Source organism: Rutidosis leptorrhynchoides, chromosome 5, assembly GCF_046630445.1.
Source record: "Rutidosis leptorrhynchoides isolate AG116_Rl617_1_P2 chromosome 5, CSIRO_AGI_Rlap_v1, whole genome shotgun sequence".
In the NCBI taxonomy this organism is placed as follows: domain Eukaryota; kingdom Viridiplantae; phylum Streptophyta; class Magnoliopsida; order Asterales; family Asteraceae; genus Rutidosis; species Rutidosis leptorrhynchoides.
This window is the reverse complement of record NC_092337.1, coordinates 222,318,219-222,462,397: the sequence shown is the minus strand read 5'-3', so window position 1 is coordinate 222,462,397 and position 144,179 is coordinate 222,318,219.

The following is a 144,179-nucleotide window of genomic DNA, read 5'->3' as shown; positions in this document are numbered from 1 at the left end:
CATATATTTGTTTTGTTATAATAGTTATTAATTTTCGTTATGTTATATGTACTAAATAAATATATATATATATATATATATATATATATATATATATATATATATATATATATATATATATATATATATATATATATATATATATATATATATATATATATATCGTTTGTTTGTTAAAAGTAGTAAAAATAATATTAGTAATGGTAAAAATGATAATAATGATAATAATAATGATAGTAATCATAGTCATGATAATAATAATACCTATACTAGTAAATGAATGATAAAATTATGTTCTACATGGTATTAATAATAAGGTTAATATTCATAATACTTAATAATAATAATGATATTGATAATAATTACTAATACTTAATACCAATAATAATAATAATAACAATAACAATAATAATCTCAATAATAACAATAATACTAATAACAATAATAGTAACTAAAATCATAACAATAATAATGATAATAATTATAATTTTTGTAATAATAATAATAATAATAGTAATAGAAATTAAAATAGAAGTGTATACCCTTATAAATGTTTTTCTAAAAAGAGATACCCCAAACAAGGCTCGAACTCGCAACCTCCAGCTCAACCACAAACACCTCGTACCATCCCTCTATTACTATTTTTCTGATTTGTACTACTAGCTTAATATATTTACCCCAAAATCTGTTTTAATATACCACTTTGCCCTTGTTTCAGTCCACCGAAAAATCAGTTGGGCCTCGGTCCAATTGCAGCCCAATAGAAAAATATGGCCCATCAGGCTCATGCCATCAAAACAGCCCAGCTAAAAAAATATATATAACTAGATGCCTTAGCCTAGTTTCGAACCCAGAACCTCTCTGTTACACACACAAGTCCCTAGCCATTCTTCTCTTACTCTATTTCTGTTTTATTTTACAATCGAAATCTACTTAACTACGATTTCTGTTTCTCCTTCTTCATCTACAACTCGTCATCATCCATATCATACAACATCATCACCTATCTTGATTTTATATATCATCATCATTCATAAACGTCGATCATCATCATTTTCTATATCATGATCACGTTTATTATTTTATGTACGTTAAGATACCATCATCACCCATAGTTCTTTTAACAAAAGAGGCAACAGAATGACTATCGTAGCAGCAGTTACAAAAGGAGCCCATAAACCAATAAATTTTCGGTTGGGCTTCAAACGGCCTATTAACGGACTCTACTAATTGTCCAACAATTTTGAAACCCAATATGCAGTCCACAAGAACAATAGCGATAGCCCTAATTCGAATAGCAAAACCAGGAAGCTGTCATTATCAAATACGTTTCACACAACATCCATTGTAATTTGTAATAGATCATAATAAGAAAAGGCATCATTTTATGTGACTCATCTTGGTCGGCCATAAAGTTCCTCCTTTGTCCCACAAGTATATTTGAATATGCTTTGTATAATATACTATATTATCAAATTGACAAACCTCAATTAATTATCTGTACCACTTCTTTTTTTCCTTAGTTATTTAACCCCAACAAAACAGATGTAGCAGCGTAGACAGAAAAAAAAAATAAAAAAAAAATCGTGACAGTAGCAGCAGAAGTAAACGATGATGGGGTTTATTGTACTGCAAAACAGAAGATGGAAATAGCGGTTTGGAGGTGGTGACATCTGGTGGTCATGAGTGGTGATAGTGAGGTGGTTGTTATGGATCGAACAAGCTAACAGAAATAGATCGAGCAACTTCAACAATTCGCTGCTGTGGGTGATAGGTTGTAGATCATGGCGTCAGGTTTTCTTATATCTAGTATGTAGTATGTATATACATATAGGATAGAGAAGAAGAACTAGATGGGTGTATGCTTCATCGTATATTATTTTCGTATCATCACGGTATCCCTTCCTTTTATTATATATATATGTTATGGGTCACTATTAGAAACAGGAAGAAGAAATGAATTGGTGTCGTGTGGTTTGGATTAGTTTGGAAAATCAACATGTATATATATATATATATATATATATATATATATATATATATATATATATATATATATATATATATATATATATATATATATATATATATATATTGAGAAGAAAGTGGTTACGTGATTGTGGACAAAACCAAAACAAGATAGCCAATACAATTGTTGTAGCAGTATTCCTCTTTTGCAGATGGGATCATGATGAAGGTTTGTGATGGTGTTTCTAGTTGAAGATAGTGTTTGATAAGATGTAAAAGCAAAAGGTTTGGTTTTGGGTCTATAATTCAACAAGGATACATATATATGTGCATATGTAGTTGCAAATAATAGTAGTAGGTGGTTGAGGAAAAGAAGTTTTGGAGTTGCATGCAAAAGTCATAAAGCATAACCAAATAAAGGAGATGGTGATTTCTAAGGGAAACGGAAAGTAGCAGGTAAGGTTGTTTGGGAGGTTTCTTTGAACAACAGATTATTCGTAACAATAGCAACATAATTGAACCAACTGTATCGCTTGTAAATGATAACTGATGATATAAGGTTGAATGAATACGTTAAAATCACAGAGTAAATCGTTGTTATTTATTCAATTGTGTCGACAGCATCTGAGGTAGGATGAAACGAACAAGAAGAAAATAAAATAAATATATAAAGCTGATAGGGATATACGCATTTTATGGGATTTGATTAGATTCGATGGTACATGATTAGAGGCAAGGAAACAAGATAATTTACAGTAATTGAGATGTGTAACTGCTTCTAATTATATATATCGAATTTTATAATTTTGCATATGATTAATATTAATAAATAAATAAGTATAATACTAACTATACTAATGTATAATAATAATTAATAATAATAATATTAATAACTATGGTAATAATATTTATTAATAACAATGTTAAGAATAATATGATATAAATAATAAATTAATAACGATAATAATTATTATAAAAGTGTTAATAAAAATATTTTTAATAAAAATAATGATTTGTATTATTTATATTAATACTTATAATAATAATAATAATTTTAATGATATTGGTAATTATAAAATAATAATAATCATAATCATAATTTTTACTACTAATTATATTAACAATGTTATTAACAATAATTTTAGTAATAAAAATATTATGACAAATCAAATGTGTCGAATTTCCTATCTATATATTATATAAAGTAATATTATTGATATTGATTTTAATGTTTATATTGATTTCAATAAAAGTAGTGATAATATTAATATAGCATTTATAATTTATCTTGTAAGTAAGTTTAATATGTGGATATTATTAACTATGTAATATTTATTAACTATCTAATATATAGTAACACATATTGATTATTTAATTTTTATATATTTAACTATGATGATTAGATTGTCTTTTATTATTTCAAATTATAATATAAACTTAGGTTCATATGTGTGTGTGTGTGTATATATATATATATATATATATATATATATATATATATATATATATATATATATATATATATATATATATATATATATATATATATATATATTAGTTTAATTATTTATAAACAATTGTTCATGAATCGTCTTGAAAAGTCAAAGGTTAAATGAATACATGGACACAATTCGAAGTTTTTGAGACTTCAACTTAACAAACTTTGCTTATCGTGTTGAAAACATATAGAGATTAAGTTTAAATTTGGTCAGAAATTTTCCGGGTCGTCACAGTACCTACCCGTTAGAGAAATTTCGTCCCGAAATTTGAGTGAGGTGGTCATGGCTAACAATAATTTTGTTTTCATGATGAATAAGAGTTGATAAATAGAGTTTTATCACCATTGAATAATTTGGATACAACGATTCGATTACTCGAAGCGTATAAGTGAAACTATCATAAAATATTGAGACAAGGTAATAGATATCCGTCTTTACTTTTGACGTAGTCCCGTTTGAATTTCGAAATTCAAGAGATTTAAAAGAAAATCTTGGAAATCTATAAGATTTGATTATTCGGGATTTATGGAAAATAAGATCTCTATAATTTAATGCGATCATCTGTCTCGATTAATCTGTCAGATAATTCACTATAAATCCACCCTCTTCATTTCCTTATTTTCACAGTTCACACCTCCTATTCTTACTCCCTCAATTCAAACTTTTGTTTTCTCTTCCTGACTTTAAGTCAAGCGAATAATGGTCCAGAATTCGTAGATATAGAGTTTCGAATGATTATAATGTTCTAAGCAGGAAGGAACGTAATAGCACGATTTTATTTTTAAATTTATCAAAATCACGGAAGATAGAACCTTCAAGAATACATTTTCTTGATATGTTAAGAAGGTAAGTAGAATGAAAGAGTTATGTAATATGGCACATGATGACGTTATAATCTGTGAATCATCATGTTCCAATAGAACTTCCAGCATGACTTACTTTAATATAATCACGTTGGCCAAGCGTCATTATATTATACTAACCCATGCTTCAATTCCCAACACTACTTCAAAATTCATTCATAGTTTATACTTAGATTTTATAGAAATTTTCAATATAATGTATTACAGATAGCACGAAGAGGTATATAATTTCGGACGAGAATATTTATGAAAATATCCTCAAAAATATCGAAGATATTTATGATGATATTTTGGAATTTCTAAGTTCGAAGGTTGATGAAGAAAAATTTTCCGCAAGATTTTAAAATGACTTCGGAGCAAGATATTCTCTAAAGATTTCATCGGATCCAGAATTACCTGGATCCTTTGAATATAGGGTTTGGTCCTTGTATTTGTCCTTGGTCTCCTTCATGGTTAGCCCAATCCGTTTTTCAGTACCAAATTTCCTATTGAGCGTTCCCAACATTCCATTCTTTATTTTCAAACTTTTGGCCATTTAGACCATCTACAATTTTGCTATTTCCTCTGCATTTAATGCTACCATATCTGAATCATTGGTGATTAATCCGAGGTGGTTTCAAGAGAATTTTTAGATGATTAAACGCTGATGGTAATCATCAAGATACGAATGATTGTTTAGGATGAAATCAAGTGGCAAACTTAGATATCAAGTTATAATAAGGCTAATCCGAATGAAAGTCGAAGTTGATTTGCTGGAGCTGTGACAAAATTGACTAATTTTGGAAAGGTATTGTAAAGTTATTTTCGGTAATAACATGCCAATGGATCTGTCACAGTTTTGAATTCAAAGTATAGCTTTGAAAGATGTAGGAATCTAAAAGTGATGTCTTCTGTTAAATCTTGACTTGATTTTGATCGGTCAAAATCCGAATATGAAATTAAATTTGAATGAAAATGGTTATTCTTTAGTGAACGGATACGTATATCTGTGGTTGTAAGTAGGATAGTAAATGATTGTTGAATCGGATTTGAAGAATGTACAGTGTAATTTATTAATGTGAAATCTAAATATTCCTCAGGTATTACCTACCCGTTAAAATATTTTCACCATTAACAGTTTGTACAAAAGAATCTTTTAATTACAATCTTTATGAAAATATATATACATATATATTTTCTTCAAGTGTAATCATGGATTTAATGAGTAGATATAATATTAACTCATTTGATTTACCGTTAGAACTAGAATACATAATCTCTAAAACATTAGAGATTACATAATCATCATGAAGAACAAAGATGAATGATGTAGAACAATACGTAGAACGATGATTATGCTCGAGGTACAGAATGAAATATTGAGGTGTGTGATATTGAAACTTGGATTGTTGGTGGTACTATTGGTGCCGGTGATGTTGCTGAAGCTGGTACGTTTTGCACCATGTTTTCCAAATTAATTACTCGAGCGCGAAGTTCGTTGACTTCTTCTATTATTCCGGGATGATTAGCGGTCGGAATGAGCGGATGAATAAGGTTTAGAATTGTGGATAGAATATAATCGTGTCGAGATACTCTGGAAATGAGAGAGAAAATGGTGTTTCGAACAGGTTCGCCGGTAAGTGCTTCAGGTTCTTCACCAAGAGGTGAATTTGGTTGGTGGAAGGGATCGCCTTCTTCGCGTCTCCATTGATTAAGTCGACTACGAACCCATCTCCAATTAATCCAGAATAAATGATGGCTGATTGGTTGATTCATTCCGATGACGCTGCTTTCGGAGTTTAGATGAGCATCCATGTCGGAATAGCTGTCGGATTCTGAAGAACTTGAACTAGTGGCGAGTTCCATTCCGTACGATTGAGTAAAGGGTTTATTGATATGAAATAATTTCCGACTATCGGGTGGTATCCTAATTATATAGAATATCTATATATATATATATATATGTTAACACCTATTTCCTTATGAGGTAAGGCTTAGTATGTCAACAAGAGAGTAGAAGTGATCTAGCTTTAGGAGGGCGGAGTGTTGCCGATTGATTTTTACCCTCGGGAAATAATCCCTGCAGACCCGGTTCACAAGTGTAGAAACTTGTGGGGTGACTTAATCAATCTGTCATCCGTAGAGCGTAAGAGTGCTAGCCGGATGACTTCTAGTGAGAGAAAGTAGAGAGATAAAGAGAAGTGAAGTCTCAGCTCTCAAAGTTGTAAGAATATCTGAACTTGTGTAAAATGAAGACCCACGGGGTCTATTTATAGTGTCAGATCTACCAGATTTGTTTGGGGACACGTGTCAAATGATGATACGTTCTGTTACATGTGCTCCGAAATTTATGCTAAATGCGGCGCTCTCCTGCCAGGGCTTATGCGCTAGGCGGCCTTCAGGGCTTACGCATGACGGAGCAGCCTGTACAGCGGAGAACGCTGGACGGACAATCTCCACAAAACTGTTGTTTCCAGCCTTCCTGATGCTACTTTTATGCAACCATTATGCCTTTTATGTGTGTATACGATAGGATACACCATTAAGTCCCCCCAGTTTAAGGACTTAAGCATTTGAAAAATGATTAAGTTGTTAAACGTTTGATAACGCATGCCAAACCAGCATGTTCATTGCCCACTTGCATCGGGGAAAACATTTTAGGCATTAAATGCAAACAAATTTTACTGACACTGTTATGATTGTCTTCTTACGGCTGAGATCATCCACGCACCTCCAGTTGTAAAAAGTATTATTTCGCACCCTTCGTTTAAACTCGCCCATACACGTGTCTCAATCATGACCATAAAAATTGCACCGATGAACCCTTATAAAAACCGTCATAACCCTGTTACCATCACTTTTTTACCTTTGCCAAGATCCAAAAAGCATATTTCTCCCAAATCTTCATCGCCTTCTTCAATCTTCAACTTTTTAAGGTTTACCGTCTTCCAAGGTCAGTACACTTCATCTTACTGCTATTTTCTTCTTGTTGATATCTGTTACTGTATTATCATGGCTTCTTCACGGAGTACTGGCCAAGAACACGCCAAGCCTTCTTCATCAAATACTGCTAACATTTCAGAAGTTAGCATGATGGCTTCATCATTGACTAGCGAATACTTAGATGGATTAAAGATTGCCTTTCGCCATCTCAATCAATACAACCCTGTTCTTCCCACTATTGGACAAACTGCTGACAATCCTCCTGAGGGAAAATTACTTTATACGCTTTATAAATTACCCACGGCAACCTCCGTGTTCCCCTTACTAACTTACTTCTTTGCCTTCTTAGATATTACGGGGCCTGTCTTAGTCAGATACATCCCCATGGTCTTCAAAAAATCATCCTTTTTGAAATGTACTGCAATGCTATTAATATAAAGCCTCGCATTAATGTTTTTATCTCTTTGTTTAGAATCCGCACAATTAGCGATTGCTGGCTTACTATTGATAGTAAGAAAAATAATCATTTTGTTGGTCTAAATAGAGTTTCAAACTTGAAGGACTGGAAAAGTCTATTTTTCTTTGTTGATGAAACTGTTATTCCGGAAGAATACTCCGTTGTCCGGGAGTGGGGTGCTATTGATGCTGGCATAGGAAAGGGTGTTAAAATTTCTCCCGCAGAACAGCGGATAGTAAATAGCTTGAAAGGACTCCGTATTCCACCCAGATCATACGAAAGGTATGAGGGAATCCTTGTGCTGTGCAAAGTGAGCCAAGAATGGCCAAGCAATTCTGTGCCAGTACTTCGTGAGAGAAAACAGGGTAGGATGTGATATGATCATCCTATTATATATATAGATTTTTGTCCACTGTTTGTCATGTGTACTTATATTGCTATTAATGTGTAATCTTTGCAGGCAACTCCGTGATGCAGGTCCGCTCTGCTCTTTTATCCCCTGATCTTGATGATGATGTGGAGGTCACTGCTCGTGACAAAACTGTTGAAGAGCTTGAGGCGGAGAGAGTTGCAGCTGAAGCTAAAGCTGCTGCTGATGCTGAAAAGGGGAAAGAAATTGCTGTGAGCAGCTCAGACAGCGAATCCGGGTCTGATCATACAGACACTGAGCAGACAACGGATGACACCACCACCGCCGATCAGCAAACATCGGCATCAATTGACATCACGGGTGAAACCAACCCTACTCCTCCTCCAACCCAAAAGACAAGAAAGAAGAGCATAGGCTCTAAAAGGGTGAAGAGTACTGAGGAGGGCAAAAAGAAAAAACGTAGGAGAAGTATGTCCATTCTGCTCTCTTTTGAAAATGCATATGTTTTTGCTTATAACTGTTATGTTTGTTCATAATACTAATTTGTTTTTGTTAGTAATTTTAGCAGAGTCGGATGATAGCCAAGGGAAGGCTACGGAGGGCGGTGACCGGAGGCCGGAGAGGAATCTTGAAAGTGAAAGAGAGAAGGGCCTGAAGATGCCTGACCCAAACTTTGCCCCCTTCGATGAATCTGAATTTCATGAAGATAGGCCTGAAGGCAACTCTGCTTATGATTCTCCTCTTCCTAATATCACTAATCCTGCTGTCACCTCCTCCAATGTTCAAGAGCCAACTCTTCCTGCTCATGTGAGGGCTTTGCAAGCCATCATTGCAAACCCCGCCACTAAAGATAAAGAATTTGCAACTCTTATTCAGGTATGAACGATAAGACCCTCTGCATATATATGCTTGTAATTTATTGATGTGAGCTGTTTGAAATAACTCATAAAATTTTATTGATGTACAGGGTTGTGTTATCCCCGAGCTGAAACCCCAATTCTCTGCTCTCCGTTCTCATCAACTCAGGGAATCAACTATGGCAGCTCATGTACTGCTAACCAACCACCTGGACTCTGTGCTGCAACTACAGGAACATCAAGAGTCTATTCTTGCCTTTGCTCGTAAAGACATAGCTAAAAGTGCAAATGCTCGTAAAAGAGCTGCTGATGCTGAGCGTGCCTTAAATGATGCGCAGAAAATAATAAAGGCTAAAGAAGTTGAGTTAAAAAGTGCTCAAGATGTTGCTGCTATTCTGCAAGGGGAAAAGGATGCTGAGCAGGTGAAAGTGGGTGAGCTGGAGAAACAGCTGAGTGAAGAGAGAGAGAGAAGTCTGCTGAGCTACTCCGGAGGGCGGAGAAAGGCGAGGGCAATTTTGCTGAGCTTAAGAAAGGTGTGCCAGGTCTGATAGCTAAGGTGCTTGGATCCAGTCTTGTAGGGAATCCCTACAATGATTATGTTGATGCTGCCTGCGCCCATGCTATTGCTGATGTGACCGGCAAGCTGTTCAAACGCCTTGCTCCCAACCAAATGCCTTTTGCTGCCATTGCCAAACTTATGCCTCCTGGTACTCAAGAAAAAGTTGATGAGGCCAAGAACAAATTGATAAATCTGAAGATAAATGTTTATGATGAAGTATGTAGCAAAGAAGACTCTTCTGCTCAAGATGTACTTGGCGTGCAGTTTAATTGATCTTTGTAAAAATTTCAAACAATGTTTTGTAATAAACTTCTTACTGACTTTAACATTATATATATATATATATATATATATATATATATATATATATATATATATATATATATATATATATATATATATATACTGACTTTATTGTGATGACTATGTGTGCTGATATGCTTGTTGCAAATATTTTTATGCTTAACGCTTTAAAACCAATCAATTATGCACCTGAGCATAAAATTTCTATACACAATTGTACAGTGTATAATTTGAGCAAATCATTTTGAAAAGTGCATAAGGTAACTCATATGTAAATGCCTTGCAGTATCAAGAATACGATGTCTGATTACGCCTTCCATCATAAAATTAATGAGGAAGAATTATGAAGTGTTTTAGAAGAATGATTATAAATCAATAAACTCTCCGTCTTACGCCTTCCGTCATAAAGTATATGAGGAAGAATTGCTAATTATTTTTCCTTCATACATAAAATATATAACTTCGTTCTGTGAAGTAATTTTTTATAATGTTTGTCATGACAAGTATCTGAGTTTTGTATCATGCCTCGGTGCGTTCTAGTAAAACTTAAACGTTTTCTAGCCGATCCCTTGTGCCTTTACTGGCCGGCACAAAAGCTTCCGCCATCGGAGGTATTTAAAAATACGATCCTTCTGTGGGCAGGTTTTAAATGTAATGTTTTACATTTGTCACGGGCAGCAGTTTGTTTAAGAAAAATATAAAATGATTGTTCAGTACTGTGCAATACATAAACGATTGATGATGACTCTTAGGTGGATCAAGCTTAATTAGTACGTCATGTGTAGCGACCCCGAAAAATCGTCAAGTGACGGCGTCAGCTACGTGGGTCCCATTACCTGATTATAAGTCTTTAAGATAACGTTTGACCAAAATATGTCGCCTTCATTTCAAAATAAAGATTGTTTCAAAGTTTACAAGAATTGTTCAACCAAAAGTTAAGTTACAACGTTATAAGTACGATTGAAATCTAGGCGACACGGTTTAAAGTAAAGTCAAAAGACGCTCCATGAAATGCATGTATACTCGACATCGGATGCAAGTATCAAATAGTAAGCGGAAGCATGTTTCACATATCGTGCAAGACCTGAGAAAAACATAGAAATCTGTCAACGAAAACGTTGGTGAAATCATAGGTTTAAGTAAGTGAGTACAAGTGAACCACAAGATTTGCATCAATGAAATAATAGTAATACATTTCAAAAGTTTGTTTCACGAGCACCCAATTATCAAAGCTTAACATTCCATCCATTGTATACCCCATCCATAGTGCTAGAACAAACACTGATTCTCGAAAATATATTTCATCCGTAGACGGTAGCGAACCGTCAAAGATGAGGGTTGTCAACCCATATGGCCATATAACATAAGTTCTCGCTTACACCCGGCAAGTGTAACTAATGATAATCGAATTGAGGATTTTTGTTCTAAACTCGTATGTAGAATGTTTGTTTTCCCGTTCTTGTGTTCACTTAGTTCAAAAGAATCGTTTATGTTTTCTCATCCCAAATATAAGTTCAAAAAGAGTAAAAGTGGGACTATGATCTCACCTTTGATTGCAAGAGTGAAATAGTACTTCAACAAGTAAACGTGCAAAGAACAATGCTAATCTCGACCTAAACAAGTAGGTTGTATCAATAACGATAGTCACGAAGGGTCAAAGTTGTTCAATTAGTCCTATGGCTCGACACGACTCGATTATGTAGCATGTGAAGAAAATTGTCAAGTTTCATGCAAGATACAAGTATAGAATCATGTTAGAAAGATTGCATAATTAATTGGTTAAGTTTGACAAAAAGTCAAACTTGGTCGGGTCAAAGTCAACGAAAAAGTCAACATGTTCGGGTCGGGTCCCGGACTATTTTTCTATGCTAATTATTCATATACAAGTATATTAGAACAAGTTTCATGTGAATCGGAGGTCGGTAGCTAGTCAAACATTTCACGTGAAATGGGACAAAGAGGTCAGAATCTGACCAGGCCAATCCGCGCGCCGCGCGGGGATGGGGCGCGCCGCGCCACCATCTGGACAGAGAATTCTGGTCAGTTTTTCAAAGTATGCACGAACCAAAACCTTTTCCAACCCAACTCTTGACCCGCAAACACTTATAATGCCTATCATATATCGTTGGAAAGGTATTTTGACGAGGAATACAACTAAGCACTTATGGTCCAACAATAACATCATTTACAATAGCCGAAAACTCATCAAGCGAACAATAAAAGTCCATTTTCAAAGTTTCAAGTTCATCAATTGCATTTTGAGTTTCGGGAAACCAATTCACACATATGATATGCCGTTTTGAAGGTAATCAAGCATACAATCCAACTAAACACTTACCAATAACATTAACAAGCATTCAACGCATCAAAAGTTCGTTTTAAGAGTTGTCAAACCCTAACCAAAACCTCAAAATCACTAATCATGTTAATGTAAGGTTTTCATGTCAATCAACACACCAAAACGAAGCTATTGAAGTAACTAACACTTTGAACACACAAACATTAACATCTAAACACATTTCATCATCCAAAATCAAAGATTAAGCATACACTTTTCATTTTCAAGCTAGTTACACCAAAACATCAAGATCGAGCATACAAATCATATATTCATGTTATACACGAGCCATAGACACTAACTAACAACATATCAAGTCAAAAACATGAATTTGAGAAATCTAGAGTTTTAGAGATGTTACCCAAAATCGGTGTAGTTAGTATCAAATCGTAGAGGATGACAAGAGGATTAAGAATATGTAGTCGGATTTGTTGTGAGCTTCCAAGATCAAAATTAGATGATGAATTTTGTGTTTGTGTTCTTGAGAGAAAAGGAAGAAAGAAAAAGAGGAAGAAGATGGTGAAATGAAGTGTGTGGTGGTGAGGAGTCACTAGTTAGCCAAGTTTACCCGAGTGGCGAGATTAGTCCCTCAAGTTTGTTGTAGGGTGCGGGAAATAACCAAACGAATATTTTTAAAACTCAAGTTAACGAGAGATGTTATAATCGAGTAACGGGATTATCATGAACACTAGTTAACGAAGTGCACGAGTATAGGTGACGAGGGATGTTATTTTTTTAAAAAAAAGACGGTGTTAAAATAATTTAACGGAAAAACGCGGGATGTTACATTATCCACACCTTAAAAGAAATTTCGTCCCGAAATTTAGTTGGAAGTAATAGTCGATGTGTCTTACTCGAGACCTAGTGTAGTAACTCTACGAATGATTGAAGGTACTTTCTTGGACATTCCACGAATCCGGATAGTCGGGGTGTTACGTTGTATTAGGGCTTGGTTTTACGATCCACAAGTTCAGCCGGTTTTTCCTATGAGGAGGAGTTTGTCATCAATAGTTGGTGCATCTAGAAGGATTGCACGTTCCTGTTCCGCAGGACACGTTTCTAAGTTTGTTACACGAAATGTAGGGTAAACGAAAACTTAATTGAGTCGGAAGTTCTAAACGATAGGAAGCGGTTCCAATACGCCCCAAGGTTTCAAAAGGTTCGATATTGCGGATATAGCCTTTCTCGATTTCCCAAAATGGATTACACCTTTCCAAGGTGCGGTTTCTCAATATTACGCGGTTACACACTGGGATTTGTGAGGTTTTCATCTAAGTTTGGTATGACTCTTTTGGGCGACTACGGGTCGTCTCGAGCCCTTCTCGGACTTGGATTATCTCAATTGTTGTTTCTTGGATGAGTTAAGATTCGGTGTTTTGTTTGCCACATGCTTTGGTCCAACGAATAGGGGTATGACATTAGCGGTCATATAGGGTTTCGGAAAGTGCGTGTGAACACACGAGTGGTAACTACTGTTGTAAGAGGGATCTACTAAAAGCGACCATGCAAGTTTGAAACATGTCTTTCGAAGACGTAAATCGTTTGTTTGTTCGGTTCATCTGTTTATGGGTGGTACGCGGTACTCATGTCTAAGCGGGTCTCCAAGGTTTCTTGTAAAACTAGAAGTGAAACGAGTATTTCGATACGGAATAATTGACAATGATACACCGTGTTGGAATAGAATCTCTTAAGATACGTTTGAACAAGTTAGTTAGGGTTCGAAAAATGTTCGTTAGGACTATTCACCCTCGTGGCGAATACTTATGTAATATGAGGAGTTTCTCTATCCATGGAGAAATGTTACAAGGAGTTTCTTTAAACGGAAATGCGAACGGTAAAGATAGTAGTGAAATGAGGACTTAGAATAGGATGAGTTTACATCTCGAGGTTGCCATACCGTGCCTCTAGTTGTCAAAAGTTGAAGTCTGAAAGAGAAACGAGGTAGTACACGTAGTTGTATAGTTCGGGGTTGAATAATAGTTGACCGATTATCAGAAACACAAGGGCGTTAAGTCAAAGAAGAGTGAAGTATCGTTGGATTGTGTGTTATCTTAAATCCCAGTAATATCAGACGGTGACGGTGAAATAACAGAGGTAGGTAGTGTGGTACGGGATGACGAGAAAATTGATCGGATCCACAATTTAGTATTCGAATTCTTCGTGCAAAATAACGAATTTCCGTTCCGTTGATTTCGAGTCGAGGGAGTATGCCTTTCGGCGTCCAACTAGAAATATTTCCATATTTGAGTCCCATCTGGTGTTGTACGAATTTAGCTAGAAATGTTGGTGTGAAGAATCACGCTCAAGGTTCGAACACGGAGAGGTTTAAAGTTTTCCCTTAGTGAGTTAACGAGTTTAAAAGTCGGGTAACACGAGAAAAGTCAGAAATGAATCTTTGGTAATAACAGACGAGATCTAAGATTTTTTTTTATTTTTTTTTTTTTTTTTTTTTTTTTTTTTTTTTTACGAATACAAGTCCGAGTTGGTAGAGTTTCCTGATTACATGTGGCTTGATTTCGAGATTGATTGTAATGCCTTGACCATTAACATCATGGTCTAGAAAATTGGACTTCGTTCAACAGAAATTCTCACTCGGAGAATTTGGTATAGAGTTGCTCTTTTCTCAAAAGTTCGAGCGTAAGATGGTGATGTTGTTCGTTTTCCTTCTTTACTTAAATAAGTTAAGATGTCATCCATAAATACGATAACAGATTTGTCTAGATAAGTTGCATACGTGGTTTAGGAGGTTCATGAATACGGACGGAGTCCTAAATAAATCAAATGGTACTAAGAGAGATTTACAACTAACGTTGCGAGTTCGGAAGATGGCTTAGGAGACATCGTCTCACTTAACCCCCAATTGATGATAACCGGAACGGAGGTCGATTTGGAACATACGAGATTCGTGCAAATAATCATGAGGTCATGGATGCGAGGGAGAGGGTATCGGTTTCCAACCGAAAATTTCTTAGTTCACAATAATCTATACATAAATGTAGGGTAACAATTTCTCCTTAATGAATAGGTTTTGAGTTCCTTAGTTCTATTGGTGTCGAGTTCAATTTCTTAACGTATATCCTCCGATAATATTTATAGGCATACAATATTTTTCCGTTGGTCGCTTAAATCGCCTAAATAGTATCTAGGGAGAAAAAAAAAATGGAAGGTAATGAGTACAAGTCAAAGTCTTGGTTGTAAAACGTCTAGCGGTAATCGAATCGAACAAGTATGAAATATACGGTTTGTTGTGAAGAAACGTACCCGTTACTAGTCCATCGTCGTTCCGGGCATCCTTGGTGTCGATGTCGAAGGTTCAACGGCGTGCGTTGGGGTTGATTTTCTTATTTGGGCACACATTCCTAAAATGACCCAGTTGGCCACATTCGAAGCAAGCACCCGTTCTATGTGCGTTGGGCATCTTTCGAGCGACGGGTCCTTGGCGCCGGTGGCGAAACCTGCCACATCCTTCAAAGTGATGCTTGTGGCATTCGTTACAAAAAGGTAGTTTTCCGGTATAGCCTTTCTTTTCGTTGGAGGCGAAAGGCTTCTTGGAGAGGTTGTTGTGGTTGTGGTTGCTTGATTGAGAGGCTTCCCATGTTCTTTTATTGCCGCTAGATTGGTTCTCGACCATTGGTGCCGGCGTTTCCATTTCATTCGCCATGTCTAAAGTATGGCGGGCCATTGTTAAAGCCTCTTGTAGGTTAGTGGGTTGGGATGCCATTACCCCGTGTTGAATGCTCTTAGGGAGGCTATCCATGTAAAGTTCGACTCTTAGGGATTCGGGAGTCATGAGATTTGGACACATTGAGACTAGTTCGGTAAACCGTTGATTATAAGCTCCGAGGTCATTCCCGACCGTTCTTAAATTCCTTAGCCCTTGCTCGAGCCTTCGAGTCTCATCGCGCGGGAAGTATTCGGTGATCATTCTTTCTCTTAATTCGGTCCAAGAGAGTGTAAGGGCTTCATCGATACCCACTGATTGTACATACGTGTTCCACCATGAGAGAGCGATACCGGTAAGAGTGAGGGTGGAAAACTTGACCTTATCTTGGTCCTGACAACCGCTTATGCTAAAAACGGATTCTGTTTGTTCAAACCATCGGGTGAGAGTAACCGGTCCCCCGGTTCCATCGAAAGTGGGAGGATTGTACTTCATGAAGTTCTTGTAGGAGCAACCTTCGTTTGAATTACCGGTTCCATGATTGTTGTTGTTAGAAAAGTGATCGGCCACGGCCGTACCCACGGCGGTGGTTATCATTCGTTGAAGAGCTTGTTCTAGGGTTTCGAGAGGAGTATTGTGTTGACCTTGGTGAGCCATTGTTCCTTCATGACACAAGAATATCGTTGGTTAGTATTTTCAACAATACTAACCGGAGTATGGAATAAGGATAGAGAGGAAATTTTTCCTTGACTCGCCTTAAATTCTTTACGTCATAATGTCGGAACGTCCATGTGAATCACCGTAATATAATCCCGGAAATTATATTACCCTGATTTACATGTGCATTTAACATTACTTTATAAAGTCAAGGTGGCGCGTCAACAAAATTTATCAACGTAAGATCAAGATCGAATACGAGTTAGATATGATAGAAAAGTTCGAGTATAAATGCACAAATAGTCAAGTAATTCCTACTTCAGTCTATATGCCGGTTGTAGTCTAGATTCACCTATGTACCCTATGACTCGGGGTGGACACAATTGAACTCTAAATCCCTACAACCAAGGCTCTGATACCACTTGTAGCGACCCCGAAAAATCGTCAAGTGACGGCGTCGGCTACGTGGGTCCCATTACCTGATTATAAGTCTTTAAGATAACGTTTGACCAAAATATGTCGCCTTCATTTCAAAATAAAGATTGTTTCAAAGTTTACAAGAATTGTTCAACCAAAAGTTAAGTTACAACGTTATAAGTACGATTGAAATCTAGGCGACACGGTTTAAAGTAAAGTCAAAAGACGCTCCATGAAATGCATGTATACTCGACATCGGATGCAAGTATCAAATAGTAAGCGGAAGCATGTTTCACATATCGTGCAAGACCTGAGAAAAACATAGAAATCTGTCAACGAAAACGTTGGTGAAATCATAGGTTTAAGTAAGTGAGTACAAGTGAACCACAAGATTTGCATCAATGAAATAATAGTAATACATTCCAAAAGTTTGTTTCACGAGCACCCAATTATCAAAGCTTAACATTCCATCCATTGTATACCCCATCCATAGTGCTAGAACAAACACTGATTCTCGAAAATATATTTCATCCGTAGACGGTAGCGAACCGTCAAAGATGAGGGTTGTCAACCCATATGGCCATATAACATAAGTTCTCGCTTACACCCGGCAAGTGTAACTAATGATAATCGAATTGAGGATTTTTGTTCTAAACTCGTATGTAGAATGTTTGTTTTCCCGTTCTTGTGTTCACTTAGTTCAAAAGAATCGTTTATGTTTTCTCATCCCAAATATAAGTTCAAAAAGAGTAAAAGTGGGACTATGATCTCACCTTTGATTGCAAGAGTGAAATAGTACTTCAACAAGTAAACGTGCAAAGAACAATGCTAATCTCGACCTAAACAAGTAGGTTGTATCAATAACGATAGTCACGAAGGGTCAAAGTTGTTCAATTAGTCCTATGGCTCGACACGACTCGATTATGTAGCATGTGAAGAAAATTGTCAAGTTTCATGCAAGATACAAGTATAGAATCATGTTAGAAAGATTGCATAATTAATTGGTTAAGTTTGACAAAAAGTCAAACTTGGTCGGGTCAAAGTCAACGAAAAAGTCAACATGTTTGGTTCGGGTCCCGGACTATTTTTCTATGCTAATTATTCATATACAAGTATATTAGAACAAGTTTCATGTGAATCGGAGGTCGGTAGCTAGTCAAACATTTCACGTGAAATGGGACAAAGAGGTCAGAATCTGACCAGGCCAAACCGCGCGCCGCGCGGGGATGGGGCGCACCGCGCCACCATCTGGGCAGAGAATTCTGGTCAGTTTTTCAAAGTATGCACGAACCAAAACCTTTTCCAACCCAACTCTTGACCCGCAAACACTTATAATGCCTATCATATATCGTTGGAAAGGTATTTTGACGAGGAATACAACTAAGCACTTATGGTCCAACAATAACATCATTTACAATAGCCGAAAACTCATCAAGCGAACAATAAAAGTCCATTTTCAAAGTTTCAAGTTCATCAATTGCATTTTGAGTTTCGGGAATCCAATTCACACATATGATATGCCGTTTTGAAGGTAATCAAGCATACAATCCAACTAAACACTTACCAATAACATTAACAAGCATTCAACGCATCAAAAGTTCGTTTTAAGAGTTGTCAAACCCTAACCAAAACCTCAAAATCACTAATCATGTTAATGTAAGGTTTTCATGTCAATCAACACACCAAAACGAAGCTATTGAAGTAACTAACACTTTGAACACACAAACATTAACATCTAAACACATTTCATCATCCAAAATCAAAGATTAAGCATACACTTTTCATTTTCAAGCTAGTTACACCAAAACATCAAGATCGAGCATACAAATCATATATTCATGTTATACACGAGCCATAGACACTAACTAACAACATATCAAGTCAAAAACATGAATTTGAGAAATCTAGAGTTTTAGAGATGTTACCCAAAATCGGTGTAGTTAGTATCAAATCGTAGAGGATGACGAGAGGATTAAGAATATGTAGTCGGATTTGTTGTGAGCTTCCAAGATCAAAATTAGATGATGAATTTTGTGTTTGTGTTCTTGAGAGAAAAGGAAGAAAGAAAAAGAGGAAGAAGATGGTGAAATGAAGTGTGTGGTGGTGAGGAGTCACTAGTTAGCCAAGTTTACCCGAGTGGCGAGATTAGTCCCTCAAGTTTGTTGTCGGGTGCGGGAAATAACCAAACGAATATTTTTAAAACTCAAGTTAACGAGAGATGTTATAATCGAGTAACGGGATTATCATGAACACTAGTTAACGAAGTGCACGAGTATAGGTGACGAGGGATGTTATTTTTTTAAAAAAAAGACGGTGTTAAAATAATTTAACGGAAAAACGCGGGATGTTACATCATGAATGTTTAATGTATGCAATTGCTAATGTATGCACTGCAAAATAACCACAATGGTTCACAGTAAGTTTGATAAACGCTGCTTCATCTTATAATTTGAAATGTGTTCTTCAAATGCCAAACAGGCATGAGTACAACGATTGTAAAAGACTGCTTTTATTGAAATGCTAAATGAAACTGCTCTTTATTGAAAAGATAAATGTAGCGACCCGACCAAATCGTCATTGACGGCGCCGTCTACTTAGGTCCCGTTACGTGGTCATAAGTCTTTAAAACAACGTTTGACCAAAAGATATGTCGCATTCATTTCAAATGTAAAGGTTGTTCAAGTTTTACAAGAATAGTTCCACCACAAGTTACGATACAAAGTTTTAAGTACAAATGAAACTTATGCGACACAATTTAAAAGTATCCAAAAGACGCTCCATGTATGCATGTATACTCGACATCCAATGCAAGTATCAAAATAATGAGCGGAAGCATGTATCATGTATCGTTCAAGGACCTGAGAAAAACATAGAAATCTGTCAACGAAAACGTTGGTGAAATCATAGGTTTAAGTAAGTAAGTACAAGTGAACCACAAGATTTGCATCAATGAAATAATAGTAATACATTCCAAAAGTTTGTTTCACGAGCACCCAATTATCAAAGCTTAACATTCCATCCATTGTATACCCCATCCATAGTGCTAGAACAAACACTGATTCTCGAAAATATATTTCATCCGTAGACGGTAGCGAACCGTCAAGGATGAGGGCTGTCAAACCCATATGGCCATATAACATAAGTTCTCGCTTACACCCGGCAAGTGTAACTAATGATAATCGAATTGAGGATTTTGTTCTAAACTCGTATGTAGAATGTTTGTTTTCCCGTTCTTGTGTTCACTTAGTTCAAAAGAATCGTTTATGTTTTCTCATCCCAAAAGTAAGTTCAAAAGAGTAAAAAGTGGGACTATGATCTCACCTTGAGTGCACGTATGAAAAGTACTTCACAAAGTAACGTGTGCGAAGGATAGTGCTAGTCTTGACCTAAACAAATAGGTCATATCAATAACGGTAAACACGATAAGTCAAGGATGTTCAATTAGTCCTATGGCTCGTTACGACTCGATTATTTAGCATGTGAAATCAAATTGTCAAGTTTCATGCAAGATACAAGTATATAAACAAGTTAGGAAGGTTACATAATCATTTGGTTAAGTTTGACAAAAAGTCAAACTTTGGTCGGTCAAAGTCAACGAAAAAGTCAACACGTTCGGGTCGTGTCCCGAACTATTTTTCTGAGGTTTTTAATCATGTATGAGCATGTTAGGACAAGTTACATGTGAATCGGAGGTGCGTAGCATAGCAAACATTATTCAAAAATTGACCAAGTTGGACAGACCAGAATGGCGCGCCGCGCGGGTATATGGCGCGCCGCGCCATTACCTGTGCAGAGAATTCTGGCAGTTTTTAAGTTTTATGCACGAACCTAACTTCAAACAATCACCATTTATGATCCGCAAACAATCAAGACAAGTATCTTATACCGTTGGGAAGGTAATTTGACGAGGAAAACAACTAAACACATTTCATCAATCAATCTACCTATTACAACAACCAAAACCGCATCTAATGCTTAACATTAACCGCATACAAGTTCATAAATGCAATTCAATGATTCGGGCAACCAATTTACATGAATGATATGCCGTTTCGAAGGTAATCAAGCATACAATCCAACTAAACACTTACCAATAATAATCCATGGCATTCAATGCATCAAAAGTCCATTTCAAATTCATCAAACCCTAACCCAAATTCACCAAAATCAATAATCAAGTTCATGAAGTTTTCTAAGGCAACCTACACATCAAATTGAAGCTAGTGATACAAGGAACACAATTAGAACATGAACTTTTAACATCTAACAACATATGATCATCCAAACTTCAAGAACAACACACCAAAATTCAAGTTCATGCTAGTTACACTAAAACAACGAGATCGAGCATATAAATTATATATTCATGTTAGACTTGAGCCATAGACACTAATTAACACTTTTATAAGTTAAAAACATCAAGAACACAAAATCTAGTGATTTTAGAAAGTTACCCAAATGAGATGAAGTTGGTACCAAAATGAGGAGGATGAAGAGAGGATCACGAATATGTAATTTATTTTGTTGTAAGCCTCCTAGATCGAATTTAGATGATGATTGAATGAATTTGGATAATTGGGTGTGTGTTCTTGCTAGAGAGAAAGAGAGAGATGGAGATGAAAATGAATGGGTGAAAGGGGTTTGACCCTTTGACCTAGTCAAGGGTTTGATCCCTTGTCAAGTTTAGTCCCTCAACTTTCGTTTGGGTGCGGGAATTACCTAAACGAGATAATTTAAAACGCGTATCAACGGGAGATGTTATAAACATATAACGGACTTTATATTAGTATAACGGAAAAGTAAACGGAAAAAGGTGGGATGTTACATTACCTACTCCTTAAAAGAAATTTCGTCCCGAAATTTAAGTAGGCGTAGTAGTCGTTGTTTCTTCCTCGAGATCTTGCGTTTCTGAATTCACAAATAGATGAGGATACTTCCTTTGCATTTGATCTTGTCTTTCCCAAGTAAACTCGGGTCCTCTTTTGGCATTCCAACGAACCTTGACAATCGGGATTCGGCTTTGTTTCAATGTCTTGACGGAGGTGTCCACAATTTCAACCGGTTCCTCCACAAAATGAAGTTTGTCATCAATAGTAAGTTCTTCGAGAGGGATGACGATATCGGGTTCGGCAAGACACTTTTTCAAGTTAGCTACATGGAAGGTAGGATGAACGGAGTTCAATTGAGGCGGAAGATCTAAACGATAAGCAACGGTTCCAATACGCTCCAAGATTTCGAAAGGACCAATATACCGCGGATTTAGCTTCCCGCGTTTCCCAAAACGGATTACACCCTTCCAAGGTGCGACTTTTAACATTACTCGGTCACCGACTTGAAATTCAAGATCGTTGCGTCGTTTGTCGGTATAGCTCTTTTGACGACTTCGGGCCGTCCTAAGCCTATCTCGGATTTGAACGATTTTCTCGGTGGTTTCGTGAATGAGTTCGGGTCCGGTGATTTGCACGTCGCCTACCTCGGCCCAACAAAGAGGTGAACGACATTTGCGGCCATATAGCGCTTCAAAAGGTGCGGCTTTAATACTCGCGTGATAACTATTGTTGTAAGAGAACTCGGCGAGAGGTAAGTGCTTGTCCCAAGCTTTTCCAAAATCAACCACGCAAGCTCGTAACATGTCCTCTAAGGTTTGAATTGTACGTTCGCTTTGTCCATCGGTTTGAGGATGATATGCGGTGCTCATGTCTAAACGCGTTCCCAACGCTTCTTGCAATGTACGCCAAAATCTAGAAACGAAACGGCCATCTCGGTCGGAGATAATCGATAAAGGTACACCGTGTCGGGCTACGATCTCCTTAATGTAAAGTTGTGCAAGTTTCTCCATTTTGTCCGTTTCTTTCATGGCAAGGAAGTGTGCGGATTTGGTGAGACGGTCAACAATAACCCAAATGGTATCATAACCGCCCGTCGTTTTTGGTAGTTTGGTGATAAAATCCATCGTTATCCTTTCCCACTTCCATTGCGGGATCTCGGGTTGTCGAAGTAGTCCGGACGGTCTTTGGTGTTCGGCTTTGACTTTGGAACATGTCAAACACTTGGAAACATAAGTAGCTACGTCCCTTTTGATGTTCGGCCACCAATATAGCTGTTTAAGGTCGTGGTACATCTTATTGGCACCGGGGTGAATCGAGTATCGTGACTTATGGGCTTCATCTAAAATAAGGCTTCGTAGGTCCCCATAACTAGGCACCCAAATCCTTCCAGCAAAATATCGGAGTCCGGTCTCCCTAATTTCGAATCGAGAGACGAGAATGTTCAAGAGCTCGTGTGAAAGGTTTTCATCCTTGAGGGCCTCATCTTGGGCTACACGAATTTGACTATTGAGGTTGCTGTGAATGGTGATGTTTAAAGCTCGGACACAAAGAGGCACCGCTCTTTCTTTTCGACTTAAGGCATCGGCTACTACGTTTGCCTTCCCGGGATGGTAACGAAGCTCGCAATCGTAATCGTTCAAAGTTTCAATCCACCGTCGTTGTCTCATGTTTAGTTGCTTTTGATCGAAAATGTGTTGGAGACTTTTGTGGTCGGTAAAGATAGTACTCTTGGTTCCATAAAGATAGTGTCTCCACATTTTAAGTGCAAAGACAACGGCTCCGAGTTCGAGATCATGCGTCGTGTAGTTTCGTTCATGAATTTTGAGTTGTCGGGAGGCATAAGCAATGACTTTCTTTCGTTGCATCAATACACACCCAAAACAATGTTTCGAGGCATCGCAATATACAACAAAATCATCATTGCCTTCGGGAAGTGACAAGATAGGAGCGGTGGTTAGCTTCGTCTTCAAGATTTGGAACGCGGATTCTTGCTCGGTCGCCCAAATGAATTTCTTTCCCTTGTGAGTTAATGCGGTTAGAGGACGTACAACCAAAGAGAAGTTTTCGATGAATCTACGATAGTACCCGGCGAGACCCAAGAATTGACGAATGTGAGTAGGAGTAGTAGGAGTCTCCCATTTACTAATGGCTTCGATCTTCGTGGGATCGACTTTAATACCTTGATCACTTACAACATGACCAAGAAATTGAACTTCCTTCAACCAAAATTCACACTTGGAGAATTTGGCATAAAGTCGTTCTTGTCTCAAGAGTTCAAGCACAAGTCGGAGATGTTGTTCGTGCTCTTCTTCATTTTTAGAATAGATCAATATATCATCGATGAACACAATAACGAATTTATCGAGATACGGTTTGCACACGCGGTTCATAAGATCCATGAACACCGCCGGTGCGTTAGTGAGACCAAATGGCATGACGAGGAATTCATAACTACCATAACGAGTCCGGAAAGCGGTTTTGGAGACATCTTTCCCCTTAACCCTTAATTGATGTTAACCCGAGCGGAGATCGATTTTCGAATATACACAAGACCCTTGTAGTTGATCAAAGAGGTCATCGATGCGAGGAAGAGGATATCGGTTCTTAACCGTCAATTTATTTAGTTCACGATAATCAATGCACATTTGTAAGGATCCATCTTTCTTTTTAACAAACAAAATCGGAGCGCCCCAAGGTGAATGGCTAGGTTGGATAAAACCACGATCAAGTAGTTCTTGGATTTGACTTTGCAATTCTTGCATTTCAGATGGAGCGAGTCTATATGGTGCACGCACTACGGATGCGGCTCCCGGAATAAGATCGATTTGGAATTCAACCGGTCGATGAGGCGGAAGACCCGGCAATTCTTCGGGAAATACATCGGAATAGTCACTAACAATTGGCACATCATCGATGTGCTTCTCATCGGACTCGACTTTCTTAACGTGAGCAAGGATCGCAAAACAACCCTTACGGAGTAGTTTTCTAACTTTAACACACGAAACGAGGTTGAGTCCGGTGCAACTCTTATCGCCATAGACGATCAAAGGTTCACCATTCTCGATAGGAATTCGGATTGCGTTAAGATCACAAAGAATGTGAGATTTCGTTTTGACTAACCAATTCATACCGATTATTACATCAAAGCTTCCTAGTTCCATGGGTATCAAATCAATTTCAAATTCCTTACCCAAAATGTTTATCGTACACCCCCGGTAATATGTGTCGGCACTTAATAGTTTCCCGTTAGCCACTTCAATGGTATAAGTGGTATCTAATGGAAGAGGTGGAGTGTTAAAAGAATGAGTCAAAGTCTTGGATACAAAGCATTTATCGGCACCCGAATCGAATAAGCAAGAGACATAAGAATTGTTGAGAAGAAACGTACCCGTGACTAGTTCAGTGTCATCCCGGGCTTCCTCGGTGTTTATGTTGAAAGCTCGGCCGCGCGTATTGGGGTTATCTTTCTTCTTTGGGCATGCATTTCTATAATGACCCGTTTGGCCACATTCGTAACAAGTGCCCGTCTTTGGTGCATTGGGCCACTTTCGAGCGACGGGAGTGGCACTTTTACAATCGTTGGCCTTATGACCAACTCCTTGGCACCGGTGGCAAATTAACTTACTACATTCGCCAAAGTGATGTTTGTTGCATTTGTTGCAAAGAGGTAGGTTCCCGGCATAACCTTTCTTGCCGTCGGAGGTGTAAGGCTTCTTAGCAAAGTTGTTGTTGCTTGATTGGGAGGGTTCCCACTTTCTTTTGTTGCCGCCCGATTTATCCTCGGCCTTAGGTGCCGGAACTACGATTTCGTCAACCGTTTCAATTAGTTGGCGAGCCATGTTCATAGCGGCTTGATGAGTAGTGGGTTTGGTTGACATCACCCCTTGTTTGATGCTTTTTGGGAGACCGAGCATGTAGAGCTCAATCCTTTGAGATTCGGGGTTAACAAGATTAGGACACATCAAGGATAGTTCGGCGAAGCGTTGATTATAAGCTTTAAGATCGTTTCCGACCGCTTTCAAAGCTCTTAGTTCTTCCTCAAGCTTTCGGGTTTCTTCGCGCGGAAAATATTCAACAATCATCTTTTCCTTTAGATCGGCCCAAGAGAGGGCATGAGCTTCATCGGTACCCACCGATTGAACATAGGTGTTCCACCATGTTAGAGCAATTCCGGAGAAAGTGTGAGTGGAGTATTTGACCTTGTCTTGATCCCGGCAACCGCTTATGCTAAAGACGGCCTCGGTTTGTTCAAACCAACGAGTAAGCACAACCGGTCCCCCGGTTCCATCATAAGTGTGGGGTTTGCACCCCATGAAAGCTTTGTAGGAGCACCCTTCGCTAGAGTTACCGGCTCCTTGGTTGTTGTTGTTGTTGTTGTTGTGGTTGTTATTATTATTGTTGTTGGATGAGTGACCGGCCATGGCCGCATCTACGGCGGTGGCTATCATCCGTTCGAGAGCTTGTTCGGGAGTTTCATTGCGGCGTACACGACGAGGAGCCATTGTTCCTTCAAGACACAAGAATATCATTGATTAGTATTCTCAATAATACTAACCGTGATATAGAATAAAGATAAAGAGAAGTTTTTCCTCGACTCGCCTTAAATTCTTTATGTCATAATGTCGGAACGTTCATATGAGTCACCGTAATATAATCCCGGAAATTATATTACCCTGATTCATATGTGCATTCGACATCATTTCATATAGTCAAGGTGGCGCGTCAATCAAATTAAACAACGTGAGATTAAGATGAACCAAGAGTAGATATGAGTAGAAGCGTTCGAGTATAAATGCACAAGTAGTCAAGTAATTCCTACTTCAAGTCTATATGCCGGTTGTAGTCTAGACTCACCAATGTACCCTATGACTCGGGGTTGACACTAATGAACTCTAAATCCCTACAACCAACGCTCTGATACCATCTGTAGCGACCCGACCAAATCGTCATTGACGGCGCCGTCTACTTAGGTCCCGTTACGTGGTCATAAGTCTTTAAAACAACGTTTGACCAAAAGATATGTCGCATTCATTTCAAATGTAAAGGTTGTTCAAGTTTTACAAGAATAGTTCCACCACAAGTTACGATACAAAGTTTTAAGTACAAATGAAACTTATGCGACACAATTTAAAAGTATCCAAAAGACGCTCCATGTATGCATGTATACTCGACATCCAATGCAAGTATCAAAATAATGAGCGGAAGCATGTATCATGTATCGTTCAAGGACCTGAGAAAAACATAGAAATCTGTCAACGAAAACGTTGGTGAAATCATAGGTTTAAGTAAGTAAGTACAAGTGAACCACAAGATTTGCATCAATGAAATAATAGTAATACATTCCAAAAGTTTGTTTCACGAGCACCCAATTATCAAAGCTTAACATTCCATCCATTGTATACCCCATCCATAGTGCTAGAACAAACACTGATTCTCGAAAATATATTTCATCCGTAGACGGTAGCGAACCGTCAAGGATGAGGGCTGTCAAACCCATATGGCCATATAACATAAGTTCTCGCTTACACCTGGAAAGTGTAACTAATGATAATCGAATTGAGGATTTTGTTCTAAACTCGTATGTAGAATGTTTGTTTTCCCGTTCTTGTGTTCACTTAGTTCAAAAGAATCGTTTATGTTTTCTCATCCCAAAAGTAAGTTCAAAAGAGTAAAAAGTGGGACTATGATCTCACCTTGAGTGCACGTATGAAAAGTACTTCACAAAGTAACGTGTGCGAAGGATAGTGCTAGTCTTGACCTAAACAAATAGGTCGTATCAATAACGGTAAACACGATAAGTCAAGGATGTTCAATTAGTCCTATGGCTCGTTACGACTCGATTATTTAGCATGTGAAATCAAATTGTCAAGTTTCATGCAAGATACAAGTATATAAACAAGTTAGGAAGGTTACATAATCATTTGGTTAAGTTTGACAAAAAGTCAAACTTTGGTCGGTCAAAGTCAACGAAAAAGTCAACACGTTCGGGTCGTGTCCCGAACTATTTTTCTGAGGTTTTTAATCATGTATGAGCATGTTAGGACAAGTTACATGTGAATCGGAGGTGCGTAGCATAGCAAACATTATTCAAAAATTGACCAAGTTGGACAGACCAGAATGGCGCGCCGCGCGGGTATATGGCGCGCCGCGCCATTACCTGTGCAGAGAATTCTGGCAGTTTTTAAGTTTTATGCACGAACCTAACTTCAAACAATCACCATTTATGATCGGCAAACAATCAAGACAAGTATCTTATACCGTTGGGAAGGTAATTTGACGAGGAAAACAACTAAACACATTTCATCAATCAATCTACCTATTACAACAACCAAAACCGCATCTAATGCTTAACATTAACCGCATACAAGTTCATAAATGCAATTCAATGATTCGGGCAACCAATTTACATGAATGATATGCCGTTTCGAAGGTAATCAAGCATACAATCCAACTAAACACTTACCAATAATAATCCATGGCATTCAATGCATCAAAAGTCCATTTCAAATTCATCAAACCCTAACCCAAATTCACCAAAATCAATAATCAAGTTCATGAAGTTTTCTAAGGCAACCTACACATCAAATTGAAGCTAGTGATACAAGGAACACAATTAGAACATGAACTTTTAACATCTAACAACATATGATCATCCAAACTTCAAGAACAACACACCAAAATTCAAGTTCATGCTAGTTACACTAAAACAACGAGATCGAGCATATAAATTATATATTCATGTTAGACTTGAGCCATAGACACTAATTAACACTTTTATAAGTTAAAAACATCAAGAACACAAAATCTAGTGATTTTAGAAAGTTACCCAAATGAGATGAAGTTGGTACCAAAATGAGGAGGATGAAGAGAGGATCACGAATATGTAATTTATTTTGTTGTAAGCCTCCTAGATCGAATTTAGATGATGATTGAATGAATTTGGATAATTGGGTGTGTTTTCTTGCTAGAGAGAAAGAGAGAGATGGAGATGAAAATGAATGGGTGAAAGGGGTTTGACCCTTTGACCTAGTCAAGGGTTTGATCCCTTGTCAAGTTTAGTCCCTCAACTTTCGTTCGGGTGCGGGAATTACCTAAACGAGATAATTTAAAACGCGTATCAACGGGAGATGTTATAAACATATAACGGACTTTATATTAGTATAACGGAAAAGTAAACGGAAAAAGGTGGGATGTTACAATAAACACTGTTCTTGATAACTTGTTGACAAATTGCTTCTTCATATGCAGAGTGCCCAGCGCTGTCCGGCCTTCACACTTGCTTACGGAATGAAAAACTCCTGAACTTCATCCTCACTGAATAACCTATCACGCCTTCTCTGATTCATTCGGCCTTCTGGCCCATTTGCAAACATTGATCTTTCCCTTGTTGGCTGCACATACTGTGAATGTATGGCTGCGACTCCATTTGGAGTGGGGAATCTGACCTCTGCATGGGCCGTCGATGTTATTGCTCCAAAAAGGACATTAATTGTTTCCATTCTCAATAATGGAAATGTGCCCATAATGGAAATGTGCCCATAACAACTTCTCAAAAAGGACATTAAAACGAGAATTAGCATCTATGATTGTGAAATCAATTGTTTCCATTCTCAATAATGGAAATGTGCCCATAACAACTTCCAAACGAATCTGCCCCATGGCATTTATCGGTGCTCCTGTTAGTCCAGAAACTTTCAACCTCGTTTGCCTAGCTCTGCTCTACACATGCCTTGGAAAAGTTCTCAAACAATGCCAATAGATGATGTCTGCTTCACTTCCTGTATCTATGTAGATACAATTGACAAACTTATTTGCTATCTCTGCTGAAATGATCACTGGTTGGACGGACAACGCCCAATTCTGAATTGGCTGAAAGATAATTGGGGCATATCTCCAGCTGTCCAAATTGCTGTTTGATGATTCACCTTCTTAATAATGACCATCGTTAATCCAAACCATCCTGATTACAACTTTTGGAGTTGTCTCACGCTCTGTGATCCGTTCTTTGTACTGCGGTTGGTTCCGATTATCTCTTCCGCCATGCTGCTCTCTTCTGTTCTCTCCACGGCGTCCTCTACTACCATCATTCCTTTGCCACGCAAATTTCCTGCGAGGATCATTCCTCCTGTACTGTTTGCCAGGCAACAAATGACTCAATTCTACTGCCTTGATTTTCGCTATAATTTCTCTCATCAAAGATTTGCAATTGTCCGTATCATGGCCCCAAGCCTTATGGAAATCACACCACAACTCACTCTTTGGACCCTCCCTCTCTTCCATAGGTGCTGGAGCATTGAAAGTGGTCTGAATTGGTTCAGTGAAAAGGATCTCTTTCGGCGTTTTAGTAAGCGCCATTATCAACGGGTGCCTTTCGATTGGCTTTCTGTTGTGGTGGAAATCATTAGGGTGATTGTTTCCTCTCCATCCTCCATTTGAATTATCATTCCTTCTCTGATTTCTGTCAAAATACCGTCCTCCCTTGTGCGGCTTGCTACTGCTACCAGTTTCAAACTTGTTTAACCCACGTTCACCAGCTCGAACATGCCTCTGTGCTACCTCCAACGCCTGATGCAATGTTTTTGGCAAGTCATACCGTAACGCATGAACAAGTGCACTAAACCGTCGGTGGTCCAGATAAAAAATGAAGCCAGATACAAGCTGTGATTCTGGACAATCAGGGATCTTCTGTGCTTCAAGTGTATAACGTTTCATAAAATTGCTCAAAGATTCATTATGATGCATTGTGATCTCGTGTGCATCAAGATGAGTCAGAGTACAGCTCCGAAGATTTTGGTATTGCATCACAATTTTTGCTCTCAAATCAAGAAAACTGGCAATACTCCTTGGCGGCAAACCAGCAAACCATTCACGTGCCATTTTCTACAGTACCATAGGAAACATATGACACGCAGTTTCATCCTCCCAATGCTGTAACCTCATAACGCCTTCAAACATTGTCAAAAAATCTTCCGGGTCCGTTGTGCCATCATAAACTCCAATTGTTGGTATAGCAAGATTTCTGGGCAATGGATAATTAGCAATTCGATCAATGAAACACTGCGTTAATTCTGCCATCGCTGGTGGCTTGGTGGCTTGTTCTCCAGTAATGAGGGCAAAAAAGTTGTCCACAGCTACAGCACGGATGGCGGGCTGCGCTAAGCGTTGCTTGTCTATTGCTGGAGCTGTCTGCTTAAGAATGTCATTGAAAAGCAACACTGCCTGCTTTTCTGACATGAACTCATCTTTGTCAATTTCATCATCAGAGTCATTATTATCACAACTCAGGTCATTATCATCCTCAGAATCATCAATAAGACTGCCCAGCTTGTCAAGTAGCCTGGATAACTTGTACTTTGATATAGATTGCCTTTTCATTATCTGCTTGTCTTTGCCATCCGCCATCCGCCGAAAAGGTATAAATGACGGACATCGCCGTGGTTGCATCAATGGTCGTCGCTCTGGATTAGTAACAAAATTTGGAAGTCTTTCTGCACTTTTAGCTGTCGCTTCTTCGATTACTGGCCTTTTCTCCAAATTAGTTGCCAAATGTTTAAGCCTCTCTGTAGTTTCAGCAACTATTTCTTCAATCGTACCATCTAGTGGTGAAATAGGTACATCTTCAACAGTGACCATGTCGTTGGTTGATGGATGATTGACTGCTTCAAGTACAAATGGAGCTTCAGCTGCTTTCGTTCCTTTTCCGTTTCGTGTGTTCTTTGCATTAGTGGATGGCGCTATTGTTAACACCTATTTCCTTATGAGGTAAGGCTTAGTATGTCAACAAGAGACTAGAAGTGATCTAGATTTAGGAGGGCGGAGTGTTGCCGATTGATTTTTACCCTCGGGAAATAATCCCTGCAGACCCGGTTCACAAGTGTAGAAACTTGTGGGGTGGCTTAATCAATCTGTCTTTCGTAGAGTGCTAGCCGGATGACTTCTAGTGAGAGAAAGTAGAGAGAGAAATAGAAGTGAAGTCTCAGCTCTCAAAGTTGTCAGAATATCTGAACTTGTGTAAAATGACGACCCAAGGGGTCTATTTATAGTGTCAGATCTACCAGATTTTTTTGGGGACACGTGTCAAATGATGATACGTTCTGTTACATGTGCTCCGAAATTTATGCTAAATACGGCGCTCTCCGGCCAGGGCTTATGCGCTAGGCGGCCTTCAGGGCTTACGCATGACGGAGCAGCCTGTACAGCGGAGAACGCTGGACGGACAATCTCCACAAAACTGTTGTTTCCAGCCTTTCTGATGCTACTTTTATGCAACCATTATGCCTTTTATGTGTGTATACGATAGGATACACCATTAATATAGAATAAAATATTTCGTAGATTACGGAGGAATTTACGGAATATGTCAGGCAAAGTTTACAGTAACATATACGCTAAGATATGAATTAGCAGATATGCTAAGATATGAGTTTTGTCTATACAATAATCATGCAGTCAATGCACTAAGATGTGTCTAGACTAAGAATAATTAGCAGGTAATTTTCTAAGGATGATAAGCAGGTAATTTTCGACACGAAACGATAAGCAAAACTTTTGACATGCAGATACGGTCGAAGTCTAGACTCACTAATGCATCTAAACAACTATCAGTTAGACACACTAATGCAAGACCTGGTTCGCTAAGACCACCGCTCTGATACCACGTGTAATACAATTGGGGACAACCACCGTCCCACCCAGTTCCTTCCCAGCTAACCGCCTGGTGACCACTGAGTGTACCTCAGATACTGATTTTAGAGCCTGCCTCTCGGCTACTGCCAACCCTCGTAAGGGATCGCAAGGAGTAAGAGCCAATGCTTCGTCACAGGTAACACTGTGAGACCCTCCTTTACGACTAACCCGCCACACATGGACGGCATTATACCAGCTCTGATACCACCTGTAGTGACCCGTCCTAATCCACCTGGACGAAGTCTTCATCAGATGGTCCCATTGCGAGGTTCTGACCTCTATATGCCATGAAAGACTCCATGTAATATCTTTAGAATGAGCAAATGCACAGCGGAAGATTTCTTTCATACCTGAGAATAAACATGCTTTAAAGTGTCAACCAAAAGGTTGGTGAGTTCATAGGTTTATCATAAAATAATAAAAATTCATCATTTTGATAGACCACAAGATTTAAATCCTGCATGGTACAAATGAGCCCGAATTCTATACCCACCTGTAATGTACATGCGATATCTTTTAAATACAGTAAACCTTTCTCATGTACGAAATCATCTTTCATAAATCTTAGTAACCGTACACATATCTTGTGCACAAAATAACATACACATAACCTGTGTATAAAATCATTCTCTCGATACTTAACATTCACATAATTCGATGGTGGCAATTATCATGTCCACATAATTCAATGGTGGCAATTATCATGTCCACAAAATTCAATGGTGACAATTATCATGTCCACATAATTCAATGGTGGCAATTATCATGTCCACATAATTCAATAATAACCCACAGAACTTCTGTCTGCATAATAATTTATTCGAGGAATGTTTTGCTTGTGTCTATCTCGTCAAACATTTATAATGAAATGTCCCGTTCTTATTGATTAAAAACGTTCCATATTAATTGATTTCGTTGCGAGGTTTTGACCTCTATATGAGACGTTTTTCAAAGACTGCATTCATTTTAAAACAAACCATAACCTTTATTTCATCAATAAAGGTTTAAAAAGCTTTACGTAGATTATCAAATAATGATAATCTAAAATATCCTGTTTACACACGACCATTACATAATGGTTTACAATACAAATATGTTACAACAAAATAAGTTTCTTGAATGCAGTTTTTACACAATATCATACAAGCATGGACTCCAAATCTCGTCCTTATTTAAGTATGCGACAGCTGAAGCTCTTAATAATTATCTGATAATAAACATGCTTAAAACGTCAACAAAAATGTTGGTGAGTTATAGGTTTAACCTATATATATCAAATCATAATAATAGACCACAAGATTTCATATTTCAATACACATCCCATACATAGAGATAAAATTATTTATATGGTGAACACCTGGTAACCGACATTAACAAGATGCATATATAAGAATATCCCCATCATTCCGGGACACCCTTCGGATATGATATAAATTTCGAAGTACTAAAGCATCCTGTACTTTGGATGGGGTTTGTTAGGCCCAATAGATCTATCTTTAGGATTCGCGTCAATTAGGGTGTCTGTTCCCTAATTCTTAGATTACCAGACTTTAATAAAAAGGGGCATATTCAATTTCGATAATTCAACCATAGAATGTAGTTTCACGTACTTGTGTCTATTTTGTAAATCATTTATAAAACCTGCATGTATTCTCATCCCAAAAATATTAGATTTTAAAAGTGGGACTATAACTCACTTTCACAGATTTTTACTTCGTCGGGAAGTAAGACTTGGCCACTGGTTGATTCACGAACCTATAACAATATATACATATATATCAAAGTATGTTCAAAATATATTTACAACACTTTTAATATATTTTGATGTTTTAAGTTTATTAAGTCAGTTGTCCTCGTTAGTAACCTACAACTAGTTGTCCACAGTTAGATGCACAGAAATAAATCGATAATATTATCTTGAATCAATCCACGACCCAGTGTATACGTATCTCAGTATTGATCACAACTCAAACTATATATATTTTGGAATCAACCTCAACCCTGTATAGCTAACTCCAACATTCACATATAGAGTGTCTATGGTTGTTCCGAAATATATATAGATGTGTCGACATGATAGATCGAAACATTGTATACGTGTCTATGGTATCTCAAGATTACATAATATACAATACAAGTTGATTAAGTTATGGTTGGAATAGATTTGTTACCAATTTTCACGTAGCTAAAATGAGAAAAATTATCCAATCTTGTTTTACCCATAACTTCTTCATTTTAAATCCGTTTTGAGTGAATCAAATTGCTATGGTTTCATATTGAACTCTATTTTATGAATCTAAACAGAAAAAGTATAGGTTTATAGTCATAAAAATAAGTTACAAGTCGTTTTTGTAAAGGTAGTCATTTCAGTCGAAAGAACGACGTCTAGATGACCATTTTAGAAAACATACTTCCACTTTGAGTTTAACCATAATTTTTGGATATAGGTTCATGTTCATAATAAAAATCTTTTTCTCAGAATAACAACTTTTAAATCAAAGTTTATCATAGTTTTTAATTAACTAACCCAAAACAGCCCGCGGTGTTACTACGACGGCGTAAATCCTGTTTTACGGTATTTTTCGTGTTTCCAGGTTTTAAATCATTAAGTTAGCATATCATATAGATATAGAACATGTGTTTAGTTGATTTTAAAAGTCAAGTTAGAAGGATTAACTTTTGTTTGCGAACAAGTTTAGAATTAACTAAACTATGTTCTAGTGATTACAAGTTTAAACCTTCGAATAAGATAGCTTTATATGTATGAATCGAATGATGTTATGAACATCATTACTACCTTAAGTTCCTTGGATAAACCTACTGGAAATGAGAAAAATGGATCTAGCTTCAACGGATCCTTGGATGTCTCGAAGTTCTTGAAGCAGAATCATGACACGAAAACAAGTTCAAGTAAGATCATCACTTGAAATAAGATTGTTATAGTTATAGAAATTGAACCAAAGTTTGAATATGATTATTACCTTGTATTAGAATGATAACCTACTATAAGAAACAAAGATTTCTTGAGGTTGGATGATCACCTTACAAGATTGGAAGTGAGCTAGCAAACTTGAAAGTATTCTTGATTTTAGGTAACTAGAACTTGTAGAATTTATGAAGAACACTTAGAACTTGAAGATAGAACTTGAGAGAGATCAATTAGATGAAGAAAATTGAAGAATGAAAGTGTTTGTAGGTGTTTTTGGTCGTTGGTGTATGGATTAGATATAAAGGATATGTAATTTTGTTTTCATGTAAATAAGTCATGAATGATTACTCATATTTTAGTAATTTTATGAGATATTTCATGCTAGTTGCCAAATGATGGTTCCCACATGTGTTAGGTGACTCAAATGGGCTGCTAAGAGCTGATCATTGGAGTGTATATACCAATAGTACATACATCTAAAAGCTGTGTATTGTACGAGTACGAATACGGGTGAATACGAGTAGAATTGTTGATGAAACTGAACGAGGATGTAATTGTAAGCATTTTTGTTAAGTAGAAGTATTTTGATAAGTGTATTGAAGTCTTTCAAAAGTGAATAAATACATATTAAAACACTACATGTACATACATTTTAACTGAGTCGTTAAGTCATCGTTAGTCGTTACATGTAAGTGTTGTTTTGAAACCTTTAGGTTAACGATCTTGTTAAATGTTGTTAACCCAATGTTTATAATATCAAATGAGATTTTAAATTATTATATTATCATGATATTATCATGTATGAATATCTCTTAATATGATATATATACATTAAATGTCTTTACAACGATAATCGTTACATATATGTCTCGTTTAAAAATCATTAAGTTAGTAGTCTTGTTTTTACATATGTAGTTCATTATTAATATATTTAATGATATGTTTACTTATCATAGTAGCATGTTAACTATATATATATCCATATATATGTCATCATATAGTTTTTACAAGTTTTAACGTTCGTGAATCACCGGTCAACTTGGGTGGTCAATTGTCTATATGAAACATATTTCAATTAATCAAGTCTTAACAAGTTTGATTGCTTAACATGTTGGAAACATTTAATCATGTAAATATCAATCTCAATTAATATATATAAACATGGAAAAGTTCGGGTCACTACAGTACCTACCCGTTAAATAAATTTCGTCCCGAAATTTTAAGCTGTTGAAGGTGTTGACAAATCTTCTGGAAATAGATGCGGGTATTTCTTCTTCATCTGATCTTCACGCTCCCAGGTGAACTCGGGTCCTCTACGAGCATTCCATCGAACCTTAACAATTGGTATCTTGTTTTGCTTAAGTCTTTTAACCTCACGATCCATTATTTCGACGGGTTCTTCGATGAATTGGAGTTTTTCGTTGATTTGGATTTCATCTAACGAAATAGTGAGATCTTCTTTAGCAAAACATTTCTTCAAATTCGAGACGTGGAAAGTGTTATGTACAGCCGCGAGTTGTTGAGGTAACTCAAGTCGGTAAGCTACTGGTCCGACACGATCAATAATCTTGAATGGTCCAATATACCTTGGATTTAATTTCCCTCGTTTACCAAATCGAACAACACCTTTCCAAGGTGCAACTTTAAGCATGACCATCTCTCCAATTTCAAATTCTATATATTTTCTTTTAATGTCAGCGTAGCTCTTTTGTCGACTTTGGGCGGTTTTCAACCGTTGTTGAATTTGGATGATCTTCTCGGTAGTTTCTTGTATAATCTCCGGACCCGAATCAAATAAAGCGTAAGCAGATTTATTGTCAATAAGAAACGTACCAGTAACAAGCTCCGGGTCTTCCTGTGCCTCTGCCGCATTAATATTGAAAACTCTTCCGCGGCCTTGTCCATTCGTGTTCTCCTGGTTCGGGCAATTTCTAATAATGTGGCCCGGTTTTCCACATTTATAACAAACTACATTGGCATAACTTGCTCCGACACTACTTGCTCCGCCATTACTCATTCCGACACCATTTGTTCCTTTCGTTCTGTTAACCCCTGGTCCGTAGACCTCACACTTCGCCGCACTATGACCATTTCTTTTACACTTGTTGCAAAATTTGGTGCAGAACCCCGAGTGATACTTTTCACACCTTTGGCATAGCTGCTTCTGATTGTTGTTGTTGTTGCGGTTATTATTGTTGTTGGGATGATTGTTGTAGTTGCTATTGTTATTGTTGTTGTTGTTGTTGTTGTTGTTGTTGTTGTTGTTGTTGGGCCGTTTGTTGTAGTTGCGATTGATGTTGCGATTGTTGGGATAATTGTTGTGATTATTGTTGTAATTGCTGTTGTTGTATTGGTGATTCTTATCACCATTTTCCTACCACTTTCTTTTGACTTGCTTCACATTGGCCTCTTTAGCAGTCTGTTCTTTAATTCTTTCTTCAATCTGGTTCACTAGTTTGTGAGCCATTCTACATGCCTGTTGTATGGAGGTGGGCTCGTGTGAACTTATATCTTCTTGGATTCTTTCCGGTAATCCTTTCACAAACGCGTCGATCTTCTCTTCCTCATCTTCGAATGCTCCCGGACACAATAGGCACAATTCTGTGAATCGTCTTTCGTACGTGGTAATATCAAATCCTTGGGTTCGTAACCCTCTAAGTTCTGTCTTGAGCTTATTGACCTCGGTTCTGGGACGGTACTTCTCGTTCATCAAGTGCTTGAATGCTGACCACGGTAGTGCATACGCATCGTCTTGTCCCACTTGCTCTAGATAGGTATTCCACCATGTTAACGCAGAACCTGTGAAGGTATGCGAAGCATACTTCACTTTGTCCTCTTCAGTACACTTACGTATGGCAAACATCGATTCGACCTTCTCAGTCCACCGTTTCAATCCGATCGGTCCTTCGGTTCCATCAAATTCCAAAGGTTTGCAGGCAGTAAATTCTTTGTAGGTGCATCCTACAAGATTTCCTGTACTGCTAGATCCAAGGTTATTGTTGGTATGTAGCGCAGCCAGTACTGCGGCTATGTTTGAAGCTAGAAAAGTACGGAATTCCTCTTCATTCATATTCACGGTGTGTCGAGTAGTCGGTGCCATTTCCTTCAAAATAGTCAAATGGAACAAGTTAATCATACAGAATATTAAGAGTAGTTAATAGTATTTCGTAGCATAATATGAACTCATTTATTAAAGCTTTTTCTTCATATTAGCGTTTTATAAGTTTAAATTCGGGTAGTACCTACCCGTTAAGTTCATACTTAGTAGCTAATATACAATTCAACAACTACAATTCTATATGAAAAACTGATTATAATAATATTTCGCGTTCAAACTTTTACACAAAATTTTACAAACTTACAATACCGTTTATTTTACATATAGCATGAAATATAGCACACAATAAATTTGATACAAGATGGTTGTGAAGATAATTCTAGCTAGTACACAAGTTGTTCAGCAAAGGCAATAAAGACACGTAATTCATACGTCCAGAAATAAGTCATGCATTCTGGTTTTACTAGGATTACTTCCCATCCTTGGTCTTGTGGAACATAACCGTTATGGTCGTTGATAAGACATTGTGTTGTAACGTCGTCAAAGGGACGAGGGTTACGTAATGTCCAACAGTCCCGTAACAATCTAAAAACCTCATTTCTTACCCCAATTACCGACTCCGTCACTTGTGGGAACGTTTTGTTTAATAGTTGTAGCCCAATGTTCTTGTTCTCACTTTGGTGAGAAGCGAACATTCCTAATCCGTAAGCATAACATGCTTCTTTATGTTGCATATTAGCCGCTTTTTCTAAATCACGAAGTCCAATATTCGGATATATTGAGTCAAAATAATTTCTTAACCCATTGCGTAAAATAGCATTTGGGTTCCCCGCAATATATGCGTCAAAGTAAACACATCGTAACTTATGGATTTCCCAATGTGATATCCCCCATCTTTCAAACGAAAGCCTTTTATAAACCAAGGCATTATTGGAACGTTCTTCGAATGTCTTACAAACTGATCTCGCCTTAAATAGTTGTGCCGAAGAATTCTGACCGACTCTAGACAAGATTTCATCAATCATGTCTCCGGGTAGGTCTCTTAAAATATTGGGTTATCTATCCATTTTGTGTTTTTATACTGTAAAATAGACAAGAGTTAGATTCATAAAAAAAATACTTATTAATACAAGCAATTTTTACATATATCATAAAGCATAAGCACACTATATTACATATATTACACCACACGAATACAACTATCTTATTCCGACTCGCTTGTTTCTTCTTCTTCTGTTTTGGTTCGTTTTGCCAAGTTTCTAGGGATATATGATGTTCCCCTAATACGAGCCGTTGTTTTCCACATTGGTTTAGAAAAACCTGGTGGTTTAGAGGTTCCCGGGTCATTGTTACAACTTAAGGACTTCGGGGGTTGACTATACATATAAAGTTCATCGGGGTTGGAATTTGATTTCTCTATTTTTATGCCCTTTCCCTTATTATTTTCTTTTGCCTCTTTAAATTCAGTTGGGGTAATTTCTATAACATCATCGAAATTCTCGTCAGAATCCGATTCATCGGAGAATTGGTAATCCTCCCAATATTTTGCTTCCTTGGTGGAAACACCATTGACCATAATTAACCTTGGTCGGTTGGTTGAGGATTTTCTTTTACTTAACCGATTTATTATTTCCCCCACCGGTTCTATTTCTTCATCCTGTTCCGATTCTTCTTCCGGTTCCGACTCTTCTTCCGGTTCCTCTTCGGGAACTTGTGAATCAGTCCACGAATCATTCCAATTTACATTTGACTCTTCATTATTATTAGGTGAGTCAATGGGACTTGTTCTAGAGGTAGACATCTATCACATAATATCAAACGCGTTAAGAGATTAATATATCACGTAATATTCACATGTTAAAAATATATAGTTTCCAACAAAATTTGTTAAGCAATCATTTTTCAAGTAAACACGGTCGAAGTCCAGACTCACTAATGTATCCTAACAAACTCGATAAGAAACACTAATGCAAAATTCTGGTTCTCTAAGACCAACGCTCGGATACCAACTGAAATGTCCCGTTCTTATTGATTAAAAACGTTCCATATTAATTGATTTCGTTGCGAGGTTTTGACCTCTATATGAGACGTTTTTCAAAGACTGCATTCATTTTAAAACAAACCATAACCTTTATTTCATCAATAAAGGTTTAAAAAGCTTTACGTAGATTATCAAATAATGATAATCTAAAATATCATGTTTACACACGACCATTACATAATGGTTTACAATACAAATATGTTACAACAAAATAAGTTTCTTAAATGCAGTTTTTACACAATATCATACAAGCATGGACTCCAAATCTCGTCCTTATTTAAGTATGCGACAGCGGAAGCTCTTAATAATCACCTGAGAATAAACATGCTTAAAACGTCAACAAAAATGTTGGTGAGTTATAGGTTTAACCTATATATATCAAATCATAATAATAGACCACAAGATTTCATATTTCAATACACATCCCATATATAGAGATAAAATCATTCATATGGTGAACACCTGGTAACCGACATTAACAAGATGCATATATAAGAATATCCCCATCATTCCGGGACACCCTTCGGATATGATATAAATTTCGAAGTACTAAAGTATCCGGTACTTTGGATGGGGTTTGTTAGGCCCAATAGATCTATCTTTAGGATTCGCGTCAATTAGGGTGTCTGTTCCCTAATTCTTAGATTACCAGACTTTAATAAAAAGGGGCATATTCGATTTCGATAATTCAACCATAAAATGTAGTTTCACGTACTTGTGTCTATTTTGTAAATCATTTATAAAACCTGCATGTATTCTCATCCCAAAAATATTAGATTTTAAAAGTGGGACTATAACTCACTTTCACAGATTTTTACTTCGTCTGGAAGTAAGACTTGGCCACTGGTTGATTCACGAACCTATAACAATATATACATATATATCAAAGTATGTTCAAAATATATTTACAACACTTTTAATATATTTTGATGTTTTAAGTTTATTAAGTCAGCTGTCCTCGTTAGTAACCTACAACTAGTTGTCCACAGTTAGATGCACAGAAATAAATCGATAAATATTATCTTGAATCAATCCACGACCCAGTGTATACGTATCTCAGTATTGATCACAACTCAAACTATATATATTTTGGAATCAACCTCAACCCTGTATAGCTAACTCCAACATTCACATATAGAGTGTCTATGGTTGTTCCGAAATATATATAGATGTGTCGACATGATAGATCGAAACATTGTATACGTGTCTATGGTATCTCAAGATTACATAATATACAATATAAGTTGATTAAGTTATGGTTGGAATAGATTTATTACCAATTTTCACGTAGCTAAAATGAGAAAAATTATCCAATCTTGTTTTACCCATAACTTCTTCATTTTAAATCCGTTTTGAGTGAATCAAATTGCTATGGTTTCATATTGAACTCTATTTTATGAATCTAAACAGAAAAAGTATAGGTTTATAGTCGGAAAAATAAGTTACAAGTCGTTTTTGTAAAGGTAGTCATTTCAGTCGAAAGAACGACGTCTAGATGACCATTTTAGAAAACATACTTCCACTTTGAGTTTAACCATAATTTTTGGATATAGTTTCATGTTCATAATAAAAATCATTTTCTCAGAATAACAACTTTTAAATCAAAGTTTATCATAGTTTTTAATTAACTAACCCAAAACAGCCCGCGGTGTTACTACGACGACGTAAATCCGGTTTTACGGTATTTTTCGTGTTTCCAGGTTTTAAATCATTAAGTTAGCATATCATATAGATATAGAATATGTGTTTAGTTGATTTTAAAAGTCAAGTTAGAAGGATTAACTTTTTTTTGCGAACAAGTTTAGAATTAACTAAACTATGTTCTAGTGATTACAAGTTTAAACCTTCGAATAAGATAGCTTTATATGTAAGAATCGAATGATGTTATGAACATCATTACTACCTTAAGTTCCTTGGATAAACCTACTGGAAAAGAGAAAAATGGATCTAGCTTCAACGGATCCTTGGATGGCTCGAAGTTCTTGAAGCAGAATCATGACACGAAAACAAGTTCAAGTAAGATCATCACTTGAAATAAGATTGTTATAGTTATAGAAATTGAACCAAAGTTTGAATATGATTATTACCTTGTATTAGAATGATAACCTACTGTAAGAAACAAAGATTTCTTGAGGTTGGATGATCACCTTACAAGATTGGAAGTGAGCTAGCAAACTTGAAAGTATTCTTGATTTTATGTAACTAGAACTTGTAGAATTTATGAAGAACACTTAGAACTTGAAGATAGAACTTGAGAGAGATCAATTAGATGAAGAAAATTGAAGAATGAAAGTGTTTGTAGGTGTTTTTGGTCGTTGGTGTATGTATTAGATATAAAGGATATGTAATTTTGTTTGCATGTAAATAAGTCATGAATGATTACTCATATTTTTGTAATTTTATGAGATATTTCATGCTAGTTTCCAAATGATGGTTCCCACATGTGTTAGGTGACTCACATGGGCTGCTAAGAGCTGATCATTGGAGTGTATATACCAATAGTACATACATCTAAAAGCTGTGTATTGTACGAGTACGAATACGGGTGCATACGAGTAGAATTGTTGATGAAACTGAACGAGGATGTAATTGTAAGTATTTTTGTTAAGTAGAAGTATTTTGATAAGTGTATTGAAGTCTTTCAAAAGTTTATAAATACATATTAAAACACTACATGTATATACATTTTAACTGAGTCGTTAAGTCATCGTTAGTCGTTACATGTAAGTGTTGTTTTGAAACCTTTAGGTTAACGATCTTGTTAAATGTTGTTAACCCAATGTTTATAATATCAAATGAGATTTTAAATTATTATATTATCATGATATTATCATGTATGAATATCTCTTAATATGATATATATACATTAAATGTCTTTACAATGATAATCGTTACATATATGTCTCGTTTAAAAATCATTAAGTTAGTAGTCTTGTTTTTACATATGTAGTTCATTGTTAATATATTTAATGATATGTTTACTTATCATAGTATCATTTTAAATATATATATATATCCATATATATGTCATCATATAGTTTTTACAAGTTTTAACGTTCGTGAATCACCGGTCAACTTGGGTGGTCAATTGTCTATATGAAACATATTTCAATTAATCAAGTCTTAACAAGTTTGATTGCTTAACATGTTGGAAACATTTAATCATGTAAATATCAATCTCAATTAATATATATAAACATGGAAAAGTTCGGGTCACTACATATAAAAGCATTCATGTATTCGCAGTTCAAAACATATTTCAAAAGCATTTAATAAAGCAGTTGTAAAAACATCGCATGTATTCTCAGTCCCAAAAATTTAAAGAGTAAAAGGGAATCAAATGAAACTCACCATACTGTATTTTGTAGTAAAAATACATATAACGAAATTGAACAAATGTAGGGTTGGCCTTGGATTCACGAACCTATATCATTTATATATTTATTAATATTCATAGTTGTAATTGAACAATATATAAAAATTTATTAGTTATATACTTTTTATTAATAATATATATATATATATATATATATATATATATATATATATATATATATATATATATATATATATATATATATATATATATATATATATATATATATATATATATATATATATATATATATATATATATATATGTATATGTATGTTTCATATATTTGTTTTGTTATAATAGTTATTAATTTTCGTTATGTTATATGTACTAAATAAATAAATAAATATATATATATATATATATATAGATATATATAGATATATATATATATATATATATATATATATATATATATATATATATATATATATATATATCGTTTGTTTGTTAAAAGTAGTAAAAATAATATTAGTAATGGTAAAAATGATAATAATGATAATAATAATGATAGTAATCATAGTCATGATAATAATAATACCTATACTAGTAAATGAATGATAAAATTATGTTCTACATGGTATTAATAATAAGGTTAATATTCATAATACTTAATAATAATAATGATATTGATAATAATTACTAATACTTAATACCAATAATAATAATAATAACAATAACAATAATAATCTCAATAATAACAATAATACTAATAACAATAATAGTAACTAAAATCATAACAATAATAATGATAATAATTATAATTTTTGTAATGATAATAATAATAGTAATAGAAATTAAAATAGAAGTGTATACCCTTATAAATGTTTTTCTAAAAAGAGATGCCCCAAACAAGGCTCGAACTCGCAACCTCCAGCTCAACCACAAACACCTCGTACCATCCCTCTATTACTATTTTTCTGATTTGTACTACTAGCTTAATATATTTACCCCGAAATCTGTTTTAATATACCACTTTGCCTTTGTTTCAGTCCACCGAAAAATCAGTTGGGCCTCGGTCCAATTGCAGCCCAATAGAAAAATATGGCCCATCAGGCTCATGCCATCAAAACAGCCCAGCTAAAAAAAATATATAACCAGATGCCTTGGCCTAGTTTCGAACCCAGAACCTCTCTGTTACACACACAAGTCCCTAGCCATTCTTCTCTTACTCTATTTCTGTTTTATTTTATTATCGAAATCTACTTAACTACGATTTCTGTTTCTCCTTCTTCATCTACAACTCGTCATCATCCATATCATACAACATCATCACCTATCTTGATTTCCTATATCATCATCATTCATAAACGTCGATCATCATCATTTTCTATATCATGATCACGTTTATTATTTTATGTACGTTAAGATACCATCATCACCCATAGTTCTTTTAACAAAAGAGGCAACAGAATGACTATCGTAGCAGCAGTTACAAAAGGAGCCCATGAACCAATAAATTTTCAGTTGGGCTTTAAACGGCCTATTAACGGACTCTACTAATTGTCCAACAATTTAGAAACCCAATATGCAGTCCACAAGAACAATATCGATAGCCCTAATTCGAATAGCAAAACCAGGAAGCAGTCATTATCAAATACGTTTCACACAACATCCATTGTAATTTGTAATAGATCATAATAAGAAAAGGCATCATTTTATGTGACTCATCTTGGTCTGCCATAAAGTTCCTCCTTTGTCCCACAAGTATATTTGAATATGCTTTGTATAATATACTATATTATCAAATTGACAAACCTCAATTAATTGTCTGTACCACTTCTTTTTTTTTCCTTCGTTATTTAACCCCAACAAAACAGATGTAGCAGTGTAGACAGAAAAAAAATAAAAAAAAATCGTGACAGTAGCAGCAGAAGTAAACGATGATGGGGTTTATTGTACTGCAAAACAGAAGATGGAAATAGCGGTTTGGAGGTGGTGACATCTGGTGGCCATGAGTGGTGATAGTGAGGTGGTTGTTATGGATCGAACAAGCTGACAGAAATAGATCGAGCAGCTGCAACAATTCGCTGCTGTGGGTGATAGGTTGTAGATCATGGTGTCGGGTTTTCTTATATCTAGTATGTAGTATGTATATACATATAGGATAAAGAAGAAGAACTATATGGGTGTATGCTTCATCGTATATTATTATCGTATCATCACGGTATCCCTTCCTTTTATTATATATATATGTTATGGGTCACTATTAGAAACATGAAAAAGAAATGAATTGGTGTCGTGTGGTTTGGATTAGTTTGGAAAATCAACATGTATATATATATATATATATATATATATATATATATATATATATATATATATATATATATATATATATATATATATATATATATATATATATATATATATATTGAGAAGAAAGTGGTTACGTGATTGTGGACAAAACCAAAACAAGATAGCGAATACAATTGTTGTAGCAGTATTCCTCTTTTGCAGATGGGATCATGATGAAGGTTTGTGATGGTGTTTCTAGTTGAAGTTAGTGTTTGATAAGATGTAAGAAAGCAAAAGGTTTGGTTTTGGATCTATAATTCAACAAGGATACATATATATGTGCATATGTAGTTGCAAATAATAGTAGTAGGTGGTTGAGGAAAAGAAGTTTTGGAGTTGCATGCAAAAGTCATAAAGCATAACCAAATAAAGGAGATGGTGATTTCTAAGGGAAACAGAAAGTAGCAGGTAAGGTTGTTTGGGAGGTTTCTTTGAACAACAGATTAGTCGTAACAATAGCAACATAATTGAACCAATTGTATCGCTTGTAAATGATAATTGACGATATAAGGTTGAATGAATACGTTAAAATCACAGAGTAAATCGTTGTTATTTATTCAATTGTGTCGACAGCATCTGAGGTAGGATGAAACGAACAAGAAGAAAATAAAATAAATATATAAAGCTGATAGGGATATACGGATTTTATGGGATTTGATTAGATTTGATGGTACATGATTAGAGGCAAGGAAACAAGATCATTTATAGTAATTGAGATGTGTAACTGCTTCTAATTATATATATCGAATTTTATAATTTTGCATATGATTAATATTAATAAATAAATAAGTATAATACTAACTATACTAATGTATAATAATAATTAATAATAATAATATTATAAACTATGGTAATAATATTTATTAATAACAATGTTAAGAATAATATGATATAAATAATAAATTAATAACGATAATAATTATTATAAAAGTGGTATATATATATATTTATTAGTTTAATTATTTATAAACAATTGTTCGTGAATCGTCTTGAAAAGTCAAAGGTTAAATGAATACATGGACACAATTCGAAGTTTTTGAGACTTCAACTTAACAAACTTTGCTTATCGTGTCGAAAACATATAGAGATTAAGTTTAAATTTGGTCAGAAATTTTCCGGGTCGTCACATATTCTCAGCCCAAAAATGTAAAGAGTAAAAGGGAGCAAATGAAACTCACATGGGCTGCTAAGAGCTGATCATTGGAGTGTATATACCAATAGTACATACATCTAAAAGCTGTGTATTGTACGAGTACGAATACGGGTGCATACGAGTAGAATTGTTGATGAAACTGAACGAGGATGTAATTGTAAGCATTTTTGTTAAGTAGCAGTATTTTGATAAGTGTCTTGAAGTCTTTCAAAAGTGTATGAATACATATTAAAACACTACATGTATATACATTTTAACTGAGTCGTTAAGTCATCGTTAGTCGTTACATGTAAGTGTTGTTTTGAAACCTTTAGGTTAACGATCTTGTTAAATGTTGTTAACCCATTGTTTATTAAATCAAATGAGATGTTAAATTATTACATTATCATGATATCATGATGTATTAATATATCTTAATATGATATATATATATACATTAAATGTCGTTACAACGATAATCGTTACATATATGTCTCGTTTCAAAATCATTAAGTTAGTAGTCTTGTTTTTACATATGTAGTTCATTGCTAATATACTTAATGATATGTTTACTTATCATAATATCATGTTAAATATATATATATATATATATATATATATATATATATATATATATATATATATATATATATATATATATATATATATATATATATATATATATGTCATCATATAGTTTTTACAAGTTTTAACGTTCGTGAATCGCCGGTCAACTTGGGTGGTCAATTGTCTATATGAAACCTATTTCACTTAATCATGTATATAACAATTTCATTTAATATATATATAAACATGGAAAAGTTCGGGTCACTACAGGGTTCATTCTGTTTTCTATTATAATTATAAATATATATTATTACTAATCAAATTACTAATAATAATAATAGTTTAAATAATAATAATAAATAATAATGATATTATAAAAAAAATTAATAAATAATAATACTGTTAACTTTAATAATTATCATACTAATAATAATATTATTCTTAATAATGATATCAATATTTGTTAATAATAATGTTAATAATTATGTTATCAATGATATTGTTTATAAATTATATAACTTTTATAATAATAATAATATTGATAAACTATAATGATAATGTTAATATCTAATAAGAGTACTAATATTAATCATAGTACTAAATTTATAATTTTTGTACTCAATATAGTAGTGGTATAAATAATGATAACAATAATAATAACTATATTGCTCATAACTCTTAATAACAATTATACTAACAATATTTATAATACTAATACTTATTAACAATGATATCTGATAATATTTAAATTACAATTATAATATATGCAATAAAACAAATATTGATATTGATATTAGTTTTAATAAGGAAAGTAATAATAAGATTATTATGACGACTATATTCTTAAATTGTATTTACATATAATATATTCAAATGATTAATTATGTAATATTTAATATTCAATATAAATTACTATATATATATATATATATATATATATATATATATATATATATATAGTAATTTATATTGAATATTAATAATTCATTTTAAATATATATTTACAATATACATATTAATAATTCATTTTAAATACAACTTATTGATTTTATTTTGCATCTTTAATTTTAAATGTTTAATTTATATTTTTATATTCTTAATTCATCATATATATATATATATATATATATATATATATATATATATATATATATATATATATATATATATATATATATATATATATATATATATATATATATATATATATACAACAATTGTTCGTGATTCGTTGGAATTGGTCAAAGGTCAAATGAATGTACGAAAATAGTTCAAAAGTAATCCTTATAAGATTCATAATCTTATAACACTATTTCACTAATAATTGCTTTCTTATCAGAATTACGGAATTCATTGTAGGCAAGCACCATTACTGATTTGTCTTCCTCTCTGTCCACCATGACACATAAACAAAGCTATCAATCCACTGCTGCAGCATTAGTGCCTTTGAATCAACATGTGATTCATGGTCTTAAGATGCAAAAAGCTCAAGACACTATTGTTGCCAATACTGTTCACAATGTCAACAAGGTAAATGGGCTTGAAGTTGACTTGAAAGATGCCAATTCTAAGTTAAAGACTGTAGAGGATGCTGTTAAGAAGAAGGAGGAGTTGTTGCAGGTGGTGGAAACAAAATGTGTTGCAGAAAGGGTGGAGAAGGAGAAGTTTATGGAGGAGAATGATAAGCTGGTGAAGAGTAATGAGGAGTTAAAGAAGTTGCTTGAGGAGAAAAATCAGTTGTTGGAGGAGAAAATTGCTGCTGCTGCTGCTGAAGCTGAAAAGAATTTTACTGATTTGAAGGCTGGTGTCCCTGGTCTGATGCATAGGGTGATGGGCTCTTCACTTGTGGGTCAAACTTTTGATAAGTATCTGGTGGCATCTACAGAAAGTGACCATTTCAGATGCAAAGGAAGAGGTTTTAAATGCATTACCTGTAAGGCCTGACCCTTTACCAGATGCTATTGCAAAACACATCAAACCAGATGCTGATGTTAAGCTGCAGGCAGCCATAGCTGAAGTGACTGCTTTGAAGATTACCTCCTTGGAAGAAATGTGTCTTAGGGATGATGTATCTGTTAAGGACATTCTAGATGTTCCCATTTGAAAATACACTTATTCTGTAACAACATGTAACATCTTTATGTTGTATATACATTCTGTCCCTATGTTTAATGTGAACATGTGTTGTTACTTTTCATGATTGTCATATTACTGCCATATGCGTTTAACCATTACAAACTTGTTAAAAAGCTTAGAGTTGCATATATCATATGAAATGATTTCTGTTTTAAACTGATTTTTGAAGTTGTACATGAATTGAACTGTCATCCGTCATCCGCTGTCCGTAATGCATAATGCCTTTTTATAAATCAGAGGTGTACTGCTACATAAATGGTATTATGAATATAGGTTATTAAAATTGTACATCTGTTTTGTATTTCCATTTAATCAAAATAAGTTATGTAAAACGTTATTATTGTTGTAATGAATATATCGAACAACTTATCCATTCTCCATTCTGTATCAGAGCATGTGTTTTGTAAAGAGGCTTTGAGAATTCTTAGATTGCTTTGTGAATGAATCATAATATTGTTATGCAATAAAAATTGATGAATTTGTTAGAGAAATTTCTGTTTATGGAATTATCAGTGTTCCGTTTAGCGTGTTGCGCTTATTTGTTGTGCGACTTACAAAATACCCTTGTATTTCAATTTTTTCTGTTTTCAAAATATAAATGGATTTATGCCGTTGTGATAAACCATTCTGTATGTCATGACATTATGGGATCTTTAGTTTTGCCTCGGTGCCCTCTAGCAAAGTAAACACTTTACGCTAGCCGATCCCTTGTGTCTATAATGCTGACACAAGAGCCTCTACCATCGGGGGCATAAAGATGCCTTGCCTTATGTGGGTAGGAATGAATGCTATGCTTTACATTCGTAACGCGTAATGCTGTGCGTAAGCAAAATTTAAAATTTCATTGAAAATACTGTCACTCATACAACATTTTTGTGTAATATCTTCGTATGGGGTGATCAAGTCCCAATCAGAAAATTACAAAAAGTGTATTGTGTTATTGTCTGAACTGATGGAAATTAGAAATATGACAAAAAAACTGTTCTGTAACATTCATGCTATTATACTGTATTCCGTTCAGCGGTCTGCATCTTGCTGTTAGTTTGTCCACATTTTGGGTGGTTTGAAATACCCATTCACATCATTTCTACTGAACAACTGCCTCGATGATTCCCCGCTGACAAAATTCCCTTGAGCTTCATAAACAACTGATCTTTCCCTTGCCGGTCCAACATATTCAGAGTGTATCACTGCTACACCATTTGGCGTTGGGAACCGCAATTCTGCATGCAGTGTAGAAGTAATTGCTCCAAATTTGTGAAGAGTTCGCCTACCAAACAATGCATTGAATCTTGATCTGCCATCAAGAACTGTAAAGTTCACAATTTCTGTTCGGACTAAGGGGTGTGTTCCCATTGTTACATCCAGCTTTACCCTACCAACTGCCTTCATTGATTCTCCCGTAATGCCAGTAATTTTCACAGTCGTATAGCGAAGCCTATCTTTCACGCTGAACGGATAATTTTTGAAACAATGCAAATATAAAATATCTGCCTCACTACCTGTATCGGTATAAATTCGATTGATATTTCTGTTTGCAATTACCGCTGAGATGACCACAGGCTCTTCTGACAGACGCCAATTTGGAATGGTATGAAATATGATTGGAGCATACATCCAGGTCTCCGTCCTGCGTTCTCCGTCTGTTTCATTTTCCTCTATCTCATTCCATATAACCTCGATGTGCATTTCAGGGGTTGGATCCCTTTCATCATTCCTTTCTTCTCTTCTGTTCCTGTCACGCCGTCCACCGTGATGAATTTTTCCCTACCAAGAAAAACGTTTGTTTGGATCATTTCTCCGATAGTTTTTTCCTGGTAAAAGATGATTTAATTCTCCAGCCTTAATCTTCGCAATGATCTCTCTCATCAGTGACTTGCAATTATCTGTATCATGTCCATATGCCTCATGGAAATCACACCATTTGTCACTTTGTGGTCCCTGACGCTCTTCCATTGGAGGTGGAGGGTGGAATGATTCCTTAATTGGCTCTGTGAACAGCATTTCTTTTAGAGTTTTGGTTAATGCCATAATAAGTGGATGCCTGTCTAATGGATTTCGATAGTGATAGTTGTCATTTGGATGGTTATTTCCCCTCCAACCGCTCTGCTGTTTCTGGTAATTACTGTCATAACCCCGTTGTCTCAGATAATTGTCATTCCTGTTCCGCTCTCCGCCTTGCTGCCTGAAATTTCTCTGTTAATTATCTACTCTTGGATATCCCATTTTGCCTGCTCGTAAATGTTTCTGAGCAATACCCAATGCTTGATGCAATGTTTTTGGAATATCATAACGCAAAGCATGATTTAATCGTGCAAAACGTCGCTGATCAAGACAAAATATAAATCCTGAAACAAGCTGAGACTATGGTATGTCTGGTATCTTCTGACACTCAATGGTATAACGTTTCATAAAATCACTCAGTGATTCGTTCTGGTGCATTGTTATCTCATGTGCATCAAGATTTGACAATGTGCAGCTTCTCAAGCTTTGATATTGCATCACAAACTTTGCCCTCAAATCAAGAAAACTGGTAATGCTCCTTGGTGGCAAGCTAGCAAACCACTCTCTTGCCATTTTTTGTAATACCATTGGAAACATATGCACGCAGTTTCATCTTCCCAATGCTGTAACCTCATGACACCTTCAAACATAGTTAGAAAATCTTCTGGATCTGTTGTACCATCATAAACACCGATAGATGGAATTCCCAAATTTCTTGGTAATGGATAATCTGCAATTCGAGGGATAAAACATTGTGTGGACTCTGCCATTACTGGTTGTTTGATAGCTTCATCTCCAGTAATCAAAGCAAACAAATTATCTACAGCTGTTGCATGGATATTTGGTTGTGCTAATTTTTGCTTAAATCGCGATGGCGCTGTTTTAGTCAAAATTCCATTCAGTAACTTTCTTGCCATTTCTTCAGTCATAAAGAACTGTTCACCCTCGTCTTCAAAATTCCAATCGTCCTCCAGAAAACCTTCATCACTATGTTGATTCCCAGTGTCATCAACTAAAGCATTCAATTGATTGAATAGCTTAAACAATTGTGATTTGGAAATTGATTTTCCTTTGCCGTTATGTTTAGCGTTCACATCAGAAGTCTTCTTGAAAGAAACATTATATGTTCCTCTCCTGGCTTTCCATATTCCTGCACTGGAACCTCCCATCAATGGTTTTCTTAATCGTGTTATGGTTCCATGAACTTGATCATCTGCTGTGTCAGTGTGCAAATGATCTTCTTCTTCAACGGAAGTCTCTTCAAGAGTTAACTGATCAACTGTTATATTTTCAATAAGATTTTCATCGACTGGTTCAAGTGTTGTTTTTGATGAGGTTGTTTCAGTTGGCTTCGTGCTCTTGGTGGTTTTTGTGGTCTTTGAGATGGGTGGCGCCATCTGTTAGTACGATTTTCCGTATAGCGGCTGTAAGGTACTAGTACAGAAAATTAGCTGCTCAGCGTGTGGCGTATACTGTTGATTGTTGTTTGCCCTTGAGAAATAATCTCTGCAGACCCGGAACACAGATATAAGATCTGTGGGGTGGCCTCAATCAATCTGTGGACCAATCTGTAATGATCCGTCTAGCGCACTGCTGCTAAGCGACTAATGTTGTTTTAGAGTGAGAAAGAACTGTGTGAGAGAGAAAGTGTACTTCTCTCTGACTGAAGTTCAGATCAGAATGATCTAAAATGTGGTGACCCAGGGGGTCTATTTATAGGCATAGAATGTCTGAAATTCACGGGATACACGTGTCAATCACTGAATGGTTCTGTTACGTGAAGTATCCAGAATGTCGGTGGCATGTGCTGACGTGGCTGCGTGCCGTTCTGCTGTGTTAAAGGGCTTATGCATAGAAGCTGCCTGCAGGGCTTACGCTTGACGCTGGGCGGCCTGATGTACGCTGGGTGGAAAACTCTAAAAACTGCCAAATTTCATTATGTCTTGTGCTCTTTGATCGAGTTTTTTGTATGAAACTGATGTTTTTATGCTTGTATCTCCTAGGATACACCATTAGGTGGCGATGGTGAACAAATGCCATGGGGATTTATGGTTAGAAGAAATAAGAGAGAGAAAGAGAGGGATGATGGAAGATGATAGTGGCAGTTGTAGGGTTGTGATAGGACGGTGGTTGCCGGTGGTTCTAATGGTGGTGACGGTTGAAGGGTGATCAATCCCATCCAGAAAATTACAAAAATTGTATTGTGCTTTGTTTGAACTGATGAAAATAAAAAACATGTTTAATAATCTGCACTGCACAACTCATGTTAACAATATGCTCTCTGTGCTGCACCCTGCGTCACACCTTTAAGGCTCCCACATTTTGGACGATTTGAAATACTCATTCACATCATTTTTGTTAAATAACTTTTGACAATCCTCCCCTAACAAAATTCTCCCGAGCTTCATAAAAAACTGACCTCTCTCTTGCCGATCCCACATATTCAGAGTGCACCACAACGATTCCATTTGGAGTTGGAAATCGCAATTCTACATTGGCGTTGAAGTAATTGCTCCAAATTTTCGTAAAGTCCGCTTACTAATCAAAGCATTGAACCTTGATCTGCCATCAAGAACCGTGAAATCTATAATTTCTGTTCGAACCAAAGGGTGTGCTCCAAACATTACATCCAATTTTATCTTACCAACCGCCCTCATCGACTCTCTCGTGATGCCGGCAATCTTCAAGTTTGTGTAACAAAGCCTGTTCTTCACGTTGAACGGATAATCTCTAAAACAATGCAAATATAAGATATCTGCCTCACTACCTGTATTAGTGTAGATTCTGGTAATGCTCTTGTTCGCAATTACAGATGAGATGACCACAGGCTCTTCTGATAGACGCCAAATTTGGGATAGTGTGAAATGTGATGGGAGCGTACATCTACTGCTCCGTCCTACGCTCTCTATCTATTTCATACTCCTCCACCTCATTCCATATAACATTGATGTGCCTTTCAGGAGTTGGGTCCCTTTCATCCTTTCTTTCCTCTCTCCTGTTCCAATCATGCCGTCCACCGTGATGCTCCTTTCCTTGCCCAGCAAAACGCTTGTTTGGATCATTCCTCTGATATTGTTTTTCTGGTAACAGATAGGTTAACTCTCCCACTTTAATCTTTGCAATGATTTCCCTCATCAATGACTTAAAGTTGTCAGTGTCATGCCCATACGACTCGTGGAAATCATACCACTTATCACTATGTAGTCCCTGACGCTCTTCCATTGGTGGTAGAGGATGAAAGGTCTCCTGAACAGGTTCAGTGAATAAGATCTCCTTTGGAGTTTTTGTTAAAGCCATGATGAGTGGATTGTCTATCTAATGGTTTTCGTTGATGGTAATTGTCATTCGGGTGATGATTTCCCCGCCAACCATGTTGTTGCCTCTGGTAATTATTGTCAAACCCACGCTGTCTCTGATAATTATCATTCGTGTTTCGTCCTCCGCCTTGCTGTCTGAAATTCCTGTGATAATTATCAACTCTTGGATATCCCATCTCACCTGCACTTAAATGCTTCTGTGCGACAACGAATGCTTGGTGTAACATCTTTGGGACATCATACCGTAACGCGTGAATCAAACTTGCAAAGTGGCATTGATCCATACAAAAAATGAAACCTGAAACGAGCTGATATTCAGGTATGTCGTGTATTTTTTGACACTCGATGGTGTAACATTTCATAAAATTGCTTAGTGACTCATTCTCATGCATTGTTATTTCATGTGCATCGAGATGCGAGAGCGTACATCTTCTCAAACTTTGGTATTGCATCACAAACTTTGCTCTTAAATCAAGAAAACTGGTAATACTCCTAGGTGGTAAACTTGCAAACCACTCTCGCGCCATTTTCTGCAATACCATCAGGAACATATGACACGCAGTTTCATCTTCCCAATGCTGCAATCTCATAATACCTTCAAACATGGTAAGAAAATCTTCAGGGTTAGTTGTTCCATCATAAACACTAATAGATGGAATTCCCAAGTTTCTTAGTAATGGATATTCTGCAATTCAAGGGATAGAGCACTGAGTTGACTCTACCATCGCTGGCGGTTTGACAGCCTCATCCCCTGTAATTAAAGCAAACAGATTGTCTATAGCCGTTGCATGGATGGCGGGCTGCGCTAACTTCTGCTTAACCTTGATGGTGCCGTCTTGGTCAAAATTCCATCCAACAACTTTCCTACCATCTCCTCAGTTATAGAGAATTGCTCTTCCTCTTCCCCATAATCCCAATCATTCTCCAAAAAACCTTCATCATTGCGCTCATGCACAGTATCATCAACCAAAGTATTCAAGTGATTGAATAGCTTAAACAAGTGTTGTTTGCAAAATGACTTTCCTTTGCTGGTATGCTTGACATTCACATCAGCTGTTCTCTTAAAAGAAACATTGTGTGTTCCTAGCCTGGATTTCTACATTCCCCCACTAGAATTGCCATCGATGGTTTCTTCAATTGTGGTATGCTTTCATGCACATGCTCTTCTGTTGCATCAGTATTGGGTTGATCTTCTTCTTTCATTGAAGTTTCTTCCAAAGTTAATTGATCCACTCGTAAATTCTCAATGAGAGTTTTAGTGACTAGCTCGAGTGTTGCTCGTGTTGAAATCATGTGAGTTGCCTTTGTGCTCTTGGTATTCTTGCTGGTCTTTAAAACGAATGGCGCCATATGTTGGTACGATTTTCCGTGTAGCGGCTATAAAGTACCAGTGCAATACAATAATAGCTTAGCGTTGAGCGTATGATGCCGACTGATATTTTCCCTTGAGAAATAATCTCTACAGAACTAGAACATGGATGGGAGATCCGTAGGGTGGCCTCAATCAGTCTGGGGATCAATCTGTAATTGATCCGTCTAGCGTATTATTACTAAGCGCCTAATGTGCGTTTAGAGTGAGAAAGAACAGTGTGAGAGAGAAATTTTACTTCTCTCTACCTGAAGTTCTGATGATAAATTCAGTGACACAGGGGGTGTATTTATAAGCGTAGAATGTCCGAAATTCTCGGGATACATGTGTCAATCGCTGATTAAATCTATGGTCGTACTTTTGAATGGTTTACCGAATTGAAGATCAAGTGGATAATTTTCTTTGGTTAAATTACCTGGACAAAGGGTAGTAGTTGGTTTTAAGCTAATAGTCCTAATTACGAAAAAGTAAAGGTGGTGGAAGGATATCCAGAGTATGCAGATCAGGGAAATATTAACCAAGATATCAGTTTGGGCTAGGATTAGGTAATTATGTTTATGTTAAAACTATTATTAGATCAGTGTAGATTTGGTTAGATGAGCCAATTACACCGAACTACTTATCTTTAGACTCTCGGAGTGCTCATTGAGTAGTGAAAAGTATGTCACGTGGTTGTATAATTTAAAGGTAACTATACCTCAGAGGTTATCCTCGGTAAAGAACTAGGTTTATTAGTGAGTTGAGTTATAGTACTAACCCTCATTAGCAGTTTGGATAACTGAATAACAACGTGCTGTGTTGATTGAACACTGATCACAAACGGAAGGAGTCTGCCGGGTTAAGTTGACAAAACCTTAATGAAAACTAACAACCAATTCATCATACTAATGAGATCATACCAATCTAAACATTATACAACTTTACAATTGATTTATTGAAAGTAAAGCATATAGAAACCTAATAGATACCTAAAAAGTTGATATGACTTAATCCTTGGGTAACAATCAAACAAGAACATGCAATAGGTTTGGGTCATACACTTAAGCACTAATTAGATCTTAACAGCTTCTAAGCGGTCTCTTCAGAATAGTTAATAGGCATACTAGGTCATTCATGTCTCAATTCCTAAGTTCTGTGTCCTAGAAGCGCGTTCGATGCCTCTAAGGAACTTCGGCCATATCGAGTTCACAGAATGTTCAGATACAGTATAACCAGGGGTCTTAATCCTATGAAGTAGCTAAGTTCATATAGGTGGACAAGTCCTGATCACAACCTAGGTTGGTCAATCCTTAAGATGCTAGCATACAAATCTATCGGAATCACAAGTTCAGCATAACAATGGTAACCGTACTAATTTAACATAACTACGCTAACACAAACTTCTATCATGGCAATACACAGATTAATTAAGCTAACATGGTAATATCAGAACACATTATTAAACATAAATGATAAAAATTCATTTTAATTAATAAGACAAGTGTTTCGGATAAAAACCTGAAAAGGCTGAAGAAATCTGCCCGAGATCGCAGGGACTCGCCGGGATATCCTCCGAAAAATAAAAGCTAAGCTAGATACTACTAAAAACTAACTAAAAAGCTTGAAAATCTAAATTGAAGTACAAATTGAGTGTGTGTAAAAATGAATGAAAAAATCTCCTTAAATAGACTTGGATTTTGTAGCGACCCGACAAAATCGTCATTGACGGCGCCGTCTACTTAGGTCCCGTTACGTGGTCATAAGTCTTTAAAACAACGTTTGACCAAAAGTATGTCGCATTTATTTCAAAAGTAAGGATGTTTCAAGGTTTACAAAGTAGTTCGACAACTAGTTACATAACAAAGTTTAAAGTACAATTGAAACATATGCGACACAATTTAAAAGTAGCCAAAAGACGCTCCACGTATGCATGTATACTCGATATCCAAGCAAGCATCAAAAGTAATGAGCGGAAGCATGTATCACAAAACGTTCAAGGACCTGAGAAAAACATAGAAATCTGTCAACGAAAACGTTGGTGAAATCATAGGTTTAAGTAAGTAAGTACAAATGAACCACAAGATTTGTAACATTGATATAATAGTAATACATTCCAAAAGTTTGTTTCACGAGCACCCAATTATCAATGCTTAACTTTCCTTCCATAGAACCCAATCACAATAGTGTTAGAACATACACTGTTTCACGAAAATATATTTCATTCGTAAACGGTAGCGAACCGTTTGAATGAGGGTTTGTCAAACCCATATGGATCCATACAACATAAGTTCTCGCTTACACCCGGCAAGTGTAACTAATGATAATCGAATTGAGGATTTTGTTCTAAACTCGTATGTAGAATATTTGTTTTCCTGTACTTGTGTTCACTTAGTAAAAGAAATGTTTATGTTTTCTCATCCCAAATGTAAGTTCAAAAAGAGTAAAAGTGGGACTATGATCTCACCTTGTGTGCACGAGTAATAAGTACTTCAACAAGTAATGTGTGCAAAGAACAATGCTAGTCTTGACATAAACAAATAGGTTTATATCAATATTGGTAAACACGATAGGTCAAAGTGTTCAATTAGTCCTATGGCTCGTTAAGACTCGATCATAATAGCATGTGAATCAAATTGTCATGTTTCATGCAAGGTACAAGTATAAAAGCATGTTAGAACGATTGCACAAACATTTGGTTAAGTTTGATTAAAAGTCAACTTAGGTCGGGTTAAAGTCAAAGAAAAAGTCAACACGTTCAGATCGGGTCCCGAACTATTTTTCTGAGGTTTTTAATCATATATGAGCATGTTAGAACAAGTTACATGTGAATCGGAGGTCCATAGCATAGCAAACATTTTCCGTAAAATGACCAATGAAGACAGAAGCCTGCCAGTGTATCTGGACGGCGTCCAGATTGTCTGGACGGCGTCCAGCTTTGAAGGCTGGGACGGTGTCCAAATATCTGGATGGCGTACAGTTTTGAAATCTGGAACGGCGTCCAAGGGTCTGGACGGCGTCCAGATTGGTATTCAAGTCTGATGCAGAAAACTTCTAAGTGCACGAACCAAAAACCAAACTAACACATTTTATGATCCGCAAACAACCAAAACATGTATCTTATATCATCGGAAAGGTATTTTGACGAGGAAAACATCTAAACACATTTCATCAATCACATTTACCTTTACAACAACCAAAATCACATTGAATGCTCAATCATTTAATGCATTCAAGTTCATAAATGCAAATCAATGATTCGGCAACCAATTTACATGAATGATATGCCGTCTGGAAGGTAATCAAGCATACAATACAACCTAATACTTACTAATAACATTTCATGTCATTCCAAGCATCAAAAGTCCATTTCACGTTCATCAAACCCTAACCCAATTTCACCAAAATCACTAATCAAGTTCATGAAGTTTTCTAAAGCAACATACACATCAAATTGAAGCTAGTGATACTAGGACCACATTTTATACTTGCACTTTATCATAACAACAACATTAAATCATCCAAAACTCAAAATCAAGCACACACTATTCATGTTCATGCTAGTTACACTAAAACAACGAGATCGAGCATATAAATCATATATTCATATTAGACTTGAGCCATAGACACTAACTAACAACTTTATAAGTTAAAAACATCAAGAACACAAAATCTAGTGATTTTAGAAAGTTACCCAAATGTAATGAAATTGGTATCAAGTTGTAGAGGATGAAGAGAGGATTCCAAATATGTAATTTGTTTTGATGTTAGCCTCCAAAATCGGATTTAGATGATGAATCTTGTTTGAGTTCTTGAGTGAAAATGGAAGTATGAAAAAAAAAAAAGATAGAAATGAGAGGAGGAGGTTGAAGGTTTGACTAGTTGACCTAGTCAAATCTTTGGCCTCTTTGCAAGTTTAGTCCCTCTAGTTCGGGTGCGGGTGCGTGAATTAACCAAACGAATTATTTGAATTTCACGAGAGTACGGGAGACGTTATAATCCAATAACGAAATTATTAAGAATGTTAGCTAATTTAGGATACGAATCTAGTTACGAAGGATATTATTAAAATAAAAAGATGGGCGTTAAAATAATTTAACGGAAAAATGCGAGATGTTACATTATCCACACCTTAAAAGAAATTTCGTCCCGAAATTTAGTTGGAAGTAATAGTCGATGTCTCTTACTCGAGACCTTATGTTGTCAATGCTATGAATAAGTGAAAATACGTCCTTGGGCATTCTCATGAACTTTGACATTCGGGATTTCACGTTGTATTAAGGCATGATTTTACGATCTACAATTTCAACCGGTTTTCCCACGAAGGGGAGTTTGTCATACATAGTAGGTTTATCTAGAAGGATAGCACATTCCTGTTCCGCAAAACACGTCTCTAAGTTTGTTACATGAAACGTAAGGTAAACGGAAACTTTAATTGAGTCAGGAGATCTAAACGGTAGGAGGCAGTTCCAATACGCCCCAAGATTTTCAAAAGGATCAATATTGCGGATATAACTTTCCTCGATTTCTCGAAATGGATTACACCTTTCCAAGGTGCGGTTTTTTTCAATGTTACGTGGTTACTGACTTTGAACTTGAGAGATTTTCATCTAACCTCGGTATAACTCCTCTGATGATTACGGGTCGTCTTGAGCCCTGCTCGGGCTTGAATTATCTCAATGGTTATTTCTTAAATGATTTCGAATCTGATGATTTGCTTGTCACCTACTTCGGTCCAACGAAATAGGAGAACAACACTTGTGGTGATGTAAGGTTTCGAAAGGTGTGGCGTTAATACACGAGTGGTAACTACTGTGTGAGAGGAGACAACTAAAGGCAACAATACAAGTTTGTAACATGTCTTTCCAAGATTTGAATCGTACGTTTGTTTGGTCTGCTGGTTTGTGGATGATACGTGGTACTCATGTTTGGACGGGTCCCCAAGGTTCCTTGTAAGGCATCCCGAATTTAGAAGTGAGACGAGTATCCCGATCTGAAATTTTAATGGAGATGGCACGCCGTGCCGAACTAGAAATTTTTTTTTTTTAAACAAGTTTGAATAGGTTTCGTCTCTCAAGAGGTCCGCGCCGCGGAAGATCTATCGGTTTCTGAAAATGTTCGTTAGGACTATTCACCCTCGTGGCGAATACTAATATAATTTGAAGAGTTTCTCTCTCCATTGAGAAATTTTTTAAAAAGTTTCCTTATACGGAAGTGCGAGCGAGGAGTGAAATGAGAACTTAGAATAGGATGAATTCATACTTTGAGGTAACCATGTCGCGCATCTAGTGGTCAAATGTTGAGACTTGGTAGGAAAACGAGATAGTACACGTAGTTGTATAGTTCGGAGTTGAGTAGTAGTTGGCCATATCAGAAGCATAAGAGCGATAAGTCAAAGAAGAAGGAGGTATCCTTGGATTGTGTGTCATCTTGGGTCCCAGTAATATCAGACGGTCATAGTGAAATATCAGAGTTATGTATCGTGGTACGTGATGACAAGAAGATTGATCGGATCCATAAATAAGTATGCAAATTCTTCTTGCAAAATAACGAATTTCAGTTTCCTTGATTTCGAGTCAATAGAGTATGCCTTTCAGGCATTCAAGTAGAAATATTTCCATATTTGAATTCCATTGTGCTACACGAATTTAGCTAGTAAGGTTGGTGTGAATAATCGCGTTCAAATTTCGTACACGGAGAGGTTTAATTCTTTCCTCGGTGAGTTAACGGGGTTAAAGGACGAGCAACACGAGAAAAGTCGGAAATGAATCTACGTTAATAACCGGCGAGATCTAAGATTTTACGAATACAATTCAGAGTCGTGAGGGTTTCCCGATTACGCGGGGTTTCGATTGCGAGATTTATTGTAATACCTTGAACACTAACAACATGGTCTAGGATTTGAACTTCGTTTAACCAAAATTCTCACTTGCAGAATTCGGTATAGAGTTACTCCTTTCTCGATAGTTCAAGCATAAGACGTAGACGTTGTTCGTTTTCTTGTTTACCTGAATAGTTTTAGACATCATTTGTAAATACGATAATGGATTTGTCTAGATAAGTTTGCATACGCGGTTCAGGAGGTCTATGAATATGGACGGAGCCTTAGTGAAAACGATATTAAAAGAAAATTATAACTATCGTAGCGAGTTCGGAAAGCGGTTTGGGAGGCATTGTCTCCCTTAACCCTCAATTGATGATAACCAGCATGAAGGTTGAATTTGGAATACACGCGAGATCCTTGTAACGGTTCAAGAGGTTGTTGATACGGGGAAGAGGATATCGGTTCTCAACTGGAAATTATTTAGTTCACGATAATCCATACTCATGTAAGGAATCATTTTCTTCTTAACGAATAGGTTTTGAGCTCCCTAGTTCTATAGGTATCAAGTCAAAATTCAAAATATCCACCCAATAAGTTTAACGTACTCCCTCCGATAAAATTTATCGATACGCAATGGTTTTCCATTGGTCACTTGAATGGCGTAAGTAATATCTAGGGGGAGGGGTGGAGTGCAAAGAGTAGGCTCCAAAGCTGAAAGGACCCGTCCTAATCCATCTGGACGAAGTCACCAACATTTGGTTCCATTGCGATGATCGACTCCAAATAATGTCTTTAAAATGAGCAAATGCACAGCGGAATGTTTCTTTCATACCTGAGAATAAACATGCTTTCAAGTGTCAACCAAAAGGTTGGTGAGTTCATTAGTTTAACATAAATAATCATTTCCATCATTTTAATAGACCACAAGATTTTCATATTTCCATTTCTCATAAACATACGTCCCATACATAGAGACAAAATATCATTCATATGGATTGAACACCTGGTAACCGACCTTAACAAAATGCATATAGAATATCCCCATCATTCCGGGATCCTCCTTCGGACATGATATAAATTTCGAAGTACTAAAGCATCTGGTACTTTAGATGGGGCTTGTTGGGCTGATAGATCTATCTTTAGTGTTCGCGTCAATTAGGGTGTCTGTTCCCTAATTCTTAGATTACCAGACTTAATAAAAAGGGGCATATTCGATTTCGATCATTCAACTATATAATGTAGTTTCAATTACTTGTGTCTATTTCGTAAAACAGTTATAAAAACAGCGCATGTATTCTCAGTCCCAAAAATATATATTGCAAAAGCATTTAAAAAGGGATTAATGAAACTCACGTATATAAATATTGTAAAACAGTTAATAAAGTATTTTCATGTATTCTCAGTTCAAAAATATATATAAAAAGGGAATAATGAAACTCACGTATATAAATATTGTAAAACAGTTAATAAAGCATTTTCATGTATTCTCAGCCCAAAAATATATATAAAAAGGGAATAATGAAACTCACCATTATGTATTTTGTAGTAAAAATACATAATACTATATTGAACAACTGAACAATGCTGGGTTGGCCTCGGATTCACGAATCTATATAATTTATATATAAATATATGTTAACACACATAATTTCAATTGTACATCACTATATTTATTTTGTTATGCATTAAGATTAATATTCTTATTTATTTCATTAATACTTATAATAGGTTATAATACTTATTTGATATATAATTCAATTAACCTTATAGTATAGTGTTAGTTAAAAATAATTTTTTTTAATATTAGAATACTTACGTAATAAATATATTTAATGTACAAAATATTAATTCGTTAAAATGATAATTTTAAAATACTGATTTACTAATAATAATAATAATAACTTTATTAATATTAATAATACTAAAAATAAAAATGATAATTTCTAATAATAATGATACTAATAATGTTATTGATAATAATAATAATGATAACAGTCATAATAATACTGATAATAATATTAATACTAATATTAATGAAAATAATAACTATAACAAAATTTTATTAGCATTTTTAATACTCATGATGATGATAATAATAATAATAATAATAATAATAATAATAATAATAATAATAATAATAATAATAATAATTACTCCGTATTATTATACCTAAAAGATCACGTTTTTGCAGTTCCTCATTTCAGATCGAAGCTTTCCATCTTTTTCTTCTCTCTCATTTTTCGGATTCAAAGATTAATCTCAAGAAATTGAAACCATGCCGATCGATAATGGATCCCTCAACTGATTCACATTAGATTAATCAATCAGGTCAGTCTTCTTCCTATATTTATATCTCCTCACAGCTTTGAATTTCAATTTGTTGGAATTTATTAGGGTTCGTAAAGAGGATTTATTGATGAGGAACAAGGACAGCCCACTCTCGTAAATGATTTGGCGGAATTTCAGAATCGGATTTCTAAAAAAAAATCGTTGTTGTTCTTCAGGTATCAACATATTTAACGAATTTAATTTTCTTGTTTCTTTTGTCAAAGAGAATCAAGGTTATCATCTATTTTGCAATCTGAAATTTCTGTTATTGTTAAAGTTCACATTTATAATCAAAAGCTTATATAATTATATGATATGAAATTTGTTATATGAAAATTAGGGTTATCAGGTTCGAGTACAATTGCGTAATCTGTAATCTTTTGTTTGGTACAGTAGTAATTTTAGAGGTATTCAATCGGTGATAGTGTTGTTCGATGGTAACAGATGATGATCAAGGTGAGTCTGTTCGAATTTATTTAATAATGCAAATATAGTTTTCATTTAATATATAATCATGAAAAAGTTCGGGTCACTACAGTACCTACCCGTTAAATAAATTTCGTCCCGAAATTTTAAGCGGTTGAAGGTGTTGACGCATCTTCTGGAAATAAGTGCGAGCATTTCTTATTTATCTGGTCTTCACGTTCCCAGGTGAACTCGGGTCCTCTACGAGCATTGCATCGAACCTTAAAAATTGGTATCTTGTTTTGCTTAAGTCTTTTAACCTCACGATCCATTATTTCGACGGGTTCTTCAATGAATTAAAGTTTTTCGTTGATTTGGATTTCATCTAATGGAATAGTGAGATCTTCTTTAGCAAAACATTTCTTCAAATTCGAGATGTGGAAAGTGTTATGTACAGCCGCGAGTTATTGAGGTAACTCAAGTTGGTAAGCTACTAGTCCGACACGATCTATAATCTTGAATGGCCCGATGTATCTTGGATTTAGTTTTCCCCGTTTACCAAATCGAACAACACCTTTCCAAGGTGAAACCTTAAGCATGACCATGTCTCCAATCTTAAATTCTATATCTTTTCTTTTACTGTCCGCGTAGCTCTTTTGTCGACTCTGGGCAATTTTCAATCGTTGTTGAATTTGGATGATTTTCTCGGTAGTTTCTTGTATTATCTCTGGACCCGTAATCTGTCTATCCCTCACTTCACTCCAATAAATCGGAGACCTGCACTTTCTACCATAAAGTGCTTCAAACTGCGCCATTTCAATACTTGAATGGTAACTGTTGTTGTAGAAAAATTCTGCTAACGGTAGGTGTCGATCCCAACTGTTTCCGAAATCGATAACACATGCTCGTAGCATGTCTTTAAGGGTCTGTATCGTCCTTTCACTTTTCCCATTAGTTTGTGGATGATAAGCAGTACTCATGTCTAGACGAGTCCCCAATGCTTGTTGTAGTGTCTGCCAAAACCTTGAAACAAATCTGCCATCCCTATCAGAGATAATAGATATTGGTATTCCATGTCTGGAGACAACTTCCTTTAAATATAATCGTGCCAACTTCTCTATTTTATCATCTTCTCTCATTGGAAGAAAGTGTGCTGATTTGGTGAGACGATCGACTATTACCCAAATAGTATCATAACCACTTGCAGTTCTTGGCAATTTAGTAATGAAATCCATGGTAATGTTTTTCCATTTCCATTCTGGGATTTCAGGTTGCTGAAGTAGACCTGATGGTTTCTGATGTTCAGCTTTGACCTTAGAACATGTCAACATTATCCTACGTAATTAGCAATATCAGCTTTCATACCCGGCCACCAAAAGTATTTCTTGAGATCTTTGTACATCTTTCCCGCTCTGGGATGTATTGAATATTTGGTTTTATGTGCTTCCTTAAGTATCATTTCTCTCACATCTCCGAACTTTGACACCCAAATTCTTTCAGCTCTATATCGGGTTCCGTCTTCCTGAATATTAAGATGTTTCTCCGATCCTTTAGGTATTTCATTCTTCAACTTTCCTTCTTTTACAACTCCCTGATGCACCTCCTTTATTTGAGTAGTAAGGATAGTACGAATAATTATATTCATAGCTTTTACCCGCATAGGTTCTCTGTCCTTTCTACTCAAAGCATCGGCTACCACATTCGCCTTCCCCGGGTGGTAACGAATCTCAAAATCGTAATCATTTAACAATTCAATCCATCTACGCTGCCTCATGTTCAGTTGTTTCTGATTAAATATACGCTGGAGACTTTTTTGGTCGGTGTATATGATACTTTTGACCCCATATAAGTAGTGTCTCCAAGTTTTTAATGCAAAAACAACCACGCCTAATTCCAAATCATGTGTCATATAATTCTGCTCGTGAATCTTCAATTGTCTAGACGCATAAGCAATTACCTTCATTTGTTGCATTAATACACAACCGAGGCCTTGCTTTGAGGCGCCACAATATATCACAAAATCATCATTCCCTTCAGGCAATGATAATATAGGTTCCGTAGTTAACGTTTTCTTCAACAATTGAAACGCTTTCTCTTGCTGTAACGACCCGGCTTTTTCGACTTGCTTTTGTGCTTTGTGCTTTCACGAAACTGCGTATTTATGCGTACTGAGGTAGCTTATGCTCTGGGATCTTTAATCATGATTAATTACTCTCATTAATATCTTACAATGTGCTATTAAGTGTGTAATCACTTAACTTGAACCTCGAATGCTTTTACGACCGTTGGTGTCACTTATCGTTCTAAACGAGATACGTACTTGGTACATGTTAAACTTTTGTCGTAATTGGAATATTATGACTGCGTAAACTTGATTGTTATTTATTATAACAATTACTTGGCTTAAGGGCTTATTTAATTAAGCTTAGTGTTTACTAATGCTTACTAGTTACCTTAATGGATTTAACATCTTAATTGACTTTCCATATCCCGACATGTCCTTGTGACACACGTACTTTTCACAAATAATATTTCGAATATTATTTACGTTCATGATTAATTATTATTAATCATTTTTAATTAACTAATGTAAGTAGTTAATTACTTGGGCTTTTACTAATTTGTTGCTTACTTACTTGAGCCCTTATTATTTTTGGACTTGGAAGCCCACCCTACTTTTCTTAATGGACTATTAGGAGCCCACTTTAATGCTAGTAATTTATTAAGACTAAACTAGATTAATTAAGCTAAGTTGGAGACAAAAATATTTCAAGCATGCAAGACCTCTTTCCCATACATTTAACTTTAATCCATTTTAAGCTTACACCATCTCCCAATACTTTAAAGTAGCAACTTTGACTTCCCCTTTAAGCCCTCTAAAGTGACGGTTTGTACAAGGGAGGGTGAGGTTCCATTTTCAATTTATTTTGTTACTTATTTGCAAGTATTATTCATTTCACACACACACACAACATACTACACTTCATTTTCTATCAACATTTCCTCTCTACTTTGTAAGTAACAATTTTATTTCTTCTTTATTTTTTCCTCCTTAAAACCGAAATCTTCATCATCAATTTTACTTGTTTTGTTACTTGTTGTTTGTTGTTGTTTAAGATCAAGTTCTCTAACTTGTATCTTCATGTAATCTTGTTACTTTCATCTTAGTTTTATGAGTCAAGAACAAGGATCTAAACTTGATAGTTTATGGTTCTACACTTAAAATGTTATAAGATTTAAAGTTCATAAGCTTTATAATCATACTTGTGTTCATGTTTTGTAGACTTGAAGTTTATTTCCTTAAGATCCAAACTTTGATTTGAATCTTCTCAAGTATGAAACAAACATGAACATAATACTTGTAACTTTAGTTTAATCCTTTCTTTTGTAAGTACTTTAAAGTTGTGATGTTGTTAATTTGGTCAAGTATTACTAGTTAAACTTGATCTCATATTTCTTGAAACTAAAGTTAAACCTTGTAAGTTCAAGAACATGGAAGTATAACTTTCTAGTTATAACTTCATACACTTATGTTGGGTCTAAGTTTCTATAGCTTATGGTCTTCCAATTTTGTTGTAAACAAGAGCTTATAAACTTATATACATTTTACAAGATGAAAATCTAAGTTTCATAACTTATGGTTTTATTAAAGTAAAGATCCAAGTTCTATAATTTAGGATCTAACTTAAGAACACTAGATCTAGACTTTCTAGTCTATGATCTTTAAGATCTAACTAAGATCTAAGTTCTACAACTTAAGATCTTGTTTATTTGGTTTACTTTCAAGTTTATATCTTAATATTACTATTAGAACACTTGTATGTGTCGGATCTAAGATCTTGATGTAACTTTGGTTCATCAAACCTACTTACAACACTTAAATGAGTTGTGCTACTTATCTTAGACATACACTAGTGTTATGATGGTCAAACCTTGGTTAAGATGATGCAAACACATCAACGGGTTGTACACTTGAAGCTACAAGCATTAATGATGAGAACCGTGATGAGCATCAAGCACCAAGAACCCACCGGAGTACCTTACCTACTGTTTTTGAGGTCTGATAAGTAACCTGGGCTACTCGAAAAGTTAATTTCCAGATTTTTCGGTTCAAGTAGATGACTTTTCATTTAAGACTCGTCTTAATCCGAATTACGGTTTAGGATTTATGGCCTTCCGAAAGCCACTACACCCTTTATACGTTGTGCTGAAATTTCTGACCTACTCGCACTTAAACCGTCACCACGGTCAAATGAAGATGAGTTTGGTTCTGGAAATTGGTCAGCAACTAGGGGACTCATATATAGAGCCATGGCCACTGTTCTCACCTCATATCAGTTTGTATAGAGGTTGTGGCGACTGAATAAAGTCAGCCTTTGTTTCAAACTCTATTCTTGAATGAAACTTACTTTACACTTTTTGTTTGATGATGAATGATGATGATACTTAAGACCTAATTTACATACTTATAAACATTTGGGACGATTTACTGACTTAGCAACTTTTGACTTAGGTTGAGGACATTTCGGACCAACTACTTGCTTACTCATCTCGAATCGACTTAACTACTTTACACTGTGAGTTATAGCATCCCTTTTTACTTTATTTTGGGAACTGAGAATACATGCGCATTTTATGTTTTACATACTAGGCACGAGTACTTAAACTTTATATATGTGTGGGTTATACAACGGCATAAACTTTCCCCTTAGCTCGGTAACGTTTAGTCATTGGTCATTGAACCGGTGAACGCGAATCTTAGATATGGATCCATAGGGTTTGACATCCCCACTCTGGCTAGTCGCGCTAGCATTTAACGGGTGGTTAATACTTCGTGAACATACGTACTCGCGAAGTGTACTTTTAGGGGGTATTATTACGTTAAGTTAGTTACCGGGTGCCCACGGATAAGCATATACTTTATCATACTGATTTGAATTACTGATTTAAACTGCTGGTTGAAGAACTGAAATCTCGTGGCCTATATACATTACTGATTACAAGCAAACTATAGCTCACCAACATTCGTGTTGACTTTTTAAGCATGTATTTCTCAGGTGCTTAGACGTTGTTGCTTCTGCTGTTAGACTTGCGGTCTTGGTGTTACAGACTTGCTGTGTTAGATTCCCGCTGCATTACTTAGAGATGTCTCAATCATGGAACTTATATTTTGAATTCGTAGCTTACGTTATTTTCAAACAATGGCTTTGTAATGACCTTTGGGTCACGTACTTATGTTTATGCTTCTACTCATAGGAAGCACATTATCTTTTGTAAAACGATATTGATATTCATGAATGCAAAACCGGTTTTCAAACAGCATATAGTGTTTGACCTTGTAATGATCCTGTTATTGATGATCCATACACGATGGTTTTGTACGGGGCGTCACATTTGGTATCAGAGCATTGGTTGTAGGGAATTATGTTGCATTAGTGAGTCTAGACCGGACCGAGTAGGATTCACTAATAGGACTAATCTATAACTTGCTAGTTTACTTGTTTCTACGGAACCTGCTACATGCTACAGTGTTATATTACTTCATGTTACTGCTTACTACTACTGCATGCCACTGCTTACTTCTACTGCTGTATGAACTTGCTGCATGCTACCGTTTCCTTTTACTTCTATGTAAACTCACTGTATGCTTTTGCTTATTCTCGCTACTGCATGTTACTATCTGCTTTTAGCATGTTACCTCGGTATGATAATGTCACTATTGCCATGCTACGTACTGCTGTAGATGATCTAGGCTGCTGTAGTTGTTATGACTGATTTCGCTCTTGCTACATGTCTGCTATTCGCTGTACCGACTTGGAGAACTTATCCTTCCCAGTTCAGATGTTTTCCTGAACTACTTTCCCACTCGTCTAACCCTAAGAACTAGTAGTGTAATCCACCTGTTACTACTGTTCCACTGTTCTAGGGATCGAAATGTTACTTCACGCAATCTAGAAGGAGTACCCCTCAGATTACGCGCCCACTAAAGTTGACCCTCATAGGTGGGATATTGGGGGACTTGTCGGAGTAACCGCACCCCGAGATCACTTTAATTGGTCACGTGCAACGTATGAACAATAGAAGGTTGTTCAGTTGACACATACCCTGTACGCTTTCATGACAGTCACTTAACTCTTTCATTCTTCACCACTACTCGACTATCTAATGACACTTCTGGACTTAGGTTCCAAACACTCTTGGGCATTGAGAAGTCAGGGGGAACATCTCCTTTCACGAGGTCAGAGTGCCTTCTATAGATGCTCAGCCATACCCAAGGACTTGGGAGTTTCCTAGAGACATATCGTATCACTACTTGATACACGTACAGCTCGACGCGAGACCCAGATTAAATTTCTAGAAAGGAACCTAACGACGTTACCTGAACCCGAACATTTTTAAGAAATTTTGGGATATTTAGGCATTGATGCATGACCTACAGAACCTACGAGCCCGCACCAAGAAACCGTGAGATTAAATATGTAGATTCTGTTTTGAGATAGCATAGATAAAGCACCATTAGGTGGAATTGAGTAGAACTGGAAGTGATCATGTTACATTGACCATATGGAATGATATTGGAATGAACGTACGATTTAGTACAATATAATGACGCCAGGCCAGCGTGATTATATTGAGCTAAATCATGCAGACGTTCCAATGTTACTACATGAGGAATATGAGGTAATCCAGGGAAAATTTTGGTAGGGATCACTTGAGCATACGCATTATAGTCTGTTAAAGGTAGGGAAGGAATAACCACGTAGCCCAGATACTGTACAAGAAGGGCCTTGATTGCAGAATTGATAACCCGAAAATTTGTTATAAATATCGACACCCTGGACATTTAAGAAAAAAGTTCTCAAATAGGAAAAACTTTGTAGTGACTTGCGGTAGAGCAATCGTTATCTTAGTTATGGAAACTCGCTTGAATTCTGATTTTAGTTAGGGCACGTTTCATCACAACGTTTCATTGTCTCAAGGTTGTTTAATACTGGAGTGATAGAAACCTTATATCTAAGAATCTTAGTGTTATGACTAATAAGCCATTAACAACCATGAGAGTTAAGTATTCTATAGGATAAGCTAATGGTAAGCTGGCAGAGATAGAGGAATGATTTAAGGCAGTACCTTACAACTAACAGGTGGGTCATTTGGAGATGACCTCATGTCAACAAAACTTGGAAGTTTTAATGTAGTAGTTGGAAAGGATTAGTTACCTACGTACAAGCAGATGTTATTTGCGAAGGCAGATAGAATTTTTCGCGATAGTATAATAAGATTTGGTTGGAATGGACTTTAGGATTAATCTAATGCTCATCAAGTTAGGAAGCTTGATGAAATAGTGGAACAGACTGGATTTCAAGGATGAAAGCGGAATTTATTTATAGTGAGAAAATTTATTCGTATACCTCGCGAGAATGGTGAACTATTACGGGAAGAGAAGTAGCCCGAAAGCTGAACCTTATTAGTTGCATGACAACAACCTGAAATCCCACAATGGAAATGGGAAGGAATTCATCACTAAGCTACCAAAGACGGTAAGGCGGTTAGGACAGTATCTGGGTTATTGTTGACCGCCTCACCAAATCTACTCACCTTCTAGCCATGAGAGAAACCGATACAATGGACAAACTTACACAACGATACATAAAGGAAATTGTATCCCGTCACTTCAGCGATTCAAATTCTATATTAAAGATTACCCAAGAATCTTATTTGATACTCATCCTTACGGGACTCTAAATCCTAACTTATTACGAGAAATTTCTTATTCGATGATAGTCATACCATCATCCTTCTTACTTCGATATTAGTCATAACAGTTCGAAATTTTCCAAAATCAATGGGTGGTTCATTCTCATCCTCATACTCTCCTATTCGTATCTCACTTATAAGAAACAACTTTACACTTAAGCATTTTTGGTCAAAGGACTGGTGCCCTACTAATAGTCATCAACCACATTTAAATCCAACAGTTTTCATTACCTCGTAACATTTTTGCTCAAATATCACACGAAATTTTCAAAAAAAAATAAAATCTTTTACTCGATCCTCATCAATCTTTTTCCAACTTGTAACCTTCGTAATATGAAATTTTTGTTTGCCAAAAATTTTTTCACCCACTATTTTACGGAACAATCCTCTCAAAGTTTTATAAAAGTAAATTTATTTTATTTGCCATTCATGCAAATTTTTGAAATCGTATACGTTATATAAAATAAAGTAAATGATTATTTATTTTTGACAAATACATATGAAACTTTACTTTCACTTTTACAAATCAAATCTTTTATTCAAAAGATATTATACTTTGAATGGTACGTGTTATACATAACCCTAATTTACTAAGAACTTCGTTTCTTCTCTTACATTGTCACCATAAACAATTTCTATAAACCTTTAGTTGCTTATTATATAAAATTTTTCATTGCTTATCCGTATCCAAGTCATCATGAAGATTCTACAACCGTCAAAATCGAGAGATTCATGTGTATGTGATGAAGGCACTTACTACTACGTCATGTAAGGCCTTCAAGCATCCACTAACACTTAAACCATTCAGAATTATTGTGTTACCCCAAGGATACTATTTGTCACACCCGTTGGAACGATGCTCTTTCATACATAACTCAAAGTCCTGACTTATTCCAAGAGATTCTCATCCAGTGATATTAACACCATCAGTATTCCGACTTTATTATTAGTCATGACTTGTTTGGCATTTTGCAAAGTCAAGAAGCGATTAACTTCTCGTCCTCATGCTCTAGCCTTCATACCTCACCTTTTAGCAATGGCTTCGCACATGAACATTTTGGGCCCAAAGACTTATGTCCTGATAATTATCAAAATTACATTTATGTCATTAGTTTTCATTACCTAGTAACTGGTCACCCGATGATTCAGGGATTTTCCACTCAATCTTTTTCAAATCGCAACCTCTGAAATACGAAAAGCTATGTTTATCAAAAATTTTACACGTTGATTATTCGTGTGGTCCTCACGAGGTTTATGGACAAATGAAAGTGATAAAAAAAAATTTCTGTCACTTATGCGATTTATAAAATCATATATGTATGTATATAATTAAGTTAATAAATTTACCGTTACCTATTTTGGATAGTACATACTAAGTTATATCTTTAAATTATTTAAAAATTGCTCCTTTATCGAGATATTCAACTTAAGTCAAATAGTTTTGTGCAAGATGGTACACGTTGTACCTACTTCTAAATTTACCAGGAACTTCGTTCCATTTATATTGTCACATCAAACGTTTAAAGGTTTTTCCAAACTTCCTTGGTTGATTTTATTAAAGGTTTTCGTATTAGACTACACCATGTATGGATCACACTTCTTCTCGCCCTCCGTTAGGGATGAAGCTTACCATTAAGATCTTTGTTAAAAACTCTTGAGCCACTTTGGATGGCAGTTTTATAAAAATTGTGAGAAAATCTCTGCACCCATAAAATGCTCCTTTTAAGGTTAGACATGACAAAACGTGGACCGATAAATCAGTTTTCCAGAGTACACTCAGTGGTCACCCCATTGTAGGAAAGGCACTAGGTGAGTTTCTACTCTCAATATTTCACAGCTAAATGCAACACCCTCGTAAACCTCATCTCTATGAATCTGTATGTAGAGGTACAAGAAATCAATTTTGAGATTCTTTTCACTTAGAGTAAACCATTCTTTATGACCAAGGGTTCAAGTATCTTCTCCTCTGCATATCCCCTAAGTACACGGATAAATTCAGAACGAACCACTCGAAGAGTTCACTCTCACGCCTTTCGTGCGACTTTCTTTTGGAAATGTAAAATAAGATACTTTGAGAACCTATGAATCTTGTTATCCCTTCGGGAAGGGACTGCTTAAAACATTTACGGCACTGATGTGGATACTCTATATATTTCTTCCTTCGTTGGTTGCAACTATCTGTTGTCCTAGTTAATGTTAACCCTAACTTCAACATGTAACTGAAAGGATAAAGTAACATTATGGAACTGTACTTTCATTTCATCCAAGGATAAGTTCATATACAGTATGTTAAACTGGGTGATATCTTTCATTGTTTGTTCAGACCATTCTGAAGGCACTATAAATAATTATGGATTGCAAACATTCTTAAATATCGGGTTCTTTATGCCTATGGCCTTCTTCCAAAATCAAGGGGTTAGTAAAATCCGTGGCTAACACTATCCAGACATCAAATCGCATGGTTGTGATCACCATGTTTTACATTCTACCTCTCAGCTTTGCATTGTGACATAAGCGCTCAATGTTTTAGACGAGTTTAGAAGCATTCATGATTCATTTCACGCATCCAGCTTACTGAAGATGCCTGTAAGGCTAAAAACACCATCTTTCCTTTTGTGGATATATATTCAGATGGCATACTCATGTTAATCAGAAACGAAATCAAATTGTTGACCTCTTAGGACAAGAGATTTAATTAACGGTATATACATATTCTTACTTTCATACGCTGAAGTACCTTTCAAGGTAAATAACTCACCTCTGAGCCCACGAGTCTCACGGAACTTTGATACGCTCCTTCTTATTCAAATACGATACCATTGTTGGACACTCCTTGATGTTATGCGAGGTGTATATAAAATAGCTTATATTTTTACAGGGAAATACTATTAAATTCGATACAATTTTACACAAGATATTTATTTATTTAGAGAATGGATATACTTAAACCTTGCTACAACACTTATAGGCAGTGTACCTAATCGTACAGTAGTGTAGTTTTTAGTAAGTCCGGTTCGTTCCACAGGGAATCTTTTAACAAAGCTTAACGCTATATTAGTTTTATTTTATAAAACTACAAATATATATATAAGTAATATTATTATTATAAAGGGGGGTTTTTACCGTTTAATGACCGGTTTATCGATTTTAAAAACTTTAGTTGCAGTTAAAACTAAATGTAAAATATTAAATAAATAAAAGACTTAATTTAAAGCGTAAAGTAAATAACGATAATGAAATTGCGATAAATAAAAGTGCGATAAAATAAACTTGCGATAATTAAAAAGTACGATAATTAAAAGTGCAATTAAATACAATAACAATAAATAAAAGTGCGATAATTAGAAGTGCAATTAAATATAAAATAAAGGAAATTAAATATGAAATAAAATAATTATGCTTATTTAAACTTCCGTAATCATGATGTTTGACGTGTTGATTTTAGTTTTATGCCCATGGGTTAATTGTCCTTTGTCCTAGATTATTTAATATGTCCGTCTGGTTTTTGTCCATAACAGTCCATCAGTCATAAATATAAAGTGCGAGTGTCCACGTCAAATTATCCTTATACCCGAAGTTAAATATTCCAACTAATTGGGGACTTAAACTGTAACAAGATTTTAATACTTTGTTTAATAATTACACCAGGTTATCGACTGCGTGTAACCCAAGGTTTTAATACTTTGTTAAAAATTATGCCAAGTGTCCTTGTACATAATTTCACCCCTGTTTTAATAATTCTAGTGACTATTAATCCATTCCCGTGTCCGGTTAAATGAACGATTATTCGTACATATAAATACCCTGCCCATCGTGTCCGATCGAGTGTATATGGTTATTTATAGGGACGTTCAATTGTAAATCTTTATATTAAAATTAACAAACTATCATTTAGTTAAACAAATATAAAGCCCATTAATAGCCCATAGTCTAATTTCCACAAGTGTCGTTCTTTTGTTCAAACCCCAATTATGGTACAAAGCCCAATTACCCAATTTTAGTAATTAGCCCAACATCATGATTACTTCGGATTAAATAAGCATAATAATAACTTAGCTACGAGACATTAAATTAAAAAGGTTGAACATAACTTACAATGATTAAAAATAGCGTAGCGTTACACGGACAGAATTTCGACTTACACCCTTACAACATTCGCTAACATACCCTTATTATTAGGATTTAAAATGAAAATTAAAATGAAAATTAAAATATAAATATAAATATTACGTATAGATATATTGAGAGATAGAAAAAGATGTGTTTTGTGTTACACCAAAGCTCGATTTTTATAGGCCTGTGATCTGGAAAAGATGCTCATGCGATCGCATGAGCTTTACCCTTCAAGGCCATGCGATCGCATGGCCAGCTGGGGAGAGCCAAATTTGGTTGTTTTCTTCTGCCGACGTTTATTTAAATATAATATAATATATATATTAATTTTAAGAATTAATTATATATTATATTATATTCATATGCATAGTTGACTTATAATTTTTAGTCCGTTGCGTCGAGCGTTGAGAGTTGACTCTGGTCCCGGTTCCGAATTTTCGAACATCCTTGCGTACAATTTAATATCTTGTACTTTGTGTTTTGAATCTTGTACTCTTGTAATTTCGAGACGTTTCTTATCAATAATTGGAACCTCTTTAATTGTATTTTGTTCTTTTGAGCTTTTTGGTCGTTTGCATCTTTAATTCGTCGAATCTATCTTTTGTCTTCACGTTTTATTATTTAAACGAATATCACTCGTAAATAGAACAATTACAACTAAAAGCTTGTCTTTTTCTTGAGGGATAATGCTATGAAATATATGTTCGTTTTTAGCATTATCAAATATTCCCACACTTGAGCGTTGCTTGTCCTCAAGCAATATAGTCTTGAAATACTAGAATCGCTTCTTTATTCTTCACACTTTGTACATCAGTGATTTCAATACGGCGGTATAAACAATGGTAGTAACGATAAGGTTTACAGTCCCACATGACTATAAAAATTTAGATCCATTAAGGAAATTGAATCTTTATGAAAACATTTGATCGTTTGAAAATTAAATCTAGTTTTTACCCTAGATAAGTTTTCCGAAATAACCCTTCACCGGTGTTTGCAAATTCTTTTTGTGGGTTTGGTGGGTTTTAGATTTGAAAATTTTAGCTCAAAACTTATGGTTTTATGTCACCCACTTGCTAACCTTGTATTAGGAAAGCAACACGTCCAGTATACTTGCTCCGAATATTACCTTTCGATAAACTACCGTCCGGTTGTAAAGGAAAGCGTTGAACAAGCAACTGTTAAGGCAATGTCCCCTGACATGCTTTTAATTATGGTCTATAACGTGTCGGACGCAATTACTATCCTTTGTAGGAGCAATAGTAAAGCTCACCCTTATAATTTTCCGGTCTGGCACAAGGTCCTGTCTTTTTTGACCATGCTATGCAACCACCGTTCTTACGGTTGACACCCAATTTGGTTCAGGTGACCTAATGAATTTCAGGTGAATTCCTAGGCTTTTACGTTCAATGGTAATGAACGCATTGAAAAATGGGTTTTCAGAAAACAAATTGGTTTATAATTTGATCAAAATATTTTCTCGTTCAAGCTCGAGTTTAGATATCATTGAATTCCATGAGTTTGTAATTCTCAATCTTTAAGGTCAATCTCTAGGATTGAGTAATATCAGTCTTAAAAGCTGATTTTTAATCTTTAAGGAGATTATCCTTTCTGGGGTTCTGATTCATTAGTCTTATCCAGCTAATTTGCACGGCGTCCTCCCCATTTTACAAGACAGATCCTCTCATGGTTAGGATAAGTCTGACCACTTGGCGACCCTATTTGATGCTGAGGTCCGTGGATTTCCTGCTGATTTTAGTGATGACTTTTCTAGATTTTTCGTCAACCTACAGCTAGTCTGGACGACAACTTCATGACCTAAATCAAGAAGCGCGTGTCTTTTTCGGAAGACTTTACTTCCTTTTAATGATGGAATTGATTCATCGTGTAGATCCATCTTTCTTTCAAATATATTACAGTAAATCGGGTAAAACTGATTAGTTTAGTCTAAAGCAAAAGTATTTTCAGTTATTTGTACAAAAATATGTGATATATGTTTTAAAATAACTTGGTAAATTTTCCCACACTTGTCTTTTATTTTCTTTTATTTGCCTTCTTGTTCTCCTCTATTCCATTCTTAAATGAATTCTAACATTTTGGGTTGTTTCTCAATTTATGTCCTTTTCGAGGTAGAAATAATTTCGTTGTTAACACCTAGTTTTATCGTTCATAAATAGGTATAAACATGATTTTGAGTTCATTTAATTGAAAATTTTGAAAATTTTTACTAGAATTGGGTAGTCAGTATATAAGACTAGGGTTGTTCTTTATTATCAGAGAGCACTAGATTCTAATATAACTACTACTTTACTAGTATTTCTAATGGTAACCAAGTGTATAAAGTAAAAATTTTTAAAATCCGAAAGAATTTAACCCCTTCCCACACTTAAGATCTTGCAATGCCCTCATTTGCAAGAAATCAGTAACAATTTAAATTATTGAGGGTGATTAGCGTAAAAATGATTAAATTTTACCAAAGTTTCCAAACATATTGGCGTTTGTTTGCTGAATGATAAATGGTGCATATCATTTGTTCATTCCGTCTGTTGTTACATCACATTTATTTGTCATCTTGTCGTCAAAATTAGTAGCTTTTGCTGAACTTAATGCCAGTCTTTGAAAATGCGCTGTTTTACCCTGTTTTGTACAATTTACAATATACATACATACAAATATAAACATGCATGACAATTTGAAATGGGACTTAATATCCCACTTTCAAATCCTAAATGTGAAATATTAGTACACAAAAAATAAAAATGATAAAGATTACATAAGTATATTCAATAACATAAGTTTAAACATGAATAAGTAAAAAGATAAAAACATATAAATCATATAAATAACCAAATGGAACTAAATCAGTCTGGATATGGGTTCCAGTTCATCTCATCAAGTGGGTTCCATTGTTGGTTATAGGTGTTCTGATAGGCTTGGTTATAGTCATACCGGTTAAAGGGTGGTCGGATATCGGGGCTGTGTGGCGGAAAATGAGCAGGTCGAGTAGGTACATAGTTATTTGGTACCTGATATGATAGCTGGCTCATGATTTGGTGCCGATGAACTAACCAGCTATCGTGTTAGCGTCACCTATAATCCTCGTATACTCGCTCGGAGTTCCACTGCTCATACATACTATGTCTGGCCGCGTTCGTCATTGCTTCCTCATCTATACGAACGTGGACGTCAAGAATAGCATCTCGAAAGACATCCCTAATGTCTTCCGCCTCCTCCATTTCCTCGTCTGAGCCTCTCTCTACCTGAGGATGAGATCCCTCATAGGGTACTGCCTGGTTACGTCTACTTTTCAATACCTTAGCACCCACATAAACTTTCAATCCTAAGGGCTCAACCTATTCTCTACAAAGCTGTAATGGACCTCCTTAGTTCCTATCAACACCTAAATACTCTCCAATGAGAGTAACAAAAATACCTCCTCCTATTATACTCCCGTCCTGCATTCCCTCTACCATTTTAGATAAATAAAAAGCAACACAGTAAGGGATATTGACAAAGCTTCTAGGATCCCGAATGCACTTTAGGTAGAATAAATCATGTAAGGTAATTTTTTCTTTATTGTGACCTCTCTGTGTAATCGAGTTAGCCAAAAATCTATGAATAATACGAAGCCCGGCTCTGTCAATATGTGTATAGGAGTGTCCTCCTACTCGTGTAAAAACATCAAAATGTGACATACGCCTTCAAATGGCGTCAGTGTCAAAGTTGCTATCTACCCTTTCACCATAATGAATCAAGTTTGTACAATCGGGTAGTAGCAACTCACCAGGAGTATATATCTGTAAAGCCCTGGCCATGTCCAGCATGGACATTCTGTACATCCTACCGCCAAGGATAAACCTAAGAAATCTTCTATCATCTATTCTAACTATATTTGTATCAAGTGATACAGTACTCATCAACTCAACACACCATTCCTTATATACAGGTCTACGAATGGTGAAAAGACGTTCCCAATCTGTAAAAGAAGAACTGCCATACCTTTGAACTAAAGCTGTCTAACACGGTCAGCTAGATGGACCGTTTCCAAAGGGGCCCAATCGATTACCCTTGGCACCTCTACATTTTTTGTTACCAATTTGAATTTGTTCCTTTGATATGTCTCGTAATCTCTCCATCTCCTATCAAATCTCAGATTAGGATGCAGAGTGTGCTCAGGAATCGTTGGGAATTCTACTGGCGGCCTCATTGGGAATACTATGAATTCATCAACAAACTGTACCGGATCATAATAAGGTATGTGCTAATCAGGCTGTTGTTGTGGTTCTTGTTGTGGTTCTTGTTCGTGTTGCATTTCTGGTTCTGGTTCTGGTGCTGGTGTTGGTCGTCTAGATGATGATGCTCCTGAACCTCCAGTATCGGCTTTCTGCAAAACACATTAAACACAAAATTTGTGTATCCAAATATGCATTAGTGTTAGCAAAATAACAACTTAAAACAATCACTATAACATGTTAAATCAAAATTAAACTTATACACATTTTCACAATTTTTCACAATTCTACACTTTTCAAATAAGCACATATGAAAATGTATACAAAGTTCATAAGTATTTAACTCAAATAACATGTCAAAATAGTCATTACTAATAATTAAACAAGTCTCAAATGGCAAATATATCAAATTAATCAAGTTCATGAATTTTGGACTTAAAAAGTCCACTTTAATCTCTAAAAATCATGTTTAGGATCAATGTTTGGATCATTTAACTATCTAAACATGTTACACTACTCAATTTAGCAATAATTCATGACAAAAATTGGCCATAACCTGTTTATATCAAAAAGCCCCAAATTGCTCAAGAACACAAACCCTAGATTTCTAAAAAAATTGAAGTTTTTGGCTTCAAATCATGTTAAATAGCATCAATCTAGGTTATACATGCATAAAATACTAACAATTTAACACTAATTACACTAGAAATTAACAAAATTGCATTAGGTAAAAAATTGGTAATTATCACAAAAACTAGGAATTTATAGAGTTTAGGGGTGTAATTTTTACCATTTTACTGAAGAATGAGAATCTAGGCATGATTAGAGCAAGAAAAATGACGAATTATGGTGGAAAAATGATGAAATTTGGTGAGGTTTTGAGTGTTTTTCGTATATGTGTGTGTATTTATGTGGAGAAGACAGAACAGCGAGCTGTATGTATCAGGCCTGGAATTTGCCTCCATGTGATCGCATGGAGGGATAGTGAGAATCTCATGCGATCGCATGGGTACCCGGCTACAGTGATTTCATGTTTTTTTTTTTTAAACAACCTTAAACTTTATAAAACATATAATATTTTAAATTCTAAAAATTTTATTTTCCTTTAGGAGCGAGGGTGTTTCGGATCGATGTCCTAGTCTGTCACTCGACAAAATTTTAAAATTTGTCAAATTAAAGCGCGATTTTAAAAGCAAAGATTTTTGGGGTTTTTTTTGTTTTTGGCATACTTTAGTTCAATAAGATTAAAAATAATGATAATAAAAGTTCTCGTCCCTCCCTCGGGTAAAGCAATTTCGGTTCAATGACCTAGTCTTCAACTTACGACGAATTTTAAAAATCATATTTTTAACTTAGCAAAATAAAGTAATTTTTTGTTTTTAAATTCACACCAAACTTATATTTAAAATGCATAAAATTAAAAATTCACACTAAACTTAATTAAAAATTCATATTATAAATTCACACCAAACTTATATTATATTTTTGTTTTTATACATACAAACTTATATTAAAAAGATTAATTTTTTCAAATATTTACAATTTTAAATAAGTTTACAATATTAAATTAATAATTATATATTAAATGTAAAAACATGGTAAAAAAAAATTAAAAATCTTTTTGGCTTTTATCCCACTTTAATCAATCAAATATTATCAAAAATATTCGCCCCTCTTTTCAGTAAAGTAATTTCGGTTCCATGACATAATTTAACTCATGACGAATTTTTGAAATATTTTGTGTTGATTGATTAAAGATATTTATACCTTAAGAATAAACGTTAAATTTCGCAGTGATGTAATAAATTTTTGAATGATATCAATAATTTCGGTCGCCAAACCTAATTTCATCGAATACCAATTTAATACTTTATAGCGAACAAATTAGCGTTTATTATCAAAAGGTTAAAAATAAAAATAAAAAAAATAAAAACTGTACAGACTTACCTGTGAGATAGTATTCTTAGTGATACGATCTATCCCACTCATAAGATAGTCGGTTTAATTGGTTTTCCATAGCTACATACGCGTAACCTCGAGCATTCAGTGTTTTTTCTTCTACACATATGAACGGTCCGTCTCTGCATAAAGTAACAAATTCGGTGTTTGAATAGGTTTGATTATTTGAACATTTACCTCCATGTGACCATTTTCCGCATTTGTGACATATTTCTAGGTGTCGTGCTCTTCTTTTCACTGCGGATTTTGATTTTCCTTTACCAAATTGTAACTTATTATCTTCGCATCTGGATTCTTTTCTTACTCCGTCCAATCTTTCTCTGATTATTGATACTATTTCACTCGGAAGTGTGTCATTATTACGTTTAGTGATCAAAGCATGTAGCATTAAACCATGGTTTAATTCACAGGAAGTCTTCATTTCCTAAAAAAAATAAAAATTCAGAATGTGGGGAGAAGACTAGTTCTTTAGGGTCTGCTAGGGAAAGACCATTCGGGTCCCATTTTCGAGAACTACACTAAAACAGACAATCTAACTCTAACAGAAATACCTAAAATCCTTAAAAGACTTGATTCTCCCCACACTTAGTTAGCTGTGGTATCGAAATTGTGATTAACTTCGTTGTCGACTTCCATCGTACTATCTATGTAATGTTTAACTCTGTGACCATTAACTTTAAATTCAAACCCATTTGAATTTATTAATTCTACTGTTCCGTATGGGAAAACTCTTTTGACTATGAATGGTCAAGACCATCTTGATTTCAATTTTCCAGGAAATAGCTTGAATCGTGAATTGAAAAGAAGAACTCTGTCTCCTTCTTTAAATTCTTTTGAACTTCTGATTCTTTTATCATGCCTTTTCTTCATTCTTTCCTTATAGATTAACGAATTTTCGTATGCTTCTTGTCTTAATTCTTCTAATTCGTTTAATTGACTTAACCGTAGACGTCCAGCTTCATGTAAGTCGAGATTACATGTCTTCAAAGCCCAAAATGCTTTGTGTTCAATTTCTAATGGAAGATGACATGCTTTTCCATAAATAAGTCTAAAAGGTGTGGTTCCAATTGGAGTTTTGTAGGCTGTTCTAAAAGCCCAAAGTGCATCCTCCAATTTAATGGACCATTCCTTCAGATTTGATCCTACGGTTTTCTCTAGAGTACGTTTTAAAGCTCGATTGGTATTTTCAACTTGTCCACTTGTTTGTGGATGATATGCAGTGGAGATTTTATGAGTTACTACATATCTTTTGAGAACTTTCTCAAGTTGATTATTACAGAAATGAGTTCCCCGATCACTTATTAAAGCTTTCGGTGTTCCAAACCTTGCAAAAAGACATTTTAAAAAGTTGACTACAACTCGTGCATCGTTAGTTGGGAGAGCTTGTGCTTTCACCCATTTAGATACATAATCAATGGCTACGAGAATATAGAGATTATTATGAGATTTTGGAAATGGACCCATAAAGTCAATACCCCAAATATCAAATACTTCACATACTTGAATGACATTTTGTGGCATTTCATCACGTTGACTTATTTTTCAGGCCCTTTGACAAGCATCACAGGATTTGCAAAGAAGGTGTGCGTCTTTGTAAATTGTAGGCCAATAGAATCCAGCATCATAAACTTTTCTTGCTGTTAGTTGAGGCCCATAATGCCCTCCTGTTGGTCCTGTGTGACAATGGTTTAAAATTTTACTAGCTTCATCTCCGAATACACATCGGCGTATTATTCCATCTGGACAACTTTTAAACAGATGTGGATCTTCCCAGAAATAGGTTTTATATCACTGAAGAATTTCTTTCGTTTTTGGTACGATAATCCTTTTTCAAGGAATCCACATACTAAGTAGTTTGCATAGTCTGCAAACCATGGAATTTCATTATAATCTATCTTCAATAGATATTCATCAAGAAAGTTGTCTTGTATGGCGATTCATTTAGAACTTCTAATTTGGGATTTTCAAGACGAGAAAGATGATCAGCGGCGAGATTTTCTGCTCCTCTTTTATCTCAGATTTCAATATCAAACTCTTGTAAGAGTAAGATCCAACGGATTAATCTTGGTTTAGCATCTTGTTTCGAAAATAGGTATCTAAGAGTAGAATGGTCGGTATAGTCCACCGTTTTAGCTAGAACGAGATATGATCGAAATTTGTCAAAAGCAAAGACAATAGCAAGGAGTTCTTTTTCAGTAGTTGTATAGTTCGTTTGTGCTCCTTGTAATGTATTACTAGCATAATATATAGGTTGAAATCATTTTTCAATCCTTTTTCCTAAAACGTCTCCCATTGCAAAATCACTTGCATCGCACATAAGTTCAAACGGTAGATTCCAATTTGGAGTTATCATGATTGGCGCATTAGTGAGTTTCTCTTTAAGAATATTAAAAGATTTGATGTATTCATCTGAAAAGATGAATGGAGCATCCTTTTCTAGGAGTTTATTCATAGGAGTGGCAATTTTAGAAAAATCTTTTATAAAACGTCGGTAAAAACCGGCATGCCCTAGAAAACTCCTAACTTCTCTAACATTGGTGGGATGTGGAAGTTTAGCAATTACATATACTTTAGCTCTATCCACTTCAATTCCTTCCTTAGAGATTTTATGTCCAAGAACGATGCCTTCTTTAACCATGAAATGGCATTTCTCCCAATTAAGAACTAGATTTGATTGTTCGCATCTAATAAGCATTCGTTTAAGATTAGCTAGACATGATTCAAATGTATCACCGAAGACTGAAAAGTCATCCATGAAAACTTCCATGCATTCTTCTATCATGTCGTGAAAAATCGCCATCATGCACCTTTGAAAGGTTGCAGGGGCGTTGCAAAGTACAAATGGCATGCGTTTGTAAGCAAAAGTACCATAAGGGCACGTGAATGTGGTTTTCTCTTGGTCCTCGGGTGCTATTGGAATTTAAAAATATACGGAAAATCCATCAAGAAAGCAATAGTGACTATTTCCGGCTAATCTTTCCAACATTTGATCAATGAAACGTAAGGGAAAGTGATCTTTTCTGGTGGCGTCATTTAATTTTCTATAATCAATACAAACACGCCATCCTGTTACAGTCCTAGTAGGAATAAGCTCATTTTTCTCATTTGTAATGACAGTCATGCCACCCTTCTAAGGCACGCATTGAACTGGGCTTACCCATGGACTATCAGAAATTGGATAAATTAAACCTGCATCTAGCAGTTTAATAATTTCCTTCTTAACAACATCTTGCATATTAGGATTTAGTCTTCGTTGGCGTTGCACATACGTTTTATGACCTTCTTCCATAAGGATTTTATGCGTGCAATACGAAGGACTTATTCCTTTTATATCATGAATCTTCCATGCAATGGCTGGTTTATGAGCTTTCAACATAGAAATGAGTTGTGATTTCTTATTTTCAGTAAGAGAAGACGATATTATTACAGGTAATTCAGATTCACCATGTAAATAAGCATATTCCAAATGGTTTGGAAGTGGCTTTAACTCTAATGTCGGAGGTTCTTCTATCGATGATTTGTATCGATATCTGTCTTCTTCTTTTAGCATTTGAATTTCTTCTGTTGTTGGTTCATATCCATTAGCTAGTAGTGTAGCTAACATTTCAGCTTCATCAATTGGTTCATTACCTTCTCCTAAAGAACATTCTCCTGTTCCTTGTAATTCTGGAAATTCTTCTAACAATTCTGCATGTGAATCTATAGTTTGAATATAATAACATGTATCATCTGCAGATTGCGGTTGTTGCATAGCTCTATCAACTGAAAAGGTAACACTCTCGTCCTCTATACTTAGGGTCAGTTTCTTACCAAACACGTCTATCATTGCTTTAGCCGTGTTTAAGAATGGTCTTCCTAATATGAGAGGAATTTGAGAATCTTCTTCTATGTCCAGAACAACAAAATCTACTGGAAATACTAAAGTACCAACTTTGACTAGCATGTTCTCCATTATCCCTCTAGGATATTTTATTGATCGATCGGCTAGTTGTATACTTATTCTTGTTGGTTTTAATTCTCCAAGGTCTAGTTTAGCGTATAGTGAATACGGCATTAAATTTATACTAGCACCTAAGTCTGCGAATGCTTCTATTGAACTAAGACTACCCAGAAAACATGGAATTGTGAAACTTCCTGGATCAGATAATTTTTCTGGTATCTTATTCAACAGCACTGCTGAACAATTAGCATTTATAGTAACTGCCGAGAGTTCTTCCATTTTCTTTCTATTCGTGATTAGATCATTCAAGAATTTAGCATATCTAGGCATTCCTGAAATCACATCAATGAAAGGAAGATTTACATTTATCTGTTTAAACATATCCAAGAATTTTGATTACTCGGCTTCAAGTTTCTCTTTTTTCATTTTACTCGGGTAAGGAAGTGGTGGTTGGTATGGTTTAACATAAGGTTTAGCCTTAACTGTGTTATCTTCATTAACCTTTTCAACTACCGATTCTTTTTCCTTATCTTGATCAGGTTGTGGTTCTTGTGGAGTAGGAATAGTTTCATCATAAGTTACAGGTATTTCAGGTGGTTTAAGTGTTGTACCACTTCTTGTGGTAATGGCTTTAGTTGTTTCATTCCGAGGGTTAGCATTTGTATCACTAGGTAGACTTCCCAGTTTTCTTTCACCTATTAACCTTGCTAGGTTACTTACTTCTTGTTCCAAGTTTTGAATAGAAGCTTGTTGATTTCTAAATGCTTGAGCATTTTGTTCATTCGTTTGTTTCTAAGAAGTGAAAAACTGCGTTTGAGTTTCAACTAGCGTCGTCATCATATCTTCTAAATTCGGCTTTTTATCATCGGTTTGTGGTGGTTTGTTTTGAAAATTAGGTCTTTGCTGGTTGTAAGTATTGTTGGATACTTGTTGATTGCTAGGACCTTGTTGGTTATTGTATGGAACATTTCGGTTATAATTCTGGTTTTGATTGTAAATTGGTCTTGGCGGTTGATAATTATTCTGATAATTATTTCCAGGCCTTTGGTTTAGATATGAAACATTCTCTCTTTGTTCCATTGTTAGTTCAATACTGAGACAATCTTTTGTCAAATGTGGTCCTCCACACTGCTCACAACTAATTCGTATTGAGTGGATATCTTTAGTCATCTTTTCCATTCGTCTCTCGACAGCATCTATCTTTGCGAAAATGGAATCTAAGTCATGGCTAGAATCGGCTCTAGCTGCTTTAGATGATCTAACGATATATTTTTCTTGGTGCCACTCATGTGAGTGGGAAGCAGTGTTATCAATAATTTTATAAGCATCAGTTTCGGTTTTCTTCATAATAGAACCACCAGCTGCTATGTCGATGTCTTTCCTTGTAGTGATGTCGCATCCTTGGTAGAATATTTGTACTATTTGACAGGTGTCTAAACCATGTTGCGGACATCCACTTAATAACTTTCCAAATCTAGTCCACGCCTCATATAGAGTTTCATTCGGTTTCTGTGTGAACGTAACAGTTTCATTCGCCTCATATTGTCTTTGCTTTAGATGCCGGAAAGAATTGTTTAAGAAATTTTTCAACTAAAACGTCCCATGTAACAATCGCCCCTTCAGGTAACGATTCCAACCAATCTTTGGCTTCTCCCTTTAAAGTCCAGGGAAATAACATGAGATATATCTGTTCATCCTCAACTTCTCTTATTTTAAATAGTGTGCAGATCCTATTAAATGTACGAAGATGTTCGTTTGGATCTTCCTTCGGCGCACCACTAAATTGACATTGATTAGTCACCATGTGTAGAATTTGTCCTTTGATTTCATAATCTAGCGCATTAATGTCAGGATGAGTAATTGCGTGACCTTGGCCAGTGCGTTTAGCTCTCATTCGGTCTTCCATACTTAAAGGTTCCAGATTTTCCATAATTGAATTTGTTGAATCTGAATCACTAGAGGATTCTGATTTAATGGTTCATTCCTCAACAATCTCTGTTTGAACGATTGGTGGTTCCGGAGGAAAATTTAATGGTTCAGGATCTACGAATTTTCCCTGAATATTCTCCGAATTCTCAATTGTGAGGTCGGTTTCAAAAAATGGATTATCAGAAATTTGAATTGGAGTACTTGGTCGACTGGATGACGATTCTAAAGAAAAATCAACGGCGGTAATATTAGCTAGATGTCTTGATCTAGTTACAGGTGGTGAACGTACAAAAGGTGGTGAACGTCTTGCTCGGTGCATTCACTGAATATCCTATTAGTTTTTAAAAGGAAAAAAAAATTATATAAGTTATACAATTAATAGACTTTTCTGATTTTGCCAAAAGATGCAGCAGAGGGGCAGGATTCGTTTGGTCTCAATATATATGAGTACTGTTTGGCTCCAATAACCCGGTCCACGTACAAATCCAACTATTACTACGAACCAGAAAATTTTGATGTCTATCAATTTAACCACTTAAAATAAATTTTCGTAATTTTAAGAAATTTAGATAAGAAGTAGAATAAAAATCTATGTCCTAAAACTAGAATGGAGAGAAATAAGAAAGAAAAAAGAGCTCGTCGAGAAATAAGGAAGAAAAAGAAAAGAGTTGAAAAATAAAAGACGTCGAAAAATAAGAAAGAAAAAGTGTGACTTATAAAACTTTAAAACACTCGACTAACCCAACCTTATTACTACCACTAACTTAAAATTATAATCGCAAATTGAGATTACTAATTGGAATGATAATTGATACATAGGTAAAAGGTGTCTAAAAATATTAAAGCTTACAAGTAAAACTATATCCCAAATGGAAATAACTTAAAAGGGTACTAAAACTTAAAAAGACGTCGCAAAATTCTAAAGCACTTTAATCTTAGTCTAAAGAAAAGGCACTTAAGGGATTTTACGGCAAAGCCTAAAAATCTAAATAAAAAAAAATAACTATGGCAAAAACTATGAATTAATAACTAAATACGAGCAAAAAATACAAATATTACGCTAAAACAATTAAAAAGGGACAAAATATAAAAATATACTAAAAGTTGTAAAAATTACAATTTATATAAAAATATTATTTTTATATTATTTATTTAATAAAACTATTAATTTTACAATTTAAATAAACTAATTAAACTAAAAATACAAATTAAATAAATAACACTAAATTAAATTATATAATATATAACCCTAATTAGGGTTTAAATATAATAATAATAATTATAATCCGTAATTAATGCAGGCTGCAGTCAACTGTGGCATGTCAGACGGGCTCATGCGATTGCATGAGTCCTAAGCTACCCGGTCATGCGATCGCATGGGCTAGGGTTTCGGGCCACAGAGTGGGCTGCTACAGTACCGGACTCGAGTTTTAATATATTTTTTTTTTCTGTTTTTGCTGTAAAATATATTTATAAAATATATTTATAAATTAAATAAAACTTATATTTTTACAAACTAAAAAATAGAAATAAAGAAACTTTATAAAACTTAAATATTTACCAAACTCTTAAAAATATTTATATTTTTGTTTTTCTTTTTATATTTTTGAATATTTAAAACGTATTTTTACAAAAGCGTATTTTTTTATAAAAGTAAACTAAAAAGAAAAATCTTTTTTTTATATATATTAGCGTTGCGCTTCCGGCTTTTAAGCTAGATTGTCCCCGGCAGCGGCGCCAAAAATACTTGATGTTATGCGAGGTGTATATAAAATAGCTTATATTTTTACAGGGAAATACTATTAAATACAATACAATTTTACACAAGATATTTATTTATTTAGAGAATGGATATACTTAAACCTTGCTACAACACTTATAGGCAGTGTACCTAATCGTACAGTAGTGTAGTTTTTAGTAAGTCCGGTTCGTTCCACAGGGAATCTTTTAACAAAGCTTAACGCTATATTAGTTTTATTTTATAAAAATACAAATACATATATAAGTTATATTATTATTATAAAGGGGGGTTTTTACCGTTTAATGACTGGTTTGTCGATTTTAAAAAATTTAGTTGCAGTTAAAACAAAATGTAAAATATTAAATAAATAAAAGACTTAATTTAAAGCGTAAAGTAAATAACGATAATGAAATTGCGATAAATAAAAGTGCGATAAAATAAACTTGCGATAATTAAAAAGTACGATAATTAAAAGTGAAATTAAATACAATAACAATAAATAATAGTGCGATAATTAGAAGTGCAATTAAATATAAAATAAAGAAAATTAAATATGAAATAAAATAATTATGCTTATTTAAACTTTCGTAATCATGATGTTTGACGTGTTGATTTTAGTTTTATGCCCATGGGTTAATTGTCCTTTGTCCTGGATTATTTAATATGTCCGTCTGGTTTTTGTCCATAACAGTCCATCAGTCATAAATATAAAGTGCGAGTGTCCTCGTCAAATTATCCTTATACCCGAAGTTAAATATTCCAACTAATTGGGGACTTAAACTGTAACAAGATTTTAATACTTTGTTTAATAATTACACCAGGTTATCGACTGCGTGTAACCCAAGGTTTTAATACTTTGTTAACAATTATTCCAAGTGTCCTTGTACATAATTTCACCCCTGTTTTAATAATTCTAGTGACTATTAATCCATTCCCGTGTCCGGTTAAATGAACGATTATTCGTACATATAAATACCCTGCCCATCGTGTCCGATCGATTGTATATGGTTATTTATAGGGACGTTCAATTGTAAATCTTTATATTAAAATTAACAAACTATCATTTAGTTAAACAAATATAAAGCCCATTAATAGCCCATAGTCTAATTTCCACAAGTGTCGTTCTTTTGTCCAAACCCCAATTGTGGTACAAAGCCCAATTACCCAATTTTAGTAATTAGCCCAACATCATGATTACTTCGGATTAAATAAGCATAATAATAACTTAGATATGAGACATTAAATTAAAAAGGTTGAACATAACTTACAATGATTAAAAATAGCGTAGCGTTACACGGACAGAATTTCGACTTACACCCTTACAACATTCGCTAACATACCCTTATTATTAGGATTTAAAATTAAAATTAAAATTAAAATATAAATATAAATATTACGTATAGATATATTGAGAGATAGAAAAAGATGTGTTTTGTGTTACACCAAAGCTCGATTTTTATAGGCCTGTGATCTGGAACAGATGCTCATGCGATCGCATGAGCTTTACCCTTCAAGGCCATGCGATCGCATGGCTAGCTGGGGAGAGCCAAATTTGGTTGTTTTCTTCTGCCGACGTTTATTTAAATATAATATAATATATATTAATTTTAAGAATTAATTATATATTATATTATATTCATATGCATAGTTGACTTGTAATTTTTAGTCCGTTGCGTCGAGCGTTGAGAGTTGACTCTAGTCCCGGTTCCGGATTTTCGAACGTCCTTGCGTACAATTTAATATCTTGTACTTTGCATTTTGAATCTTGTACTCTTGTAATTTCGAGACGTTTCTTATCAATAATTGGAACCTCTTTGATTGTATTTTGTTCTTTTGAGCTTTTTGGTCATTTGTGTCTTTAATTCATCGAATCTGTCTTTTGTCTTCACCTTTTATTATTTAAACGAATATCACTTGTAAATAGAACAATTGCAACTAAAAGCTTGTCCTTCTTGAGGGATAATGCTATGAAATATATGTTCGTTTTTAGCATTATCACTCCTCAAAATTTCGGGATGAAATTTTCTTTAACAGGTGGGTAATGTAACGACCCGGCTTTATCGACTTGCATTTGTGCTTTGTACTTTCACGAAACTGCGTATTTATGCGTACTGAGCTAGCTTATGCTCTGGGATCTTTAATCACGATTAATTACTCTCATTAATATCTTACAACGTGCTATTAAGTGTGTAATCACTTAACTTGATCCCCGAATGCTTTTACGACCGTTGGTGTCACTTATCATTCTAAACGAGATACGTACTTGGTACACGTTAAACTTTTGTCGTAATTGGAATATTATGATTGCGTAAACTTGATTGTTATTTATTATAAAAATTACTTGGCTTAAGGGCTTATATAATTAAGCTTAGTGTTTACTAATGCTTACTAGTTACCTTAATGGACTTAACATCTTAATTGACTTTCCATGTCCCGACATGTCCTTGTGACACACGTACTTTTCACGAATAATATTTCGAATATTATTTACGTTCATGATTAATTATTGTTAATTATTTTTAATTAACTAATGTAAGTAGTTAATTACTTGGGCTTTTACTAATTTGTTGCTTACTTACTTGAGCCCTTATTATTTTTGGACTTGGAAGCCCACCCTACTTTTCTTAATGGACTATTAGGAGCCCCTTTTATGCTAGTAATTTATTAAGACTAAACTAGATTAATTAAGCTAAGTTGGAGACAAAAATGTTTCAAGCATGCAAGACCTCTTTCCCATACATTTAAATTTAATCCATTTTAAGCTTACTCCATCTCCCAATACTTGAAAGTAGCAACTTTGACTTCCCCTTTGAGCCCTCTAAAGTGACGGTTTGTACAAGGGAGGGTGAGGTTCCATTTTCAATTTATTTTGTTACTTATTTGCAAGTATTATTCATTTCACACACACACACACAACATACTACACTTCATTTTCTCTCAATATTTTCTCTCTACTTTGTAAGTAACAATTTTATTTCTTCTTTCTTTTTTCCTAATTAAAACCGAAATCTTCATCATCAATTTTACTTGTTTTGTTACTTGTTGTTTGTTGTTGTTTAAGATCAAGTTCTCTAACTTGTATCTTCATGTAATCTTGTTACTTTCATCTTAGTTTGATGAAGACAAGAACAAGGATCTAAGCTTGATAGTTTATGGTTCTACACTTAAAATGTTATAAGATTTAAAGTTCATAAGCTTTATAATCATACTTGTGTTCATGTTTTGTAGACTTGAAGTTTATTTCCTTAAGATCCAAACTTTGATTTGAATCTTCTCAAGTATTAAACAAACATTAACATAATACTTGTAACTTTAGTTTAATCCTTTCTTTTGTAAGTACTTTAAAGTTGTGATGTTGTTAATTTGGTCAAGTATTACTAGTTAAACTTGATCTCATATTTCTTGAAACTAAAGTTAAACTTTGTAAGTTCAAGAACATGGAAGTATAACTTTCTAGTTATAACTTCATACACTTATGTTGGGTCTAAGTTTCTATAGCTTATGGTCTTCCAATTTTGTTTTAAACAAGAGCTTATAAACTTATATACATTTTACAAGATGAAAATCTAAGTTTCATAACTTATAGTTTTATTAAAGTAAAGATCCAAGTTCTATAATTTAGGATCTAACTTAAGAACACTAGATCTAGACTTTCTAGTCTATGATCTTTAAGATCTAACTAAGATCTAAGTTCTACAACTTAAGATCTTGTTTATTTGGTTTACTTTCAAGTTTATATCTTAATATTACTATTAGAACACTTGTATGTGTCGGATCTAAGATCTTGATGTAACTTTGGTTCATCAAACCTACTTATAACACTTAAATGAGTTGTGCTACTTATCTTAGACATACACTAGTGTTATGATGGTCAAACCTTGGTTAATATGATGCAAACACATCAACGAGTTGTACACTTGAAGCTACAAGCATCAAGGATGAGAACCGTGATGAGCATCAAGCACCAAGAACCCACCGGAGCACCTTACCTACTGTTTTTGACGTCTGATCATTAACCTGACCTACTGGAAAAGTTAATTTCCAGATTTTTCTGTTCGAGTAGATGACTTTTTGTTTAAGACTCGTCTTAATCCGATTTACGGTTTAGGATTTATGGCCTTCCGAAAGCCACTACACCCTTTATACGTTGTGCTGAAATTTCTGACCTACTCGCACTTAAACCGTCACCACGGTCAAATGAAGACGAGTTTGGTTCTGGAAATTGTTCAGCAACTAGGGGACTCATATACGGAGCCATGGCCACTGGTCTCACCTCATATCAGTTTGTATAGAGGACGTGGCGACTGAATAAATTCAGCCTTTGTTTCAAACTCTATTCTTGAATGAAACTTACTTTACACTTTGTGTTTGATGATGAATGATGATGATACTTAAGACCTAATTTACATACTTATAAACATTTGGGACGATTTACTGACTTAGTAACTTTTGACTTAGGTTGAGGACATTTCGGACCAACTACTTGCTTACTTATCTCGAATCGACTTAACTACTTTACACTGTGAGTTATAGCATCCCTTTTTACTTTAACTATTTTGGGAACTGAGAATACATGCGGATTTTATGTTTTACATACTAGGCACGAGTACTTAAACTTTATATATTTGTGGGTTATACAACGGCATAAACTTTCCCCTTAGCTCGGTAACGTTTAGTCATTGGTCTTTGAACCGGTGAACGCGAATCTTAGATATGGATCCATAGGGTTTGACATCACCACTTGGGCTAGTCGCGCTAGCATTTAATGGGTGTTTAATACTTGTGAACATACGCACTCGCTAAGTGTACTTTTAGGGGGTATTATTACGTTAAGTTAGTTACCGGGTGAAATGTCCCGTTCTTATTGATTAAAAACGTTCCATATTAATTGATTTCGTTGCGAGGTTTTGACCTCTATATGAGACGTTTTTCAAAGACTGCATTCATTTTAAAACAAACCATAACCTTTATTTCATCAATAAAGGTTTAAAAAGCTTTACGTAGATTATCAAATAATGATAATCTAAAATATCCTGTTTACACACGACCATTACATAATGGTTTACAATACAAATATGTTACAACAAAATAAGTTTCTTGAATGCAGTTTTTACACAATATCATACAAGAATGGACTCCAAATCTCGTCCTTATTTAAGTATGCGACAGCGGAAGCTCTTAATAATCACCTGAGAATAAACATGCTTAAAACGTCAACAAAAATGTTGGTGAGTTATAGGTTTAACCTATATATATCAAATCATAATAATAGGCCACAAGATTTCATATTTCAATACACATCCCATACATAGAGATAAAAATCATTCATATGGTGAACACCTGGTAACCGACATTAACAAGATGCATATTTAAGAATATCCCCATCATTCCGGGACACCCTTCGGATATGATATAAATTTCGAAGTACTAAAGCATCCGGTACATTGGATGGGGTTTGTTAGGCCCAATAGATCTATCTTTAGGATTCGCGTCAATTAGGGTGTCTGTTCCCTAATTCTTAGATTACCAGACTTAATAAAAAGGGGCATATTCGATTTCGATAATTCAACCATAGAATGTAGTTTCACGTACTTGTGTCTATTTTGTAAATCATTTATAAAACCTGCATGTATTCTCATCCCAAAAATATTAGATTTTAAAAGTGGGACTATAACTCACTTTCACAGATTTTTACTTCGTCGGGAAGTAAAACTTGGCCACTGGTTGATTCACGAACCTATAACAATATATACATATATATCAAAGTATGTTCAAAATATATTTACAACACTTTTAATATATTTTGATGTTTTAAGTTTATTAAGTCAGCTGTCCTCGTTAGTAACCTACAACTAGTTGTCCACAGTTAGATGTACAGAAATAAATCGATAAATATTATCTTGAATCAATCCACGACCCAGTGTATACGTATCTCAGTATTGATCACAACTCAAACTATATATATTTTGGAATCAACCTCAACCCTGTATAGCTAACTCCAACATTCACATATAGAGTGTCTATGGTTGTTCCGAAATATATATAGATGTGTCGACATGATAGGTCGAAACATTGTATACGTGTCTATGGTATCTCAAGATTACATAATATATAATACAAGTTGATTAAGTTATGGTTGGAATAGATTTGTTACCAATTTTCACGTAGCTAAAATGAGAAAAATTATCCAATCTTGTTTTACCCATAACTTCTTCATTTTAAATCCGTTTTGAGTGAATCAAATTGCTATAGTTTCATATTGAACTCTATTTTATGAATCTAAACAAAAAAAGTATAGGTTTCTAGTCGGAAAAGTAAGTTACAAGTCGTTTTTGTAAAGGTAGTCATTTCAGTCGAAAGAACGACGTCTAGATGACCATTTTAGAAAACATACTTCCACTTTGAGTTTAACCATAATTTTTGGATATAGTTTCATGTTCATAATAAAAATCATTTTCTCAGAATAAAAACTTTTAAATCAAAGTTTATCATAGTTTTTAATTAACTAACCCAAAACAGCCCGCGGTGTTACTACGACGGCGTAAATCCGGTTTTACAGTGTTTTTCGTGTTTCCAGGTTTTAAATCATTAAGTTAGCATATCATATAGATATAGAACATGTGTTTAGTTGATTTTAAAAGTCAAGTTAGAAGGATTAACTTTTGTTTGCGAACAAGTTTAGAATTAACTAAACTATGTTCTAGTGATTACAAGTTTAAACCTTCGAATAAGATAGCTTTATATGTATGAATCGAATGATGTTATGAACATCATTACTACCTTAAGTTCCTTGGATAAACCTACTGGAAAAGAGAAAAATGGATCTAGCTTCAATGGATCCTTGGATGGCTCGAAGTTCTTGAAGCAGAATCATGACACGAAAACAAGTTCAAGTAAGATCATCACTTGAAATAAGATTGTTATAGTTATAGAAATTGAACCAAAGTTTGAATATGATTATTACCTTGTATTAGAATGATAACCTACTGTAAGAAACAAAGATTTCTTGAGGTTGGATGATCACCTTACAAGATTGGAAGTGAGCTAGCAAACTTGAAAGTATTCTTGATTTTATGAAACTAGAACTTTTAGAATTTATGAAGAACACTTAGAACTTGAAGATAGAACTTGAGAGAGATCAATTAGATGAAGAAAATTGAAGAATGAAAGTGTTTGTAGGTGTTTTTGGTCGTTGGTGTATGGATTAGATATAAAGGATATGTTATTTTGTTTTCATGTAAATAAGTCATGAATGATTACTCATATTTTTGTAATTTTATGAGATATTTTATGCTAGTTGCAAAATGATGGTTCCCACATGTGTTAGGTGACTCACATGGGCTGCTAAGAGCTGATCATTGGAGTGTATATACCAATAGTACATACATCTAAAAGCTGTGTATTGTACGAGTACGAATACGGGTGCATACGAGTAGAATTGTTGATGAAACTGAACGAGGATCTAATTGTAAGCATTTTTGTTAAGTAGAAGTATTTTGATAAGTGTCTTGAAGTCTTTCAAAAGTGTATGAATACATATTAAAACACTACATGTATATACATTTTAACTGAGTCGTTAAGTCATCGTTAGTCGTTACATGTAAATGTTGTTTTGAAACCTTTAGGTTAACGATCTTGTTAAATGTTGTTAACCCAATGTTTATATTATCAAAAGAGATTTTAAATTATTATATTATCATGATATTATGATGTACGAATATCTCTTAATATGATATATATACATTAAATGTCGTTACAACGATAAACGTTACATATATGTCTCGTTTCAAAATCATTAAGTTAGTAGTCTTGTTTTTACATATGTAGTTCATTGTTAATATAATTAATGATATGTTTACTTATCATAATATCATGTTAACTATATATATAACCATATATATGTCATCATATAGTTTTTTTTTACAAGTTTTAACGTTCGTGAATCACCGGTCAACTTGGGTGGTCAATTGTCTATATGAAACCTATTTCAATTAATCAAGTCTTAACAAGTTTGATTGCTTAACATGTTGGAAACATTTAATCATGTAAATATCAATCTCAATTAATATATATAAACATGGAAAATTTCGGGTCACTACAGTACCTACCCGTTAAATAAATTTCGTCCCGAAATTTTAAGCTGTTGAAGGTGTTGACGAATCTTCTGGAAATAGATGCGGGTATTTCTTCTTCATCTGATCTTCACGCTCCCAGGTGAACTCGGGTCCTCTACAAGCATTCCATCGAACCTTAACAATTGGTATCTTGTTTTGCTTAAGTCTTTTAACCTCACGATCCATTATTTCAACGGGTTCTTCGATGAATTGAAGTTTTTCGTTGATTTGGATTTCATCTAACGGAATAGTGAGATCTTCTTTAGCAAAACATTTCTTCAAATTCGAGACGTGGAAAGTGTTATGTACAGCCGCGAGTTGTTGAGGTAACTCTAGTCGGTAAGCTACTGGTCCGACACGATCAATAATCTTGAATGGTCCAATATACCTTGGATTTAATTTCCCTCGTTTACCAAATCGAACAACGCCTTTCCAAGGTGCAACTTTAAGCATGACCATCTCTCCAATTTCAAATTCTATATCTTTTCTTTTAATGTCAGCGTAGCTCTTTTGTCGACTTTGGGCGGTTTTCAACCGTTGTTGAATTTGGATGATCTTCTCGGTAGTTTCTTGTATAATCTCCGGACCCGTAATCTGTCTATCCCCCACTTCACTCCAACAAATCGGAGACCTGCACTTTCTACCATAAAGTGCTTCAAACGGCGCCATCTCAATGCTTGAATGGTAGCTGTTGTTGTAGGAAAATTCTGCTAACGGTAGATGTCGATCCCAACTGTTTCCGAAATCAATAACACATGCTCGTAGCATGTCTTCAAGCGTTTGTATCGTCCTTTCGCTCTGCCCATCAGTTTGTGGATGATAGGCAGTACTCATGTCTAGACGAGTTCCTAATGCTTGCTGTAATGTCTGCCAGAATCTTGAAATAAATCTGCCATCCCTATCAGAGATAATAGAGATTGGTATTCCATGTCTGGAGACGACTTCCTTCAAATACAGTCGTGCTAACTTCTCCATCTTGTCATCTTCTCTTATTGGCAGGAAGTGTGCTGATTTGGTGAGACGATCAACTATTACCCAAATAGTATCAAAACCACTTGCAGTCCTTGGCAATTTAGTGATGAAATCCATGGTAATGTTTTCCCATTTCCATTCCGGGATTTCGGGTTGTTGAAGTAGACCTGATGGTTTCTGATGCTCAGCTTTGACCTTAGAACACGTCAAACATTCTCCTACGTATTTAGCAACATCGGCTTTCATACCCGGCCACCAAAAATGTTTCTTGAGATCCTTGTACATCTTCCCCGTTCCAGGATGTATTGAGTATCTGGTTTTATGAGCTTCTCTAAGTACCATTTCTCTCATATCTCCAAATTTTGGTACCCAAATCCTTTCAGCCCTATACCGGGTTCCGTCTTCCCGAATATTAAGATGCTTCTCCGATCCTTTGGGTATTTCATCCTTTAAATTTCCCTCTTTTAAAACTCCTTGTTGCGCCTCCTTTATTTGAGTAGTAATGTTATTATGAATCATTATATTCATAGATTTTACTCGAATGGGTTCTCTGTCCTTCCTGCTCAAGGCATCGGCTACCACATTTGCCTTCCCCGGGTGGTAACGAATCTCAAAGTCGTAATCATTCAATAATTCAATCCACCTACGCTGCCTCATATTCAGTTGTTTCTGATTAAATATGTGTTGAAGACTTTTGTGGTCGGTATATATAATACTTTTGACCCCGTATAAGTAGTGCCTCCAAGTCTTTAATGCAAAAACAACCGCGCCTAATTCCAAATCATGCGTCGTATAATTTTGTTCGTGAATCTTCAATTGTCTAGACGCATAAGCAATCACCTTCGTTCGTTGCATTAATACACAACCGAGACCTTGCTTTGATGCATCACAATAAATCACAAAATCATCATTCCCTTCAGGCAATGACAATATAGGTGCCGTAGTTAGCTTTTTCTTCAATAACTGAAACGCTTTCTCTTGTTCATCATTCCATTCAAATTTCTTCCCTTTATGCGTTAATGCAGTCAAGGGTTTTGCTATTCTGGAAAAGTCTTGGATGAACCTTCTGTAGTAACCAGCTAGTCCTAAAAACTGGCGTATGTGTTTCGGAGTTTTCGGGGTTTCCCACTTTTCAACAGTTTCTATCTTTGCCGGATCCACCTTAATACCTTCTTTGTTCACTATGTGACCGAGGAATTGAACTTCTTCCAACCAAAATGCACACTTTGAAAACTTAGCGTACAATTCTTCCTTCCTCAATACTTCTAACACCTTTCTCAAATGTTCACCGTGTTCTTGGTCATTCTTTGAGTAAATAAGTATGTCATCAATGAAAACAATGACAAACTTGTCAAGGTATGGTCCACACACTCGGTTCATAAGGTCCATGAACACAGCTGGTGCATTAGTTAAACCAAACGGCATGACCATAAACTCGTAATGACCGTAACGTGTTCTGAAAGCAGTCTTTGGAATATCATCTTCTTTCACCCGCATTTGATGATACCCGGAACGTAAGTCAATCTTTGAATAAACAGACGAGCCTTGTAGTTGATCAAATAAGTCATCGATTCTCGGTAGTGGGTAGCGGTTCTTGATGGTAAGTTTGTTCAACTCTCGGTAGTCGATACACAACCTGAATGTACCATCTTTCTTCTTGACAAACAAAACAGGAGCTCCCCACGGTGATGTGCTTGGTCGAATGAAACCACGCTCTAAAAGTTCTTGTAATTGGCTTTGCAGTTCTTTCATCTCACTGGGTGCGAGTCTGTAAGGAGCACGAGCTATTGGTGCAGCTCCTGGTACAAGATCTATTTGAAATTCAACGGATCGATGTGGGGGTAATCCCGGTAATTCTTTCGGAAATACATCGGGAAATTCTTTTGCAATGGGAACATCATTGATGCTCTTTTCTTCAGTTTGTACTTTCTCGACATGTGCTAGAACAGCATAGCAACCTTTTCTTATTAGTTTTTGTGCCTTCAAATTACTAATAAGATGTAGCTTCGTGTTGCCCTTTTCTCCGTACACCATTAAGGGTTTTCCTTTTTCTCGTATAATGCAAATTGCATTTTTGTAACAAACGATCTCCGCTTTCACTTCTTTCAACCAGTCCATACCGATTATCACATCAAAACTCCCTAACTCTACTGGTATCAAATCAATCTTAAATGTTTCGCTAACCAGTTTAATTTCTCGATTCCGACATATATTATCTGCTGAAATTAATTTACCATTTGCTAATTCGAGTAAAAATTTACTATCCAAAGGCGTCAATGGACAACTTAATTTAGCACAAAAATCTCTACTCATATAGCTTCTATCCGCACCCGAATCAAATAAAACGTAAGCAGATTTATTGTCAATAAGAAACGTACCCGTAACAAGCTCCGGGTCTTCCTGTGCCTCTACCGCATTAATATTGAAAACTCTTCCACGGCCTTGTCCATTCGTGTTCTCCTGGTTCGGGCAATTTCTAATAATGTGGCCTGGTTTTCCACATTTATAACAAACTACATTGGCATAACTTGCTCCGACACTACTTGCTTTGCCATTACTCGTTCCGACACCATTTGTTCCTTTCGTTCTATTAACCCCTGGTCCGTAGACCTCACACTTCGCCGCGCTATGAACATTTCTTTTACACTTGTTGCAAAATTTGGTGCAGAACCCCGAGTGATTCTTTTCACACCTTTGGCATAGCTGCTTCTAATTGTTGTTGTTGTTGCGGTTATTATTGTTGTTGGGATGATTGTTGTAGTTGCTGTTGTTGTTGTTGTTGTTGTTGTTGTTGGGCCGTTTGTTGTAGTTGCGATTGATGTTGCGATTGTTGGGATAATTGTTGCGATTATTGTTGTAATTGCTGTTGTTGTTGTATTGGTGATTCTTATCACCGTTTTCCTCCCACTTTCTTTTGACTTGCTTCACATTGGCCTCTTCAGCAGTCTGTTCTTTAATTCTTTCTTCAATCTGGTTCACTAGTTTGTGAGCCATTCTACATGCCTGTTGTATGGAGGCGGGCTCGTGTGAACTTATATCTTCTTGGATTCTTTCCGGTAATCCTTTCACAAACGCGTCGATCTTCTCTTCCTCATCTTCGAATGCTCCCGGACACAATAGGCACAATTCTGTGAATCGTCTTTCGTACGTGGTAATATCAAATCCTTGGGTTCGTAACCCTCTAAGTTCTGTCTTGAGCTTATTGACCTCGGTTCTGGGACGGTACTTCTCATTCATCAAGTGCTTGAATGCTGACCACGGTAGTGCGTACGCATCATCTTGTCCCACTTGCTCTAGATAGGTATTCCACCATGTTAACGCAGAACCTGTGAAGGTATGTGTAGCGTACTTCACTTTGTCCTCTTCAGTACACTTACTTATGGCAAACACCGATTCAACCTTCTCGGTCCACCGTTTCAATCCGATCGGTCCTTCGGTTCCATCAAATTCCAAAGGTTTGCAGGCAGTGAATTCTTTGTAGGTGCATCCTACACGATTTCCTGTACTGCTAGATCCAAGGTTATTGTTGGTATGTAGCGCAGCCTGTACTGCGGCTATGTTTGAAGCTATAAAAGTACGGAATTCCTCTTCATTCATATTCACGGTGTGTCGAGTAGTCGGTGCCAATTCCTTCAAAATAGTTAAATGGAACAAGTTAATCATACAGAATATTAAGAGTAGTTAATAGTATTTTGTAGCATAATATGAACTCATTTATAAAAGCTTTTTCTTCATATTAGCGTTTTATAAGTTTAAATTCGGGTAGTACCTACCCGTTAAGTTCATACTTAGTAGCTAATATACAATTCAACTACTACAATTCTATATGAAAAACTGATTATAATAATATTTCGCGTTCAAACTTTTATACAATATTTTACAAACTTACAATACCGCTTATTTTACATAAAGCATGAAATATAGCACACAATAACTTTGATACAAGATAGTTGTGAAGACAATTCTAGCTAGTACACAAGTCGTTCAGCAAAGGCAATAAAGACACGTAATTCATACGTCCAGAAACAAGTCATGCATTCTGGTTTTACTAGGACTACTTCCCATCCTTGGTCTTGTGCAACATAACCGTTATGGCCGTTGATAAGACAGCGTGTTGTAACGTCATCAAAGGGACGAGGGTTACGTAATGTCCAACAGTCCCGTAATAATCTAAAAACCTCATTTCTTACCCCAATTACCGACTCCGTCACTTGTGGAAACGTTTTGTTTAATAGTTGTAGCCCGATGTTCTTGTTCTCACTTTGGTGAGAAGCGAACATTACTAATCCGTAAGCATAACATGCTTCTTTATGTTGCATGTTAGCCGCTTTTTCTAAATCACGAAGTCCAATATTCGGATATATTGAGTCAAAATAATTTCTTAACCCGTTGCGTAAAATAGCATTTGGGTTCCCCGCAATATATGCGTCAAAGTAAACACATCGTAACTTATGGGTTTCCCAATGTGATATCCCCCATCTTTCAAACGAAAGTCTCTTATAAACCAAGACATTCTTGGAACGTTCTTCGAATGTCTTACAAACTGATCTAGCCTTAAATAGTTGTGCCGAAGAATTCTGGCCGACTCTAGACAAGATTTCATCAATCATGTCTCCGGGTAGGTCTCTTAAAATATTGGGTTGTCTATCCATTTTGTGTTTTTAAACTGTAAAATAGACAAGAGTTAGATTCATAAAAAAAATACTTATTAATACAAGCAATTTTTACATATATCATAAAGCATAAGAACACTATATTACATATATTACACCACACGAATACAACTATCTTATTCCGACTCGCTCGTTTTTTCTTCTTCGGTTTTGGTTCGTTTTGCCAAGTTTCTAGGGATATATGATGTTCCCCTAATACGAGCCGTCGTTGTCCACATTGGTTTAGAAAAACCTGGTGGTTTAGAGGTTCCCGGGTCATTGTTACAACTTAAGGACTTCGGGGGTTGACGATACATATAAAGTTCATCGGGGTTGGAATTAGATTTCTCTATTTTTATGCCCTTTCCCTTATTATTTTCTTTTGCCTTTTTAAATTCAGTTGGGGTAATTTCTATAACATCATCGGAATTCTCGTCGGAATCCGATTCATCGGAGAATTGGTAATCCTCCCAATATTTTGCTTCCTTGGCGGAAACACCATTGACCATAATTAACTTTGGTCGGTTGGTTGAGGATTTTCTTTTACTTAACCGTTTTATTATTTCCCCCACCGGTTCTATTTCTTCATCCGGTTCCGATTCTTCTTCAGGTTCCGATTCTTCTTCCGGTTCCGACTCTTCTTCCAGTTCCTCTTCGGGAACATGTGAATCAGTCCACAAATCATTCCAATTTACATTTGAATCTTCATTATTATTAGGTGAGTCAATGGGACTTGTTCTAGAGGTAGACATCTATCACATAATATCAAACACGTTAAGAGATTAATATATCACATAATATTCATATGTTAAAAATATATAGTTTCCAACAAAAATGTTAAGCAATCATTTTTAAAGAAAACACGGTCGAAGTCCAGACTCACTAATGCATCCTAACAAACTCGATAAGACACACTAATGCAAATTTTCTGGTTCTCTAAGACCAACGCTCGGATACCAACTGAAATGTCCCGTTCTTATTGATTAAAAATGTTCCATATTAATTGATTTCGTTGCGAGGTTTTGACCTCTATATGAGACGTTTTTCAAAGACTGCATTCATTTTAAAACAAACCATAACCTTTATTTCATCAATAAAGGTTTAAAAAGCTTTACATAGATTATCAAATAATGATAATCTAAAATATCCTGTTTACACACGACCATTACATAATGGTTTACAATACAAATATGTTACAACAAAATAAGTTTCTTGAATGCAGTTTTTACACAATATCATACAAGAATGGACTCCAAATCTCGTCCTTATTTAAGTATGCGACAGCGGAAGCTCTTAATAATCACCTGAAAATAAACATGCTTAAAACGTCAACAAAAATGTTGGTGAGTTATAGGTTTAACCTATATATATCAAATCATAATAATAGACCACAAGATTTCATATTTCAATACACATCCCATACATAGAGATAAAAATCATTCATATGGTGAACACCTGGTAACCGACATTAACAAGATGCATATTTAAGAATATCCCCATCATTCCGGGACACCCTTCGGATATGATATAAATTTCGAAGTACTAAAGCATCCGGTACATTGGATGGGGTTTGTTAGGCCCAATAGATCTATCTTTAGGATTCGCGTCAATTAGGGTGTCTGTTCCCTAATTCTTAGATTACCAGACTTAATAAAAAGGGGCATATTCGATTTCGATAATTCAACCATAGAATGTAGTTTCACGTACTTGTGTCTATTTTGTAAATCATTTATAAAACCTGCATGTATTCTCATCCCAAAAATATTAGATTTTAAAAGTGGGACTATAACTCACTTTCACAGATTTTTACTTCGTCGGGAAGTAAAACTTGGCCACTGGTTGATTCACGAACCTATAACAATATATACATATATATCAAAGTATGTTCAAAATATATTTACAACACTTTTAATATATTTTGATGTTTTAAGTTTATTAAGTCAGCTGTCCTCGTTAGTAACCTACAACTAGTTGTCCACAGTTAGATGTACAGAAATAAATCGATAAATATTATCTTGAATCAATCCACGACCCAGTGTATACGTATCTCAGTATTGATCACAACTCAAACTATATATATTTTGGAATCAACCTCAACCCTGTATAGCTAACTCCAACATTCACATATAGAGTGTCTATGGTTGTTCCGAAATATATATAGATGTGTCGACATGATAGGTCGAAACATTGTATACGTGTCTATGGTATCTCAAGATTACATAATATATAATACAAGTTGATTAAGTTATGGTTGGAATAGATTTGTTACCAATTTTCACGTAGCTAAAATGAGAAAAATTATCCAATCTTGTTTTACCCATAACTTCTTCATTTTAAATCCGTTTTGAGTGAATCAAATTGCTATAGTTTCATATTGAACTCTATTTTATGAATCTAAACAAAAAAAGTATAGGTTTCTAGTCGGAAAAGTAAGTTACAAGTCGTTTTTGTAAAGGTAGTCATTTCAGTCGAAAGAACGACGTCTAGATGACCATTTTAGAAAACATACTTCCACTTTGAGTTTAACCATAATTTTTGGATATAGTTTCATGTTCATAATAAAAATCATTTTCTCAGAATAAAAACTTTTAAATCAAAGTTTATCATAGTTTTTAATTAACTAACCCAAAACAGCCCGCGGTGTTACTACGACGGCGTAAATCCGGTTTTACAGTGTTTTTCGTGTTTCCAGGTTTTAAATCATTAAGTTAGCATATCATATAGATATAGAACATGTGTTTAGTTGATTTTAAAAGTCAAGTTAGAAGGATTAACTTTTGTTTGCGAACAAGTTTAGAATTAACTAAACTATGTTCTAGTGATTACAAGTTTAAACCTTCGAATAAGATAGCTTTATATGTATGAATCGAATGATGTTATGAACATCATTACTACCTTAAGTTCCTTGGATAAACCTACTGGAAAAGAGAAAAATGGATCTAGCTTCAATGGATCCTTGGATGGCTCGAAGTTCTTGAAGCAGAATCATGACACGAAAACAAGTTCAAGTAAGATCATCACTTGAAATAAGATTGTTATAGTTATAGAAATTGAACCAAAGTTTGAATATGATTATTACCTTGTATTAGAATGATAACCTACTGTAAGAAACAAAGATTTCTTGAGGTTGGATGATCACCTTACAAGATTGGAAGTGAGCTAGCAAACTTGAAAGTATTCTTGATTTTATGAAACTAGAACTTTTAGAATTTATGAAGAACAATGAGAACTTGAAGATAGAACTTGAGAGAGATCAATTAGATGAAGAAAATTGAAGAATGAAAGTGTTTGTAGGTGTTTTTGGTCGTTGGTGTATGGATTAGATATAAAGGATATGTTATTTTGTTTTCATGTAAATAAGTCATGAATGATTACTCATATTTTTGTAATTTTATGAGATATTTTATGCTAGTTGCCAAATGATGGTTCCCACATGTGTTAGGTGACTCACATGGGCTGCTAAGAGCTGATCATTGGAGTGTATATACCAATAGTACATACATCTAAAAGCTGTGTATTGTACGAGTACGAATACGGGTGCATACGAGTAGAATTGTTGATGAAACTGAACGAGGATCTAATTGTAAGCATTTTTGTTAAGTAGAAGTATTTTGATAAGTGTCTTGAAGTCTTTCAAAGGTGTATGAATACATATTAAAACACTACATGTATATACATTTTAACTGAGTCGTTAAGTCATCGTTAGTCGTTACATGTAAATGTTGTTTTGAAACCTTTAGGTTAACGATCTTGTTAAATGTTGTTAACCCAATGTTTATATTATCAAAAGAGATTTTAAATTATTATATTATCATGATATTATGATGTACGAATATCTCTTAATATGATATATATACATTAAATGTCGTTACAACGATAAACGTTACATATATGTCTCGTTTCAAAATCATTAAGTTAGTAGTCTTGTTTTTACATATGTAGTTCATTGTTAATATAATTAATGATATGTTTACTTATCATAATATCATGTTAACTATATATATAACCATATATATGTCATCATATAGTTTTTTTTACAAGTTTTAACGTTCGTGAATCACCGGTCAACTTGGGTGGTCAATTGTCTATATGAAACCTATTTCAATTAATCAAGTCTTAACAAGTTTGATTGCTTAACATGTTGGAAACATTTAATCATGTAAATATCAATCTCAATTAATATATATAAACATGGAAAAGTTCGGGTCACTACACCGGGTGCCCACAGATAAGCATATACTTTATCATACTGATTTGAATTACTGATTTAAACTGCTGGTTGAAGCACTGAAATCTCGTGGCCTACACTACATTACTGATTACAAGCAAACTATAGCTCACCAACATTCGTGTTGACTTTTTAAGCATGTATTTCTCAGGTGCTTAGACGTTGTTGCTTCCGCTGTTAGACTTGCAGTCTTGGTGTTACAGACTTGCTGTGTTAGACTCCCGCTGCATTACTTAGAGATGTCTCAATCATGGAACTTATATTTTACATTCGTAGCTTACGTTATTTTCAAACAATGGCTTTGTAACGACCTTTGGGTCACGTACTTACGTTTATGCTTCTATTCATAGGAAGCACGTTATCTTTTGTAAAACGATATTGATATTCATGAATGCAAAACTGGTTTTTAAACAGCATATAGTGTTTGACCTTGTAATGATCATGTTGTTGATGATCCGTACACGATGGTTTTGTATGGGGCGTCACACCTGCTCATCCTTCCATTCAAATTTCTTCCCTTTATGCGTTAATGCAGTCAAGGGTTTTGCTATTTTGGAAAAATCTTGGATGAATCTTCTGTAGTAACCAGCTAGTCCTAAAAATTGGCGTATATGCTTCGGAGTTTTTGGGGTTTCCCACTTTTCAACGGTTTCAATCTTTGCCAGATCCACCTGAATACCTTATTTGTTCACTATGTGACCGAGGAATTGAACTTCTTCCAACCAAAATGCACACTTTGAAAATTTAGCGTACAGTTTTTCTTTCCTCAACAACTCTAGCACTTTTTCTCAAATGTTCTTCGTGCTCTTGATCATTCTTTGAGTAGTTAAGTATATCATCGATGAAGATAATGACAAACTTGTCAAGATATAGCCCACACACTCGGTTCATGAGGTCCATGAACACAGCTGGTGTGTTAGTTAAACCAAACAGCATAACCATAAACTCGTAATGACCGTAACGCGTCCTAAAAGCAGTCTTCGGAATATCATCCTCCTTCACCCCATTTGATGATATCCGGAACATAAATCAATCTTTGAATAAACTGACGAACCTTATATTTGATCAAATAAGTCGTCGATTCTCGGTAGTGGGTAACGGTTCTTGATGGTAAGTTTGTTCAACTCTCGGTAGTCGATACACAACCTGAATGTATCATCTTTCTTCTTGACAAACAAAATAGGGGCTCCCCATGGTGATGTACTTGGTCGTATAAAATCACGCTCTAAAAGTTCTTGTAGTTGGCTTTCGAGTTCCTTCATTTCGCTGGGTGCAAGTCTGTATGGAGCATGAGCTATTGGTGCAGCTCCTGGTACAAGATCTATTTGAAATTCAACGGATCGGTGTGGAGGTAGTCCCGGTAATTCTTTCGGAAATACATCGGGAAATTCTTTTGCGATGGGAACATCATTGATGTTCTTTTCTTCGGTTTGTACTTTCTCAACATGTGCTAAAATAGCATAGCAACCTTTTCTAATTAGCTTTTGCGCCTTCAAATTACTAATAAGATTTAGCTTCGCGTTGCTCTTTTCTCCGTACACCATTAAGGGTTTTCCTTCTTCTCGTACAATGCGAATTACATTTTTGTAACATACGATCTCTGCTCTATCCTTTTTCAACCAGTCTATGCCAATTATCACATCAAAACTCCCTAACTCTACTGGTATCAAATCAATCTTAAACGTTTCGCTAACCAGTTTAATTTCTCGATTCCGACATATATTATCTGCTGAAATTAATTTACCGTTTGCTAATTCGAGTAAAAATTTATTATCCAAAGGCGTCAATGGACAACTTAATTTGGCACAAAAATCTCTACTCATATAGCTCTTATCCGAACCAGAATCAAATAAAACATAAGCAGATTTATTGTCAATGAGAAATGTATCCGTAACAAGCTCCGGGTCTTCCTGAGCTTCTGCCGTATAAATATTGAAAACTCTTCCACAACTTTGCCCATTATTTGTCTCTGGGTTCGGGCAATTACTCCTAATGTGGCCCGATTTTCCACATCCATAACAAACAAAAGCAGCATTACTTGTTCCGACATTATCTGTTCTTTTATTTCTGTTATTCATTGGGCCGTAGACCTCACACTTTCTCGCACCATGGCCAGTTCTTTTACACTTGGTGCAAAATTTCATGAAGAACTCATTCGGGTGGTACTCTTCACACCTTTGGCATGGCTTTTTCTGATTATTGTTGTTATAGGAATTGTTGTTGTTGCGGTTGTTATTGATGTTGGGACGATTGTTGTGGTGGTTATTGTTGTTAGGATGGTTGCTGTTGTTGTTGTTGGAACGATTGTTGTTGCGTTTGTTGTTGCGATAATTGGTGCGATTGAAGTTGTGATTGTTGTGTTGATTGTTAAAATTGTGACCCTTGTCACTGGTTTCTTCCCACTTTCTTTTGATTTGTTTCGTGTTGGCTTCTTCGACCGCCTGCTCTTTAACTCTTTTCTCAATCTGATTTATGAGTTTATGAGCCATTCGACTCACCTTTTGTATGGAAGCGAGCTCGTGTGAACTTATATCTTCTTGGATCCTTTCTGGTAACCCTTTTACGAATGCATCGATTTTCTCCTCTTCATCTTTGAACGCTCTCGAGCACAATAAGCACAACTCCGTGAATCGTCATTCGTATGTGGTAATATTAAATCCTTGTGTTCGTAATCCCTTAAGCTCTACTTTTAGCTTATTGACCTCGCTTCTGGGATGATACTGCTCAGTCATCAGATGTTTGAATGCTGACCACGGTAGTGCGTACGCAGCATCTTGTCCCACTTGTTCTAGATAGGTATTCCACCATGTTAACGCAGTACCTGTGAAGGTATACGTAGCGCACTTTACTTTGTCTTCTTCAGTACACTTACTTATGGCAAACACCGATTCAACCTTTTTGGTCCACCGTTTCAATCCGATTGGACCCTCGGTTCCATCGAATTCCAGAGGTTTACAGGCAATGAATTCTTTGTAGGAGCATCCTACACGATTTCTTGTGGCGTTATTTGCATTGCTAGATTCAGAGTTATTGTTGTTGTTTTGCATTGCAGCCTGTACTGCGGCTATGTTTGCTGCAAGGAAAATACGGAAGTCTTCCTCGCTCATGTTCAAATTTAGACATGTCATCGGTGCAATTTCCTTCAAAAATAGCACAAAAGAATTAACTTAATCATATAGAATATTAAGAGTAGTCAATAGTATTTCGTAGCATAATATGAACTCATTTATAAAAGCTTTTTCTTCATATTAGCATTTTATAGTTTTAATTCGGGTAGTACCTAACCGTTAAGTTCATACTTAGTAGCTAATATACCATTCAACTACTACCATTCTATATGAAAAACTGATTATAATAATATTTCGCGTTCAAACTTTTATACAAAAATTTACAAACTTACAATACCGCTATTATACATATAGCATGAAATATAGCACACAATCACTTTGATACAAAATAGTTGTGACAACAATCCTAGTTAATACGCAAGTTGTTCAGCAAAGACAATAAAAACACGTAATTCATAAGTCCAGAAACAAGTCATGCATTCTGGTTTTACTAAGACTACTTCCCATTCTTGGTCTTGTGGAAAATAACCGTTATGACCGTTGGCTGGGCAGCATGTTGTAAAGTCGTCAAAAGGATGAGGGTTTCGTATTGCCCAACAGCCCCGTAATAATCTAAAAAACCTTGTTTCTCACCCCAACTACTGAATCCATCACTTGTGTGAAGGTTTTATTTAAAAGTTGTAATCCGATGTTCTTTTTCTCACTTTGGTGAGAAGCGAACATCACTAACCCGTAAGCATAACATGCTTCTTTATGTTGCATGTTAGAAGCTCTTTCTAACTCAAGAAGTCCTACGTTGGGATATGTTGAGTCAAAATAGGTTTTTAACCCGTAACGTAAAATTGCATTTGGGTTCCCCGCATTTAACGCTTTAAAGAAAACACGGCGTAACTTACGGTCTCCCCAATGTGATATACCCCATATTTCAAATGAAAACCTTTTATAAACTAAGGCATGCCTGGAACGTTCATCAAATGTTCTACACACTAATTTTGCCGTAAATAATTGTGTCGACGAATTCTGACCAACTTTAGACAAGATTTCATCAATTATGTCCCCGGATAGGTCTTCTAAAATTTTTGGTTGTCTATCCTTAACATCCATTTTTGTTTTTATACTATAAAAATAGACGAGGGTTAGATTCGTAAAAGGTAATTATCAATTAATACAAGCAATTTTTACATACAACAAGAAAAATACAAACAACTCTTTATTCCGACTCACTAGTTTCTTCTTCTTCGGACCTGTTTCGTTTTGCTAATTTTCTAGGGATATATGATGTTCCTCTAATACGAGCCGTGGTTTTCACAAATGGTTTAGAAAAACCTGGTGGCTTAGAGGTTCCTGGGTTATTGTTACAACTTAAGAAATACGGGTGTTGACGATACATATAAAGTTCATCGGGGGTTGGAATCAGGTTTCTCTATTTTGATGCCCTTTCCCTTATTATTTTCTTTTGCTTTTTCAAATTGGATCGAGGTAATTTCTATAACATCATCGGAATCCTCATCGGGATCGATTCACCAGAAAATTGGTAATCTTCCCAATATTTTGCTTCCTCAGAGGAAACACCATTGATCATTATTAATTTTGGTCCATTCGTTGAGGGTTTTCTTTTATTTAAACGTTTTTCTGTAGTTATTAATATTTCTTTCTCCGAAACCTCTTCTTCTTCCGGTTCCTCCTCTTCCGGTTCCTCTTCTTCCGGTTCCTCCTCTTCTGGTTCCTCCTCTTCCGGTTCTTCCTCGGGAATTTGTGAATCTTTCCAAAATATATTCGACTCTTCATTATTATTAGGTGAGTCGATGGGATTTGTACTAGAGGTAGACATCTATCACACAATATCAAACATGTTAAGAGATTAATATATCACATAATATTTACATGTTAATAATATATAGTTTCCAACAAAAAGTGTTAAGCAATCGTTTTTCAAGTAAACACGGTCGAAGTCCAGACTTACTAATGCATCCTAACGAATTCGATAAGACACACTAATGCAAATTTCTGGTTCTCTAAGACCAACGCTCTGATACCAACTGAAATGTCCCGTTCATATAGATTATAAACGTTCCATTTTAATTGATTTCGTCGCGAGGTTTTGACCTCTATATGAGACGTTTTTCAAAGACTGCATTCATTTTTAAAACATCCATAACTTCTATTTTATCGATAAAGGTTTAAAAAGCATTACATAGATTATCAAATAATGATAATCTAAAATATACCGTTTTAACACGACCATTACACAATGGTTTACAATAAAAATATATTACATCGAAATAAGTTTCTTGAATACAGTTTTTACACAATATCATACAAGCATGGACTCCAAATCCTGTCCTTATTTTAGTATGCAACAGCGGAATCTCTTAATAATCACCTGAGAATAAACATGCTTAAAACGTCAACAAAAATGTTGGTGAGTTATAGGTTTAACCTATATATTATCAAATCATAATAATAGACCACAAGATTTCATTTTTATAACACATCTCATATCAGGTATTTTTCAAACTGCATAGAGACAAAAATCATTCATATGGTGAACACCTGGTAACCGACATTAACAAGATGCATATAGAATATCCCCATCATTCCGGGACACCTATCGGACATGATAAACTCGAACTACTAAAGCATTCCAAATTCCAGAATGGGGGTTGTTAGTTCCTGTAGATCTACCTTTAGGATTCGCGTCAATTAGGGGCCAGTTCCCTAATTCTTAGGCTACCAAGCTAAAAGGGGAATATTCGGTTTAATAATTCAACCATAGAATGTAGTTTCGATTACTTGTGTCTATTTCGTAAAACATTTATAGAACTGCATGCATTCTCATCCCAAAAATATTAGATTTTAAAAGTGGGACTATAACTCACTTTAACAGATTTTTCCTTCATTGGAAATAAGACTTGGCCACTGGTCGATTCACGAACCTATAACAAATATGTACATATATATATCAAAGTATGATTTAAATATATTCACAACATTTTTTTTACGTTTTTATGATTTAAGTTTGTTAAGTTAGCAGTCCTCGTTAGTAACCTACAACTAGTTGTCCACGGTTAGATGTACTGAAATAAATCAATATATATTATCTTGAATCAATCCACGACCCAATGTATACAAGTCTCAGGCTAGATCATAACTCAAAGTATATATATTATTTTGGAATCAACCTCAACCCTGTATAGCTAACTCAAACATTACTGCATATAGAGTGTCTATGGTTGTTCTGAAATATATATATAGATGGGTCGATATTATATGTCAAAACATTGTATACGTGTCTATGGTATCCCAAGATTACATAATATGTATAATACAATATAACTTAGTTAGGATATGTTTAGTCTAGATTTGTTACAAAATTTTCGTATCTAAAACTAGCAAATTTATCCAATTTTGTTTTACCCGTCATTTCTTCGTTTCAAATCCGTTTTGAGTGATTCAAGTTGCTATGGTTTCATAATGAACTGAAATTTATGAAACTAAACAGAAAAAGTATAAGTTTATATTCAAAAATACAGGTTACAAGTAATTTTTTAAAGAGGTAGTCATTTCCGTCGAAAGAACGACTTCTTGATGACCATTTTGAAAAACATACTTCCACTTTGAGTTTAACCATGATTTTTGGATATAGTTTCATTTTCATAAGAATAATCATTTTCCCAGAAGAACAACTTTTAAATCAAAGTTTATCATAGTCTTAAATTATCAAACCCAAAACAGCCCGCGGTGTTACTACAACGGCGTATGTCCGGTTTTACGGTATTTTTCGTGTTTTCAGGTTTTAAATCGATAAGTGAGCATATCATATAGATATAGAACTGTGTTTAGTTGATTTTAAAAGTCAAGTTAGAAGGATTAACTTTATTTGCAAACAAGTTTAGAATTAACTAAACTATGTTCTAGTGATTACATATTCAAATCTTCGAATAAGATAGTTTTATATATATGAATCGAATGATGTTAATCTACTAGAAGTGACAAAAATTAATCTAGCTTCAAAGGATTCTTGGATGGCTTGAAAGTTCTTGAAGTAGAATCATGACACGAAAACAAGTTCAAGTAAGATTATCACTCGAAATAAGATGGTTATAGTTATACAAATTGACCCAAAGTTTGAATATGAGAATTACCTTGAATTAGAAATATATCTTACTGTAAATAAGAAATATTTCTTGAGATTGGATGATCACTTGAAATGGATTAGAAAGCTTGGAAGTAGACTTGTAAACTTGAGAGTATTCTTGATTTTATGAAACTATAACTTATAAAATTTATGAAGAAACCTTAGAACCTGAAGATAAAACTTGAGAGAGATCAATTAGATGAATAAAATTGAAGAATGAAAGTTTTTGTAGGTGTTTTTGGTCGTTGGTATATGGATTAGATATAAAGGATGTGTAAGTTTGTTTTCATGTAAATAATTCATGAATGATTTATAATATTTTTTGTAATTTTGTGAGATATTTCATGCTAGTTACCAAATTATGGTTTCCACATGTTTAATGACTCACATGGGCTGCTAAGGAGCTAATGATTGAGTGTATATACCAATCGTATATACATCTTAGAAGCTGTGTATTGTACGAGTACGAATACGGGTGCATACGAGTAGAATTGTTGATGAAAATGAATGAGGATGTAATTGTAAGCATTTTTGTTAAGTAGAAGTACTTTGATATGTGTTTTGAAGTCTTTCAAAAGTGTACACATACATCTTAATATACTACATGTATATATATTTTAACTGAGTCGTTAAGTCATCGTTAATCGTTACATGTAAGTGTTGTTTTGAAACCTTTAAGTTAACGATCTCATTTAATGTTGTTAACCCATTATTTATTATATCTAATGAGATGTTAAATTATTACATTTTAATGATATTATTATGTATGAATATATCTTAATATGATATATATACATTAAAATGTCGTTACAACGATAATCGTTACATATATGCCTCGTTTCGAAATCCTTAAGTTAGTAGTCTTGTTTTTACATATGTAGTTCATTGTTAACACACTTAGTGATATACTTAATCATTTTATCATGTTAAACATAGTGTATCTATATCTTAATATGATTCATATGTATTTAGTAAGACGCTGTTATAACGATAATCGTTATATATATCATTTCGAGTTTCTTAATTCAATATTCTCATTTTTTATGTATATCACACATTGTTAATATACTTAGTGAGATACTTACTTATCTAATCTCTTGTTAACCATATATATGCCCATATATATATATCATCATGTCATTTTTACAAGTTTTAACGTTCATGAATCGCCGGTCAACTTGGGTGGTCAATTGTCTACATGAAACTCATTTCAATTAATCAAGTCTTAACAAGTTTGATTGCTTAACATGTTGGAAACATTTAATCATGCAAATATAGTTTTCATTTAATATATAATCATGGAAAAGTTCGGGTCACTACATTAACCTCATCCACTGACGCTGCCACCTGCACCACATTACGTTATAAACATTAAGGAATACTAATCGTTCTTGAGCGTGTTTCGCTAATAAATTATAGTGGCGTATAGGTTTTATAAACATTGCTCTGGCATTCTTTAGTCCAAACGGCATCTTGGTGTAGCAAAAGATGCCATGGTCGGTGTGGAATGTCATCTTATCTTCGTTTCCTTCCGCCATGTTGAAACAACCCAACCCGTATTCCATACGATAAATATTTTTTTTAAATAACACACATTTACGCGCCAATTAAATATGTAAACCATTCCACAAGTATCATTTAAAACGTACCACAATTTAAATGTTTACAAGGCACGAAGGCCATTAATTAAGTTTAATACGAGTTCGACCCACTACGAATGATAGTTTATAATCCAAACGACACTTCAAGCATGGTTTGGGACTAAACTACCCAAAACATTAGGCCAACTTTCAAAATGAAAGGACCCGTTCATATACATTATAAACGATTCACAATAGTTGATTACATTGCGAGGTATTTGACCTCTATATGATACATTTTACAAACATTGCACTCGTTTTTAAAAGACAAACTTTCTTTACATCGAAAATTGACAGGCATGCATACCATTTCATAATATCCACTATCCAACTATAAATTGATTTAATAATAATCTTTGATGAATTCAATGACTTGAATGCAACGTTCTTCGAAATATGCTATGAAAGACTCCAAGTAATATCTTTAAAATGAGCAAATGCACAGCGGAAGATTTCTTTAACACCTGAGAATAAACATGCTTTAAAGTGTCAACTAAAAGGTTGGTGAGTTCATTAGTTTATCATAATCATTTATTTCCATCATTTTAATAGACCACAAGAATTTCATTTCCAGTTCTCATAAATATACGTCCCATGCATAGAGACAAAAATAATCATTCATATGGTGAACACCTGGTAACCGACATTAACTAGATACATATAAGAATATCCCCTATCATTCCGGGATCCTCCTTCGGACATGATATAAATTTCGAAATACTAAAGCATCCGGTACTTTGGATGGGGTTTGTTAGGCCCAATAGATCTATCTTTAGGATTCGCGTCAATTAGGGTGTCTGTTCCCTAATTCTTAGATTACCAGACTTTAATAAAAAGGGGCATATTCGATTTTGATAATTCAACCATAGAATGTAGTTTCAATTACTTGTGTCTATTTCGTCAAACATTTATAAAAATTGCGCATGTATTCTCAGCCCAAAAATATAAAGGATAAAAAGGCAAATGAAACTCACCATACTGTATTTCGTAGTAAAAATACATATAACGTCATTGAACAAGTGCAAGGTTGGCCTCGGATTCACAAACCTAAATTAATTATATATATTTATGTGTTGGTCAATATTTGTCTAACAAATTAGGTCAAGTCATAGTGTACCATAATCCTAATGCTCGAGACTAATATGCAAAAGTCAACAAAAGTAAATTTGACTCAAAATAATTTTCAAAAATCTATACATGATTAATATATAGTTTAAATATCGTCGTTTTATATTTTTAAATATTTTTAAAAGATTTATTAGAGTAAATAATATAATTTATTTATTAATAAATAAAATTTTATATTCTATTTATATAATAAAATATACTTTTATATATATTAAGTAATAAAATTTATAGGGTTCATTTAATATTATAAAGATAATATGATAGGTATTATTAAAGTAAGTTATTACACGTAGTAAAATATGTTTGTATCAAATATTTATTTGATAAAATAATATCTATAATGATAGTAAGTAAAAGTTGTATTATTTTGTAATAATAATTATTATTATAAAAATATCAGTATTTATAATTACTAAGATGACATTATGATAAAACGATAATTCTAATTATGATAAATTTAATATTTGCGATAATTTTTAATATTATCTTTAAAATAATAATTCTATTTAAAATAATAATAATAATGATATTTTATAGTAACAATGACATTTCTATTAAAATGATAATTTTTGTTAAAATGATAGTTTTAATACTAACGATAATTTTAATAATAATAGTAATGATAAAAATAATAAGAACGATAATTTTATCTAAATCAATATCTTATAATATTTTAATTTCATCATGATACTCTTACCCATTATTTCCTAATCGTTTCGTTTAATAGCTTTTAATCGTCTTTTATATCATGTTCGTAATAATGATAATAATAGTAATCAAAATAATTAGGTGTTACAAATATTTTTTTTAATTACACTAATATTAATAATGATAGTTACTATAACATTATTAACGATAATACTAATAATTATCTTAATGATAATATAATAATAATAATAATAACAATAACAATAACTATTTTTAAATAATGATATATATATATTAATAATGATAATAATAATAATAATAATACCAATAATAATAATAATAATAATAATAATAATAATAATAATTGGATAATAATAATAATACTAATTATAACTTTAACGATAAAAACGATAGTAATAATAAAAAAAATAACAATTTTAAATGATAAATCCTTTTATTGATAAAGATAATAATAATAATAATAAGATAAAACTAGAACGACGATAATAACGACGATAATAATAATCATTTTTAATAATAATACAAAAATTCGATGGACTATAACTTCAAATCCGTTCATCGAAATCATTCGATATCTAAATGAAAAGTTCTTAATTTTTTTGCTAGCTTTCCAACGACATGCATATCTTATACCTTATCTCAGTCGCATATATAACTAATTCAGGATTCAACATAACCTAACTAAAGGCAATATCGAAAGTACAAACATGCATAATCCTATATACTCGAGCACTAGTCAGGGATACACTATTAGTATGTAAAAGTTAAATTATGAGTACTCACGTATCAATATTGAGATCCAATATTGCAGGAAAGGTACGTAGACGCAACGGAGATGATAAACACTATATTGACCTCACGAGCATACCCATGAACCATACCCAATCACCTCCATAGCTATAACCCATAATTTTCTTAATCCAATCCCACTCGAAAAACAATTTCGAAATCACTCGGACAGCACTCTGACGTAATATTTTATGTATACTAATAATATCTTGAAATAATACGGAGTAAATATATATATGTAAATCGATTGAGAGAGTTTAGAGAAAAATATTTTCAAGTTTCTATGAAATAATGAAACCTATTGAATTCTATTTATAATAGATTTTTGAATTATTAAAGTAAATTATTAAAGTATGAATTATTAAAGTGAATTATTAAAGTATGAATTATTAAAGTGAATTATTAAAGTATGAATTATTAAAGTGAATTATTAAAGTATGAATTATTAAAGTGAATTATTAAAGTATGAATTATTAAAGTGAATTATTAAAGTATGAATTATTAAAGTGAATTATTAAAGTTAAAGTAAAGTAAAAATAAAGTAAAGGTAAAGTTTAAGTATAGTAAAAGTATAAAACTATGTACGTATAATACGCGTATAAATATATATAATATTAATTTAAATTGTTATATATATATATAATAAAATAAAATATAAATATCGTTATCTTTATCATACTGGTTAAGTAATGAGTTGTCAAAAGTGGTTCTAGATATTTATAAAAGTTATATACGTTTTAATAATAAAGTTCTTTTTAAACTGAAAACGTTTTTGTACGTTTGAAACTAAATCAAATAAATATAATAATTTTGTTTTCCAAAACCAAATATATTTTTAAGAATCATTTTGTTTAAAGGTTAAAATAATGAAAATCGTTATATCATAAAATGTTTTAGAAAAGTAGAATCATATATATTCATAATAGGTTTCAAGTTTTTAAATTACAGTTTGTTGGTGAAGCATGGGATAAAGCTCAAAGGTTAAATAAACGTATGAAATCATCTTAATGAAAAATATCGAGTTACTTAACTTGTCGATATCCAACAGCTAAGTTATTTACACTTCACGTTCTTACTTATAAATCACTTTACCATTTTCCGAATGTTGTCAAAAAGAATAGATTTCTTAAATCACAGTGGACCTCATAACATAGACCCGTAATCATATCATAATGTATCTGATAAATCAATCATTTGATATTATCTTCTAATTTCATCGATAAACATATTGAAACAAATACGTTCATGTAAAGTATTATACGTTTAATACTTTATTAATATTCTCAAGTTATAATATATATATACATATATATACATATTTATTTATATATAACGGTTCGTGAATCGTCGGAATTTGGTCGAGGTTATAATGAATGTATGAACACAATTTAAAATTCTTGAGATTTAACTTAACAAACTTTGCTTATCGTGTCGGAATAATATAAAGATAAAGTTTAAATTTGGTTGGAAATTTCCGGGTTGTCACAGTACCTACCCGTTAAAGAAATTTCGTCCCGAAATTTGAGTGGAAAGGTCGTGAATGATAATAAGTATGTTTTCATGATGCATACAGGCTGAAAATTAGAGTTTTATCATCAGCGAATAATTTGGATAAACAATCCATTTATATGAAGAGTACGAATGAAGCTAACATAGAAGAGTGAAATGAGTAAGTGTAGATTCATCTTATCATTTGACGTAGATATGATTGATTTCCAGATTTCAAGGGATTTAAAAAAAATCTTTGTAATAAGATTTGATTCTCCGGTAACAAAAGGAATTAGGATCCGCTTTAAATGCGATCGTCCATTTTAATTGTTCTGTCGGAGATTTTCTTATAAATTAACCTCCTTCGTTTTCTTACAACTCACACCTTATGTTGATGCATTTTATGCAAGTCCCTAGACATCTACCCATGTCCATTGCAGGTACAACAGTTTACAGGCCACCATGATCGTTCGTTATTGTCTTATCCGTGTTTGTATGTGGTTACAGCAACTGCAGGAACGAGATTTGGATGTTTGACTATGTTAGACTTAGTCAGACGTCCGAGTGAAGCCTCACTCGTACAGATGACAGGCTCATACGCACGGTTGATGCTGAACTAAGTCACAATTACAACCTAAATGAGAAGACACGAGTGAGTGATCACCCGTACGGCTGATGAAGCCAACTCGTATGTGTGATGGATGAATCGTACGGGTGAGTCAACAGCAGGGGTATATAAAGTCTTATGTTCTTCACTTTAGGTTAAGCCTCTCATTTATTACACACACTCAGATCTGGTGAGCTCCTCTGATTCACTCTCAACCCAAATCACCCAGGTGGTGAATAATAGCTCTATGTGTTGATCTAATCACACTTGATTTAGTTGTGGTATAACTAAATTAATCCCAAAAAGCTTAACCTATTCACTAGAGGGTTTGATTCACTTATTCCGTCATTGTGTGAGTTAAATCTGTTGATTTCTAAGTTCCTAGTCATGTTTCATCACCTTCTATTCTTTCCCCCTCAACTCATATTTTAAAGTATTCATCAATATGCTCCATCCAGTTCTGATTCTCGATATACTTATAACTTTCATATCGGTCATTCTTCTTTTTCATCTACCGCCGGAAGAATCTATTTACTTCTACTATACTCTTGGGTTTATAGTGTTTCTAGTTCTCCCGTGTCTTTATATTGCTATATGCATCGATATATATGGTTTATAATTTTTGGTTTGTCGTTGGGCTTTATATCTTCCCTTATATTTCAAAGTCTCTGTTTCTATCTTCTATAATCATTGTCATCCACAGTTAATGCTCTCTTTTATTTGCTGCAATTTATACCCTAATTTCTATTTTGGAGTTTTGTCCTTTCGTTTCTTCTTCTTGCGATTAAGCACCGTTTGTAATGGTCTAGAATTCACAGATATGAATTTCGGAATGAACATTGTTAATGTTCTAGGAAGGAAATTGTGATGGCACGATCTTGACTTGTCAAATTACTAGAATACCTTGGAAAAGGCCGAATCATCAAGAAATATTTTCTTGATATTTTAGAGGTTAAATAGAATACAAGATTCGTATAACATGGAACATGATGATGTTATGATCTGTGAATCATCACGTTCCATTTAGAAACTCAGCATGAATTACTGTAATATAATCACGTTGATCAAGTGTCATTATATTATACTAACTCATGTTTCAGTTTCCAACACTACTTCAAAAACATTCATATTTTAAACTCAAAGGTTTACAGAGTATAGGAACTAAACAGTTTCCTTTTTGATGTAATACAGATAGCGCAAAGAGATAAATGATTCCAGATAAGAATAGTTATGGAAATATCTTCAGAAATATGGAGGATATTTATAATGAAAGATACGATGATATCTTAGAATTTCTAATATCAGAGGATGATGAAGAATATTGTCTGTAAGGGTTTAGTGTTAGGAGCAAGGCATTCATTAATGACTATAACAAACACTGAATCATTTGGATTCTTTGAAGGCAGGTTCAGTCTTTGTGATTTGTCCACAGCCTCCTTCATACTTTGCTCAATCCGTTTTCCAGTTCCAAAACTTCTCTATTTCCGAGCTTTGTTAATACACTAATCTTTAGCATCAAACTTTTTACTGCTAAGGTCGTTTATAGTTTTTGTTGCTTCATCAGCATTTCGAGAACTAGTTCGCGGTTCAGAGTGTTTTTCAGAAACTTCACATTCGAAGTATGTAAGCCTTGGAAATAGACGTTATGTATAACTATTGGCGTCAACATGCTGTGAGATTTCAAAATACTGATTGCTAATTCCCAATGATTTGTATGGCAATTCTCGTTACAAGAGGCAGATGAGTAAATGATGAGGTTTTGATAAATATAAAGATTCTTCGGAATGTCCAAGATCAGTGAAGTTGTTGGTAAGTTTATTGCTAATGTGGTGGAATATGAAAGGTTCTCCGGTAACAAAAGGGTAATCACATATATCAAAATTATGATAAGGCTACTCCGAATGAAAAAATCGAAGTTGTCTTGCTGGAGCTGTGATATAATTTGCCACTTTGCAAAGGAATTGCAAGGTTATTTTTGCTAATAAATGCCAAAAGATCTGACACAGATATGTGTTGAATTATGACTTTGGTTTCGAGAGCTTTTTAAGTACATAACTGTGGGTAATATGTGGTTGGATCATCATCTCGATTGCTCATTATTTGAAGTGTCTTCAGAGATTTTCGAAGGGTTTGAACACAGATTGTAATCGTTTGTATACATTTGATGTTCTAACACACTTTTGAAGTCAAAGTATAGCTTTGAAAGATGTAGGAATCTGAAAGTGATGGTACCGGTTATATCTCGAATTGAATTCTGAGATTTTAAAATCAGAATATGTAATTGGGTTTGAATGAGTATGGTTATTTTGATTTCTATGAAAGAATGTATATTATTGTGAAAGTAGGAAGTATAATTGATAATTTGCTTAATCTGATTCGAAGAATGTAACATATTAATTGTGAATTTATATATACCTCTCGGGTATTACCTACCCGTTAAAAAATTTTCACAATTAATATTTTGTACATAAGAATTTTATTACAGTCTTTATGAAAATATATATGTATATATTCTCCTCAGATGTAACATAGATTTTAATGAGTTAATACTAAATTAAACTCATTCGATTTACGGTTGGAACTAGAATTGAATAATTCCTTGAAGGCTTTAGAGGTTACATAAGTATTTCTTCAATAATATTGAAATTATGAATCAATACTTCGTTATTTGTTGAGATGTGATGTTGGTTTTCGTTAAATTCTTGTGAACTTCGCAAAGTACGAATGATGTTATCTGAAAAGTTTCGGTTACATCAATGATGAAGTGTAAAATCAAATATATACTTGATTTATTAGGAATTGGAATTTGTTGAATTGAGACAGAGATTGTAGTTAACGATGGTTAAGTCGCGGGCGAGGGATGTACATTATTGCATATTTGTAATATGAATTAACCGAGTAGTTAAGATTCACACACAATAGCTTAGCACGGAAAGATTTATTTTTTATTTCAAAATATATATATATATATATATATATATATATATATATATATATATATATATATATATATATATATATATATATATATATATATATATGTATGTATATATATATATAAAATATATATATAATTTCTTCAAAGGAAATGAGTTAATTCTTCATAACTTGTTGATACAATATACACGTTATTGATTCGTAATGATGTCCACAGTGATTCTTGAACTGACGGAGTTTGTGATGTTATAGGTGTTGTTGATTCTGATGTTGACTGTACTGACGATGCTGGTGACGTTGACGGTAATGTTGATGCTGTTGGTAAAACAAGTTTAACTTATTAATCACACACCATTTTTCTCAGGGTTTCTACTCTTCCTTCTATCATTTTGGTTCGCTTAACTGATTTATGGTTAGGGCTAGATTAGATAATCTCTAAGACTTTAGAGATTATATAATCGCCGCGGAATGTTTCTCCAATGAAGTTATGAATTAATACTTCGTCAGTTATTGTTGTTGGTACTCCTTGGTATCTATGGTGCGTATGACGTTGATGCTCGTGGGACAGATTGTGAAGTTGAGGTTTACAACGCGGTTGTGGTTGGAGGTGGTAATGGTACTGTTGGCATTGATGATGGTGGTACTGGTTATGCTGCTGGTGCTGCTGCTGGTGTTTGTAATCTCTGCACCATATTCTCCAAAGCTACTACCCGAGCGCGAAGTTCGTTGACTTCTTCTATTATTCCAGGATGATTGTCGGTCGGAACGAGCGGATAAATAAAATCTAGAATTTGATGTAGTATATAATTGTGACGAGATACCCTGGAAATGAGAGAGAAAATGGTGTCTCGAACAGGTTCGCCGGTAAGTGCTTCAGGTTCTTCGCCAAGAGGGCAATGTGGTGGATGGAAAGGATCGCCTTCTTCTTGTTTCCAATGATTGAGGAGGCTACGAACCCATCCCCAATTCATCCAGAATAGGTGATGACTGATTGGTTGATCCATTTCGGTCACACTGCTTTCGGAGCTTGAGTGAGATTCCATTTCGGAATCCGAGTGACTTGAACTGATGACAAATTCCATTTCGTACGATTGGATAAAGGATTTTCGATATAAAATGATTTTTCAGCTATCGGGTGGTATTCTATTTACATAGGATATCTATATATAGAGATCAAAAGATTTCATAGATTACGGAGGAATTTGCGGGATATGTCAGGCAAAAGTTTAAAGTAACAGATACGATAAGATATGATTTAGCAGATACGCTAAGATATGAATTTTGTCTATACACTACTCATGCAATTAATGTAGCAAGACGTGTCTAGACTAATAATGATAAGCAGGTAATTTCCTATGGATGATAAGCAGATGATTTCTGACTAGAAATGATAAGCAAAACTTTTGATATGTAGACACGGTCGAAGTTCAGACTCACTAATGCATCCTAACGACTTATCAGTTAGACACACTAATGCAGACGTGGTTCGCTAAGACCACCGCTCTGATACCAACTGAAAGGACCCGTTCATATACATTATAAACGATTCACAATAGTTGATTATATTGCGAGGTATTTGACCTCTATATGATACATTTTACAAACATTGCACTCGTTTTTAAAAGACAAACTTTCTTTACATCGAAAATTGACAGGCATGCATACCATTTCATAATATCCACTATCCAACTATAAATTGATTTAATAATAATCTTTGATGAATTCAATGACTTGAATGCAACGTTCTTCGAAATATGCTATGAAAGACTCCAAGTAATATCTTTAAAATGAGCAAATGCACAGCGGAAGATTTCTTTAACACCTGAGAATAAACATGCTTTAAAGTGTCAACTAAAAGGTTGGTGAGTTCATTAGTTTATCATAATCATTTATTTCCATCATTTTAATAGACCACAAGAATTTCATTTCCAGTTCTCATAAATATACGTCCCATGCATAGAGACAAAAATAATCATTCATATGGTGAACACCTGGTAACCGACATTAACTAGATACATATAAGAATATCCCCTATCATTCCGGGATCCTCCTTTGGACATGATATAAATTTCGAAGTACTAAAGCATCCGGTACTTTGGATGGGGTTTGTTAGGCCCAATAGATCTATCTTTAGGATTCGCGTCAATTAGGGTGTCTGTTCCCTAATTCTTAGATTACCAGACTTTAATAAAAAGGGGCATATTCGATTTCGATAATTCAACCATAGAATGTAGTTTCAATTACTTGTGTCTATTTCATCAAACATTTATAAAAATTGCGCATGTATTCTCAGCCCAAAAATATAAAGGATAAAAAGGCAAATGAAACTCACCATACTGTATTTCGTAGTAAAAATACATATAACGTCATTGAACAAGTGCAAGGTTGGCCTCGGATTCACAAACCTAAATTAATTATATATATTTATGTGTTGGTCAATATTTGTCTAACAAATTAGGTCAAGTCATAGTGTACCATAATCCTAATGCTCGAGACTAATATGCAAAAGTCAACAAAAGTAAATTTGACTCAAAATAATTTTCAAAAATCTATACATGATTAATATATAGTTTAAATATCGTCGTTTTATATTTTTAAATATTTTTAAAAGATTTATTAGAGTAAATAATATAATTTATTTATTAATAAATAAAATTTTATATTCTATTTATATAATAAAATATACTTTTATATATATTAAGTAATAAAATTTATAGGGTTCATTTAATATTATAAAGATAATATGATAGGTATTATTAAAGTAAGTTATTACACGTAGTAAAATATGTTTGTATCAAATATTTATTTGATAAAATAATATCTATAATGATAGTAAGTAAAAGTTGTATTATTTTGTAATAATAATTATTATTATAAAAATATCAGTATTTATAATTACTAAGATGACATTATGATAAAACGATAATTCTAATTATGATAAATTTAATATTTGCGATAATTTTTAATATTATCTTTAAAATAATAATTCTATTTAAAATAATAATAATAATGATATTTTATAGTAACAATGACATTTCTATTAAAATGATAATTTTTGTTAAAATGATAGTTTTAATACTAACGATAATTTTAATAATAATAGTAATGATAAAAATAATAAGAACGATAATTTTATCTAAATCAATATCTTATAATATTTTAATTTCATCATGATACTCTTACCCATTATTTCCTAATCGTTTCGTTTAATAGCTTTTAATCGTCTTTTATATCATGTTCGTAATAATGATAATAATAGTAATCAAAATAATTAGGTGTTACAAATATTTTTTTTAATTACACTAATATTAATAATGATAGTTACTATAACATTATTAACGATAATACTAATAATTATCTTAATGATAATATAATAATAATAATAATAATAACAATAACAATAACTATTTTTAAATAATGATATATATATATTAATAATGATAATAATAATAATAATAATACCAATAATAATAATAATAATAATAATAATAATAATAATTGGATAATAATAATAATACTAATTATAACTTTAACGATAAAAACGATAGTAATAATAAAAAAAATAACAATTTTAAATGATAAATCCTTTTATTGATAAAGATAATAATAATAATAATAAGATAAAACTAGAACGACGATAATAACGACGATAATAATAATCATTTTTAATAATAATACAAAAATTCGATGGACTATAACTTCAAATCCGTTCATCGAAATCATTCGATATCTAAATGAAAAGTTCTTAATTTTTTTGCTAGCTTTCCAACGACATGCATATCTTATACCTTATCTCAGTCGCATATATAACTAATTCAGGATTCAACATAACCTAACTAAAGGCAATATCGAAAGTACAAACATGCATAATCCTATATACTCGAGCACTAGTCAGGGATACACTATTAGTATGTAAAAGTTAAATTATGAGTACTCACGTATCAATATTGAGATCCAATATTGCAGGAAAGGTACGTAGACGCAACGGAGATGATAAACACTATATTGACCTCACGAGCATACCCATGAACCATACCCAATCACCTCCATAGCTATAACCCATAATTTTCTTAATCCAATCCCACTCGAAAAACAATTTCGAAATCACTCGGACAGCACTCTGACGTAATATTTTATGTATACTAATAATATCTTGAAATAATACGGAGTAAATATATATATGTAAATCGATTGAGAGAGTTTAGAGAAAAATATTTTCAAGTTTCTATGAAATAATGAAACCTATTGAATTCTATTTATAATAGATTTTTGAATTATTAAAGTAAATTATTAAAGTATGAATTATTAAAGTGAATTATTAAAGTATGAATTATTAAAGTGAATTATTAAAGTATGAATTATTAAAGTGAATTATTAAAGTATGAATTATTAAAGTGAATTATTAAAGTATGAATTATTAAAGTGAATTATTAAAGTATGAATTATTAAAGTGAATTATTAAAGTATGAATTATTAAAGTGAATTATTAAAGTTAAAGTAAAGTAAAAATAAAGTAAAGGTAAAGTTTAAGTATAGTAAAAGTATAAAACTATGTACGTATAATACGCGTATAAATATATATAATATTAATTTAAATTGTTATATATATATATAATAAAATAAAATATAAATATCGTTATCTTTATCATACTGGTTAAGTAATGAGTTGTCAAAAGTGGTTCTAGATATTTATAAAAGTTATATACGTTTTAATAATAAAGTTCTTTTTAAACTGAAAACGTTTTTGTACGTTTGAAACTAAATCAAATAAATATAATAATTTTGTTTTCCAAAACCAAATATATTTTTAAGAATCATTTTGTTTAAAGGTTAAAATAATGAAAATCGTTATATCATAAAATGTTTTAGAAAAGTAGAATCATATATATTCATAATAGGTTTCAAGTTTTTAAATTACAGTTTGTTGGTGAAGCATGGGATAAAGCTCAAAGGTTAAATAAACGTATGAAATCATCTTAATGAAAAATATCGAGTTACTTAACTTGTCGATATCCAACATCTAAGTTATTTACACTTCACGTTCTTACTTATAAATCACTTTACCATTTTCCGAATGTTGTCAAAAAGAATAGATTTCTTAAATCACAGTGGACCTCATAACATAGACCCGTAATCATATCATAATGTATCTGATAAATCAATCATTTGATATTATCTTCTAATTTCATCGATAAACATATTGAAACAAATACGTTCATGTAAAGTATTATACGTTTAATACTTTATTAATATTCTCAAGTTATAATATATATATACATATATATACATATTTATTTATATATAACGGTTCGTGAATCGTCGGAATTTGGTCGAGGTTATAATGAATGTATGAACACAATTTAAAATTCTTGAGATTTAACTTAACAAACTTTGCTTATCGTGTCGGAATAATATAAAGATAAAGTTTAAATTTGGTTGGAAATTTCCGGGTTGTCACACAAAAGCTCTAACAAAACATCATCAAGGGACACCTAATGCCCGATAACCCCTTTGCCCTTATCCACACCTGCATCTAAAAAGATAAATAACGAGAGGGGTAAGCTAATGCTTAGTGAATGCAATAATTATACATGTTCATATATAACCTACTTATTTGCAACCACTTACGCAACACCGCATACAAGCTAGCAATACGACAACCATGCAAACATCATGCGTAAACTACTATCCACAATTCACAAGAAGCTAGCAACACCAATAGCATATAGTTCAATATTAAATATGCTAATACCAAATTCACACAACCATGGTTAACCAATAGTAAAAGGAATAATACTCGAATTTCCCATCGGTGTTCATAACAACCGTTAATGTACAACACATATATCACCAATCCTTGGACAACACATATCCATTCATAAGATTGTTAGTGTACAATACATATATCACCAACTTGGACAACACATATCCATTTATAAAACCGTTAACATACAACACATATATTGCTAACTTGGACAACACATATCAATTCATAAATCGTTAGTGTACAACACATATATCACTAACTAGGACAACACATATCCTTACGTACAAATAAGTACATCATATACGTACAAGTATACTTATTCCACTCACCTTGACACAAGGATGATGATTATGCACGTCCGAACTTCAAGGCAATGTACCTAATTCATTAAGTACACATTCAATCACACAACTAGTGTAATTAACCACAATACTTACACTTGAGCATTTAATGACCCAATTTGCATTAAATTACTCAACTACACCACAACCGCCCATAAATGGCCAAGACTCATATTAAATCACTAAGGCTAGTGATTTAAAGTCTACTAACATCAATTAACATAACTTAGGGTAATTCATACCCATTTTACCCAATTAGGTCAACTAGTACTCATTTGACCCATTTTATATACTTAGACTCACAATCGAGTCAAACTCATCCATTAACAATTCTTTCATCAATTTAAAAGTGTATTAGTAACTAACAACACCATTTAAAACTTACAACCTCAAATCATAAGACCAAACCCTAGGTTATGGCTATTAGGGTTTACTTTCAACAATCTATCCCAAAATCCACCCATTTAACCCTCAAATGGGCTACACAAGTTCCAAATGAACAAACCCAAGCATAAACCAATTAAAACTCAAAACATGGAGTTAGAACTTACCAACACTATCCACTTGTAGCTAAGAACAAGGAGAATAACTTTAATTCTTGCTCCAAAGATCAACTCTCAATCCTTTACTCTCAATTCTCACTTTTAATCCAAATGGGTTTTATGTTTTGGAAGAGAAAATGGAAAGAAAAGAGAAAAGAAAATGAATTAAATGGATAAGTGGTGGAGATTTAATGCTCCCATTAGATCTACACGTAAAATTACCAAATTGCCCCTTAAAATCCCTTAAAATGAGCTAAGTTCGAAATCTGTCCAGCAGGACTGCCGCGGCGCGGCTCTATTTGTCGCGGCGCGACGTATAAAGGGAAATCCGACCCTTCTTAGCAGGCCTACTGACTTCAGTTTTGCTTGAGATGCCGTGGCGCGGCGAACAACGTGCACAAGTGATCTATTTAAACCCCTTCCTGACTCTGGTTTGTGTTTATTGTCGCGGCGCGACTATGGTCATCGCGGCGCGGCTTAAGGCTGCACCTGACCAGCTCGACAACCTTAAACAAATTTCCGATTTAAATTAATTTGTACATTCCATTCCCGCTTCCTATATCCACCTAGCCTTTAACAATAGTCTCACAAGACTTAACGCTATCAAAACCCATGTATATACTTGTACATGCACACATTCTCAAATATATATATATATATATATATATATATATATATATATATATATATATATATATATATATATATATATATATATATATATATATATATATATATATATATATATATATATATACACATACATCTATACATTTACACATAAACTAACGGGTTACAAACATACTAATGATTAAGTATGTACCTTTCGATATGTACGGGAAAAGCGGGATGTTACAACTCTCCCCCACTTGAATCGGAGCGCGTCCTCGCGATCCAAGCCGCATGACAAGCCGGAAGATAAACCAAAACAAACTCTTCGGATTCCCATGTAAATTCGGAACCCTTTCGATGTCGCCATTGTACTTTGAAGGTTCTAACTTCCTTGTTCCGCAACTATTAACCTTTTCATCAAGGATTACAATCGGCTCTTCCGAATATTCTAGCTTGTTGTTCAAGGTGATCTCGTCTAATGGCACCCAATTTGAGTCATCTACAAGACACCTACGGAGATGGGAAACATGAAACATGTGATGGATCCCTGCAAGCTCTTCGGGCAACTCTAGTCTATAAGCAACCTCACCAACACGTTCCAAAACCTTGAAAGGACCAATAAATCGAGGAGCTAACTTTCCTCGCTTTCGGAACCGAATAACACCTTTCCATGGAGAGACCTTAAGCATCACCATGTCACCTTCTTGAAATTCGATCGTTCGTCTACCTTTATCGGCATAAGACTTTTGTCTATCTTGCGCCGCTTTAAGTCGAGCCCGAATCATCTCAATTTTACTATTCGTCTCTAGAACTAAATTGGTACTCCCGATTTCTCGTTGTCCCACTTCACCCCAACAAATAGGAGTTCGACACCTACGCCCATAAAGCATCTCATAAGGTGGCATTCCAATACTAGTGTGGTAACTATTATTGTACGAGAATTCTACCAATGGTAAGTGCTCATCCCAACTACCACCAAAACTAATAATACATGCCCTTAACATATCCTCCAACGTTTGGTTCGTACGCTCGGTTTGACCGTCTATTTGAGGATGATACGCCGTGCTCATTTTCAATTGAGTACCCAATCTTCATGAAACTTATTCCAAAACCGAGACGTGAAACGAGTATCTCGATCCGAAACAATAGATATAGGAACCCCATGTCTCGATATCACCTCCTTGATAAACAACTTAGATAAAGTCTCCGATGATATCGTTTCCCGAATGGGAAGAAACAAAGAACTCTTCGTCAATCGATCAACTATCACCCAAATCGTATCATATTGGGTTCTCGCCGTCTTTGGTAACTTGGTAATGAAGTCCATGGTAATGTGCTCCCATTTCCATTTTGGGACTTCCAATGGTTGTAACTTACCGTACGGCTTTTGGTGTTCGGATTTAACTAGCAAACTTGTGACGCATTGCTCAACATACTTAACAACATCACGTTTCATGCCCGCCCACCAATACTCCTTCTTTAAATCAAGGTACATTTCCGTTGCACCCGGATGAATGGAATACTTTGACTTATGTGCTTCATCAAGGAGCACTTGTCGGTAACCACCCATCTTAGGCACCCACACTCTTCCTTCAAAAGATAACAAGCTATGCGGGCCTAATGTAATAGACTCCCTTTGCCCCACAATCCGCTCTTCATGCTTGTTGTGAATGAAAGCTTCAATTTGAATCTCACCAAGCTTTACAAGAAAATCGTTAGTAATAATCATTCGTAACGATCCTACTCGTATCGTCGGATGTTGGCTCTTTCTACTTAACGCATCCGCGACCACATTAGCCTTGCCCAGATGATATAAAATTTCACAATCATAATCTTTTACCACATCCATCCACCTACGTTGACGATAATTCAAATCTCGTTGATTAAAGAGATGTTTTAAGCTCTTGTGATCCGAATAAATGGTACACTCAACACCATACAAGTAGTGGCGCCAAATTTTCAACGCATGAACCACCGCCGCCAATTCAAGATCATGAGTCGGGTATCTCTTTTCGTGTTACTTTAATTGTAGAGAGGCGTAAGCGATGACTTTACCCCTTTGCATTAGAACACACCCGAGCCCATTTAAAGAAGCATCACAATAAACCGTCATGTCTTCTACCCCTTCCGGCAACACTACACCGGAGCTTGACACAACTTTTCTTTTAACAATTGAAAAGCAATTTCTTGCTCGTTTTCCCAATTGAACCTTACGTTCTTCCTTGTCAACTTCGTCAAAGGAGAAGCAATCTTAGAAAAGTCTTGGATAAACCGACGATAATAATCGGTCAACCCGAGAAAACTTCGGATTTCCGTAGGCGTAGTCGGTCGTCCCCAACTCTTCACCATTTCTATCTTCCCCGGATCTACTTGAATACCTTCTTGATTCACAATATGGCCAAGGAATTGAACTTCCCTTAGCCAAAATTCACATTTGGAGAACTTAACATACAATTTCTCCTTTCGCAACTTCTTCAACACTTCACGCAAATGGTTCTCATGTTCCTTCATACTATTAGAAAAAACAAGTATGTCGTCAATGAACATAATTACTAACTTGTCCAACATAGGTTGGCACACTCGGTTCATAAGATCCATGAATGCCGCCGGTGCATTCGTAAGACCAAAAGGCATAACTACAAACTCAAAATGTCCGTAACGCGTTCGAAAAGCCGTTTTCTCTATGTCTTCCTCACGGACTCGCACTTGATGATAGCCGGACCGTAGGTCAATCTTAGAAAAATACGTTGCACCTTGGAGTTGGTCAAACAAATCATCAATCCTAGGCAATGGATAACGATTCTTGATTGTCACTTTGTTCAACTCCCGATAATCGAAGCACATCCGCATACTACCATCTTTCTTCTTCACAAATAAAACCGTAACACCCCATGGCGAGGAACTCGATCGAATAAAACCCTTTTCAAGCAATTCTTGGGTTTGATTTAACAACTCTTGCATTTTCATCGGCGCTAAACGATAAGGAGTTTTAGCAATGGGAGTAGCTCCCGGAACCAACTCAATGCGAAATTCGACTTGTCTTCCCGTCGGAACACCCGGTAACTCATCCGGAAAAACGTCTTCAAACTCCTTAACCACCAGAATTTTACGAATGGGTGGTGGCTCGTCACTAGTATCAACTACATGCGCAAGATAACATACACCACCACTCTTGATAAAACATCGCGCCCGTGCATAAGTGCATAATGGTACGAGTCTTCTTCGTTTATCACCATGAATAATCAACTCTCCCCCACTTGGGTTTCTCACACGAATGAATTTATCATGGCATGCAATATCGGCTCTATAACGATCGAGCCAATCCATACCAACAACAATATCAAACTCACCCAAAGTCATCGGAATGATATAAATTTTAAACGTTTCGGTACCAAACACGACATTACAACCTTTACTCACATCAACCCCTAGCACCGTCTTACCATCCGCTATTTCAACTTCTACCGGATAACTTAACTTAGCTAGCGGTTTGTTAAGCTTAGATACGAATCGAGGCGACACAAAAGACAAATTAGCACCGCTATCAAATAATATCTTTGCCAGATTAGAGTTAACCATGAAAGTACCTGAGACAACTTCGTTCGATAGCTTGGCTTCGTCATTGGTCATCAAATAATTTCGACCCCTAGCCGTACCCGCCGCCTTCTCTAGCCGCTTAACATTATCATTGCACAACTCGGGACACTCGGGCCTCTTGTGCCCTTCTTTACCACAATTGTAACATGTAACCTTGTTTGGCGCATTTGGACAATCACGAGCCATGTGTCCTTTTTGCCCACAAGTATAGCAAGTGACCACATAACCACCGGAACCACCCTTCTTTATGATATTAACACTTTCGGAGCCCTTCTTGTTCTTTTTGTTGGAAAAATTCGATTGACTCGAATTCTTGAACTTCCTCTTACCAAAAGTAAAGTCACCCTTTCTTAACACGAGTGCCTCAAAACCTTTGGCCATATTGAACAATTCGTCAAAGCTCTTCACCACATTCACGCTAATCTTCTCTTGATAATTATCATTTAAGATTCGATAGAAATCTTCCTTCAACATCTTATCATTCCCGACATAATCCGGGCAAAATTGGGTCTTTGACAAAAACGCGGATTTGAGAGTGTTCAAGTCCATCGACCCTTGCCTCAAGGAATGTAACTCCTCCTTAAGCCTAGTAAGATCGGCCGAAGTTCGGTATTCATCAAAAAACTCCACCTTGAAATCGTCCCAAGTAAAATCCATGCATTGTTCTTCACCATAGACTTGGATTTTCGCGTCCCACCATAACTTAGCATCACCTCTTAACATGCTACTACCATACCTCACCTTTTTATCAAGAGGGCATTCACAAGTTCAGAAAGCCCCCTCCATATCGGAGATCCAACGGGCACTCTTAAGTGGATCCCGTTCACCATCGAAGGTGGGAGGTTGAGAGTCCTTGAAATTCTTATAAAAGAAGTCCCGTCTCCCCACATTATCCTCTTGTAGAACAAGCTTAACTTGTTCCCTAACCACATTAACTAGTTGCTCGTCAATCGTATCTAGAAACATCTTCTTAACGTCTTCGAGAAACTCCGCTTTTTTACGTTTAAAGATGGCCTCAACTTTGGCCGTGAACTCGGGGTCCTCGCTCATGCCCCCATTATCGGTGTCGTATCCATTTCTCATCTTCATTCTATAAAACGAAAGAGGTTAAACAACGAATGAAAAGACATGACACGCATATATACACATATACACCTTACCGCCCCATCTTGCTCAACAATCGTCGTACATCGCTCGTTTGACACGATTTGCGCCCGTAACAATGGTAGCTAGTCATTGCTACGCGAGCACGTCGCATTAACTCGCTAGTACAACGTCTATCTCGCTCAATGATTACAACTATAACACAAAACAATTAGTGCAATGTTAAATCACATAAACCTAAGCATTAACAATTCCCGATCCGACCCGAAGTCCTACAAGTCCCGCATAAAGCGCACACACAATAAAGTCTATGTCTAGGCACCTATCTCAAGTCGCCTTAATCCCTTAGACCATGCTCTGATACCACTTGAAACAACCCAACCCGTATTCCATACGAAATATTTTTTTTTAAAATAACACACATTTACGCGCCAATTAAATATGTAAACCATTCCACAAGTATCATTTAAAATGTACCACATTTTAAATGTTTACAAGGCACGAAGGCCATTAATTAAGTTTAATACGAGTTCGACCCACTACAAATGGTAGTTTATAATCTAAACCACACTTCAAGCATGGTTTGGGACTAAACCACCCAAAACGTTAGGCCAACTTCCAAAAGCTCCAACAAAACATCATCAAGGGACACCTAATGCCCGATAACCCCTTTGCCCTTATCCACACCTGCATCTAAAAAGATAAACAACGAGAGGGGTAAGCTAATGCTTAGTGAATGCAATAATTGAAATGTCCCGTTCTTATTGATTAAAAACGTTCCATATTAATTGATTTCGTTGCGAGGTTTTGACCTCTATATGAGACGTTTTTCAAAGACTGCATTCATTTTAAAACAAACCATAACCTTTATTTCATCAATAAAGGTTTAAAAAGCTTTACGTAGATTACCAAATAATGATAATCTAAAATATCATGTTTACACACGACCATTACATAATGGTTTACAATACAAATATGTTACAACAAAATAAGTTTCTTGAATGCAGTTTTTACACAGTATCATACAAGCATGGACTCCAAATCTCGTCCTTATTTAAGTATGCGACAGCGGAAGCTCTTAATAATCACCTGAGAATAAACATGCTTAAAACGTCAACAAAAATGTTGGTGAGTTATAGGTTTAACCTATATATATCAAATCATAATAATAGACCACAAGATTTCATATTTCAATACACATCCCATACATAGAGATAAAAATCATTCATATGGTGAACACCTGGTAACCGACATTAACAAGATGCATATATAAGAATATCCCCATCATTCCGGGACACCCTTCGGATATGATATAAATTTCGAAGTACTAAAGCATCCGGTACTTTGGATGGGGTTTGTTAGGCCCAATAGATCTATCTTTAGGATTCGCGTCCATTAGGGTGTCTGTTCCCTAATTCTTAGATTACCAGACTTAATAAAAAGGGGCATATTCGATTTCGATAATTCAACCATAGAATGTAGTTTCACGTACTTGTGTCTATTTTGTAAATCATTTATAAAACCTGCATGTATTCTCATCCCAAAATATTAGATTTTAAAAGTGGGACTATAACTCACTTTCACAGATTTTTACTTCGTCAGGAAGTAAGACTTGGCCACTGGTTGATTCACGAACCTATAACAATATATACATATATATCAAAGTATGTTCAAAATATATTTACAACACTTTTAATATATTTTGATGTTTTAAGTTTATTAAGTCAGCTGTCCTCGTTAGTAACCTACAACTAGTTGTCCACAGTAATATGTACAGAAATAAATCGATAAATATTATCTTGAATCAATCCACGACCCAGTTTATACGTATCTCAGTATTGATCACAACTCAAACTATATATATTTGGAATCAACCTCAACCCTGTATAGCTAACTCCAACATTCACATATAGAGTGTCTATGGTTGTTCCGAAATATATATAGATGTGTCGACATGATAGGTCGAAACATTGTATACATGTCTATGGTATCTCAAGATTACATAATATACAATACAAGTTGATTAAGTTATGGTTGGAATAGATTTGTTACCAATTTTCACGTAGCTAAAATGAGAAAAATTATCCAATCTTGTTTTACCCATAACTTCTTCATTTTAAATCCGTTTTGAGTGAATCAAATTGCTATGGTTTCATATTGAACTCTATTTTATGAATCTAAACAGAAAAAGTATAGGTTTATAGTCGGAAAAATAAGTGACAAGTCGTTTTTGTAAAGGTAGTCATTTCAGTCGAAAGAACGACGTGTAGATGACCATTTTAGAAAACATACTTCCACTTTGAGTTTAACCATAATTTTTGGATATGGTTTCATGTTCATAATAAAAATCATTTTCTCAGAATAACAACTTTTAAATCAAAGTTTATCATAGTTTTTAATTAACTAACCCAAAACAGCCAGCGGTGTTACTACGACGGCGTAAATCCGGTTTTACGGTGTTTTTGGTGTCTCCAGGTTTTAAATCATTAAGTTAGCATATCATATAGATATAGAATATGTGTTTAGTTGATTTTAAAAGTCAAGTTAGAAGGATTAACTTTTGTTTGCGAACAAGTTTAGAGTTAACTAAACTATGTTCTAGTGATTACAAGTTTAAACCTTCGAATAAGATAGCTTTATATGTATGAATCGAATGATGTTATGAATATCATTACTACCTTAAGTTCCTTGGATAAACCTACTGGAAAAGAGAAAAATGGATCTAGCTTCAACGGATCCTTGGATGGCTCAAAGTTCTTGAAGCAGAATCATGACACGAAAACAAGTTCAAGTAAGATCATCACTTGAAATAAGATTGTTATAGTTATAGAAATTGAACCAAAGTTTGAATATGATTATTACCTTGTATTATAATGATAACCTACTGTAAGAAACAAAGATTTCTTGAGGTTGGATGATCACCTTAAAAGATTGGAAGTGAGCTAGCAAACTTGAAAGTATTCTTGATTTTTTTGTAACTAGAACTTGTAGAATATATGAAGAACACTTAGAACTTGAAGATAGAACTTGAGAGAGATCAATTAGATGAATAAAATTGAAGAATGAAAGTGTTTGTAGGTGTTTTTGGTCTTTGGTGTATGGATTAGATATAAAGGATATGTAATTTTGTTTTCATGTAAATAAGTCATGAATGATTACTCATATTTTTGTAATTTTATGAGATATTTCATGCTAGTTGCCAAATGATGGTTCCCACATGTGTTAGGTGACTCGCATGGGCTGCTAAGAGCTGATCATTGGAGTGTATATACCAATAGTACATACATCTAAAAGCTGTGTGTTGTACGAGTACGAATACGGGTGCATACGAGTAGAATTGTTGATGAAACTGAACGAGGATGTAATTGTAAGCATTTTTGTTAAGTAGAAGTATTTTGATAAGTGTATTGAAGTCTTTCAAAAGTGTATAAATACATATTAAAACACTACATGTATATACATTTTAACTGAGTCGTTAAGTCATCGTTAGTCGTTACATGTAAGTGTTGTTTTGAAACCTTTAGGTTAACGATCTTGTTAAATGTTGTTAACCCAATGTTTATAATATCAAATGAGATTTTAAATTATTATATTATCATGATATTATCATGTATGAATATCTCTTAATATGATATATATACATTAAATGTCTTTACAACGATAATCGTTACATATATTTCTCGTTTAAAAATCATTAAGTTAGTAGTCTTGTTTTTACATATGTAGTTCATTATTAACATACTTAATGATATGTTTACTTATCATAGTATCATGTTAACTATATATATATCCATATATATGTCATCATATAGTTTTTACAAGTTTTAACGTTCGTGAATCACCGGTCAACTTGGGTGGTCAATTGTCTATATGAAACATATTTCAATTAATCAAGTCTTAACAAGTTTGATTGCTTAACATGTTGGAATCATTTAATCATGTAAATATCAATCTCAATTAATATATATAAACATGGAAAAGTTCGGGTCACTACAGTACCTACCCGTTAAATAAATTTCGTCCCGAAATTTTAAGCTGTTGAAGGTGTTGACGAATCTTCTGGAAATAGATGCGGGTATTTCTTCTTCATCTGATCTTCACGCTCCCAGGTGAACTTGGGTCCTCTATGAGCATCCCATCGAACCTTAACAATTGGTATCTTGTTTTGCTTAAGTCTTTTAACCTCACGATCCATTATTTCGACGGGTTCTTCGATGAATTGGAGTTTTTCGTTGATTTGGATTTCATCTAACGGAATAGTAAGATCTTCTTTAGCAAAACATTTCTTCAAATTCGAGACGTGGAAAGTGTTATGTACAGGTGCGAGTTGTTGAGGTAACTCAAGTCGGTAAGCTACTGGTCCGACACGATCAATAATCTTGAATGGTCCAATATACCTTGGATTTAATTTCCCTCGTTTACCAAATCGAACAACGCCTTTCCAAGGTGCAGCTTTAAGCATGACCATCTCTCCAATTTCAAATTATATATCTTTTCTTTTAATGTCAGCGTAGCTCTTTTGTCGACTTTGGGTGGTTTTCAACCGTTGTTGAATTTGGATGATCTTCTCGGTAGTTTCTTGTATAATCTCCGGACCCGTAATCTGTCTATCCCCCACTTCACTCCAACAAATCGGAGACCTGCACTTTCTACCATAAAGTGCTTTAAACGGCGCCATCTGAATGCTTGAATGGTAGCTGTTGTTGTAGGAAAATTCTGCTAAAGGTAGATGTCGATCCCAACTGTTTCCGAAATCAATAACACATGCTTGTAGCATGTCTTCAAGCGTTTATATCGTCCTTTCGCTCTGCCCATCTGTTTGTGGATGATAGGCAGTACTCATGTCTAGACGAGTTCCTAATGCTTGCTGTAATGTCTGCCAGAATCTTGAAATAAATCTACCATCCCTATCAGAGATAATAGAGATTGGTATTCCATGTCTGGAGATGACTTCCTTCAAATACAGTCGTGCTAACTTCTCCATCTTGTCATCTTCTCTTATTGGCAGGAAGTGTGCTGATTTGGTGAGACGATCAACTATTACCCAAATAGTATCAAAACCACTTGCAGTCCTTGGCAATTTAGTGATGAAATTCATGGTAATGTTTTCCCATTTCCATTCCGGGATTTCGGGTTGTTGAAGTAGACCTGATGGTTTCTGATGCTCAGCTTTGACCTTAGAACACGTCAAACATTCTCCTACGTATTTAGCAACATCACCTTTCATACCCGGCCACCAAAAATGTTTCTTGAGATCCTTGTACATCTTCCCCGTTCCAGGATGTATTGAGTATCTGGTTTTATGAGCTTCTCTAAGTACCATTTCTCTCATATCTCCAAATTTTGGTACCCAAATTCTTTCAGCCCTATACCGGGTTCCGTCTTCCCGAATATTAAGATGCTTCTCCGATCCTTTGGGTATTTCATCCTTTAAATTTCCCTCTTTTAAAACTCCTTGTTGCGCCTCCTTTATTTGAGTAGTAAGGTTATTATGAATCATTATATTCATAGATTTTACTCGAATGGGTTCTCTGTCCTTCCTGCTCAAGGCATCGGCTACCACATTTGCCTTCCCCGGGTGGTAACGAATCTCAAAGTCGTAATCATTCAACAATTCAATCCACCTACGCTGCCTCATATTCAGTTGTTTCTGATTAAATATGTGTTGAAGACTTTTGTGGTCGGTATATATAATAGTTTTGACCCCATATAAGTAGTGCCTCCAAGTCTTTAATGCAAAAAACAACCGCGCCTAATTCCAAATCATGCGTCGTATAATTTTGTTCGTGAATCTTCAATTGTCTAGATGCATAAGCAATCACCTTCATTCATTGCATTAACACATAACCGAGACCTTGCTTTGATGCGTCACAATAAATCACAAAATCATCATTCCCTTCAGGCAATGACAATATAGGTGCCGTAGTTAGCTTTTTCTTCAATAATTGAAACGCTTTCTCTTGTTCATCATTCCATTCAAATTTCTTTCCTTTATGCGTTAATGCAGTCAAGGGTTTTGCTATTCTGGAAAAGTCTTGGATGAACCTTCTGTAGTAACCAGCTAGTCCTAAAAACTGGCGTATGTGTTTCGGAGTTTTTGGGGTTTCCCACTTTTCAACAGTTTCTATCTTTGTCGGATCCACCTTAATACCTTCTTTGTTCACTATGTGACCGAGGAATTGAACTTCTTCCAACCAAAATGCACACTTTGAAAACTTAGCGTACAATTCTTCCTTCCTCAATACTTCTAACACCTTTCTCAAATGTTCACCGTGTTCTTGGTCATTCTTTGAGTAAATAAGTATGTCATCAATGAAAACAATGACAAACTTGTCAAGGTATGATCCACACACTCGGTTCATAAGGTCCATGAACACAGCTGGTGCATTAGTTAAACCAAACGGCATGACCATAAACTCGTAATGACCGTAACGTGTTCTGAAAGCAGTCTTTGGAATATCATCTTCTTTCACCCGCATTTGATGATACCCGGAACGTAAGTCAATCTTTGAATAAACAGACGAGCCTTGTAGTTGATCAAATAAGTCGTCGATTCTCGGTAGTGGGTAGCGGTTCTTGATGGTAAGTTTGTTCAACTCTCGGTAGTCGATACACAACCTGAATGTACCATCTTTCTTCTTGACAAACAAAACAGGAGCTCCCCACGGTGATGTGCTTGGTCGAATGAAACCACGCTCTAAAAGTTCTTGTAATTGGCTTTGTAGTTCTTTCATCTCGCTGGGTGCGAGTCTGTAAGGAGCACGAGCTATTGGTGCAGCTCCTGGTACAAGATCTATTTGAAATTCAACGGATCGATGTGGGGGTAATCCCTGTAATTCTTTCGGAAATACATCGGGAAATTCTTTTGCAATGGGAACATCATTGATGCTCTTTTCTTCAGTTTGTACTTTCTCGACGTGTGCTAGAACAGCATAGCAACCTTTTCTTATTAGTTTTTGTGCCTTCAAATTACT